This window comes from Mus musculus, chromosome 8, assembly GCF_000001635.26.
Source record: "Mus musculus strain C57BL/6J chromosome 8, GRCm38.p6 C57BL/6J".
In the NCBI taxonomy this organism is placed as follows: domain Eukaryota; kingdom Metazoa; phylum Chordata; class Mammalia; order Rodentia; family Muridae; genus Mus; species Mus musculus.
The window spans coordinates 107,148,903-107,293,081 of NC_000074.6; the positions used below are offsets into that span (position 1 = coordinate 107,148,903).

A 144,179-nucleotide genomic window follows, 5' to 3' on the forward strand; every position below is an offset into this window, starting at 1 on the left:
GGAAGCTGGAGGAGTGGTCACGTGTCTTCATCTGTCATTCCTCTTCAGGTTCCCTGAAAGAAAGTCTCTCCCTGAACTTGGGGCTTGCTGTTTTCAGCTCTACCAGATGGCCAGCAAGCTCTCAGGAGCTGCCTTCCTCCACCACCACCCCAGAACTAGAATTACAGGCATAGGAAGGCCTGCCGGGCTTTTACTGCCGAGGGAGGGAATGGTTAAGTCGTCACTTTTGCTCAGCAAGTGCTCTGAGTCTCTACTGTGGTGCCTTTCCCCTGTGCTGGCTGGTTTTGTGTGTCAATTTGATGCAGGCTGGAGTTATCACAGAGAAAGGAGCTTCAGTTGGGGAAATGCCTCCATGAGATCCGGCTGTAAGGCATTTTCTCAATTAGTGATCAAGTGGAGAGGGCCCATTGTGGGTGGTGCCATCCCTGGGCTGGTAGTTGTGGTTCTATAAAAGTGCAGGCTGAGCAAGCCAGGGGAAGCAAGCCTATAAAGAACATCCCTCCATGGCCTCTGCATCAGCTCCTGCTTCCTAACCTGCTTGAGTTCCAGTCCTGACTTCCTTGGTGATGAACAGCAATGTGGAAGTGTAAGCTGAATAAACCCTTTCCTCCCCAACTTGCTTCATGGTCATGATGTTTGTGCATAGAATAGAAACCCTGACTAAGACAATGGCTTATAACCTGCAAGCATAATAAACCTTCTACTTCTCCAGCTGGTTTTGGTCAGTATTTATGAGAGCCATCAGAGCAAACTACAGTACATAGTTTGTGTAATTAGGAACTTAGGTTATGGAAAGTAGACATGGTGGTGTCCTTTTAAGCCAGCACATGGGAGGCAGAGGCCTCTGAGTTCCAGGACAACCAGGCTTACATACTGATACATTTCTAAACAAACAAACAAACAATAAAATATTAGTGAAAGAGGTTGCAAATAGTTTACAGAGTCATGAGTGCTAGGTTGTGAAGTAACACCGTGAAACATTTTAGGATGATCAGCCTCTTAGTTTTCACCGCAATTAAAGAGAAAGGCTCGCAACCTTGCACATTAACTTAGAATTCCAAATTACCTAGACTTTTAGCAAGGGTCATTTGAAGTAAATCCTATTTTAGGCCATTTAGAAACTAAAACAGTGTAGATGAGCCCTGATCACTGAAGAATTCAGTTAGAGATTGTTTTGTCAGTAGTGGAAGAAACTTAGGACATCTACCCTTGCCCCAACTGCTGTCCTAAGGCCTTGTACCTAAGAGCCATGGAGTCCAACGCCACTTGTGATTTACACAGTGGATTGCTGGGCTCACGCCTCTCTTAGCACACTCTCTTTAACACACATCCCAAACCTCTGGGCAAGGAAGGTAGAGGTCACCACACCCATTTTAATTGTTGAGCCTTTTGGAGCCTAAAGGGAACCAGTCTGGGGGACAGCAAAGCTTGTAACCCCGGGGGCTGCAATTCTGGATGGGAAGATCAAGGGAAAATGCGGGTCCGTTCATTCGGGGACCCAGGGTGGCAGGAAGGGAAAAGAGACGCTGGAAACCGGCTCTTTTCTTTTAGGGCCGGGCCTGCCCATGGGCCGAGCAGAGAGAATGCTCTCCTGTGGTGACACTTGTCACCCGGCCACGTTTAGGCGCTGGTCCAAAATCACGATATCTGATTGGCAAGGTTGGAGGGGCTGGTCGACGCCGATTGGCCAGTCGGACGTCGGACCAGGTTTACCCGGTTACGGAAGCCGAGGAGGACCCAGCGCGGGCCGGCAAGTCAAGGAAGTTAGCGGTGGAAGCCCAGATAGCGGCGGAGAGGGCTTCGGATCCCATGGCGACCCCGGAGGCCAGCGGCAGTGGCGAGAAGGTCGAGGGCTCCGAGCCCTCCGTCACCTACTACCGGCTGGAGGAGGTGGCGAAGCGAAACTCGGCGGAAGAGACGTGGATGGTGATCCACGGGCGAGTCTACGATATCACCCGCTTCCTCAGCGAGGTGCGGGCCGGGGAGGCGGGAGGCCTCCGCGCGCTGCCGGGGTGGGGGTGGGGAGAGGCCACGCGTGGCTGTCCGGCGCCCGGAAGGAACCGTGACCCTCGGAGGGGCTGCAGTCTCAGCCTCGACTGACAACGTGCGTTTCTCAATGCATGGAGCACTTGCAGGATGCTAGATCACACGCCAGGCCATCAACCCGTTTCCCATAAAGAGAAACTGAGGCTCACGGAGGCCGGGAGCTCTCAAGGGCACACACTTAACGACCTAATCGAGCCCAGTTCAGAACTGCTCCTTTCCAGGAAGTATGCCTTAGAAAGCAGTGCTTTGGGGGGCTTTTATTTTCTAGAGGAGAAGGCAGTTTTTTTAAAAAGTAAAAACAATTAAATTTTGTATGTGGGGGGGGTGGGGGTGGGGGTGGGGGCATCTGCATCTGCGTTTGGTGCCAGAGGTCAGAACCCCAGGAGCTGGATAAGAGGAGGTTGTGAGCCTCCTGATGTGGGTGTTGGGTACTGGATCTTCCGAGAAAACAGAACATGTGCACATGTGCTCTTATCCAGTGAGCTGAGATTCCTCCCACCCCTGTTCCTGGTTAGGCAGTAGAGTGTGTGGGGTGTGTGTGTGTGTGTGTGTGTGTCCGTGGAACTTTTATGTAGAGCAGGCTGGCTTCGAACTCAGGGATCCTTCTGCCTCTGCCTTCTGAACGCTGGGGTTAAATGTGTGGGCCACCAACACCTGGCTTTCAACCCTTTTGTTAGTGCTTCAAATCAAATCTTATTACTCAAGATCTCTTTGAGACTGTTGGGCCACAGATAATTTTCCTCTTTGTGACAGGGCGTTTTTCAGCTTATTACATAGTCTCTGTAGACCTTGAACTTCTAATCTTCCTGTATATGCCTTTCTAGGGATCAGATCGCTCATGCTTATTAGGCAAACACTGTCAACTATATTACACCTCTAGCTGGGGTTTGACAAGTGTATTTGACCATGTAGTCACTACAGTAAGGAAAAAGAACATTTCACCCCACTAAGATGTTACTCTCTTGTTCCTTTGCTGACTGTCAATCTTTTTTTTTTTTTTTTTCCAAGACAGGGTTTCTCTGTGTAGCCCTGGCTGTCCTGGAACTCACTCTGTAGACCAGGCTGGCCTCAAACTCAGAAATTTGCCTGCCTCTGCCTCCCAAGTGCTGGGATTAAAGGCGCCACCACTGCCCAGCCTAAAGATTCTTTTTTTTTTTTTAAAGATTTATGCATTTATTTATTATGTGTAAGTACACTGTAGCTGTTTTCAGACGCACCAGAAGAGAGCATCTGATGTGAGCTACCATGTGGTTGCTGGGATTTGAACTCAGAACCTTTGGAAGAACAGTCAGTGTTCTTAACCACTGAGCCATTTCTCCAGTTCTTGTTTTCTCTCTCTCTCTCTCTCTCTCTCTCTCTCTCTCTCTCTCTCTCTCTCTTTTTTTTTTTTTTTTTTTTTGGTTTATCGAGACAGGGTTTCTCTGTGTAGCCCTGGCTGTCCTGGAACTCACTCTGTAGACCAGGCTGGCCTCGAACTCAGAAATCCGCCTGCCTCTGCCTCCCGAGTGCTGGGATTAAAGGCGTGTGCCACCACGCCCGGCTTTTTCCTCCTTTTAAAACAATGTTTTTTTGGCTTGAACCCAGGGCCTTAGATGAGTACAGGGCAAACACTGAACCAAACCCCTTATGCCCCCAGCCTAGCTGTTTGCTGTATCAATTGTTATTTTGAGATAGGATCTTATATAACCTAGAATTCCTGGTTCTTCTTCCTCTACCTCCCAAGCACTAGAATTATGGCTGTGTAATGTCAATCTTGGGCCAACATTTTGTTGTTGTTTGTTTGTTTGTTTGTTTGACACAGGGCCTTTCTACACAGCCCTGGCTGTCCTGGAACTCACGATGTAGACCAGACTGGCCTCGAACTCACAGAGATCTGCCTGCCTCTGCCGCTTGAGTGCTGAGATTAAAGGTGGCCCAGCTTCATTTTTAAATAACTGGTTGAGAGCAACATAGATAGACGTAACTATTATATTAATATGGATACCAGAAACAGTTTCTGTGACATTCTGATCATATATAATTGTCTGATGAGTGATGGAGCCTAGCTTAGAAGATTCCTTGATTTCTTTTGCCCATATCTTATTACTTCAAAATACTAGTCTTAACACTTGTTTTCTGGTATTTGTCTTTTAATACATTTACTGTTAAAGCATAGTATATAGACAGTCCATGTCCCAGAATTTCTTGATTGATTGAGCATAGATAGTGGGTTCGGAAGGACCCAGATAAGGGGACATTGCCAGCCTATTTCACCATGTTCTGATAAAGCTAGAGATATCTTCTAGGCAAGGCTTTCCTTAAACTTGAGATACAGATCTTTATCTGTGGTTAGCTATTTCTTTTATTATTGTCCTTATTGTTTAGACATGGTCTTACCTGTTGTCTAGGCCACCTCTTTGGTGCCCAGTCTGGCCCTGCATTTGTGGCAATCCTCCAGTGTCACCTTCCTCAGTGCTGAGAGGACACACTTGAACCACCACGCCGAGCTTGCAGCTGCCTGTTCCAAGTTAACTTGTTCCATTGTCTTTCACCCCGTCCAAGCTTACTCATCCATCTGCTTACTCGAATATCAAATCACTGCTTGGTACCAGCTACTGTTTTAGGTACTGAGGACACAGTAGTCAGTAAATACCTGTGCCATCTAGAGTAGGGAGCAGACAGCAAACAGAAAGTGAATGAATTGTATCCCACGGTTAGAGGGTAGATGGGTGCTAAGAGGATGGTGTAATCTGTGTATGTGGTGAGATCATGAAGAAGGAGGTTGACTTTTTTTTTTTTTTTTTTTTTTTTATGAAGGCCAGAGAGAATGTCATGGTGATGCCTTAAGGCCAGGAGTAAAATGAAGGAGTTATCCACGTGGGTGTCCATGTGAATTCTGGGGAATGGCAAGGGAAGTCTTGAGGTAGGAACATGGTATGTTTGAGACAGTCAGTGGTCGGATAGTGGCACATGATGAGATCAGAACGATCAGAGGGACGATCTCGTCTTAGGATGAACTTTTTTTTCCGATGAATTTTTGTTCTCAGATGGAAAAATTGCTGAGACAGTCCTGAGGTGCTATGATTTAATGATTAACTGAGTTGTTCTGGCAGCACCATTGAGAAAGCAACAATGGAGGACTAAAGTGGAATTGAAGAGCTCAGTTACGGAAGACGTAACTAAGGCAAGAAAGAGTGGCTCGGGCCAGAGTGGTTTCAGTGTGGGCAAGAAGAATTGCTGCCTGTGTGTGCACTGATGTTCTATGATGCAGTGGATTCCAGATGTGAAAGAAGACCCTGCTGAGGATGATCCAGGGTTCTGGGCTCTCGGGACTCAGCAGGCAGGAAGGCTGCTCTTAGATGAGATGAGAAAGACCTGCGTCTGTCTCCTTCCAGTCTGGAGTCACTTGGGGATTAGTGAGGGCCTCTTTTTTTTTTTTTTAAAGATTTATTTATTTATTATATGTAAGTACACTGTAGCTGTCTTCAGACACACCAGAAGAGGGCGTCAGATCTTGTTACGGATGGTTGTGAGCCACCATGTGGTTGCTGGGACTTGAACACTGGACCTTTGGAAGAGCAATCGGGTACTCTTACCCACTGAGCCATCTCACCAGCCCTAGTGAGGGCCTCTTGATCTGACTGTCTTGAATCTATAGGTTTGCCATTTTATTTTGTTACTGACTGGTTAGATTAGGATATGACTAGAGTGTGTGATAGTTTAGAATTGGTAATATCTATCTCCTACCAGATTACATTTGCCTGAAAAGAAAATCACTGCTATTGGTTTTATTTATTAAAATTTAGAAATGAAAATTAGTGCATATCATTGCTTGCTGGGTTTATGTGCGCATGTGTGTGTCTCCGTGTGTGTGTCTGTTTTGATTTGAAACAAGGTGTCATGTATACTAGACAGGCCTTAAATCCCTACGTTGATGAAGATGACCTCTGAACTTGTGAACCTCTGGCCTTCACCTCCTAAGTGTTGAGACTGTAGGTTGTCTACTTCCACACATGGTTTGTGGGATGCTATGCACTGACCAGGGCTTTATGTTAGCAAACACTCTGCTACCAACCTACATCCTTACCCCATATCAGTTGGTGCTTTTTTTCCCTTTTTCACTATTTAGTAGTTTAGAAAACTAATCATAGGAAAAAAGTAGTAAAAATATTATATAACATTGGCCTGAAGATATCAAAGTATATCTCTATTATCCAGTGTCTTGTTTTTCTGAAGCTACATTTGGCTAATTATATGTAATATTACATATAGTGTTTATATATATGGTGTTTATTAGATTGTAATGTGAAATTATTTTCTTCCTGTGTGTCATAGGTGAAAACACTTGGGCCAGTGAGATAGCTCAGTGGGTAAATGTATTTGCCATGCAAGCCTGACGGCCTGAGGTCCATCCCCAGGACCCATGGAAGGGGAGAGCAGAGGCTGTAGCATCATTTCTACACGCACACTGTGGCACATACATGACCCCTACATGAGCCCCGCCTAATAAGTAAAATAATTATTTAAAAAATGAAGTGAAAAAACTTAGCTAAGCTGGTGTGTGTGTGTGTGAGTGGCCTGTGTGAGTGTGTAAGTGGCCTGTGTGTGAGTGGTTTGTGTTGAGTGGCTTTCTCAGAAGAGTGGTTTAAGCTGGGCAGTGATTCACTGCAGTGTGCATCCTGCCCTCTTGAAGTTTCTATTCTAGGAAAGACAAAAAGAAACAAAACCAAATGAAAGGATTTTAATTTCTGTCTCTGTCTATGAAGGATACATAGAAGAAGTCAGACCAGGCAATATTGGTCGTTGGTGAGGCACTTAACAGTGTTCACAAGGCCTCAAAACCACCCTCCAGTAACTCTGGGACAAACCGCTCTGGAAAAACCTTCATGAGAAAATGACTCCTTTGGCTAGAGAACTATGCAGAGGCCATGATGTCTGGCTTGGTAGATAACTCATGCTAGGTGCTTGTGGAGGCTAGGTGTTAGAGCCTCTTAAACTAGAGTTTCAGGCAGTAATGAGTATCTGATGTAGGTGCTGGGAGCCAAACTCAAATCCTCTGTAAGCATTTTTAATCACTGAGCCCCTGCATTGCTTTTTTTGTTTTGTTTGTTTTTTGTTTTATTTTTTGTTTTTGGTTTTTTGGTTTTTTTTTGAAACAGGTTCTCACCATGAAGACTTGGCTGGTCTGGAACTCTCTATGTAGACAAGGCTGGCCTTGAACTCACAGAAATTCCCTTTTCTCTGCCTCCCTAATGCTGGGATTAAAGGTGTGTACCATCAGCCTGGCCTCTGCATTTCTTTTTATCTTTCTTTTTTAAAATTTCAAATGCATAGGTGTTCTGTCTGTATGTGTGTCTCTTGAGGGTGTCAGATCCCCTGGAATTGGAATTACCATGTGAGCTGCCATGTGGGTGCTGGGAATTAAACTAGAGTCCTCTAGAAAAGCAGGCAGTGCTCTCAACCACCGAGCCGTCTTTCCAGCCTGCCCTTCCTTTCTTCCTTTCTTCCTTTCTTCCTTCCTTCTTTCCTTCCTTCCTTCCTTCCTTCCTTCCTTCTTTCCTTCCTTTCTTTTCCTTCTTTCTTTCTTTCTTTCTTTCTTTCTTTCTTTCTTTCTTTCTTTCTTTCTTTCTTTCTTTCTTTCTCTCTCTCTCTCTCTCTCTCTCTCTTTCTCTCTTTCTCTCTCTCTCTCTCTCTTTCTCTCTTTCTTCTTCTTCTTCTTCTTCTTCTTCTTCTTCTTCTTCTTCTTCTTCTTCTTCTTCTTCTTTTTTAAAACCTGGTATCTGTTTTAGTTACTGTTCTATTGCTATGAAAATATACCATGATCAAGGCAACTATAAAAGGAAGCCTTTAACTGGGGATTTGCTTATAGTTTCCGAGGGTCAGTCTATAAATGTAATGATGGGAAGGAATAGGATCAGTAGCTAATCCACAAGTTGTCAGCAAAGAGAGGAAGAGGGAGACTGAGAACAAGACTAGGGCCTGGTGTGAGCTTTTAAGATCTCAAAACCCTCTCCCATCTCCAACAAGGCTACACCCACTCCAACAAGGCCACACCTCCCAATCCTTCCCAAACAGTTCCACTAACTGGGGACCAAGCATGCAGATATTTGGGAGGGGGTGTAGAGAGAACATTCTCATTTAAACCACCACAATACCTCAAGGACTATGTTGTTTCCAGCAACACTTATTTATTAGTGGTAGAGATCAAACCTAGGACTTCACCTATTCCAGTCTTTGGAATGCTGAGTGACTGGTGCTTTGAAACAGTTAAAGGTGAAATAGATGCCTAGGAATAGCATGGAGGGGCTGGCAGTAATTACTGTCATATTAGAAGACAGTAGCTTTGCCTGAAGGAAGGTAGCGAATGCAGGCTCTATGTAGTGTCATCAGTCCCCAGGGATCCCCTGAAATCTTGAATTTGACTCATCACTTATCATTCTTGTTTTTCCAAGGATGATAAAAACAACAACAAAGCAAAAACCAAACACTCCCTACACCCACAGTCCACTTGTTACCTAGGTGGTAGGTAGACATATATACAGAAGGCATTCTGTGTTCCCTCAGTGTTCATGTGGGTTGACCTAGAGAAGACTTGAAATAAGGTGAGAAAAAGGTCAGACCCTGGCCCTATGCAGGCAAGGTGGCAGGGTGACTCAATCAGTGTTTTTTTTTTTTTTTTTTCTTCATTTGTTTATTCATTTTGTGTGTGGTCATAGGCCTGTGTGCCTACTTGTGTGCATTTACGCACCTATGAGAACAGAGTGAGTGCTCCCAATCTCCCTATGCCTAAGGTATCATGCTCTGATCTCAGTCACACAGAAGACAACTGTGGTCCTGTTCCTAAGAGTTTATAGTCTAATGGGAAAGAAAGACATTCAATCAAAACCACAATTGTAGGTTCTAGATGGCTCAGCTGGTAGAGCATTTGTTCAAGTCTGACTCCCTGGGACCTGCATAAGGGGGAAGGTGAACCTCCTCCACAGTGTTGTTCTTGGCATGTGCTTTGGCATGTGTGAGGTCTGGTGACCTTGCCAGCTTACACCCTTTGGCATCAGGCTAGTTTCCTAGGCAACACCCCTGTCTTCCCAGGTTCACTCTTATCCCCAAGCCAAAGGCATCATTTCCTCCTGTGACCCACTAGTTCTGTTATCTTTCTCTGCCTTGCCATACTTTGATCTTTGTATTTGGCTTTAGTGATAGTCTGTGTTTGGCTAGAGATTGCTCTTTATCGTCCAGCCTAGTTCTGCAGCTTCCTCAAGCTAATGACTCTCATTCCATTTTCCAAGTCAGGTGGGCTTCAGGAGAGCTCCATTGTCACATTTTTACTGCATCGGTATGGAATTTCCATCCACAGAGAACTTGAATCATTTTTTCCCAGCTAGGATGTTAAACTGTAATTGTCCTCACATTCTCCTGTCAGCCCCCAGTCCTCTGTTCTTTCCTTAGACTTAGTAATCAGGAATGATTCCCATAAGTAGTTTGTCCTTTCGTTTCTTTACTAAAGCATAGATTTTTTGTGTCCTCTGTCAGTAGTATTTAGTACAGTAATTGAATTTAAGACCGTTTCTGTCCCTATTCTGAATTCTTGGGGGGGTTGATTGCCTGAGCTCCTTCACTAGGGGACAGTTTTCTAATAGCCGGAGTGTTTGACTTGGTTACTTTTGCTTGAGTGAGTCAGAAATAAATAGACCCACAGTTGTGTCTTCTCTCTTACTAGCTTGTGTGGTAGCTTACATGAGGTTTAAATGCATGCCGGCTGCGTGTCTCTTATCTGTAATCCCTGTACCTATTAAGCTGAGTTGGGGAGATCTTGAATTGGGAACTGCCTGAGCTACAATAAAACCCCAAAAACAAACACACAAGAAGTTTGTATGCAAAGCAGGCGCTAAGGCTCGTGGGCTCTGTGTTTTACTTAAGCTAGGTGAGGATTTTGTTTATTGTGGTGAAGAGGTTGGACCGGGACCTTTGACTTTCTAGGCAAACACTCTATGTATGAATGAACTGTATCTCTAGCTCCTGATTGTGTGATGGGTTTTGTTCAGATTTATTTTTATGTATGTCTGTGTATCTGGGCCTGAGTACAGAAGCCTGTGGAGGCTGGCCCAGTGTGGTTCTGGGAAGCAAACTGAGTGCTCCTCAAGATCAGTAAGTGCTCTCAACTGCAGAGGCAGCTCTCCAGCTTCCTGTAAGTTCTGGTGAGTTCTGGTGAGTGTTGCTGTGTTGGGTCTTGTTATGCTAAGAGTCAAACTCTGGGCTTCTGCATGTTTGAGGGACCACTGCCACTGTGCTGCACCCTAGGCCAAAGAAGAAACTTTTTTGTTGTCTAGTATTTTTAATTAGTATAGACAACTGATCTAGGTTACTGAGAATAGTCCCACACTCTTGTTTGATTGTGATTTAAAAGCAAATTTTGGCTTATGTTAACTATTGGTATGTATATTTAGCATCTCTTTTATAATAGTAAGTCTCTTTTATAATAGTAAGTAAATAATATATATATGTGTGTGTGTGTGTGTGTATTTATAGTGTGTGTAAAGCTATTTCGACCTTTTGCTTTTTCAGGGTTTAGGATTGACCCAGCTGTGCACCCTTAGCTCGTCTCCATTGTAACCATTTTGACCTGTGCAATTCAGTGGCACTCGCTTCACTTACAGTGTTGTGTAGGAAAACTTTCTGGAGTCCCTTCCTTTCTTCCCCCTTGTAGGTTCTGGTGATCAAACTCAGTTTGCCAGCAGGGACCATGACCTACTGAGCTATCTAATCAGCCCTTCGCTATACTCTTTAAATGAAAAACATTTTTAGTATCATGGTTTTTAAATGTAACTGTCACCATTTTCACCACTTTTAGGCATATAGTTTGGCATTAAGTGCATCCACATTTTTTGAGAACTGTCACCACTGTCCATCTTCAGAGCTTTCTCCTTCTAACTGAAATGCTCATCATTACGGATCAGATCCCAGTTCCTCAGCTCCCAGTCTCGGAGATCACTGTTCTGACTTCTGTCTCTCTGAATTTAATTACAGTAGGCACCCATGAAATGGAATCATATAAGTCAGTTGTGGCTCAGAATGCCTGTGATCCTAGTCCTCCGGATGCTGAGGCAGGAGGACTGATAAAAGTTTGAGGCCAGCCTGACTTCCTTGGCTATGGTTGAACTCAGGTAGTAATTCTTCCAGATGCTATTTTGAGAAGAATTGCTTTCCTTATTTTTCCTTGTCTTCCTCCTTTTTCTTCCTCCTCTTCTTTTTTCTTCTTCCTCCTCTCTTTTGGATCATTCATTGCTGGTTTATGCTAACATTTTTTTTTTTAGCTTGTTCCCTAAAACTTTGTTGACTTAGTTTGTGAGCTGCTAATATGTTTCTTACAAATCTTGGAAGATTTTCTTCTGCTTTTCCCTGTCTCCTTCCCTCCCCGTCTCCTTCCCTCCTTCCCTCCCTCCCTTCCTCCCTTCTTCCCCCATTCTGCCCCTCCCTTCCTCTTTCCTTTCTACCTTATTTCCTTCCTTCCTTCCTTCCTTCCTTCCTTCCTTCCTTCCTTCCTTCCTTCCATTTGTGTGTGTGTGTGAGTGTCTTGGCTAGGACTTTGAGTGCAGTACTGAACAGCAGTCCCTAGGACTGGTGTCTGGTTTTGTCACTGATCTAAGGAACAGTCTTTCACTTTTGAGCCTTCTAGTGTATGTTTTCTTTTTTTTTTCCTTTTTAAAAGATTTATTTACTTATTATATGTAAGTACACTGTAGCTGTCTTCAGACATCCCAGAAGAGGGCATCAGATCTCATCAGATGTTTGTGAGCCACCATGTGGTTGCTGGGATTTGAACTCAACCTTCATAAGAACAGTCTGTGCTCTTAACCTCTGAGCCATCTTTTCAATTCTTGTATGTTTTTCATAAGTGCTCTTTATTGCTGAAATTTCCCTGTCTCTAGTTTTTTGAGAGTATCAGGGTGCTGAACTTGGTCAAATGCTTTCCTCTGTCACTGAGATGACTGAGTTGTTTGTCCCTTCTTTTAATTAATGTGATCTGATACATTGATACATTTTATTTAAAAAAATTTTTTTTATGATTAAACATTCATTCAAAGTGTGAGTGTGTACACATGTGTATGTCATAACAGGTGTGGAAGTCGGTAGACAACTTTTAGGAATCTGATCTTGTTCTCTCCCTCTATCATGTGGCTCATGGGGAGTGAACTCAGGTCATTAGTCTGAGTACGTAAAGACTCAGGTCTTTCTACTGTGAGAAAAGCACTTTACTAACTGAGAATTTTCTCATCCTCACTGATCATTAAAAAAAAAACAAACAAATAAACAAACAAAAACAGAAAATAGGGCATGGTGACACACACCTTTAATCCCAGTATTTGGGAGATAAAGACAGGTATATCTCTGTGAGTCTAGGCCAGCCTGGTCTATGTAGTGAGTTCCAGGACAGCCAGGGCTATGTAGAGATACTTTGCCTCAAAAACAAAACAAATCTATCCACCCACCCACCTATCCATCCACCCACCCATCTCTCCATCATCCACCCACCCACCCATCCATTTATAGAGTCCTCTTGCTGGCATCACCCAGGAGGCAGAGGCAGGCGGATCTCTGAGTTTAAGGACAGCTGTTGCTACACAGAGAAGCCGTGTCTCAAAACAAAATAAAACAAAACAACAATGGGCTGGAGAGATGGCTCAGTGGTTAAGAGCACTGACTGCTCTTCCAGAGGTCCTGAGTTCAATTCCCAGCAACCACTTGTTGGCTTACAACCATCTGTAATGGGGTCTGATGCCTTCTTCTAACATGCAGGTATACATGCAGATAGAATAAATAAATATATATATATATTTAAAGATACAAACCTCTCTCTCTCTCAAAAAAAAAGGTTCCTTTTGTTCCTTTTTTTAAAAAAGATTTTTAATAGATATAAGTATGCTAGGTCATTTCTATCCCCCACTCTTTTCCCTCTAATTCTCCCATAGTCCCCTTTAATGTTAGATATATACATATGCATATACACGTGTTTAGGACTGACCACTTGGGATTGAGTAAGCTATCAGGAAGCTTCCCCCTGGAGAAGACCAACTCCTTTCAGCAGCCATTGATCACCTGTAGCTCTTCATCCAGGAGTGGGGGTCTTAGGAAATTTCCCCCATTCATGTTTCATTTCCAGTACTTGGGAGGCAGAAACAGGTGTGTTTCTGTGAGTTCAAGGACAGCCTGGACTACATAGTGAGTTCTAGGACAGCCAGGGCTACAAAATAGACGCCATCTTAAAATAAACAAAACAAACAAATTTCTTCCTGATTTGGGAGCATAGAAACTTGGCTTATTTTGTATTTTTAGTTAATGTAGTGGTTTGTTTTTTAAAAAAGTCCCATGCTTTGCCATGGTGGAACTGTTTTAGAAGCAAGCAGAGTAAAATGTTGTTATAGTTAGATTGTTAAAGTTTTCTTTTAAATTAAATTATTTTTGTAAATTTGATGCATTTTACACAGTTAGTGACATGCAGATTCTTTCGGTTTTTCCTTGGAGTGTGTGCATGGGGTGGCATGCGTGTGGTGTTGGGATTAAATGTAGGGTCGTGTCCTTACCACATAGGCCTCTGCCTCTGAACTCCTCTAACTGTAACCTCTCACTAGGAACAGTCGTCCCTAGTCCTCTTTTTCCCTCTTCCCAACTCGCCTGCCTTTCCTTCTCTTCCGAAGTACAAGAACAGTGAACGCTGGGTGAGTGTGCTTGCTGCAAAGCTTGCGTTCAGTTTCCAGAGTCCATGTGGTAGGAGAGAACTGACTCTTGCAAGTTGTCCTTGCAAAAATGTTCAAAAATGAAAGTTTCTATGAGAAAAGAAATACAGCAGTAGGCTGGAGAGATGGCTCAGCAGCATCTGCTATTCTTTAAGAAAACCCAAGTTTGGTTCCTAGATGGCAGCTTACAGCCATTGTAACTCTACTCCAGGGTCTGATACCTTCCTCTAGACCCCGCAGGCATGAAGCACACGCGTTATGATGCATAGACGTATGCAGGCACAGCACCCATATACATTAAAGAAAAGAAAGTACAGCAGGCAGGGCGCTGCATAGATGTGGCGGCCTCCTGAAGATTCCTACACTAACAGCGTCATTGGCTCCACTCCTGGTTTTGGCCTCTGTGGTTGTAGAAGCGTTAGAAGAGGCTGTGGAAACCAAGCCCCACCACATAATGCAAATGTCTTGCCTTATGCTGGGTCCCTCCTTCAGTATCAGCTCAGTGACTGCCTCCCATGCCTTTATATGGCAGCATTTTAAATTTATTTCCTTTCTGCCCTTAGTTGGGGAGTAGGAAAGAGGGAAAAAGAGGACTAGGGACGACTGCTCCTAGTGAGAGGTTACAGTTAGAGGAGTTCAGAGGCAGAGGCCTATGTGGTAAGGACACGACAAATGCCATCCCATGCACACACTCCAAGGAAAAACCGAAAGAATCTGCATGTCACTGTGTGTGTTGCTTCATCTGAACTTGTCTTGTAGTATCTTTAAGAACTTTTATCTTTTTACTATGTGTATATGTATGTGTCTGTGTGTAGATATGTGCATGTGAGTGCATGTATGTGTCTGTGTGTAGATATGTGCATGTGAGTGCATGTATGTGTCTGTGTGTAGATATGTGCTTGTTTACGGTGTCTGCAGATTCCAGATCCCCCTGGAGATGGAGTTACAGGAGGTTGTGAGCCGCACAATAAGGTGCTGGGAACTGAGCTCTGGCCCTTTCAAGAACAGCACATTGTCTTAATTGCTGAGCCATCTTTCCAGCCCTGAGCTCAGTCTTATTTCTGATGATTTTATCTCTGCCTCCGAGTGCTGGGTTTGCAGTCACGTGCCACTATGCCTAGCTTTCGATTTCTTTCTTTATTTTTTTTTTCCGAGACAGGGTTTCTCTGTATAGCCTTGGCTGTCCTGGAACTCACTCTGTAGACCAGGCTGGCCTCGAACTCGGAGATCTGCCTGCCTCTGCCTCCCAAGTGCTGGGATTAAAGGCGTGCACCATCACGCCCGGCTAGCTTTCAATTTCTTACTATTGTAGCCAAGACAGTGTTTATTATTTCTGTATTAGTGACTTTTTTCTTGCTGTGACAAATAGTTGGCATTATGGAGAGATTTATCTTGACTCACAGTTTGAGGGAACCTGCCACCATGGCAGGGAAAGTGTGACGAGTGATGTGAGAGGTGGCTGGTCACGTGCAGTCTCCTACATTCAAGGCCTTTCTTAGGAACATTCTAGAAACATCCTCACAGACACATCTAGAGCTGTGTTTTCTAGGTGAGTCTAAATCCTGGTAAATTGACACTGAACATTAACCAGCACAAAAACTGGCAGACAGGAGCTGTTTGGGCTACAATTGAACTTGGTCCCATCTCTCCTAACTTTGGGCTAGGTCTAGAATGTACTCTCTGCTACCATAGGACTTGCAGCCTTTGAGCGGGGTGGAGTGGCGCACCTTGTGAACTGTTCTCAAGTCTCCTTTCCTTATCTGACCTCTGAAGATAGCACAGCAGGGCATTTTTAAGTCCTGGCAGGCTACAAGCAGCTCTCAAAGTCCTGTGACGCTGACGCTAGGAACCGCCTTGTGCCTGCTACTGGTGGTGTTGATTTGTCATTTGTCCATTTATACGTGTGGATGGTTTTTAGATTGACTCTTGAAGGTTGCTGAACACTCTTCACTTGTACGTGAGTGTATATATTGGGCTTCCATCTAAAATGCTGCTTGAAGAAAGTGCTGTGCAGTGCAAAACATTCAAAACTTTCTGCCTGTGTCTAGTCAGTAAACATGCCCAGGTGTTTCCTCTTCTCTGATGTCAGCTGCATAGTTCTGAAGACATATTTTAAAAAACTGTAACACAAGAATGCACAAAGCCTGAAAGCATGCTTAGTGAGTTTTTCCTAAGTTTGTACATCTGTGAAATTGTGTTCCAAGTTCTGGAGTTTCTTCCTAATTAGTTCGCCTCCCGCTCCCCAAAGTGACTGCTGTGCTGATGTCTAGCTTTTGCATAATACACTATTATAAAGCACTCCTTTTATGCACTCTTATATACATCTTAGTTATTATGCATTGACTTAGAAATGCCCCCTTCAGACTTACTACCACTTGTCTGCCAAAGGCTGACAATATTTTGGGAGGCTGTGGATCTTTTAGGAGGTGGGGCCTAAGTTGACAAAAATAGGTCATTGGGAGCCGGTCTTTTGAAAACAGCACCAACTGCAGGTTCTAGTCCTACTCTCAATGTCTCCTGTTCCTGCCACCATGCCTTTCTACATGGAGCAGAAATCCTTTGAAATCCACACAATAGAAGTCTCCTCCGCCCTGATATTCTGTTACTTTTTTTGATCCAGTGATACAAAAGTAGCTAATGTGGTTACTGTCAAAAGCAAGAGTTAGAACCTTAACCATCAATCCAGTAAGCTTTTACAAGTGAGGATGGTGCCCCATGCTAATCTCGGCCCTGGAGAGGCAGTGGTGGATGCATCTCTTGTGAGTTTGAGGCCAGCCTAGTTAGTCTATTGTGAATTCCAGGACAGCCGGAGAGAGCTACATAGTGAGACCCGATCTCAAAACAACAACAACAAAAAAAAAAACAAATAAGCTGTCACCCATTTTTTTCCTCTTATCTTTCCCTTGCCTCAATTAATTCTATTTCATAATTTGCACTGCTTTTCTAGTTTGATCTGTAACACATCTGCATGTATTTTAAGATATTTATGCATACACATTTCTGGTTGGCTTACTCTTTTCACCCTGAGTTCTGGGGATTAAACTCAGTTTGTCAGGTTTGCACATCAAGTGCTGTCCTGGATAAACCATCTCACCGGCCCTACATCTACTTCTTGACAGAAATGTCACTCTGTCACTTCTCTGGGACATTTAATACAGGTAGAGTATCCCAGGGCAGCTCACTCATATCTGTGTCTGCAGCCATTGCCCTTCATCTACACCGTTGCGTAAACCAGCTTCGGCAGAGGAAGTCGGCCTTTAGTTCAGCCGAGTGATAGCTCACTTGTGGCAGCAGTGATCTCTCTGGGGATTTGGTATGTTCAGTGTCATGTTTTAAAATTTATGTGTGTGATGTAGGTGGATATGTTTGCGTGTGCTCTCTGTGTGAGTGTAGACATGTATGTGGAGGCTGAAGTTGACCTTGCCAGTCTTCTTTAGTTTGAGGCAGGATCTCTCAGCTGAATTCGGAGCTCACCGATATGGCTGGTCTAGCTAGCCACCTTGCTCCAATGATCCCTTATCTCTACCTTCTGAGCTCTGGAATTACAGGGAGCTGCCGTGGCCACCTGGCATTTATATGACTTCTGGTTTTCATGCATGTATTCACTGAGCCATCTCTCTGTCCTAAAATATTTCATTTTTAACTTTTTAAAGATTTTTTTTTTAACTGCAGCACTTGGGAGTCAGAGGCAGGTGGATCTCTGTGAATTCAAGGACTAAATAGTGAGTTCCTAGACAGTCAGGCTACATAGTGAGATTCTGTCTCAATTCCCACCCCCTAAAAAAAGATTTTTTTTACATGATATCATTTTTTTATTGTTATTTATTCATTTATTTTATATAGATGAAATGTCAGTGTTTTGCCTTCACGTATGTGTGCTTTGGTGCTTGCGGAAGGGATTGGGTTCCCTGGAATTGGAGTTACAGATGGTTGTGAATCACCATGTGGGGGCTGGGAACTGAACCTGGGTCCTCTGTAAGAGCCCACTAAACTGCTGAGCCCCCTAAAACATTTCTAGGTTGGCTTTTTCCTTGTGAATTACCAGCCACACATTTATTATTTCCTCTACTTTCTAGGTTTTAGGCTCAGGAAAGAATGGTCCTGTTGCATGTCCATGTATTTATTATACAGCTTCCCTTTTATTTAGAGAGACTCTTTTGAACAGTAGTTACCAGGTTGTTTTTTTCTTTTTTTTTTTTTCTTCGAGACAGGGTTTCTCTGTGTAGCCCTGACTGTCCTGGAACTCACTTTGTAGACCAGGCTGTCCTCGAACTCAGGAATCCATCTGCCTCTTCCTTCCAAGTGCTGGGATTAAAGACGTGTGCCACCACGCCCTGCTCAGTAGTTACCAGGTTAAGGGCAACTTTTTTTTTTTAATGCTCTCTCTCTCTCTTTTTTTTTAAGATTTATTTTTTTATTTATATGAGTATACTGTAGCTGTCTTCAGACATACACAGAAGAGTGCATCGGATCCCATTACAGATGGTTGTGAGCCACCATGTACTTGGTGGGAATCGAACTCAGGACCTCTGTGAGAGCGGTCAGCGCTCTTAACCGCTGAGCCATCTCTCCAGCCTGGCAACTTTTTAAAAAAAATCATATTTTATTTATTTTTAAAAAATACATGGTTGTTAATTTTTGAGATTGTATTTTAAGTACAATAGTTCTCTATCCAAATCCTCTCAAATACCCGTTCCTGCTCTCCTTCATATTTTTGGCCTTTTTTGTTTTAAATCAATCGTTATTATAGGCACATATGTACTTGTATATACATATATATTCTTTAAAATGACCTGTCAAATCTGTGTGGTGTTTCCTGTCTGCTTGTGTGTATGTGTGTGTGTATGTGTGTGTGTATGTGTGTATGTGTGTATGTATGTGTTTATGTATGTATGTATGTATGTATGTATGTTTTTAAGGCTGACCATTTGGCAGAAGATAGCCAACTAGTGTGTTCTTCCCTTGGGAGGACCACCTCTCTCCTCCCAGTTCTTCTCAGTGGTAAGGGCAGCTCTTAAGTCTTCACAGACGTCCACAGCCTCTGCCTCTGTCTCCTGAGTGCTGGGAACTAAAGGTGTGCGTCACTACGTCCAGCGCCACCACGTCCAGCTTGCTTTTCATTTTGATGCAGGAGCTGACAAAGTTGCCCCCACCGGCTTGAGTTTGGGATGCCCTGCCTCAGTCTCTTGTGACGCTGGGATTATGGGGCCTGTGCCACCAGGCTTGGCTTATCCTGACTAGGAAAGCCTGTTTGTTGGGAATAGGATAAAGGGGAAATATTTCCATAGTTTAGACATAGCGCAAATTGGGATGTGGTTCCCCATGCGGTGACTTCACTTTCTCTCAAGACGGAACAGCTGAGTGGTGACAGTCTCACTCCTGCACTAAAATAGCATGGTTAGACGCTGGGCTCTCCTGGGTGGAGACCTTTTAGGAGACTAAAATAGCAGCTGCTCTGATCCTCAGGGAGCTGATGAGTGAGTGACTGTGATGGGTAGGTGACTTGGAAAGGTTTGCATTTCTCTTGAATTAATCTTTAAAATAATAATGTTTTTAAAGTGGTTGTTATAAAAAGTAACTAAAAAGACATGAGTATTTCAGAAACATAGGCTTGGGTGTGCTAATGAAAATTCTAAATTTGCTAATAAGCAAATGTTTGCTGAGTATTGAAGTCAGGGACTGCTGTGTGTTAGTTTAGAAAATAAAGTTTTTAAATAGGGAATACTTGGTGAATACAGTTTCAGAAGATACAGTGTTCACTTGGTGCAGCCTCTGCAGTCCCCTTTGGCATTTTCATGTATCTACTTTTTGTCTGTCTGTCTGTCTGTTTGTAGACAGAGCCCTTCTTGCAGCCCTGGATGGCCTTAGAACTCTCTCTAATTGCCAGGCTGGCCTGGAACTCAGAGATCTGTTTGCTTCTGCCTTCCGTGTGCTGGGCTAAAAGGTATCTGTCATGCCTAGCAGGTGCCAACTTTTTAAAAATTAACTTTATTTATTTGTTTCTCTGTGTGCACATGTGTGTGAAACTGCTCCAGAGAGTGGAGGGAAGTCAGGACAACTTTTGGAAGTTGGTTCTATTCATAGGTTTCAGGGATCAAAATCAGGTTGTTGGGCTCTCTCATTTTTTTTTTTTTTAATTTAAAAACAATTTTAAGCTGGGTGAAGGTGGCAGATGCCTGTGATCCCAGCACTAGAGAAGGCAGAGCAGGTAGATCTCCGAGAATTTGAGTTCAGCCTGGTCTACAGAGCCACTTCCAGGACAGTCAAGGATACACAGAGAAAAAAACCTTGTCTCAAAACCAAAAAAAAAGAAAAGAAGAGAAGAGAAGGAAAAGAGTTTTAAATTTACAAAAAGTTTCGAGACTAACCATCCAGAAGCTGAGGCAGGAAGGATTAATGCACGTGCACACATGTACACACATGCACACATGTACACAAGCGAGTAGGTAAGTGTTTTCAAAAGAAAGAGAGAAAGGGCATGGGCAAAAGAATAGCTCAGCTGGGAGAGTCCCTGTCTGCCATGCATGAGGCCCTGGGTTCGGTCCCCAGCACCTCAGTAATGTGGACATGGTGGTCCACACCTGCAGTCCAAGGGGACAGGAAGATCTGGCGTTTAAGCTCTCTTGGGCTATACATTTCAGACCAGCTGTACCACATGAGACCCCATCTCCAAAAAGGAGTAAGTGGAGGGAAGGAGGAGGAAGAAAGAAAAAAATTCAAGAGTAGAATAAAGAGAGTTCCAGAGCTGAGCGTGGTGGCGCACGCCTTTAATCCCAGCACTTGGGAGGCAGAGGCAGGCAGATTTCTGAGTTTGAGGCCAGCCTGGTCTACAAAGTGAGCTCCAGGACAGCCAGGGCTATACAGAGAAACACTGTCTCAAAAAAAAAAAAAAAAAAAAAAGTTCCAGAAATTCTGGCGTTCTCACTTGTGAGTTTTGTTGCAGTTTTAATGTCAACAAAGGAAATCAATTAATATGCATATTATGCAGTCTGTGCCAGAATATTGTAGAAAATGATGCTGTATCCTTCCTGATACACCCTCAAAAGTGGCACACAATTTGTTCCACTAAAGGAAGAAAGGGGATGGAAAGAAAAAACTTTAGTTTGCTTTTTCAGAGAGCCCTCTATTCAGCAAATGCTATTTCTTCCTAGCATCCTGGCGGGGAAGAGGTTCTGCTGGAACAAGCGGGTGCTGATGCAACTGAAAGCTTTGAAGATGTCGGCCACTCCCCTGATGCCAGGGAGATGCTAAAGCAGTACTACATTGGAGATGTCCATCCGGTAAGAACTGTTGTAGCGCTCAGATGCTTATGCAGAGAAAACTACTTGACAGCCACCAGCAGGATGAAAGATTGAATTATTTAGAGTAAAAATTCATTCAGCCTGGCTCTCAGGCCAGGTTTGCCCCAGAATCATCGAGCCATCCTGTGTTGTACATACAGTATCTGAAAAGCCAAGGGAACTGGTTTTCGTCTTTTATTGATTGATTCTTGTAATTAATAACACCTGTTCCCCAAATAGTGGTTTGGTTATTCTTGCAAGTTTCTTGCTAACATTATTTATTATGTATCTATAAGTCCTTTGGGCTTAGCATTCTAATAGGGGATCCTGATGTGCTAACAGGTGGACCTGGCACCTTCTTCAGACTCTGACATCTCTGAAGGAGCTAACAGATTGCTCGCCCTCATTTAGATGCATCTTGAATATTGTTTTTCTCTCTCTTTTTAAACAGAGTGACCTTAAACCTAAAGGCGATGACAAGGTAAGAAGTCACTACTTTGTCTTGTGTGTTTCAAGTATTTCTATTAACTTGAGTAAAATTGCTTTTAAAAATAATTTTAATAGGAGAAGTTAAAATTGGCTGGAAAAACCAGGTGGTGGTGGCGCACGCCTTTAATTCCAGCACTCAGGGAGGCAGAGGCAGGCAGATCTCTGAGTTTGAGGCCAGCCTGGTCTACAGGGTAAGTTCCAGGATAGCTAGAGTTATACAGAGAAACCTTCTCACAAAACAAAACAAAACAAAACACAAAACCAAACCAAACCGAACCGGTTACACACACATACAACAAAAACAAACAAAACAAGAACAAACAAGCAAAAAACCAAAATGATAACAACAAAAAATTCCCTGGGGAGATTGCTCAGTGGCTAAGAATGCAGTTGCTCTCCAGGAGATGAGGGTTGATCCCTAGCACCCTTCTGGTAGCTCCGAATTGTTTATAATCCCAGTCCCAGGGGTCCAGCCTCCTCTTCTGGCGTCTGCTGACCCTGCATACACACTGTGCACAGTGGCATTCCTATAGGCAGAACAGTCATGCATATAAATGAAATAAAAAGAGCCAGAGAATGTGATCTATGCTTTCAGTCCCAGTGCTTGGGAGGGAAGACAGACGGATCTCTGCAAGTTCATCTTCACTTTTATCCAAACAACAATTCTGGGTTTTTGTTGTTGTTTTTGTTTTTCATGATAGAGTTTCTCTGTGGAACAGCCCTGACTGTGCCTTGTAGACCAGGCTAGCCTTAAATTCCCCGAGATTCCCCTGCCTCTGGCTCCTGAGTGCTGGGATTTAAGGTTTGTGTCACCCTGCTTGGCTCCCAGAATTCTATTTTTTTTTTTTTTTTAAAGATTTATTTATTTATTATATGTAAGTACACTGTAGCTGTCCAGAAGAGGGAGTCAGATCTTGTTACAGATGGTTGTGAGCCACCATGTGGTTGCTGGGATTTGAACTCCGGACCTTCGGGAGAACAGTAGGGTGCTCTTACCCACTGAGCCATCTCACCAGCCCCAGAATTCTATTTTTAAGGAATTTGGACTTTACACCTGTCAGGAAAAAAGGAAAAGCTAAATCTTAGACAGAAGGAATCATTTTAACATTTCTGTTGTGAGCCCAGCCTTGAATGGCTGAGACAGCTCTTCAGCCCAGTAGGAAACACCTTATTAATGCTCTGCGAGCTTTCTTTATTGAGACTCCAAAGTGTGTTTACTGTGGCTTTGAAAGAAATTAGTTTATGGGTTCAGTTTGGGAAGACCTCTTATTTTTACTTAAAACATGTGATGGATACTGTGATAAATTTTTTTTCTACAAGATATCTTCTTTATAATATAAAGGTCTTTCTTAGCCAGGCGGTGGTGGCGCACGCCTTTAATCCTAGCACTTGGGAGGCAGAGGCAGGCGAATTTCTGAGTTCGAGGCCAGCCTGGTCTACAGAGTGAGTTCCAGGACAGCCAGGGCTACACAGAGAAACCCTGTCTCGAAAAACCAAAAAAAGAAAAGAAAAGAAAAGAAAAAAAAGGTCTTTCTTTCTTTCTGTCCTCATTTCCTCAGAAATTTAAACTCCTCTGTGCTCAGATTGTCCACACCTTCCCAGTTCTCTCACCGGCTCAGCTAGAACAGCAAGTGTAGCACTTGGGTGTTGGAAACCCCCGGTGTGCTTTGCCTCACTTACGGACCAAGAGGAAAGCGTGGAAGTCTTTTCTACTTCCTATAAGCAGGCAGTGGCACCTCCCATGTTCTCGGCTGCTTCCCTTGACTTCTGTCATTTAGAGGTTGTTCCGTGCCCTTTAGTAAAGGGATAGCAGTCTGGGTGTCTCCTAGCTCATCCTGGACACAATAGTCTCCCCCTCTTCCTTCTAGATTCTCATTCTTCATTGAGCCAGGAAATAATGAGCGGGTTTGACACAGCAATTCAGATTGGCCTGGGCACAAGAATTCTTTCAATTCAAGAGGCTGCTTGCTTGGCAGCGTGTGCCTTCTGTTGCCCTGAAATCCAGGGTGTGTATATAATTAACTCTTCTATACTGCTCGCTCGCTCTGTTAAGTTACTAAGGAGATGGAATGACTCTTTAAACGTTTGTGACCACTGACGGTTGGTTTTCCCTCTCCCTCCTCTTACCTCACTCAGTCTTGAATCCTCTTGTGACATTAAGGTAAAATTTGAGCTAATATGATCTTAATTGAACATTTCTAGAGAACGCCACCCTGAGTCCAAGCTTTCACAGGCGACCTTGAACCTAGTGGCCCTCACCAGTTTCCCAAGGCGATCATGAACGCACTCATATGTTAAAGCAAGAGAAAGACACTGGTCAGTTACGGTCTCTAGAACTCTATCAGTTGTTTCTTGTTGGTTTTCTTATTGTTGATACAGGAGGCACAACGTTTGTGCGGAATCCACTGCAGTGTTTCAGAAATTCTGTTCCTTGCACCAGTGTTCTTTTCCTGGGCTTGCACTAATTCTGTTTAGAATCTCTGGAGTCGAGCTAGCTTTGCAGTTTGTTTGTTTTTTTTTTTAGATAATTTATTTAATTTTATTTTCTGTACATTGGTGTGAACGGGAGCTACAGACAGTTGAGGGCTGCCATGAAGGTGCAGAGAAAGGAACCCTGGTCCTCTGGAAGAGTAGCCAGTGCTCTTAACCAGTGAGCCACTTGTTCAGCCTCCTGGGTTTGCACTTTAAAGAGCACAGGTGATAGGAAGGAAGGCAGGCAGCACACCCTGTGCTGACCGACGTGCCTGTCTGCCTGCCACTGCAGATAAAACCCGGGGACACTGAATTTGCTCCTGTGCAAGCATTGCTGCCTTCTGTAAGCCAAGCAATTAGAGACTGATCAGCTGAAATAAAATGATTGGCCCTGGATTTTCCCCCCCTGCAAGAAGTATAGAAAAGCCTCCTCGGAGCACCAAGTAGCATGGTGACTTAGATGTGGAAATGTAGTATAGCCCCATCCAGGTTAGGGAGGGACGGAGAGCTGTGCTTTCAAGCCTGTTTTTCTCCAGTTACTTGTTCCCCAGGGACCCGTCTCCATTAGGATCCTTCTGGCTGTTGTTTGTTTCCAGCAGGTCGTCTCTTACCCTCCAGGCACATTAGGCAAAGGCAGCCTTTTGGAAAAATTTCAAGGCTACCTACCAGGTCTTCATAGAATTATATTCCAAACTGATTTCTTTTCCAGGAAGAAAGTCTTGATCCCTCAGCTTTATCTCCGTGCTTGATGTTAGCAAAAGGCTGAGAAGTGATCCGGCTTCTCACAGAGGATGAGGCAGACACTTCCTATCCTAGGATGCAGAGATGGCTTTCCTTCCCGAATGGGAGGGAAGCTCATTTATTAATTAGTTTCCTTTCTGTGGTTCAGGGTTTCTGAATCTGTAAAAATATGATTTCTGAAGCACAGCCTTCATTTTTGTGGGATAGAGTTCTCATCTTCTCCTTCCCTTCCCTTCTCTGCACCACTTCTCCCCCTCAGGCAGCCTCTGCCTTCTTCCCAGAGAAAGTCAGTGTTCCAGACCTGGGTCTGCTGTGTCTGCTGAGGATGACCTCGAACTTCAGCCCTCCTGCCTTCCCTTCTGGAGCTCTGGGTTATAGGCATAGGCCACCGTGCCCAGTCTTCATTTCCCTCTTCTTTTAGAAACAGCTTTTCATGTTCCAGCTAATAAGTGGTAATGGTCACCATTGTTTCACAGTAGACTGATAATATCCCAGTTGATGGCAGCACATAGTACAATATAAAATTTTTGAAGATTTTTAATTTGTCGATCTGACAAGTTTATTTTTCTCTGTAGCTTTGGCTGGCTTAGAACTAAGATCAGCCAGCCTCTGCCTCCCAAGTGCTGAGGTAGAAGGTGTGCCATGACACCTGCTTTAGTCGGTAATAACTAATTAGAATTAAAAATAATTCTACTCTTTGGGATATGCTGATGCCATATGGTCAGACTGTTGTCTTCAAAAATAAAAAAATAATAAAAAGAGACTTGGTAGGTGGGGTAAGAGAGTCAGTACTTGAAGACCACCTTAGCTATACCATGGTCTACATGAGAACCTGCTTCAGAAAAATAAAAAACAGTTCTTTGCTGTACCTGTCTTAACTACCTAACTTCCTGGAGTTTGCAATGGTCAATAGTAACTGCCGCTGATCAAGACTTCTCTCTGGTAATGTGATTTTCCAGACAGCTATGGTCTTTGGGAATTAAGCATAAAATGTCCTGGCCAGTCTCTCTTGAAAAACAAAATGCTGTTCTCTGAGCAGTGTCAGGCATTAATGTCTCACCAAGTTCTAGAAACAAAGTGAGCGTGAGAAGCCGGGCAGTGCTCTCCCACACTTCCCAGCTGGAATTGCTCGCTCACATGTTTCGGTCCAAATAGGGATGCTCACCTCGGGAGGGAGGGCTTTTCCTCGAGACACAATCTCATGCAGCCAGGCTGGCCTCAAGCTCACCACTTCATGAATGCTGACCTTTTGGTTCTCCTTTCACCACCTCCGAAGCTCTGGGGTCACTTGTGTGGGCAGCCATACCTGGTTAATGTGGTGATCAAACCCAGGCCTTCATATGTGCTAGGCAGCCATCCTACCAACTGAACTACACCCCCAGGCTTTTTCCCCAGTGATGTATTATATGTATTATCACAGGGGGTTCTTTTTGTTCTTATTTTGATACAGTTTCTCAATATGAATCTGATAGTTGTTCTTAAGAGAATTTAGAAAATCACATTAGGGAGTTTTTCTTGTTTTGTATTTTTTTCTCTCATCAGGAAAACATTTTTATATACAACTACACTAACTATAGGGTCATATACTTTATGAGGCAGTAATTATTGAACTGTATTTTCATCTGGAAAAATTATTTGGAACCAGAAAGATGGTTCAGCAGTTAAGAGTGTGTGCTGTTCTTTCAGAGGACTGAAGTTTGATTTCCAGCACCCATATGTGGCTCCCAGGGACCCACACCCTCTTTCAGCTTCCCAGGGCTCTGTACTCACACATACATACATATACATACATACTCATACATACATATACATACATACTCATACATACATACTCATAATACATATACATACATACTCATACATACATATACATACATACATACTCATACATACATATGCATACATATACATACACACTCATATAGACATAGCGTACTCAAAATCAACAGTAAAACATGAAGTTTTTATTGAAAAAAATTGCAGTAACTGATATATTTTAGTATGCTGGAATTTCATGAGAAGCCTGTTCCAAGGATTATATACTACATGATATTATGTAACTGGATTTATAAAATGTTTACATCTTAAGTCTTCTGTCTTCTAACTTTTTAAGTAATATGCACCTAATAAAATTCATACAGTGGTACCTTGTGATATAAGGGCCATGATATGATGGGGGAAAGAAAATCCTTTCCATAAGTATTTTATTTTATTTATTTATTTTTTGTTTTTCGAGACAGGGTTTCTCTGTATAGCCCTGGTTGTCCTGGAATTCACTCTGTAGACCAGGCTGGCCTCAAACTCAGAAATCTGCCTGCCTCTGCTTCCCAAATGCTGGGATTAAAGGCGTGTGCCACCATGCCTGGCTCCATAAGTATTTTAAATCAGAAGTTACCAACTTGTTTTTCTTAAGATAGTGGCCACAGAACACCATCGAGTAAAACGCTGAGGAAACCATACTGTTGGATTTGTTGAAGATGTCTTTTTTTTTTTAAAGATGTATTTATTTTTATTATATGTAAGTATACTGTAGCTGTTGTCAAACACTCCAGAAGAGGGAGTCAGATTTCATTACGGATGGTTGTGAGCCACCATGTGGTTGCTGGGATTTGAACTCAGGACCTTTGGGAGAGCAGTCGGGTGCTCTTACCAACTGAACCATCTCACCAGCCCTGTTGAATGTCTTAAGGCTTAAATTTTAAATATTTAGAATCCTCTTGGAATAGCAAATGCCCAGCTTAGGAATTGAATGCAAGCTCCTTCTATATTTTGTTTATCAGTTATTTATGCTTTTGAAAGCCTAATTATAATCTCTAATTAGCCAAAGACCCTGTGTCTACTGTCATACCTTATAATCATAAATCTGACTTTCTCTTTCCTACCTTTGTGCTCTGGTGATGAAGTGCACCTCCCTTAAGTGTGTGCTCTCTTTCACATTTTCTTATAAACAGAAGTTCATCGTGCAGTCCTCCCTCACTGACCCCAGCAGCCCTGCCTATGACTGCCAGACTAACGTTTCTTTCTTATTATTTTTAGATTAAGTCAGTATTCAGTGTACAGTGCTTCTAGAGGAAATGTCTGGGAAAATAGTCTCTTGTGGAGCTAGTGAAAGAGAAAGAGATGACATGGGGTAGTGAGCTCCTACAGTCTCCCCCACGAGTGAGAGATTCCTCTCCTGCCCTTTGGAATGCTCATCTTAAAGGTCTTGCTAAGATGCCTTGACTCAGAAAGCTGTGCTGGAATAGTGATGTTAGAATTCAGTTCATCTGAATCTTCATTCTACAGACAAGGAAGCTGACTTAGCCTTGAGCTGGAAGATACACATACTTTCACTTATGGGCAGCTTTAGAAAAAGTTGACGGGATTGGAGAAACGCCATAGTGGTTAAGAGCATTGGCTGTTCTTTCAGAGGACCTGGGTCGCCATGCTCAGCTAAGCAGTTGATTTTAATTATTGACAATATTGGACTAAAATCATAGCTAACTGAGAAATTGTGTTTGCAAGTGTACTCCTTGGGAAATACAGACGCATGCACACTGGTTGTGTGGTAGGGTCTCTGCAGGAAGAGTGTAGGATCTGATCTGACCTCTCACTACTAAAGCCTTAGTGAAGAGCAGTAACATCTGGTATGGCTCAGCCAGACGTGCCCATCCGTAGCTTGTCAGATTGTCACTTAGGTACCCAGTAGATTCGTCAGCGTTCTGACATGGAAATGAGGACGGTGGGAAGTGTGTAAACTGGCAGAAAATTATTACTTTTCTTTTTAGTTTTATAAAATTAAGAAAGAATTGAAAAACAAAATTAAACTTAACTTAGGTGGCTTCTTTCTAAACTGACTGAAGGACTTGACTGTCAGGGGCTGTGCCCTTATTATGTATCGCTTATTATGTCTGACTCAAAAGGGGTCTGCAGCTAAGCATGTTCGTACTGTCAGTGTCCCGAGGGCAGTGCACACCTCTCTTCTCCTTCCTCCAGTGTGCTATGAAAGTTCTTCTTGCCCCGGCCCCGAAATGAATTGCTTGTAAAACAGGGGTACTTTAAGGTACTTAGTTAAAAAACAACCAACCAACCATGATTTTCCATGATTTCTTATTTGTTAGAATTGATTACCACCCACATATTGCAGGCTTAGCTCTCTGCTTTCTCTTCTGATGATGCAGTACAAGGCTCACTGTAGTTAGCACACGTTTAGAACTTTCAGTTGTTAAAACAGTAGAAAAGATTTGAACTGTACCAGCTGTGTGTTTTCAGGCTTGAAGTATGTATTCATCTGCTTAGCAGTGTTTTCAATTGATGGCACTGTAAGATAATAAGCATAATCAATTTTAGGACAACTTGATCACTCCACGAAGAAGCCACAGGCCTCTTAGTAGCCATATTCTTGTTGCCCAGCTTTCTGTGCCACTCCTCTGTCCTCAGGGAGGGACTTATAGAACAGGTGGTCTTTTGTGTCTGTCCCTTCTCGATAGCCTAGGTAATGTTTTGAAGGTTCATCCATCTTGTCACAGAGATGAGTAATTCGTTGCTTCTTATTCCCAATGTTTTACTTGTGTTTATGTGTTTCAGTGTTTTGTTTGCTTTCTTATCTGTGCATCATGTCCACGATGGTGCTTGTGGAGACCAGAAGAGGGCGTCAGGTTCCTGTGGGACTGCACTTACAGAGTTGGAGCTACTATCTGGGTGCTAGGAATTGAACCCAGATCCTCTGGAAGAGCAGCCAGTGCTCTTACCTGCTAAGTCAGCTCCCCATCCCTCAAATCTGATTTTAAAGATCATTTTGGAGGCAGTTATGGTGATAATATACATGGACTCTCAGCACTGAGAAGGTTAAAGCAGTAGGATCTTGAGGTTAAGGCTACCCTGGACCGTTTGGTAATCTTTTTCCTTTACCTCCTCTTCCCCTCTCATTGTTAATAACCCCAGGTCGGAGAGGTGGCTCATTGCCTGCTCTGCAGAGGACCCAGGCTTGATTCCCAGCACCCATAGATAAAGAGGTTTACAAGTATTTACATCCATTTCCTGGGTGTCCAACACCGTCTCCTGCTGTACATGCAGACATTCAGGCAAGCACTTATACATACAACATTAAGTAAAACTTAAAAAGAAAAAAGAAGTGTTAAATAATCCCCAAAGTCCCTAGTTTCAGTGTCAAAGAGTAAGCTGGGTCATTTCTGTAAGCCAGGAAGCCACTATCTGCATGTCTAGGAGCATTTGACAGCTGATAGTTTTGCAAGAGAAGACTTTTGAGAGCCTTTTAAAATGTTTTCAGAAGGGCTGGGGAGATGGCTCCGAGGTCCTGAGTTCAATTCCCAGCAACCACATGGTGGCTCTCAACCATCTGTAATGGGATCTGATGCCCTCTTCTGGTATGTCTGAAGACAGCAACAGTGTACTCATACATAAAATAAATACATCTTTTAAAAAATGTTTTCAGAAAATGTGATCATAGCCATGCTGGTGGTAAACCTGGTTAATAGGCCTGTCATTGTGACTCAAAATATTAGTCCATTTCAATAGAGTTTTATTATTGATATTTTTACATGTACATCATTTCTATGTTCTCAGTAATGACTCTCCACTAAGAAATACCAAAGTGTTAAAAGAAGTAAAAGATTCCAAGCCTCTACCCATTGTCTAGAGGTAGTAGGGAGGCGTCAAAGCGCATGAAGGAAATTTTGTTACTAGCTACAGTTTCTCTAGAGAGCCAAGAAGGCGTGTGTTTACTGTACTAATGCTTTCTTTTTATCATTTTTGAACATGTGACTTCTTCAGGATCCTTCCAAGAACAATTCATGCCAAAGGTCAGTTATCTCTTAATGGTCTTCCTCATACTCTATATAATATTTAATGGTCTTCCTCATACTCTACATAATATTTGGCAAGAGGTTCTTTCTAAAAACACTTGTCTCGGGGCTGGAGAGATGGCTCAGCGACGAAGAAGAGCACAGGCTGTTTTTCTAGAGGACCTAGTAACTTCAGCATGGGGTACGTGGGTGGGTGGCGGAGGGAGTGTCTTATGCCCTCTTCTAGTCTCTGTGGGCACTAGGTATGCATGGTAGACCAACAGACATGCAGGCAAAATATACATATACATAAATGTTTTGTTTTGAGACAAAGTTTCTCTGTGTAGCCCTGGCTGCCCTGGAGTTCTGTAGACCAGGCTGACCTCAAACTCAGAGCTCCTCCTGCCTCTACCTCCAGAGTGCTGGGATTAAAGGTGTGTGCCATATAACTAAAGTTTTAAGAAGGAAAACCAAAGCAAAGAATTTTATGCAGTTACGGGCAGCACTAATTGGTTTTGGGGAGGGAGGGTATTAATTATTTTTAAACAGAGGATGTAAAGCTGAGAGGGAGACAGGGTTGAAGCCCTCGACGGAGACAGAGGAGGGCAGTGGTGGAAGGGTATCACCAAATAAATTATATGAGTGTATGAAATTTTCAAAGAATCAGTGTTGTTTTTCAAAGAACTAGTATCCAAAGTACATAAAGAATTAAAATATCTCAATAGGATATGCACAAAGATTTGCATTTAAATGCTTTACACAAATACAAGCATATGGAAAAGATTTAATGTCTTTATCATTAAAATCATGGGTCTATTTCACACCCGGGTGGACAAAACTACTATTTCTACACCTGAGACTTGCTTACTAAGAAGTGAGTTACCAAGACTCTAAATCCTACCTCAGGGCTGTTAATAGGCACATTTCCTTTGAGAACACTTTGGCAGTGTCTAGTAAAACTGACACTATGAATAACTTTTGACCTACCAATTCCACTTCTATGGGACTTGTAATAGAAACATATCACAAACTGGGCATAGTGTGCCCGCCTTGTGGTTCCAGTTGCTGTAAAGGATTGTTTGACCCAGGAGTTTTGAGACCACCCTTGGCAACATAGTAAGACTATTGCTCAAAAGAAAAGCACAAGGAAATAGATACATGAATGTTTATAGCTGGGGCTGGAGAGAAGGCTCAGTGGTAAGGGACGTGGGCTGTTCTTGTAGAGGACCCAGGCTTAGTTCTGGCATCTACTTGACAGCTCCCAACCAGCTGTAATTGCAGTTCTAGGGGATCCAACACCTTCTGACCTTTGAGGGCACCAGGAGCTCATGTGGTGCACACACATGCATTCAGGCAAAACACCCATACACATAAACTAAATAAATTATAAAGTTTTAAGTTTTCCTCAAGTGCAGTGACACACACCTTTAATCTCAGAACGTGGGAGACAGGCAGGTGGATGTGTATCAGTTCAGCTGATACACGCTGAAGTTACCAGGTCCTCTCAAATCAACGACAAAAAGAATGCTTATAGCAACATTTTTCAAGACATTCAAACATTAGGGAAATTCATATATTCAATAATGAGTTCTAGTAAAGTCATATGATAAAATATTACTAAGCAAAAAAAATTTAACAAATCACAGTTATCTGCAATAACCTGGATATGTCTCCGAGAAGAGAATGTTGTCTGACACAGAGTTAGTCACTGGTGCTCCGTCTCCTTGAGTGCACTGGAAGTGCAGTTCCTGTTGGTCTTCACAGTGACAAACACTGCAAAAGGAAAGTTGGTGGCAACCATTCTCTCTTGGTTGGAAGAATTTTTCTTCAGTGTTTCCTTGAGGGTCCTATCTTTGGACCCAACTCTTTCATGGTTCCTCTTCAGGAAGCCTCAATTACGTAGAAGTTTCCGTGTGCCATAGTTTCTGCTGTGCATGCGTATTTGCGTTTTAAGCAGAGCTGCCTGCTTGCCATCTCACTTGTTGAGAGTAGCTTGCCACCGTCCTTCCTTGTACATTATGGTAAATATGGTTAGGCAAAGAGAGGATTTTTGTTAACAATCTCAGCTTGTTTTATTGGCTTGGAACTTTTTCATACTAAAACTGAATATGTCTTAAGTTGAGGGGCAACCAGGACATTTGAGTCATAAAAAGCCTCATAGTCCAAGCCAGGCAGAGCTAGTAAACTCTGTAAAGAAGTGGTTTAAGGGGCTGGAGAGGTGGCTCAGTGGTTAAGAGCACTGACTGCTCTTCCAGAGGTCCTGAGTTCAATTCCCAGCACCCACACGGTAGCTCACAGCCAGCCATCCATAACTTCAGTTCCAGGGGTATGTGATGCCTTCTTTTGATCTCTGAGGGTACCACAAACCCACATGGTACACATACATACAGGCAAAACTCTCATAGACTTTAAATAAATAATAAACCCTAAACAAAACAAAACTGCACATTGAGAGTCTGGCCACCTGACTCCATCACCAGCTTCTTACTCGGATGCAAGGGCTATGTGGTTTCCTTGGTAGGAAAGAGAAATATTGGTTATGGATGGATAGTATTGCTTCTAAACTTGTAATAGGATAGATAATACAAAAATCTATATGGAATTATTATTTTCCTCAAGGGATCCTGCTGCTAGCACCATACACATAAAAATTGATATTGTAGTATAATAATTTATTTTAGAAAATCAGAAAGGCAAAATTTAATAGCTATAACCCCATAACCCAGAAATAACAATGTCTATATAAAAACACCTAGAATGGTATGTATGTATGTATGTCTTATTTATCTTTTGAAACACCAGAGTGACTATAAACTTTTTTTTAAGTGCATGTGTCTTTGCCTGCATTCTCAGGAACACTGTCTCCTTTGAGACATGGCCTTTCGCTGTCCTGTGGTATACTAGCTCAGCCAGGCTGGCAAATGCATGGGATCTTCCCATCTTTATTCCCCGGCACTGACGTTTCAAGCATAGCCACTGCACCCTGAATTTTTACTTGAGTCCTGGGATCACAATTAATTTCCTGAACAAGTACTTTAAATAACTATTTCCTAGTCCTTAAACTCTGGATCCTCCTGCCTCCGTATCCAAATTCCGTGATTGTGGGCTGTGTGTACGTATGTATCTGTTTCCTTTTTTGCTGTTCTTGTTTGCTTGCTTGACAGCATCTTGATGCATACATAGCTGGGGCTGGGCTGGCACTTACAGAGTAGCCCAGGATAGTCTTTAGGTGGCTGCAATTCTGCCTCAGCCTCCAGAGGCTGTACCGTGTAGGCATGTACCACCGTGTCCAGCTTGTATATATGTTTTGACAGCTTATTGTGCATTCTGTTTTTGGCCAGTGGATTTTTTTTTCTTTTTTAAGTTTTATTTATTTATTATTTATATGAGTATATTGTAGCTGTCTTCAGACATACCAGAAGAGGGCATCAGATCCCATTTCAGATGGTTGGGAGCCACCATGTGGTGGCTGGGAATTGAACTCAGGACCTCTAGAAGAGCAGTCCCTGCTCTTAACCGCTGAGCCACCTCTCCAGTCCCACATTCTGTTTTTGATGTGTTGTGGTGCTAGGGTTCAAAGTCAGAGCTTTATGCATGATAAGATAAGATAGATAGATAGAAAGTCCTCTACCACTAAGCTACATCCTTTTTTTTTTTTGAATTTTTTTTTTTTTTTGAGAAGTGTCAACTGTGTGGCCTTGAACTCTCAATAGATTTACGTGCTTTTGCCCCCCAGAGTACTGGGATTAAAAGCACACAACCATGTCTTGCATATCAGATTCTTTTTATTTTTAGCATCTTTTTTTAAAGGGGCTCTTTAGGGCCCTGCAGGTTAGCTTAACAAGAAGACCCCTGCCAAGTCTGCTGGTTTAAGTTCTCATGTGCTAGAAAGAGAGAACCAACTCCTACACGTTGTCCTCTGACCTCCACAAATACATCATGCCTGGGCACTTGTTTGCACATACACAAATAAATGTAGACTTGGCTTTGTTTTTCCTTTCAAATACTCTATGGTAAAAGCAATTAAATTAAGAGAAAAATCAAGATAAATCAAGACCCCTGTCTCATGTATATTAAACATAAGCGCTGAAAAACATTCAATTATTTGCTTAGAATATTCTTAACATACTGCTTTTTCTTCCTTCTTTTCCAGTTCCTGGGCGTATTGGTTTGTCCCCATCGTGGGCGCTATTCTTATAGGTTTCTTGTATCGTCACTTCTGGGCTGACAGCAAATCCTCCTGAGGAGACCTCGTTGAAGTGCGGAGCACGTGCTCCTGCGATGAGAGGAGGAGACTTGTGTGGAGGCTGCAGGGTGTTCCCTCCTTGGAACCTGCCAGTTGTTTTCTTTCCCCTTGGAGCCAAGATGGTTGACCAGATATCTATCCTCCTTCAGTGTACGACCAGAGTCTTTCATCCGCCAGAGCCTGACGCCCAAAGCACCTGCTCACTCTGTGTCCTTGCCAGGGTTTCTCTCATTGGTTCCCACTCCTTCCTTTCATTTCAAAAGTTGATGCCAATGACTTAGAGTTCCTATGTTGTAGTGACATGGCCTTTGGGGACAGTACATGATTTCTCATAATTTGAATTCATAGTAGATATAGTTAAGGGAACAGCAGTCAGGTTATGAATCTTTTCCCATTTTTCTTTTTAAGTAAATTTATTTTTTTAATTCTGATTTAATTTTGTCATTCATCATAAGGGATTTAATTCATGAAGTTGTGTGTATCTTATTTCAAACACAGCTGCCAGATGATCTTATTTATGATTGTTAGAAGTAAGGGGCCAGCAAGATGGCTCAGTGGATAAAAGCAATTGCCGCGAAGCCTGATGACCTGTGTCTGAGTCACTGCACTCACAGGATAGAAAGAACCGATTCCCAAAAGTTGTCCTCTGACTTCCACATGTGTGCTATGGTCTTTGCACACACACGCACACACACACACCCCAGATGTTATTTTTAAAAATGAAGTACAGCAACAGTGGCTATCTACCCCTGCCCCCTCCAGACAGTGTAGCTGATGGCTCCTCCTGTCTCTAAGTCCCGCCTCTTTTCCCAAAATACTTCACAAAGTGTGCATCCCTTTGATTTCTTAGGAATCTAAGAGCTGAAGAAGGACTGACTTCAGAGTAATCTCTTTTACAAAGAGAACCAAACACTACTTACAGGAGAGCAGTTTAAAAAGGGACCAACATGCGCTCTCTGGTCTGACACTGGTTTCTAACCATCTTCCACCCTGGCTGTCTTTACCAGTGAAAGATGTGTGTGTGTGCTTACCTTCTATACACTTCTCTCCGGTCCGTGGGGCTTCACAAAGGCCTTTCTGCTGTTTTTCTTTACCGATTAGCAAATTTCTGATTCCTTGTCTTAAAGTACAAGACTCAAGTTTGAACTTATGTTTATCTCAGTAAAATAACTTAGATGTAAATGTCATTGTCCGGCATGCCCCTTCAGATTGGGAGACCATGCCAAGAGACTTCGGTTTTCATCTGGGTTTTACCTCCATGGCGCCAACTTTTGGTTTTGTCCTACTTTCTATTGAGGGTAATGATAAATCTGGAAGCTTTCTTTCCTCTTGGATATGAATTTCACTGGAAAGTAGGCAGTCATTTAAAATTCCTTCTCTCGTTGGTCCAGGCATTTTCCTGGCACCTCTGACTGTATTCTCTCTCCCTGTGGCAGTGCCTGACAGTACCCAGCTGTTTCTTAGTTTCTATGATCTTTCTTCACATCTTTGTTCATTACCAGTCAGCTTCTGGGCTGGTGTCACATCCAGCAGGAAACCATGGGATTCCAGCAGGACCAGAGATGTTGGGAAGTGTCCTCCTGCCTCCCTTCCAGCTTGCCAGGGGCTTGACAGGACAGGAAACTGCACAGTAAACCAGTCTGCCCGTGTAAACTATTTTTTAAAAAGTTCAGTCCAGGACTCGTATCCTGTGATTTAGCAGTTGAATGAATTCAGAATTCATCAAAATAACATTAACCTTTTCCTTACACACTTGAATATGATATTTTAGAGTGATTTCTAGGTGACTTTTATGTCAGAGATGAAGACTTAATCAACCATTCGTCTTTAGAAACGTCTGTAATATTGTGTCATAGATTGACAGCGTAATTAGTCTGTAACAAAAGCGGCATGCGGCGCGCATCTCCAGGTAAAGGCAGGGAAGGTTGTGTGCAGGGAGCCCGGGACCTGCATGCTGGGATAGCGAAGTCACATGGAGTATGCTGGGTAGAAGGGAAGAACAAAGGAACATTGAGTGCAGGACAGGAGCGTCCCAGCTAACTCCAAACTTGATGGGACACCTAGTGAAAAACATCTGGCTTGTAGGAAATGTTAAAGAACTGCATTTTCGGCTGGGCATGGTGGTGCACACCATTAATCCCGATGTAGGAGAGACAGAGGCTGCAGAATCTCTGAGTTGAGGCCAGTCTGGTCCACATAGTAAGTTCCAGGACAGTCAGGCTACATAGAGAGACCATGTCACAACCACTCCACCAAATAAAAGAACTGTATTCTTAAGTAGAATCGGTGTTTTGATATTTCTACAGTAAACATCAATACCAAAAGCCGTTTTTTCTATTTCACATTTGTGTCTTTCCCAGCTTCTTATAGCTGAGCTTTTTCTCCCGAGAGCCAGAAGGAAAAGATTTTCATACTTTTGTCTTTGCGATCCATGAAATCCGTCAATACCCAGGGCTTCTTTTGAACTACTGATAATGTAATGTCATTTTATATTATATAAAAAGGATGCTTTTTTTTTTTTAAATCTTTAATCCCAGCACTTGGGAGGCAGAAGCAGACAGTTCTCTTGGGTTGTAGGTCAGCCTGGTCTACAGAGCAAGCTCCAAGCCAGCCAAAGCTACATAATGAGATTCTGTTCAGGTCTACTTGTTGTAATCCTGTTGCCTACATAAACAGCTAGGGGAAAGGTAGGTTTTAGGTGATCGTTTGTCAAGGCTTTCCGTAAACGGCAAAGCAACACAACATGTGCACAGGTGTACTTTTAAAAGTCTAAACTTGTCAAAGAAGCCTGGACATTTGAGGGTCATGAAAAAACATTAAGACCAAGAGGAGGCAGTTCCTATCCACTGACAGCACCTCCTGACCTGTGGGCGTGGGCAGGTTTGATTGTTTATTCTTGAGGTGACCAGCTGCTGCCACATATACAGGTAATGGCAGGTGAACATGAGAGATTTGTGCTACCCAGATAAAATGTGTTAACACCCATTCTCTAAAAGTTTCTACCCAGCCCTGGGAGCTGGTTTTCATCACTGAGTGATGTACAGAAAGCAATAGCACACAGTGTATGGACTTACTTAAGCAGAGACAAGTCTGTCCAGAGCTGTCACTTGAGCTGGCTGGCTCTTCCAGCAGTTGCCATCGGGGCTCACGGTGTAGGGTTTGTGCTCATTAAGTGCTGATGGCAAGCAGTGGAAAGTGATTTACAAGCAAGGTGTGTCATCACATGCAGCACTCATGCTTCTGTCTCCAGTGATGCCCGTCCGGCTGAAGTCGACCTGAGATGACTGAAGCAAGGATCGTAAATGTTCATTGCCTCCTACCCCAAGGGAAGTGGACTCAGACATGTCTTGTCTCAACGAGAAACCGAAGGGTTGAAGCTGTGAGATTCAGTTGCCAAATATCCCAAAAGTAACGGGGAGCTCCGTCACATTTGGCCAGCTTTGGGATTTGTGGGAGTGGTCTAGGAGGGAGGCTGAAGAAGCAGGGGTGTGCCAGTCACCTGCCTTACACCCAGTGTCCTACTCATGAATGGCAGGGGCCACTCCTTGCCCACGCCTGCCTCGTCTAATCAGCTGCTTGGGCAGACGCTCCTTTCGGTTATTTGGCTTGTCTTTTCCTGCACCCTCAACTGAGTGGCTAATACTACATTCCTTTTGTGAATTCAACGATGGGGTTTGTTTACCTATTTGGTTTCAGCTTATTTTGAACAAAGATCTTTGTCTCTTTCTACTGGAATGTGCACACAGTGAATGTTTGTTAGAACTACACAATAAAGATACTGTTTTCCTTTTCTTGTCCTGACTACGGTTGCTTTTTTTTTTTTTTTTTTTTTATAAGACTTTTGTTTTTAAGGAAAGGGTACTGTGCTGCTTAGGTGTTGTGGATGAAGACAGTTGGGGTGCACAATGTTCTTCGGTGCCTCTGCTAACATTTCGTATAACCTAAGATAGGGTGCGCGGTGGCTCCCTAGGGTTCTTTGTTGGAAGTGGATTTCTCATTTGATAGTTGAGAGATATAGCCATCCTGGTTTGGCCCTGTTAGGGGATATGAAGTGGGAAGCAGAAAACAGCTTGGAGTTCTCTTTCTACCAGTAAAGAAAAGCCAACATGAGGTAATGTTTTATTGTCCGCAGTGCTGGGCTTCAGTTGATTGTTTTCCTTGGAACTAGCTAAACTGTTGGGGAAATTTATACACAGAGGTTGAGGTTCTAGTGACTGTGTGAAGCAAGGGAAATAGGCCATTTTATAATTACCTCTCACACACTGATAGCCTTTTCGCATGACCAACATCAGGTCAGAGTAGATCACTCATTAGGCCCCGGCGATTCCACTACAACAGGAATCGAGGATTAGTCACAGGAAGGGATAGCCCCATTCTTAATGCCAGCATTTGAATCCAATGTTTAATCCTGATGCTAATAGGAATTCATTATCAAGGCACTCTTCCTGCTGTTTGATAGTTGCGTGACAAATCTTGCTTGATTCACAATAATCTGAGAAGGCTGTGACTCCATTTACAAAAGTTTAAGGTAAGAAGACCCCACATAATTTATTACAATCTGGTGATGGGTAGCATACATTTGACAGCATTTCTAGCTAGATGTCTGATCTGTGTAGTTCAAAGCTTGCTCAGCTGAGTCGCTTTATATGCGTTTTGAAAAATTAATTCTTGTGGCTAGAGAGATGACTTAGAAGCTGAGAGCACTGCTCTTCTAAAGGACCTGGGTTCAAGTCTTAGTACCCATGTGACAGCTAGCAATCTGATGTCCTCTTCTGGCCTCTATAGTCACTGTTCATATGTGATGTGTACATACATGCAAACAGAACACGCATACACATAATTGAAAAACAGACAAACAACGACTCAATTCTTTTATGAAGCATTGAGAGGGCAATTGCTTTTCTGAGGGACTCTTGAGAACTCAGGTGTAAAATTGTTTATCATTTGTGTGACACCTGCTGTGTGTTACAAAGTAACAGCTCCGGGTGTTCCTGATCTTTATTATGGGAGCCTCACAAGTGAAATGGGGTCCCGGGTTTTACTACAGAACGTCACCAAAGGGAGGGGCAGAACGTGAACCTGCCTGGATATTTTTGTTTGTTTTGCTTCTTGCAACAAGGCCTAACCATGTAGCCCAGGATAGCCTCTGAGCTATCATCATCCATCTGCTTCAGCCACCTGGGTGCTGGGTTATAAATTGATGCCACCACATATCTTTGTAGTGATGATAGGCTTGAAATGACTCAATTTTCCTGCAAAACACATTTTTTTTTCCATGGTGCTGGGGATCCAATCCAGGGCTTTCATATGTGCTAAGCTAATACTGCACACTCAGTTTCATTTGTAGCACCACAAAACATTCATTATTTAAGAGAGTCTCACTGTGCACCTAAGCTGACTTAGGATTCCATCTCTCCTCCCCAGCCTTCCAAATGTCACATACTTACAAGCTTATGGTTAAAAGGTACTCAGATACACAGGTGTCAGGGAAATGTTTTCTGGCTATCCAGTGGAAGATAGAATCTCAATGGGAGATTGAGTCAAGTAGATCTTGAATTTGAGGCCAGCCCAGAAATTAAAAAGAAAAAAGAAAGAAAGAAAAAAGAATATATGTTCTAGAACTGTACTTAGAATAGTCCTAATGTAAATGCTGAAGGAAAACCTATAAGGAGCCCGTGTGGGGTTGCTGTGTGTGAACGTGCAAGCTGATTATTCTTATTAAATTCTCATTATTTAGAACGAGAACGTCAGGAAGTGGTGATGAGAACAACAAAACCACGTTCTTTTCAAGATGGAGTTAAATCTTAGAAGAAACTCAGTTGAATCGCTTCCCTGTACCTCAGCAGCTGTGAGGTGGAGAGCTGAGCATGGTGGCCCAATGCCCTCCATCCCTGCACTGGGAGGCAGAAGCAGGCAGATCTCTCTGAGTTTGAGACTAGCCTGGTCTACATAGCAAGTTCTAGGCCAACCAGGGCTACATAGTAAGACCCTGCCTTAAAAAGAGAGAGAGAGAAAAGAGAAAAAAAAGTGAGTAGTGTATTAGTTAAGGCTCTCTATAGGAACAAAACTGATAGATGAGTCTACATATATGATGGGGATTTATTAGAATGGCTTACAGGCTGTGGTCCAGCTCATCCAACAAGGGCTTTCTACCAACAGAAAGCCTAAGAACCCAGTAGTTCAGTCTGTGAGGCTGGATGTCTCAGCTGCTTTTCAGTACACCAGAATCCTGAAGAAGTATGCTCTAATGCCAGTGAAGGAATGACCTTGCCAGAGAGTTTCCTTCTTCCTTGTCCTTTATACAGGCTGCCAGCAGACAGTGTGGCCCAGGTTAAAGGTGGGTCGTCTTCCCACTTCAAATGATTTAACTCAGAAAAGTCCCTCCCAGGTGAACACAGTTGCTTGAGCCTTAGTTAATCCCAGATGCAATCAGATTGACACCAACAATAGCCACCACACGTCAGACCCTTGTCACCTTGACACAAAATCACATCTTCTGAGGTAGCGTGGGTGTGATGAGGTGGAGCCTGGAGGATAACAAGTTGGAGATCAGCCTGGTCCATAAGATGCATCATTTCAAAATAGGAAAAATTAGGGCTGGAGAGGAGAGATGGCTGAGTGTTTGAGAACACTCATTGACTGTTCTAAGGGACCCAGCTTAAATTTCCAGCACATATGGCAGCTCAAATCTGTAACTCCAGTCCCAGGGTTCCAACACCCTCTGAGGGCACATGGTGTACAGACCTGCATGTATGCAAAACACCCATACACATATAATAGTGATACTTAAAAAAAAATGGCTTAGTGTGCTGAAGTTCATGCTACACAAGTTTGATAGGATTTGTTCAATTACCCAAACCCATGTAAAGGTGGGAAGAGAGAAGGGACTCTAGATATTTGTTCCAATCCCCATGCCTGTGCAGGACCATACTCATATAAATATGATCAGGCCGGCCTCTAATTTAGAGAAATCCACCTGCCTCTGCCTCCCAAGTGCTGGGATTAAAGTCATGCACCACCACTGCCTGGCAATAAAATAATTTTTTAAAAGAAGCAAACAAACAAACAACTGGAGAGGCAGCAGCCTTGTGCCTCATCTTATAATCTTAGCTACTTGCAAGAGGGCCTGTGGCAGGTTCGTGTGTAGCTGTCCACGTGAAAGCTTGAAGGGCCAGTCTGCTCTAGCAGGAGACTGCAACACTATTTAGCCCTTAGAAATATGTACATGTGTTTCATTGGCTCAAAATAAGGTTTTCAAGCTGGGTTTGCTGGCTAGTATCATGTCAGTTTGACACAAGCTGGAGTCAACAGAGATATGAGTCTCTCTCTCTCTCTCTCTCTCTCTCTCTCTCTCTCTCTCTCTCTCACACACACACACACACACACACACACACACACAAAGTGAAAAAAATCTGTCAAACTCAGTGTGCCACCTTTCTGTCTTAGTACACAGCACACTGGAGACTGGAGTCAGGCCTGCGCCTGAACTGACAATCAGCTGTGATAATTCTCTGTTAAAAACCGAGTTCACACTTACACAGTGTTTATGAGGCACCCCTACACATTACCTCATTTGGTTCTCTTTAACACTCCTACTAAAGAACTTTTATCCTCCCCTGTTTACAGAAAGAGAAACTGAGGTATAAAAGGTTACATGACTTATGTTTACAAGGTGGATTATGGGTCAGAGTCTGCACCCAGGCTGTCTTGCTCTGGCTTCGAAACCTGCACCACATATGATACCATTACGTTAAGTGCTTCATATGCATCTGAGTCTCATTATTAACAGACCTTAGGAGGCGGATGCTGCCACCCCGCCCGAGCTTAGAGGGTCTGCACTGAGAACACGTGTTTGTGATTCCACTGTGCAAAAAGCATTTGGTAGCATCACTGTTTTCAAATGCATTTCAGTCTATCAGGAAACACTTTGTGCAAGCAGGGTGCAGTAGCAATTCTATAGTGCCAGTACTGGAAGGCAGAGGCAGGAAGATCACAGCAAGTTCAAGGGGCACTCTTTTCTGTATAACAAGTTCAGGCCTGTCATAGACTCTATTTCAAAACCTAATTGATTAATATAATAACTAAAACTTTAAAAATCCTTTATTTACAAGAATTAGGAATTACCGGTTAGGGCAGCCAGGAAGGAATGGTTTCATGTAGCAAAAGTCATATGGAGACTGGGAATCACAAGTTCAAGGCCAGTCTGGGCTACATAATGAGATCCTGCTAAAAAGAAAAAAATGAAAACACACACACACATACATGTTTTGTTTCTTGTTTCTTTTTGGAGACAGTTTCATATGGCCCAGGCTGGCTTCATACTCCCCATGTAGCCAGAGCTTGAATGAAGTTCCTCCCACCTCTTCCATCTGAATGGGGGGATTCTGGGTGTGTACTGCCACACTCAATTTATGTGGTGCTAAGGACTGAAGCCATGGCTTCATGCATGCTAGCCAAGCAGTCTACCAACAGATCTATGTCCCCAGCAACTAATGAAAGTTTTTAATGGCTCGGTACGAAAAGGCGCCTGTCACCCTGAGATTGACCCCTGGAACTCACATGGTAGAAGGAGGGAATCTACTCCCCCAAGTTATCCTCTAATCTCCACATGCATGGTGGGGCACACATGTGCCTCTGCTACACACAGCATATAATTGTAATAAAAAGTAAATATTCTTGGGGCTGGAGAGATGGCTCAGCGGGTAAGAGCACTGACTGCTCTTCCAGAGGTTCTGAGTTCAAATCCCAGCAACCACATGGTGGCTCACAACCATCAGTAATGGGATCCGATGCCCTCTTCTGGTGTGTCTGAAGACAGCTACAGTGTAGTCATATACATAAAATAAATAAACGATTCTTCAAGAAAAGTAAATATATAGTTGCATTTTCAAGGCATGTCCCTTCCAGTCTATTTTATCTAATTTTATTATGTATTTATTAATTATTTGGCGATACTAGGGATTGAGCACAGGGCCCTATACATGCTGGGCAAGAAAATATTTTCTTTAAGATTTATTTTTATTGTTTAAAATTATGTATGCACATAATTATGTATGTGTGTGTGTGGGGAATTGTGCAAGTGAGTGCGTGTGCCAGAGTGGATTCTCAAGAATGCCAGCTTTCGTTATGCAAACCTTGCTCCTTAATTGGTAGAATAAAAATGCCAATAGCCTGTAGCTTGGCAGAAGAGAGGTAGGCGGGGCTTCGGTTCCCTGGCTTGGCGTCAGAGGCAGAGACCAGGAGGGATGGAGCAGGAGAAGAAGCTCCCATGGGGTCGGTGGATCATAAGCGAATTGACACGAGGGCCTGCCTGACTGAGTAGGAAAGGTCTAGGCAGACCCTGGCAAGTGACATCTCTGGATTGTTGACAGGGAAGTAGATAAAATAGCATACAGGGCTGACTTCTGCCCAACTCCATTGCTTTATGGCTTCTTTATAAATATAGAGGGTTTTGTGGGATTTTTTTAGATTTATTTATTTATGTAAGTACACTGTAGCTGTCTTCAGACACACCAGAAGAGGGTGTCAGATCCCATTACAGATAGTTGTGAGCCACCATGTGGCTGCTGGGATTTGAACTCAGGACCTTCTGAAGAGCAATTAATGCTCTTAACCGCTGAGCCATCTCTCCAGCCCAGGTTTTGTGATTTTATATTTAGGAATTAAATGATCAAGGTGGGGTAGAAACCCCCAATTAATATTTACTGTAACAGCATCAGATCCCCTGGAGCTGGGATCACAGGGGATTGTGAGCCACTCAACATGAGTACTGAGAACCAAGAGTCCTCTGGAAGAGTGAGCTGTGTGGTCTTAACTGCCGAGCCTCAAGAAAAGCATTGCTTATTGAGTGCATTCTTTATCTGTGAACACCATCTGCATTCTCTGTGACCTTACCCAGCGTGCTTCACTCCAGACGAATGCTAACAGAAGAGCTGTAGAGCCTTCCTAAAAGCTTTGCAATCCCTTTATAAAAACATCATTTAAAGCCAGGCGGTGACGGTGCACACCCTTTAATCCCAGCACCTGAGACGCAGAGAGGCATGCTGAGCTCTGAGTCTGAGGCTAGCCTGGTCTACAGAGCAAATTCCAGGACAGCCAGGGAAAGAAACCCTACAAAGAGAAAGAAATCCTTTCAATAATAATAATAATAATGATAATAATAATAATAATAATAAGTTCAACTAATTTTTTCTAAAATGTTATTTTTAATTTGTAAAGATTTGTTTACCTGTATGAGTGCTTTGTCGGCATTATGGTGGTGCACTACAGGCGTGCCTGGTGCCCACCGAGGTCAGAGGAGATAGAACCCAGGTCCTCTGCCAAGAGCAACAAGTGCTGTAAACCCCAACCATCTCTTTAACCTTGGTTTTTCTTTGACAGACAACACACGCATGTAATTCAAAAGGTGCTGCAAGTCTTCGGCTAGGGCAGACTGGTCCTTTCCCACTCGGTAAGCTGTCCCGTGAAAGCCTGGCAGGAATGGGTTCTCAGGTTTGAGTCTGACCTGAGTTCTGGGCAATGGAAGTAACTTTGCTCCACCCCAGCTGCCAGGAGACCAGTCTTCCCGTCCTGTCTGTCATTAGGGGTAAATTTCGCTGTTTGTTAGCAGAATGTAGGAAAATTACTCTCATGTCATACCAGCTACTTCGTGTGTGTGTGTGTGTGTGTGTGTGTCCTTGCGAGGTCTCTCTGGCAAGTCAATCCACAGAGAACCCATCGACACTCTATCCCCTTGCCTCCTGATGGGTTTTGTTGTTAGGTCTGGCTCCAGTCGATAGGTTACGTGGAGCACTGTATTGGGTCTGATGGCCCAGTGGATCCACGTGGGCATTGACTAGCAATGTCTGCCAGAGGCAGGAAGAGAGAGGTGGGAGATACGCAGTCCGTTTCCCGTTTGACGACGATGGGCTTCACAGTCTCTCAATCTTCAAGAAACCTCAGCTAGCCCGGCAGTGGTGGTGCACACCTTTAATCCCAGCACTCGGGAGGCAGAGGCAGGCAGATTACTGAGTTCGAGGCCAGCCTGGTCTACAGAGTGAGTTAAACCTCAGATGACTCCAGTCCAGGTTGACTGAATTGTTTGTTTTTTCATCCCTGCGCTTTTCGTTGTTTGCCTGTGTGTTGTTTTCCCCGTCTACACTGGGGTTTCTCTTGAGGGCAGACGTTGGCTGGGGTACCTCTTTTGAGTTCCAGTGCTTGGCCTAGTGGCAATACAGAATTGTGTTGCGTTGCTTGCTTGGGATAGTTACTGCAAAACAAACAAACAAACAAACAACCGGAAACAGAGGATGCACCCTCTCCTGGCGAGGCAGGGAAGGGCACTCCTGTTAAAGTCTTCAACCTGACCTGACCTCGTGGAGCGTCGAGAGACATTTGCCTAACTGTACAGAGAATCCCAAATAAAAGCAACCTTGACTACACTGGGGTACTTTATTTTGTACGAATAAGTGTTTTTGTGTGTACATATATCTGGGCACCACTGGGCACCACATGTGTGCCCGGTGCCTGTGGAGGTCAGAAGAGAGTACTAGATGACAGATGGATGTGAGCCACCATGTGGCTGCGGGAACTTGTGCAAGAGCAGCCAAGATTCTTAACCACTGAACCATCACTCCAGCTCCTGGAAGGGGGCGGAGCATCTGGATATGAAATCGGTTCACTTTCTTCACAAACGCTTACCTCAGATTGCAAAGTGGAGGTGGACTGGAGGTCTGAATAAAAGACACATCCCAGCTGACACAGGATTGAAAACCACATGACTCAGGTCACTCTGAGGGGGAAAGTTGAATCATAACAAGAATGCAAATTCAATTTAATCCCAGCACTTGGGAGGCAGAGGCAGGTGACTCTCTGAGTTTGAGGCCAGCCTGGTCTACAGAGTGAGTTCCAGGACAGCCAGGGCTACACAGAGAAACCCTGTCTCGGGAAAAAAAAAAAAAAAAAAAAAGCAAACCAAAACAAAAGAATGCAAATTCAAACATCCCGGGGTTCCAATGGCAGCTATCATAACAGTACAAGGAAGGCCATCACACAGCCTTATATGTATATACTTTTTGTCTTTAAAATTATTTTTTATTTTTCTGCGCAGATGTTTTGCCCACATGTGTGTCTGTGCACCATAGTACCTGCCTGGTGCCCAACGAGGTCAGAAGAGGGTGTTGGAGTTATGTGGTGCTGGGAACTGGATTCACATCCTTTGGAAGGTCAGGCTCTAAACCACGGAGGCGTCTCTCCAGATCCATAGTGTTTTCTTTTTTATTTTAGTAGAAACAATAGACACTTTTAAATAAAGCATGCTATTGAGGTATTTGTTTTTATAACGGTAATATTATAAATATTATATAGAGTGGCTACATGTGCTGATGGTACCTTATAAAGGTGGTATAATTATAATATTAAAAACAAACAACAATATTAAAAACATTTGCGACTGGGCCTGGGGAGAGAATTCAATTTGTAAAGAGTTTGCTGTCTCCCAACCCCTTAGAGCTTTTTAAACCAAAATGTAACATTATTGGTACATATGTATTGTGGTGGCTATTCTGGGTGTCAGCCTGATGACATGTGCAGTCAACTCAAAGCCAGTCAGTTGGATACATCTGTGAGGAGTTTTTCTGTATTAAATCATTTGAAGTGGGAAGACCCACCTTTAATCTGGGCCACACCGTCTGCTGGCTGCCTGTGTAAGGGACAGGGAAGAAGGAAGCAATTGCTCCTGGCCTGTTTATCCTCACTCTCTTGGGCAAGTCCATTCCTTTTCTGGCATCGAGCCTGCTTCTTCAGGATTCTGGGATGTACAGAAGACATCCAGCCTCATGGACTGAACAACTGCTGGATTCAGACTGTCCGTGTGTGTGTGTGTATGTATATGTGCATATATGTGTGCATATGTGTGTATGTGTATATATGTGTGTTTATGAATATATATATATATATACATATATATATATTCATTATGTCAGTTCTGCTCCTCTAGAGAACCCTAACACATGCACACATCTGTATAAACTGTTACATATGTATATAACACAGTACCTCACCATTAAAAGTTATGTGCTGGGGCTGGTGAGATGGCTCAGTGGGTAAGAGCACTCGACTGCTCTTCCGAAGGTCAGAAGTTCAAATCCCAGCAACCACATGGTGGCTCACAACCACCCATAATGAGATCTGATGCCCTCTTCTGGTGCGTCTGAAGACAGCTACAGTGTACTTACATATAATAAATTAAAAAAAAAAAAGTTATGTGCTGTTTATACTATCATTCACAGATATGTAAACTTTGCCATTTAATACAAAATTATCTCTATTGTATTTGCCATTAGTTTGATTACTAGTTACCGATGAGGGTGTGTCAGTCATTCACATCTTCAGTGACAAGAGTCTTCCAGTTAGGTTTGTTCAGTATTTTAAAATTTTTATTTATATATTTATGTATGTTTCTAATTTTTTGGAGTTTTTTTTTCTTTTCTTTTCAAGACAGGGTTTCTCTGTGTAGCCCTAGTTAGCCTGGAACTCACTCTGTAGTAGACCAGGCTGGCCTTGAACTCACAGAGACCCCTCTTGCCTCTGCTTTGAGTGCTAGGATTAAAGGCATGCACCACCACACCTGGTTTCATTGATTGCTTTAATAAGATTATGACTCCCAAATTGAAAAACATAATACATTCCCAGTTACCCCTGTAAAAGAAGTATTGGCGGTGCTGGAAAGATGGCTCAGCAGGTAAGAACACTTGTTGCTCTTGCAGCTGACCTGAGTTCAGTCCCTAATACCAACATGGCAGCTCGCAAGCATCAGTAACTCCAGTGTCCAGGGATCTGATGCTCTGTTCTGACCTGGGAGGGCACTGCATACACATACATACATGTAGGCAGACACCCATACACATAACAGAAATAAATACATCTTTTAAAAAATAAATATAAATACAGTCATATATATGACTCCTACTAATAACTTTTTGAAGGAATATGTTGGGCTTTTTTTTTTTCTTAAGCATGACAGAATAGTCTAGAACATATTTATAACTCTTTGGGGAGCTCATGACTGTGGTTGGTGTACCTTGTAGCATTGTTTTGTTTTGTTTTGTTTGGTTTTTCGAGACAGGGTTTCTCTGTATAGCCCTGGCTGTCCTGGAACTCACTTTGTAGACCAGGCTGGCCTCCAACTCAGAAATCTGCCTGCCTCTGCCCCCCAAGTGCTGGGATTAAAGGCGTGCGCCATCACCACCCGGCACCTTGTAGCATTTTAAATGGCACACCTCTTGTGTGCTGCAGGCCAGCACGTGACTTGAAAGAGGTAGAATTTGTCCTAAGCGTAGACCGAGACATTCTGTCCCATGTTTAGCATAACTGGTAACAGACACCATTCCAATAAGTTTCAAAAAATATCTTTATGACTCAGTGCCCAAACAGGCAGCTCAGAGAGGCAGGATCATTAGCATTCCGAGGAGAGAGAGGGCAAAGGCTTCCGTGTTTACTTTGTCATGGTCAATTTGTTCTTTCCTCACAGTCGCTTACCCTAACCTTGAATCTCCAACAGTCTGTCCAGCCGCAAATCCACTGTTTATAGCCCTCGGTACCGTTTAGCAATAGGAAGCCTGTTGATAAATACAAAGAAGACGTCTTCAGTTTCATGACGTGGTTCTTCATACAGCGCGATGGGGGAGACATCTCAACGTCCACGCCGAGTGCTAAGCCCAAGACAGCTGGAATAAATAAGTCTGTCCACCGGTCTGGTGGGCTGCACATGTGACCCAGTTCTTTCTCTCGGGATGTGAGGGGACATCTGGGAGCTGTCTCTTGTCCAAAAGAGAGGGCCACAAGAAAGAACTAACGTGAACAGCTTGTGAAATCCACAAGAGCTGAGCCTGGCTGAGTAGGCTCATGCAACTCACCCCCAAGCTTGCTGTACAGCAAGTCTTCCATTTCTGGAGAGGGCATAAATTTTCCTATTGTTGAGGCTGTTTGTTTGAGGGCTCTATTGCTTACAGCTGGAAGCATCCTCGCTGATAAACTATGCCGAAGAGAAACGACTCACGGGAAAATAACGCTCCCAGCTTCTGATTAACTCTGGCCTCTAGAGATAATTATCTGGGCCATCAGATATATAAAAATATGGAGGTCAGAGGATTAAAATTATAGTGGCTGCCTTTGGGGAGAGGGTGGGGAGTGACTGGGAGGGGGCCTGAGAGGGGCTTCTGGAATGTTAGGCATTTCTTGACTGGGGTGGTGTTTTGTAAGGGTGTTTACTTTGGGCAAATTCGTTGAGCTGTGCACTCAAGGGCTGTGTATTTTTCTGCTTCAATTTTCAGATCCTGACTGGAAGGCTATATGGATGGTGGATCATCATCATTTTATCAGATAACCAAATGAACCTATAGGAATATGTTTTTGTTTTCTTTTTTTTTTTAATTTAAAAAATATTTATTACATTTACAGGTGAGTCCAATGCCTCTGGCTTCCAAGGGAACCAATGCTCATATGCACATACCCACACAATTAAATTGAAAAATAACTAAACTTTTAAAATTAAATATAATCAAAATTAAAAAAATAACTAACATGGATGAAAACCAACTGAAAATAAAATAAAATTTAAAATTTTATTGCTTTTAGCAGGGCAGTGGTGGCACATGCCTTTAATCCCAGCACTTGGGAGGCAGAGGCAGGCGGATTTCTGAGTTCAAGGCCAGCCTGTTCTACAGAGTGAGTTCCAGGATAGCCAGGGCTATACAGAGAAACCCTGTCTCGAAAAACAAAACAAAACAAAACAAATTTTATGTCTTTTATTAATCTATGATTATGGGGTAGGAAAGTGTGTGTGCATGTGTGTGTGTGTGTGTGTGTGTGTGTGTGTGTGTGTGTGTGTGTCTGTGATAGCACACATGTGGAGGTCAGAGGACAATGCTCAGGAGTTGGTTCTGTCCTTCCACCATGGACCCAGGGATGGAACTCAGGTTGTCACGATTAGCAGCAAACACCTTTAGCTGTCAGCCATCTTGCCAGCTCAGGATACGTTTTCTTCTATAAACACCCAGATGCTCTTGGTACAGTTTCCCTGTCAGTCATGGAGGGCCAACTCACTTCTCTCAGCCAAGATGCTTCCCTGTCTGGCTTGGAAGGGAAAGCCTCAGGAAGAACTCCATGGTCTCTAGAATTGAGCCACAACTAATTAAAAACCTGAATAAAACCCTACAGATGAAGACTTCATGGAGAGGTTTTTTTTTTTTTTTTTTTTTTCCCCAGCAAGTGTCCCAGGGAGGGTGTTTTAGTTATGACGAGTTCACGCCAAGGAGACATGTCTTTAGAGGAAAGCAGCCTTTTTTTCATGAAGGAAGAGGTGTAATTTGTTTTGCCAGTGGCTTTTGGGGACTGTTGTTTGGATCAGAACAGCCCCCATAGGACATAGAAGAAAAGGACTTAGGAAGCAACCATATTTGAATCCCTGCTCCTCAGTTAGTGGACTGATTTGGGAAGGATTAGGAGTTATGGCCTTGAGGAGGTATGTCACTGGGGGTGGGGTTTTGAGGTTTCCAGACTTGCGCATTCCTGTTGTGTGGTGTCCAGCTTGTAGATGTGACTTCTCAGTGGCTGCTCCAGTCACCTGTCACCATGCCCTTGCCCTGCCATCATGGATTCTAATTCTGTAGAGCCGTATGTTCAGTGACGTTCTTTTCTTTTACAATTTGCCTTGGTAATGATGTCTCATCACAGTAATGGTAAAGAACTAACACAGGGCCTGGTTATCTGGAGCTAGTTCTAGCAAGGGCAGCTGTGGTAAGGCATAACATAGAGAGTTGGAATTAGATAGAGGAAGCTAATAACCTGAAATAGCAGTCCTCATGAACGGGGCTGGCAGGACAGCTCACTGCAAAGGAGCCTACAGCCAACACTGACAATCCAAGCTCAATTCCTGGGACCTACTTGATAGACCGAAATGACTCCCCTGAAAGTTACCTTTTGATTTGTATATACTCAACACAGTACACATACATCCACATACATGAACACCCATAAACACAGACATACACAGATAAGTTAATAAATTGTAACTTAAAAAAAAAAAGTCTCAATCCCCGTGAAGAAAAGGACCTAGGAAGCAGCCACATTGGGAAGCCACCAAACGTGGAATGTGGTTGGTCGGCGACGGAGAGTCCTGTCCTGTTGAGCAGCTCTACGTGAAACACACAAGAAGAATTTGCAGACTTGGTGATCTGTGTCTCACCTAGCTCTTCAAGGTGTGTTCGCACTGATAGCATCTCAACTCTATGAGGCAAGTTAGACATTACCATGAGGGAGACCATGACTAAGAATAGGCTTTAGGGTCAGACCAGCCAGGATGTGGATCCTGGTTCTGTGTTAGGAGTGGAAGGATTGTACAATTCAAGGGCCTGTTTCAATGGTTCCCAGCACATTTGACATAACCTAGAGTGGATTGAACACAGGGCTTTACACACAATAAGGACAAAGCACATCCAGCCCCTATTTCTTTAAAAGATTTTATGTATTTTGACTTTACGTGTGTGTGTGTGTGTGTGTGTGTGTCTGCTTCTCTGTATGCGCACCATATGAGCAGGTGCCTTCAAGGATCATAAGAGGGCGTCAGAGTCCCTGGAACTGGAGTTAAAGGTTGCTATGGGCTGTCTGATGTGGGTGCTAGGAACTGAATCCTGGTCTTCTGCAAGAGCAAAAATGCTCTTCACTGCTGATGCATCTCTACAGCCCTCACTAGTGACATTTTTCCTGTCACATCTGTAAGAGTGCCAATGGCATCATCTAGCTAAGAGAGGCCAGGGCTGCTTGCTAACCAACCATGTCATGGTGCAAATGAGAGCCTTACAGATAACTGCTGATCCCAAAACATTCACAGTGCTGCTCTTAAAGAACCGTGGGCAGCCAAGTGGTGGTGGCGCACGCCTTTAATCCCAGCACGTAGGAGGCAGAGGCAGACAGAACTCTGAGTTTGAGGCCAGCCTGGTCTACAGAGTGAGTTCCAGGATAGCCAGGACTATACAAAGAAACCCTGCCTCAAAAAACAAACAAACAATCAAACAAACAAAAACAAAACAAAACAAAACAAAAAAACCCCAGCAACTATCAAAAGAACCCTGGGTTTTCAGTCTGTCTGTCTGTAAAATGGGTAGATTCACATTGCCTCAGTGGGTATTATAGAGGTTTGGTTAAGGAGGAGTTGATGCCCATTGGTCTGTTCTGTGCTCCCTTCCCTACCCGTTCTAGGGCCATGCGGGTTCCTTTACAAAATTAGATTTCTGTGTGCTCAGAGTCAACCACTGTGTTCCCACTCAGTTTCACAGTCCGTGCCCCATTTTCTGCTCCTTCACCACAGCTGAGTGGCTCAGGGGTGGACACTTGATCCCCATTAGATCAGTACCATTCCTATCCTTGTGACTCTTGTAGTCTGTATTTAGGCATGCTAGGTTCTGTTTTCTGGTGTCTTAAGTGGAGAAGATACAAATCTGAGAGTTGTGGTTAGTTTTCTCACCTTGACTGGGATGTGGAGACAGCCATTCCCATTGGGGGGCTGGGAGGGGGATGCTGCCTTTGGAACTGGCAACATCCCATTGAGAGGTGGAGACCCCAGGCTCCATTCCTAGTTGTATGTATCCTTAGGCAGGCTCTAGCTTCTAACATTTTTTTAATCCTGAAGGTGGCTTCAATCAGCCTTGGAGTTGCAGAATGGCTACTGATAACACAAGTAGACTCCCTTAGTGTAGCAGCTAGAGATAGGAAGCAACGCAGGGTAAGTGGCTAATGTCATGATCGTCCTTGTTTTAGAGATATGGAATCTGAGACAGAGATTAAGTCATTTGACTTGTATCACACAGCTAGATGGCGAATCCAGGCCTCTGACACCTGGACCTAGGCTCTGTTCTGCCTAGTCTTTGAAGTATCAAATCAAACTTCGGAACAGAAAAGAAATAGGCAAGTGTTATCCAGCTGTGATTATTCAAAGAGCACTGGCTGTGATCTACGGATGTTTCCTGTGCCCTTCCCTGACACGAGTTTCCCTCTTGCTGCCAGAGACAACCAATATCCTGGGTTTTTTTTTTTTTCCCCTTAGAATCATTTTAATAGTTTTTCCACCTACACATATAACCTTAAGCCACATGATTCTGTTTCCTTTGTTTTGGAAGTTAACGTGAATGAAATCACCCCTTACGTATTCTTTTGGGATTTGGTTCTTTCAACACTACGTGAGGTCCCCCTGGGCTCTTCCGAATAGCGACAGTTCGTTTAGTTTTCTTTGCTGGACAGTCCACAAGGTATTTATGCAATCTATGTTCAATGAACAGTGGATTGTTTCCAATTTTTAAACCAGCAATGGTACTGTGAACATTTTCTTTTTTTCTTTTCTTTCTTTTTTTAAAGGCTTATTTATTTTATGTTTATGAATACACTATTTGTATTCATAAATACACTATAGCTGTCTTCAGACACACCAGAAAAGGGCATCAGATCCCATTACAGATGGTTGTGAGCTACCATGTGGTTGCTGGGAATTGAACTCAGGACCTCTGGAAGAGCAGTCAGTGCTTCGTAACCACTGAGCCATCTCCCCAGCCCTACTATGAGTGTTTTCCTTTGTGTAGTCTGATCAGCTGATGTGTATCTAAAGGCAGATCTGCAGTTGTCAAGATGTCCTTTGTTCCATGCCCTGATCTGTATGGGTACTGCACCATGCAGATGTCAATACCTGTGGCCACATGGGAAAGAACACACTATGTATGATGTGGGAAACACAGAAACCTAAAATACAGGGTTCTTCCTGAAAACAATGACCAAAGAGAGATCATGTGACCCAGCAATTTCCCCTCCTCCGTATGTGCCGTGAGTACTGAGAACATGTTCAGCAAGGCCTAGTGTCATATATTTGTAACTCCACTGCTCAGGAGGCTGAGGCAGGAGGATCATGAATTAGAGGCTAGCCTAGAGTATATGGCAAGATTCTGACTCAAAATAACAGTGTGGGGTGGGTGCGAGGAGGCTGGAGAGATGGTTCAGCACTTTAAAGCTCTTATAGAGAACCCAGGTTCAATTTCCAGCGTCTACATGCGGGCTTACAACTATATGGAGCTCAAGCATGATCATGGTACACATACACACATGCAGGCAAAAACCTCATACACATAGAATAAAAAAAAATAAAGAAGAAAATAGATGTTCATATAAAGTATATAAAATACCCACCGTAGCCTTTTCAAGTATCCAGAGATGAAATGCAGTGTGTGTACACGTGTGCATGTACGTGCACACATGGACATGTGCATGATGGAAAACTATTCAGCAGTAAGAATTAAGGAGTTACTGATACATGGATGAGTTTTGAAAGCATGACATTAAATGAAAGAAAAACCAGACACCAAAAAAATCACATACAATATGATCCGACTTATGTGACATGTCCAGAATAGTCAAGTTCAGACACAGATTGGGACAAATTGGACTTGACAGGGATGGAAGGGTCATGTTGCTAGGGACTGCTTGTGAATATAGGGGGATGAAGGCTTCAGTTAGTGGTCATGGCTGTTTAAGTATAGCAAAGGCCCTACACTGTAGGGCCTTTTTTTTTTTTTTTGGCTTTTCGAGACAGGGTTTCTCTGTATATCCCTGGCTGTCCTGGAACTCACTCTGTAGACCAGGCTGGCCTCGAACTCAGAAATCCACCTGCCTCTGCCTCCCAAGTGCTGGGATTAAAGGTGTGTGCCACCATGCCCAGCTCCTACAGTGTATTCTTAAAAGGGTGAATTTTATGATATATGAATAGAAGCACAACACTTTATTTTTAGACAGTGTCTGTCTATGTGGCCCTGCCTGTCTTAGAACTCATTTTCTAGACCAGGCTGGCCTTGAACTCACAGAGAGCTGCTTGCCTCTGTCTCCTGAGTGCTGGGGTTAAAGTTGTCTACCACCATGCCGGGATAGCATTCTCCTTTTCAAAGCTATTTTAATTTTGTGTATGTTGTCTGTGTGCTGGTATGCCCACATGTGTGGGTGCCTGAGGAGGCTAGAAGAGAGTGTTGGGTCTCCTGGTGCTGGAGTTACAAAAAGCCGTCTCAATAGGTGAGCCATCACATCTCTCCGGGCTCAACCATCCTTCTCTGTCGTTCATGCTTCGAGACTGGGATATAGCTCAGTGACAACAGGAGCTTACCTGGGATGCTCAGGACCCTGGATTCAACTCCCCTGCAAGTACTGCACTAAAGTAAAAAAAAAAAAAAAAATCACCTATTCAAAGCAGGGTGTGGAGTACCTAAGACAGGCCAGCCCGGAATTGGTCCTGGAAAGCAACAACTGGATCGCCCCAAGGGCAGTTTAATGATGGTACCAAGTGCAGAGTGTAGGGAGGGTCTAGGGAAAATTTGTCTCAAGTCATAATGAAGCAGTTCAGGGTCGGTGGAGGGGCAGCCAATACTATCCTGATCTGAAAAGGGGTGTAGGGGCAAGGTGTGAGCGATCTCCAGGAAGAACTGTGGAGGAGGGCTTCCAAAGGGGGCTTCCACATTGAGCAAGCTCCCTACTGCATCCTGTCCTCCGCTCAGCCTCTCCTCTGTGTGGACACCCATCAGGGCACCCACCTGTCAGCCAGTGGGACAGGGGCTTAGGCAATGGGGGCCTTCAGTGCACAGTGCGCATGCGTGAGTCTGACATCTACAGAGGCAGTTGGCATTGGCCCCATTCAAGCACTCCCCGAGGTCTACAGTGGAGAAGAGAAGGCTGCCAAGCCCCTGTGAAGAAGAAAGAGACTGTGTATCGTCCCAGCCCCTCGTGACTTCACACTGGGTGTGAAGACAGAATAGGATCCTGAAAGAGGCCGACTTTAACGAAAGGAATGAGTGTGTGCACTTTTGGACATGGCGTCTAGATGTCCTTCCAATTAAGCGGTGCACAGTAAGTTGGGGTGAGTCCTGGTGATGAAGGTGCCCTTCATGACCATGGGGAAGCTTGGAAATGGATACTAAGCACCCCTGGGGGTGTATTAATGCAAGTACAGAAGGACAACTCCACGCTGAGGGACACCCCTCTGGGGCTCAAAGCCTAGGGTTGAGCCGGAGAGTCTGATAATGGGCAGACACCCAAGGCCTGCTCTTGGAAGCCAGGATGTGTGTGGACTGCGCCCTCCCCGGAGGTTACCCCGAGTGCTGGCGCAGCTCTCTGGCTCAACCGCCCGAGCACTCACGGGGCTCCTTCCAGCCTTTATTGGGACATCTGCCACCTCCCAGGTCCTCCTCTTCCAAAGCCAAGAAGGGTCAGAGGAAGGGAGTGTCCCTGTATACCAACGTAGCAGAGCAGCTTCTGAAAGCTGAGGGGGGCCCCCAGGGAGAAAACATGGCCGTGCCAATTTTGAAAGGTCCCCAAACGACTTCTAAAAGCACCAAGGCCCATGAGTAAGACTGCGGTGCTGGATGGAACGCGGGGGCAGGAATGCTGCCCAGATCCCTGGCAGGAGCTGCGGGAAGAAAGCAGGCCAGGGCGCTGCCTCTGCAGCAGACGCATTGTCCCCCCTGTTCTGTGGGCTCTTGGGTATCTCTGTCCAGGCAAAGCCCGAGCCCACCCGTGGGCAGCTTCTAGCCTGCAAGGCTCAGCACCCTGCAGGATTCTCTTCCACACAGGTCCCTCACCTCTGGCTCCACGCCCAGCCAGTTGCCCACAGACTGGAAAACAAAGGAACACTGCCTTCCCTGGAGACCTGTGCTTAAGGGATGGAAGGGATGGGCCTTGGGCAGGCTGGGCGGATACTCTGTTGATTTTTTTTTTTTTTTTCCGAGTGCAGAGACTATGACAGCCAATTCCTGTTGGAAGTAGCTTTGTTTTCTTTGGATGGTGGAACACTTTTCCTTTCTCGTGACTGTGGCAGTTTTGGGTCATGTTTAGGATGGTGACTAGTTAGCCTAATTATGTGCCTTCCACAACCACGTTCTTAACCTTTTGGGGCACAGATGTTATTACAACCTTGATTGAGAAGAGGGGTCACCTCTTCTCTCTCCCCTCTGCGCCTCAATCGGAGCATTTAACTCCTAGTGGGTTAGGACTCTTTGTAGAGGCCAGGAGTGCGTAGCTCAACAGGTTCAAGGCCCTGAATTCTGTCCCAGTTTGGGGACAAAAATGAGAAACTGTTGGGTTAAGGAAAATAAGGAAAGGCCCTTCCTGTCCCCCTATATTCTACCCTAGATTTCCTTCAGTCTGGTTTTTAAGATTCCTAGCACTGGTTGGGTCAGTGCGCCCTGCTTGGCTCCTGTCTGAATCAGTCCATGTGTCTAGGCACGTTTCTAGCTAAGGCTGCCTCTGGGTGAAGGCTCCAGGACCGCACCACGCCTCTCTTTCAGGCATCAGGCTATTCCAGAGGGATTTGTAAGCTCTTTGTCTTATCTCTGTCTCTCTATTACACAGAAGCCGGGCAACCAGAGTCTCTGTAGCTTCAAGGAGAGGTGGCCCTATTTCCAAGGAGCAGGTTCTAGGGAGACAGGCGTTGTCTGGTTTTGTTAAATTCCAGCAGAAAGTCACTTTGCCAAAAATGCCAAAAATAAAAAGGACTGTCTAGACACTCACATATTAGACACTCTAATATGAACAGAGACTTTGACCTTGACGTCATCAGGTTTTGCTTCCATGGCAAGATGAAGGGGTAGGTCAATTAACAGACAGGGCTGTGTACCTGCTGTGCACCAGGCTGTGTTCTTGGCACCTGGAGGCATGTGGTGATGAGACAGACACCCAAACACTGGTAATTGTAGAAAGTAGAAAATACAAAGATGAAAGTAATGTAGTGTGGAATGACCAGGGTTGCCGTGGTAGGGACGTGATGAGAAAGGTCTCTGAGAATTCACAACTGGGACAGAGACCTGCTTTCCGGCTCACTTACCTGCCCGCTCTCCACCTCACTTTCTGTAGCCAGTTAAAGGTCGGCTGTGAAAGAAATGCAACATAACATTCTAGGAATAGACAACTTACAATGTTTGCATTGGGTATTATTCTGAGGAACATGAAAAAAATGTCACACAATGCCAGCTCATGGCCCATGCTCCCACACAGTGTGCCCATGCTGTGTGGCTGTGCCACCTACCTGCTGATCCCTTGGCAGCCATTCTGAGGGAGCCCACCGTTCTGCAGCTTTGATCACAGTATACTGTGACATTTGTTCGATCTTATTAATGGTTATTATCAGTCTCTTTGTAAATTATTCCTATGGAGAGATAGGAAAAACACACATAGGATTTGGTGCTGTCTGATGCTTTAGACTCCCTCTGCGGATCTTGCAACCTATCCCCCATTGGTGAGCCGAGGCTACAGTATTCAAAAGATAGTAGCCACTTGGAGGACTTCAGGCTGAGGGGACAGCTATTGCGAAGGCTCTGAGACTTGAATGGTTGACCTGCTTAAGGAACAGAGAAACAGTAGACTTGGACAGAGTGAGGAATGGGAAGACGGGAGATGGCACACATCCTATAGGATCACATCCTATATAAGCCTTTCAAGGAAGTGGAAGTTGGGTTTTTATTACACTGTGACAGAGGAGCATAGAGAGGAGGATGCTGCTGGCATTCTTAGAGCTGGTATCCATAGAGAGGAGGGTGTTAGAGCAGGGGTGGGTGAGAGGTCCAGGTGAGAGGGGTGATTGTAGCTTGGTCCTTTTTGGTAGCAAGACAAACAAAAGCCTGTGGACTCTTTTTCACGTGGGCATACACAGTGCAAGTGGTTTTCTCTTCCCTCCTGTACCTAATGTATTATAAACTCATGGTGGCTAAAGCCCCTAAAGGTCCAGGCATGGTGGCACATGCCTTTAATCCCAGTACTTGCAAGGCAGAGACAGGAGGATCTCTGTATGTTTGAGACCCAGCCTGGTTTACATACCAAGCTCCAGTACCACTAGGACTGACTATATAGAAAGACCCTATCTCAAAAAAAAAAATCATAGAGACTGTCTCTTAATTCACTTCTCTCTCTCTCCCCCTCTCCCTCTCTCTCCCTTTCTTTCTTAACTTTAAAACAGGTCTCGTTCTACAATCCTGGCATCCCCGAACTCTTTACATAGAACAGGCTGGCCTTGAACTCACAGAGATGTACCTGTCCTGCCATCCAATTGCTGAGTTAAAGGAATACACCACAACTCTTGACCCATTTATTTCTTTTGAGACAGGGTCTCATGTAGCCTAGGATGGCCCCAGACTCTCTATGTAGCCAAAGATAACCTTAAGCTTCTGATCCTCCCATCTCTACCTCCTGAGTTCTGGGACCACTAATGCACATCCCCAAACTCGTCATGGCACACTGAGGATTGATTGCAGGGCTTTGCGCACAGCAAGCAAGCAGTCTACCAACTGACCTACATCCCTAGACTGCATAATGGGCCTTCAGTGGCCACCCTACAGCTCTCTTGTCCAAGCTGTCTGCTCCTGCTCTTTGCAGGAAATTGAAATAATGATAGGAATCCTCGTATGAGCAAATGCATGGCTGATCTTGTCTCTGCAGAGTGTCAATATCCACAGCAGGCAGCAGTGGTGTGTGTGTGTGTGTGTGTGTGTGTGTGTGTGTGTGTGTGTGTGTGTGTGCGTGTGCATATTAAGTGTCGGCTGCACACCTTTGATCCCTCTTTGCTCTATAATAACCACACCAGACTCCGGCCACTAGCCTTGGATCCGTTCCTTGCGGTTTGTATCTCTTGTTTGGTTTTTGGTTTTTAGATAAGAGTTTTGACAGCCAGAAAGGGCGGATGCATTGCCCAAGGTCACATAGCTAACAAATGACAGAGCTGGGACCCATGTCTGTCTGATTCTTGCCACATCAAGAGGCTGGTGAGACCAGTTCTGCACATCGAGGAGGCCCTAAGAACACCAAGGCTCCTGTGGTCTTCTTTGGGGGATGGGGTGGGGGATGTCTTCTGATTTGCTGAAACTGTGAAGTTATGCTGAGCACAGTCAGGGTCAAGGGTGTCTTTGTAAGGCTTCCCTGAAAAGGACAACATTTAACAATGCCCATGAATCTAAAGGAGAAAGAGGGAGTGTAGGTCCTGAGATAAATAGACTCATTGTGTAGCAATAAACAAACTAGGGTGAGACCAATTGGTATGGACTGGAGGGCAGAGCTGATGCCATCCGTCTGGGCTCTTTTGACATGAGAAACTGACGGTGGCTATGGGTGTTTCGTGGAGGAGCACCCAGGAACCAAGATCCTGGTGACAAAGAAATTATTTTTGTTAAAATTTAATCCCATGGCCAGATGGTAGAGGTACATGCCTTTAATCCCAGCACTTGGGAGGCAGACGCAGGCAGATCTCTGAGTTGGAGGCCAGCCTGATCTACAGAACAAGTTCCAGGACTGCCAGGGTTACACAGACAAACTCTGTCTGGAAAAACAAAAACAAAGCAACAAAAAAGATTTATACGAGTGCAGTGTCCACAGAGGCCAGAGGTGTTGGGTGCTCTAGGGGTGGAGTTGCAGCAGGTTGTGAGCACAGTGTGCCCCCCCCCCCCCAGTCTGCAGAGCCATTTCTTCAGCTCCAGAAGTTCTAAGAAATAGTCTTCCTCTTCCTCTTCCTCTTCCTCTCCTTCTCCTTCTCCTCCTCCTCCTTCTTCAATTTAATTTATTTATTTAGTGTGTGTGTGAGTTTCTTTCTTTCTTTCTTTCTTTCTTTCTTTCTTTCTTTCTTTCTTTCTTTCTTTCAAGTATAAGTATACTATAACTGTCTTCAGACATACCAGAAGAGGACATCAGATCCCATTACAGACAGTTGTGAGGCACCATGTGGTTGCTGGGAATTGAACTCAGGACCTCTGGAAGAGCAGTCAGTGCTCTTAACCACCGAGCCATCTCTCCAGCCCCTGGCCCTGCTTCTTGGTGACTATTACTCCCTACAGAGGCTTGGGGCTGGGGTACCCATGATTCCTGCAAGATCTGCTGGCCCACCAGAACTGCAGGTACCACTCAGGGATCCCTCAAGCCTCAAAAACCTTGAGAGCAGCCCATAAACAAGTAGCATTTGCAAGGTTGGCCTGACCTGGCTGGCCAGGACTGTGTCAGGAAAGGGCTAGAACAGCATTTCCAAAGAGAAATAGGGAGAGCCGGGCCCTCTAGCCCAAGCAATGGCAGTTCAACTTTGGGTTACAAAGAACACTACCTAGCTGTGCGCTCCCCCTGGGTGCCTGGAGCTGTCTGGAGAGTGAGTTTGCCTACTGCTGTCCAGCAGGCTCTTAACTTCCACCCTCCTTTCCTTCTTAGAGCGTGATCTTTACTTCGTGAGTGAATGAACTTAGGTTGACTGACAATCCTGAGCCTACCAGAATGCATTTCAGTAGGAGTTACAAAGTCTGTTGCGAAGAAGTGGATGCATTCAGATCTGGCCTTCAAGGAGGAGGTTCTGGCATCGACTTCCGTAGGAGTCAGGACATAGGGTATAAACTTAGGCCCTCTGTAAGAGCAGTGCACACTCTTAACTGCTGAGCTATCTGGCCAGATCCCAAACCTCTATTCTAAAGTGGACAGCTCAGAAGTTTGTGGTCTATCTACAGAATAGCCATCTAATTCCAGACACCCATTGCTCCAAAAAGGAACTGTACACATTAAAAAAAAAGTCACCCCCACATTCCTACCCCTGTGTTAGATCTGAATGTAAAATATCCCACCCCGTGTATTTGAACACTGGACCTCCAATAGGTGGTGGCTGTTTTGGGAGGCTGTTTTGGATATGGAGCCTAACTGGATGGCCAGGATTATAAAGGTCGATCCAATTCAGGCCCAGCATCTTACTTCCCAACTGGTGTGGAAGCCACCCACCCTCAAGCGTCCATTGCTGGGAGCCACTCCTGCTCCCACAGAGCCTTTGCCACCATGATGTCCTGTATCCTCTGAACTGTGAGCCAGCATATATCTTCATCCCTTCTTTCTCTTAGGCACTGTGTCACAGTGAGGACAAAACACTGATTCAAGGGGAGAGACTCTGAGGACAGACCCACCTCTGGACCTCAAAGTGAATGGGCACACCCACCGTCTATCCTCAACTAAGGCCTGAACTGGAGTTTCTGGCTTTGGTCCAAGTCCTAGGCTGTGAATTCCAGGAGTATCCGAGACCACCATGCCAGACTTTTATAGAGGGGTGTGTGTGTGTGTGTGTGTGTGTGTGTGTGTGTGTGTGTGTGCCTGTGTGATGTTCAAGCATGCTCATGTGCAGAAGATGCAAGAAGAGAGATACCCTGTGTTCTCCTTTATAATCCTCTCCCTTTTTTTTAATCCGTGGCAGGGTCTCTCCCTAAGACCCTGAGCTGGCAGCCAGGAAGCCCAGTGGTGTATTCTCTACTTGCATCAGTACCAGGGTTACTGGCCTGTGCAGGACCACATCTGGCTCTTTGTACCAGTGCTAGGTCTGAACTCTGGTTTCCATGCTTGCACAGCAAGCACTCTTAGCTGCTAAGTCTTCTCTCCAGCCCGATTTAGAGATGTTTTGAATACACATTCATTGAACTCTATCTTTGGAAAGGAAACCGGATTCAGATGCAAGGTTCGCAGCAAAGGCGCTAAAGAATCGCACAGTCAACCTCGTCTACAGATGGCTGGAGGCATGAGACACAAGCTTTCAAAGCAGTTTTTAAGCCACCAACCATAAAGGCTCAGGAAAGAATCCAGAAACTACCCCAAAATTTCCCATGATGATTGACATCAAGAGAACACCATTCTGGACCAGTTTCTGAGGTAACGGGAGTATTTTCTCTGCCACCAGTTCCTGTAAACAGTAGCAATGTGTGTTCACTGCGCTTGAGATGTACCCACTGCAACTGAGGCTCTGGATCATTTATTTAAGTTAACTTAACTTTACATAGTCATGCTCAGCTAGTGTCTGCTGGAAAAAAAGAACATGGCCTGGCCTTTCCCCTATGCTCACGGATTGTGAAGGGACATAAGGAAAGGTAGGAACATGTGTCATTGTGACCTCGCTTCCTCCAACCTGGTATGTGTGCTTACTAATTAACCTACTTATAGAAGGGTTAGAGAGATGGCTCAGTGGTTAATAGCACCAGCTGCCCTTATATAAGACCTGAGTTCAATTCTCAGCGGCCACATGGCGAGTCACAACTGTCTATAACTCTTGTTCCAGACAGTCGGGGCTCTCTTAGACACACATGGAGCTAAAGACCCACGCATGCAAAATAAATAAACAAAATTTAAAACAAAAAGGAAGAAAAGAAATTATCCTAGTGGGGACAGAGACAAAAGGATGGAGTTGGAAGCCTGATGTGGGCCATCTTAAGAAAAAGAGGAAAAGGACCCTGGGATTTGCTCAGAGTCTAGCTCTGAGAACATTCATTATCATATACAACTGGAATGTTGTAGACAATTATTTCCCAACATGGGATATGTTCACAAGTGTATCAAGAGCTAGGTCAGTTACAAAGCAGGATAATATCACTAAAGTGCCAGGGGTGGGGCTGGAGAGAGGACTCAGTGTTTAAAGTCTTCCAGAGGACCAGAGTTCAATTCCCAGCAGCAATGTCAGATGGCTCAAAATGGTCCATGACTCCAACTCCAGGAGATCTGGTTATCCTCTTCTGGTTTCCATGGGTACATGGAAAACACACACACACACACACACACACACACACACACACACACACACACACACACACACATATACACGTAAAAACCTAAATCTTAGAAAATGAGAGAAAGAACCAGGGGTGGTAGAACAGGCCTTGAACCCCAGGGACATAAAATTTGCCAGCAGGCTTACAGGCTTGCAGGCTTGCAGGCTTGCATCTAGGACTTTGGGGGAAATCCCCCATAGTGACACAAGGCCCCAGAAAGGACTCTGACCTTTCCTATACCTTCTCTATCATGGGTAATACCTTGTCACATCAAAAGAAGTCCCAAATTAGAAGGCCGTGGCCTTGCTCAAGACACACGGCATGAAACTTATCTAAAGGGAAGCCATCTCTTTTGGAGAGAGGTCCCCTAAACGTCCCCTGGATGGTAATGGGTGATCTTCATGATACCAACACACAGTACTGGGTTGCCTATCTCACCCACCACCAGGAAACCCAGAAGGTGAACCTCCCTCTCCCACCATTCTCCAGCAATCCTGCTGCCATCCATCAATGCATAGGCCTCTCAGGGTCCACCAAGGGTGCTCTGCCCTACATCAGACAAGTCGGATGATGATGCCCCTGGGAACTGACCCTCAGCAGCCCTTGCAGCCCTTAAAAAGGTGACTGAGGATATCCACAAGACTATTACCCCCTCAGCCTCTGCAACAAGCTTCAACCCTGTTCAAACCACTGTGTATCCCCTGTCCCCTTACCGTCCCTTGCCCCCTAGTAAGATGCCACATAAACTCATGGCTCCCTCCACCCCTTCTTCTACCACCCAACAGCTTTGCAACAACCAGGACTCTGCTACAAATCCAGAGTTCCAGGCATTCCAGGTCAATGTCCACCCCCCAGGAGCTAGGCCTTAAACTGGTTCCTCATCAGGCTGGAGACCTAAAGGAGCTAAGGCAGGCAGGCAGGCAAGGAGATGGACTAAGTCTCTACTCCTAAGTTGAATCGCCATCTTAAACACTCCCAAGGATTGGCAGGATATTTGCTACTCCTCTTTGACTGGCCCACTCTTCCTACAATGGGCAGCTCTATATAGAGATGAATGCCTCCAACAGGTCAGGCAAAATCAAGACCAACAAGACATCAGGAGGGCTTTGATGAATGTTTTGGCCAGGGAGCCTTCTCTACTGGGGCTCAACAGGCTGCATTGCCCACAGTATACTTTGACCAGATATGCCTGTGTTCTTCAAGCCTGGGATAGGATCACATGCCCACCTCTGGCTTCCAGGACAATACCTCCTCCCTGATCTTCACCAAAGACCAGAAGAGACCCTTTCCAATTTCACTCTTAGGACTAAAACAGGCTTAGAAAGAAAAATTCCCAATCCAGCAGCCCAGGGACCTCCTTCTTAAAAATGTCATTTGGGGGCTGGGGAGATGGCTCAGTGGTTAAGAGCACTGACTGCTCTTCGGAAGGACCCGAGTTCAAATCCCAGCAACCACATGGTGGCTCACAGCCATCGTAGTGAGATGTGATGCCCTCTTCTGGTGTGTCTGAAGACAGCTACAGTATACTTACATATAATAAATAAACCTTAAAATTAATATTATTTGGGAGGGTATGACTTCTGCATGCAGGCTTGTCTGCCAAGGTCTCAAAGATGAACATTATGGTAGGTGGATTGTACCCACTCAAGATATTGGGGTTGCATCTCATAAGGCTGCATCCCTGGCACAAGCCTTTGTGGCAGCAATAAAAACAGATGGGACTTGTTTTAAGTGTGCCCAAAAAAGGCACTGGAAAAATGAATGCCCTAAGGTCACCCCTCATTGTGGATACCGCTACCCCAGGACACTCTGCCCCTGATTCTGTAAGGGCTTCCACTGGAGAAAAGATTGTCACTCCTGCTATGACAAAGATGGAAAACTGTTGTAGCCTTTAAACATAAAACCAAGCAGCCCTCAGACCTGACAGTAAGAAGAAGGAACACCCCAATAAGAGCTCTAAGAGTTTCTAACATTTCAGAAGGATCTCACCCCCAAATCATCAACATAGGTGGCAAACCAGGCAAATGGCTTATTGATATGGGGGTGGGGCAGACAAGAGTATTTTGAGGCATCAAGAGGTCTCACAGGACTGGGAGTTAATCCCTAGATCTCAAACTATGAGGGGTAGGATTTTGCTTCCATACTTTTACCACCAGACAAGCCTACAAATGGGAAGAACTTGAAGGGTCTAGTGTCCTGATATGTCCTCTCATTGCCAAAATTGCCACCAACCTTCTGGGTAGAGATGTTTTGAAAGCCCTGGAAGTTGTTCTTGCTAGACAGTCAGAAGGAGACTGTATTAAAATAGATGAAAGGACCTGTAAACATCACAGAACTCATAGAAAATGAGATAACCCTCCTCCAGGTGATCTCCAGTTCTAAGGGCCATTGTTAAATTTGATACCCCCTGCCTTGACTGGCCTTTTAATGATCCTATCTGGGTTGAACAATGACCTTTGTCAAGGGAGAAACTTGAAGCCTTCACATAACTACTAAAAGAACTATTTCAACTCTGCCAATATTCGCCCCTCTCACAGCCCATAGAATACTCCCGAGTTTGCCTCAAAGAGCTCTGGGGATGGAAGCTACTACAAGATTTAGAGCAATTAATAAAAACTACACAGGTTCATTTCAGCCATCCCCGCCAATGTTCCTCTCCTGGCAATAGACATTAAAAATTGTTTTTCTATTCCTCTCCATCCTTGGGACTGCCAATGCTTTGAATTTTCGGTACCCCTACTAACAACTCTGGGATGGCCTCACATTATGGATGGACAGTCCCTCTTCAGGAGATGGAAAACATCATCCCATCTGTCAGGAGGACCTTACACAGCATTGAGGCCCTACTTAGACAAAGGCCCCCACATTTACCATTTCATGGATGACACCTTGGTATGAGGAGACTCCTTCCTGTACCCTTCCTAACTTAAAGGTCAATTGATACCTTCTCTGTCCTCCCTAGTGTTTGAGAGAGCCACCCCACCCCAAAACCACAGCTTATTTCACCTGTCACATTACTAGGAACAAAAAATCTCCCTTATGTCAATATGCCCCTTTAAACTCACCCTTTCTTCCCTCAAACCTTGACCCTTGCCTCCCATTGACATGCACTCTCATTTCATACGGGCCACACCCCAAACAGGAGACAACACAGAGAACTTAACTTGCCACATGTGGTGAATCTGCCATCATGGGCATTCCTCAACAAATAAAGGCTGACAAGTGTCCCCACTTACACTAGCTCCCAATCCAAGGCCTTCTGCTCACAAAGGGAGATTGCCCGCCACCTGGGGCTTCCTTACAATCCTCAGGGCCAAAGGATTGTAGAAAGAACACATCAAACACTAACGGCTCAACTTTAAAACAACCCAGCATCTATTCCCGAAATATACAATTGATAATAGCCCTGGCCACCCTAAATATATTTAATATCTACAAGAACTCCAAATAGCATCCCATTTTCCTACATGGGCACACACCAGGAGCAATCCCTTCTGTCTTAGTATGATGGCAAAACCCCCTGAGTGGAATATGGAAGGGGCCTGACGCACTCTTCATAAGGGGAAGGGGTTTTGTTTGTGGTTTTCTTTAGGACTAACTGAGGCCTATTTGGGTCCCAGCCAGAAATGTCCGACATCACCTTGCTGATAGGAAAGACGGCTGCTTCTCCATGAGCAGCCAGGAATAGAGAAGATGGAGGTTAAGTCACCCTTGACGGAGTAACAGGATTTCCTAGAAGATGCCATACTCAAGCAGCCCCGACCCCGACCCCACCCTGCCACCACCCAAGTCTATCTATCCTCTGTTCCCATGGCTGTTTTTGTTATCCTCCATTCTAATTCTGCCACTGCTCAGTTGCTGCCCACACTGCTCAAACTCCCCACTCATCGCTGCCATTTTTCTAGGAATGGGGATTGCACTCTAAATGGATGCCAAGAAACCATAAGCCAGGCGTGGTGGTGCATGCCTTTAATCCCAGCACTCGGGAGGCAGAGGCAGGTGGATTTCTGAGTTGGAGGCCAGCCTGGTCTACAAAGTGAGTTCCAGGACAGCCAGAGATACACAGAGAAACCCTGTCTCGAAAAACCAAAAAAAAAAAAAAAAAAAAAAAAAAAAGTTCCAGATACAACCCAACTGCTATAGCTGGGATAGCACACCCTTGACCTGTTTTCCATATAGACACATGGAAGACAGGGACCTCTGTCTTCAACAGGTCGAGACTATGGAGATTGCCATTATTGAATGTAGTCTCCCCTCCCCCAGCCTGAAACCAGCTTGCTCAGGGGTGGAGCTTCCTGCTCATTCGTTCTGCCACGCCCACTGCTGGAACCTGCGGAGCCATACACGTGCACCTTTCTACTGGACCAGAGATTATTCGGCGGGAATCGGGTCCCCTCCCCCTTCCTTCATAACTGAGTGTCGCAACAGTAAAATTTGAGCTTTGATCAGAATAACTGTCTTGGCTACATTTCTTTCTCTCGCCACATAGCCCCTCTTCTCTTCCAGGTTTCCAAAATGCCTTTCCAGGCTAGAACCCAGGTTGTGGTCTGCTGGCCGGACACAACAATTGAACCTACAAGTTAGAGCAGGACCATAAAACAGACATAATTCAGGAGAGTTACACTGCATATATCCCAGACCCCGGGGACAAGCACTGGAGCACGGGAGTGGCTGGCAAGTTCTATGAGGATCTTGCCTGATCCTTGTGCGGATCTCCATATTTCCCGACAACTTGTTCAGGCTCCACAGCCAGTCCTGGTCCATCGATACATTTTGTACAAAGAAACTCAAGTAGCCCAAGAGGTCCAGGCTATTCTGACTTGGCAACAATGTATCCAATATACTTCGGACCTTCTTCTCTTTATGACCCACCTAGTAACTACTCTCTCTTCTTGCGCTTCACTCTCTCAGCGTTGTTTGCAGCTCTTCTTCCTGTTAGTGTCTCCTTACAAGATAATTCTTCGATATCTCCTTTTTGAAAGCTCCATGACCCGCCCATCCCCCCACGCCCTGCCTTTGACTCCTCTCTCCTCCTTTGTCTTATGAGGCCCTCTTCAAAATTCCATCCTATGTGCTATTCCAAAACCATTATTAACAAAACAACCCGTGCTAGCTCCCCTGCCTTTCTCTAATGTCAAAGTTCTCTGATGTCAAAGAACTGCTGGCCCTTGCATTTAACTCATCTTTTGCGAGCTTCTGCAACCCTATAATGATTATCCTGTAGGTCTACCTATGTGAATTTGAGGAACTTGCCTGGCTACTGAGAGAAGATGGGGGGGGAAAAAGCGGGAGTTTCATCCCCTACTCATCAGGCTCAACCTCACAGTTTGTTAGGTGCCTGCGTGTGGGGGTTCGGGCACCCACATCCAGATGCACCACTTAGCTGGTGACTTCTAAGGTAAGCTTGCTCAAGGCATGGCCTGACCACGAACAGCCTTGAGTCTCTTCATGGACAGATAAACTCCCTAGTGGGAGTTGTACTACAAAACAAAAGGGACCTAGATGTAATAACTGCTGAACAAGGTGGGACTTGTGTTGTGTTGGGGGAAGAATGTTGCTTTTATATCAATGAATCTGGACTGATGGAACAAAATATACTAATACTCAAAACCCTCCCATCGGCCCCCGAACTCCCACACCATGGTATTCAAGTCTGCTCACTTAACTCCTTCCCTGCCTTGGCCCCATCCTAGCTATTGGGACCTTCCTTACCCTAGACCTCTGCCTTACTCAATTTCTACAGCTACAGATAAACAACTGTACCAGGATTGCCACTAATCAGGCCCTGGCTCAATACTAGACCCTCATACAAATGGTGACCAGTGATTATGATATCTCATCATATCACTTATTTAAAAAAAAGAAAAGAAAACAGAAGGGGTGCTCCCACAGTGCAGACTAGGAACTGAGAAGGGTATGAACCGTGCTCCCAAACCCCAGATATTCTCAGCCTGAGAGTGGCAAGAGATTGGCTGCTCCCCCACATTGCCCTGGTGCTAGCAGACTCCAGCAGATGGGCTTCCCCAGGTACTGATGTCCCTCATGCACATAGCAACTGATATGTTCACACTTCTCCAGAGTTACAACGGTTGGTTAGCATTTATCTGACCTGTGGGCCTGAAGCATCTGGACTTCCCTTCTGCATGACCTTATAAGGTTCCTTCCCCTGGCCCCTGCTGCTCCCAAATATGCAAATGAAGCATCTTCAATTGGCCCCAGACAATAGCATACTACATGGACCCAACCTGCCATTTTCCCTAGGGAATATTTATCCTCTGGCCCCTCCTAATAAACAAGCTGTCCTCTAACACAGTCTCCCAGGTGTTCCCATCATGCTCTCTGCTGCTCAGGAAGGTTCGTGCATGTGCACATTTGTGATATATATGCATATATATACATGTATATATATGCATATATATACATATATATACACACACACATATATATATCATTGTATTTTAAGTTTTTGAGACATGTATATATACGTACATATGCATGTGTATAATGTGTATGTATATATGTGTCTGTGTGTGTGTGTGTGTGTGTGTGTATCTGTCATGGAACTCATTCTGTAGACCAGGCTGGCCTCAAACTCAGAGATCTGCCCATCTCTTCCTCCCGAGTGCTGAAATTAAAAATGTTCACCACTGCCTGGCAATTTTTTTCTTTAATCTTTGAACAAGACAGAAAATTCCGACACAGTCTAGAGGAACCTAGAGGGCATTATGATAAGTAAAGTAAGGCAACTAACAGTTTCTTAATTTAAAAACTAAAATAATTGTCAAAGTAATAAAAATAAGGAAATTCTGACCAATTTTCACAGCCCAGAGGAATCTAAAGAGAATAAAGCAATTCACTGTAGTGTGAAACCTGGACGATGGATCCCAGGACACAAAGGGAGGCTGGGAAGCTGGGAAATCTGGATGAGTGGTGAACTTGAATAATACTACATCAACTTTGGTGCACAACTCATAGCAAATGTATCAATATAAGAGGAACGACATCATGGGGCTTGGGACATATGGGACCTGGTATATATGTAATTCTTCTGTAAATCTAAACTGTTCTGCATAAGAAACCTATTAAAAATGGTAACTTATGGATCCAGAGAGATGGTTCAACGGTTAAGAGTTCTTGTTGCTCTTGTGAGTTCAGATCCAATAACACGTCAGATGGTCCATAACTGCCTGGAATTCCAACTTCAGGGGATAGGATGTCCTCTTCTGGCCTGATTGACACCTGCATCCACATGCATATACCCACACACAGAAACACACACATGCACATAAAATTAAATAAATGAATCTTAAATATCCTAATAATTTAAGGCTGACAAGAAGCCTTTGTGGTAAAAGCTCTTGCCACATATGCTTGACATCCTGAATTTGAGCCCCAGAATCCACAGTGGAAGGAGAGAAATACCCGAGAGTTGTCCTGTAACCTGTGTGTCTGTTCATGTGAGTTCATGCATGTGTGAGGATCATGCACGCGCGCACACACACACACACACACACACACACACACACACACACACAGTCAGAGGGGCATATCATCCTCCTCTATTGCAGCTAAGCTGAGGCTCAGTCTAAGCTTGTCCGAGGCTAAATACACAGACGCTTGCAGGAACCACATGAGAATTCTTGCAGACCAACCACCAAGCACTTACATTTCTTGACTTCAAATTGATCAGATTAGCAACATCCTCAACCAGCCAGAGGGAACACTTAGCAGTTTGTTTTGAATCTCCCACCTAGTACATTTCAGAGTGCACACACAGGGGAGGCCCCAGGATCACCTCCACGTACGGAGGAAAAACCTGACTCACCAAGAACCAACAGTCAACACTGAGGAACCACAGTCAGGTGGTGGGGATGCCAGAACCTGAGCCCAGGATACAAACTCTAAATTCAGGTTTTCATATCCCCAGCCCCGACATTCCTTGAGGAGAAGACTTTAATAATAATAATAATTATAGGTATAATTATAATTATTATTTTGAGACAGAGTCTCTCTGTAAAGCTCAAACTGGCCTTGAACTCATAATCTTTCTGCTTTAGCCTTTAAGTGCTGGGGACTACTGACGACACCAGTCTAAGCTAATTTTTTTTATTTAATTATTTTCAGTACTATAAATGGAACATAGAGCCTCACACAAAATGCTGTGCCTCTGAGTTGTCTTCTGAGCCTTTCCTTTTCTCTTTTCTTTTCTTCCTTCCTTCCTTCCTTCCTTCCTTCCTTCCTTCCTTCCTTCCTTTCTTCCTTCCTTCCTCTTCTTCTTCCTCCTCCTCTTCCTCCTCCTCCTCCTCCTACTCTTCTTCTTCTTCTTCTTCTTCTTCTTCTTCTTCTTCTTCTTCTTGTAACCTCTTGTTTTTAGAATAAGGTTTCACTAAGTTATCCTGGCAGGCCTGATGAATTATGATCTGCTAGTAGCTGGGAATATGGGCCTACATCTCCAGACCTGACTTAAGTTATTAATTTAAAATTTTAAATCTTTATTATTATGATGATGATGTGTGTGTGTCTCTGTCTTTTTGTCTCTGTCTGTGCATATTTGTGTGTGTGTGTGTTTGGGAAAGGAATGTGTTAGGCTCCCAGTCAGTGGAGTCGAATGGAGAAAGAAGAATGCATGTCAGTCTAGAGCAGTTACTAATACAAACTTCCAGGGTTTCCAGAAGTAGAGGGGGTCTGCTGTGGCTTGGGGCTGAGCTGCCCATAGGCCTATATAACCTTCTCCCCCAACCCCACAAGGTCTTCCCAGGTCCCCAGTGATGGGAGAGAGCCTGAGCCTGCCTCCTCCCACTGATCTGTCTGTGCTCTGATTAGGCCCTTATCTTTCTGGCTTTGCCTTGGTTGGCTGCCTGTCAAGTTCAATTGCACTGCAGGGCCTTCATCCTGCCGTGCGCTGAGTGTCCCTGAGTGGAAGGTTCTCAGACTCCGGGCCTGCTCCTGATAGTCCTGGGTTCTATAATCCAGAGCAGTGTTTCTGCAACACAGCAGGCTCCCAGTGTGTGTCTGAATCAAATTAAGGAGAAGCTACCTCCCCGTGCCCTGATGTTGGATTTCAAGGCATTGAGAGATGCCCACACATCTCCCCCTTCCAAAATAACTTCCCTTTCTCCAGACTCTCTTTTGCCCCACATTCTATGATTAGGCTCCGTTTTTTTTTTTTTTTTTTGGCTTATGCCAAATAGAAACTTTGTACATGATTAAAAAAAAAACAAAACAAAACAAAAAACAAACCAACAACATTCTTAGTTCTAGCAGGAAATAGAAGGTACATTGAAAAAGGTTTATCTGAGGTGTGGCGGGGTGGGGGTGGGGGGATTAATACAAGAAGCCCAGAGTCGAAGCACCCTAGGTCTTGCAGTAACAGGAAGTTGTTAGCTCTCTAGGGCTGAAGGGCCAAAGGGAGCCCAGAGTGCTTTGCTTAGGGGCACAGAGGCTGTGGCTGCCCCATTATGCAAGTCTGAAGCAGATGTCTTCGTGTTGCTCTCTTGAAGCAGCAACTGTGCCCCCCAACTTCCCCCCAACCCTCTCCCCCACTCACACAGAGGCCACATTCACCCAGAAACCAGAGGGTGAGTGAGAGCTCTTCTGAGCTTTTAAGGCTCAGCTTCCCAGGGCCAAAGAACAGCAGAAAATGCATCCTATCTAGTTTTAATAGAATAAAGAATAATGAACCTAATGGATTATGCTTAGAGTAAAGATATTACACTCTTTAAGAAGGGCTGGGCCTGGGCCTGAGGATACAGGACTATACTCCCAGCTGCTTGGAAGGTTGAAGCAGGAGGATGGGCTCAAGGCCTACTCGGGCTACATAGTAGGTTCAAGGCAACTTTACGATACCCTATCTCAAAAATAAAAGGCCAAGGCGATGATAGCTCAACTGGTAGAGTGCTCGCTAGCCTACACCAGGCTTCAATTCCCAGCACCACTTAACCTGGCCATGGTGGGAGCACAGCTATAATTTCAACACACAGGAGGTGGAGAAGGGGAAGGAGAAGTTCAAGGTCACCTTTGGTTACATTAAAAACCCTGTCTCAAATAAACAAGTAAAAACAATAGATAAAATGAAAAGGGCCTGCGGATATACCTCAGTGGTAGAGGGCTTGCCCAGCATGCGCAAAGCCCGAGGTTCAATCCCTGTTACTGGGGCGGGAGTGGGAGGGAGGCAATGAGAGAGGAAAGGAGAGTTAAGGTGACTTCGAGCCTGGTCCTGAGTAAGAGGTTGTGGATGGCAGCCCAGTAGCCTGGGAAAGCCTGGGGGAGCGCAACAGTGGAGCAAATGCTTTGTCATCCATCACCTGGGTTTGACTAGCCAGTCTGGGGCTGGGAGGCCTCAATCAGAGCTCTGCTCCCCAGTTCTGGGCTGTGCCTTGGCAATGGGTGTTTCTTTCCTGTGCCTCTGATGCAGAACCCTTGTTTCTGCTTCAGGCAACTGTAGGGATTGCATAAATTATCTTTGATCCTGGGTCTGGGAGAGAGAAGGGAAAATGGTTGTCGGAGCTGCCTAAGGTTGGGAAGCACTGTCAGGAGGAGCAGGGGACGGAGGACTGGAGTCCTAGATGGTAGATGGGGCTCCCTCAGGGCTGGCAAGGGTCATGGAACATCTAGGGTCTCATGCTTAAAGTGAGGTCCAGGGGCCGGTAGTATTAGATTACCAGAAAGTTCATTAGAAGCAAGGAGTCTGGGTCCCCACCATTTACTGACTCACTCAGGGTTTATATTTTTTCCAATTTTAAATTATTGTTTTTTCTCTTTAAGAAAATGTTTGCACATGTGCACATGCATTTGTGTATGTGCTTGGGTGCGTGTAGAGGCCAGAGATTGACTGGTGTTGGTTCTCTCTCTCTCTCTCCCTCCCTCCCCTCCCCACCTTCCAACTCCCGTTTTTTTGAGATGGGATTTCTCTGTAAAAACAGCATGGCTGTCCTGGAACTTGCTTTATTGGCGATGCTGGCTTCGAACTCACAGAGAACTTCCTGCCTCTGCCTCCCACTTGCTGGGATTAAAGGCATGTGCCACCATGCTGGGACTCTGTAGTGTTTTTTAAAAAACGTGAATGGGTGTTTTGTCTGCGTATGTCTGTGTACCTCGTGTGTGTTTAATACTATCACAGGGGCCAGAAGGGTATGCCATACCCCTTGGAACTGGAGTTATAGATGTTGTAAGCCATTGTGTGGGTGCTAGGAATCAAACCCAGACCCTCTGGAAGAACAGCCATTGCTCTTACCCGTTGTCATCTTTCCAACCCCACCTCTACCACATTTTTTGAGACAACCTCTCTCTGAACCTGGAGCTCACCTATCTGACTGAGTTAGTCGGCCAGCCAGCATCGTAGATATTCCTGTTTCCCCTTCCCCAGCACTCGGGCTACATGCATCCCCATCATACTTGGCTTTTAACCTACTTGCTAGGGATTCAAACGTGGGTCCTCACGCATGCACTACAAACGCTTTGCCAACTGAGCCACGTCTCCAACCCATGCTAGGATTTTTTTTAATTGATTTTTTTTTTGAGCACACGATGCTAATTCTTTTTTAATTATATGTAAGTACACTGTAGCTGTCTTCAGACACACAAGAAGAGGGCATAGGATTCCTTTACAGATGGTTGTGAGCCACTATGTGGTTGCTGGGATTTGAACTCAGGACCTCCGGAAGAGCAGCCAGTGCTCTTAACCGCTGAGCCATCTCTCCAGCCCCCCATGCTAGGAATTTTAGAGACTGTGAAGGGCTCTCTCTAGTTCTCATTTCCCTTTCGTAAGCTGTGTGTTGGTCTCCAGGGCCAGCTTCCCGTTTGCTTGCATGTTTGAGACAGATTCTCATGTATCCCAAGGTGGTTTCAAACTCCATGTGTATCCCAGGGTGCCCTTGTGTATCTCATCCCCCTGCCTCCACATCTAAGTACCGGGTCTACAGGCGCCATGATACCTGGCTCCACACTAACTTTTTTTTCTTTCAGAAAGTCATTCAACAAAAATGGAGTCCTTTCTTAGCACTGATGATGAGGAAACTTTAAAAAAAAAAATGTAGCTTAGAGATAATGGGCTTGCTTAGCGTGCATGAGACCACAGGTTCGATTCCGGCACTACAAGAGAAACAAGGGATACTTAATAACAAAGAATCAACTAGGAAACTTCAAACCAATGGAAGAAATGCTGAACCTGAAGCTGCTGTACCTGAGTGTGGAATGTGATTTTTTTTTTTTTTTTTAACAAGGGGCTAGAGCTATGTCAGGGGCTAAGAACACTGGCTGCTTTAGCAGAGGACCCGGGTTCAGTTCCTAGCACCCACACAGAGGTTCAAAACTCTTTTTAAGTCCGGTTCCAGGGGATCTGATGTCCTCTTCTGGTCTCTACAGGCTCCTGCCATGTGGTGCACACAAATTTATGCAGGTGGACACATACATTCACACACACACACACACACACACACACACACACACACAAATGACAGATAAGTCTTCAAGGAAGAAAAGTTTGGATCTGGAACACTCTCCAAAGGCCTACCAGTAGAAGACATGGTCCTTTAAGAGGTAGGCATCTTAGGTCACTGGGCACTTGTTCTTGAAAGGAGTTTTAGGAAGCTGGGTTCTTCCTGTGTGTCTCATGGCTACCAAGATGTGAGCCAGTTGGTTTAACACAGTTTCCTGCTATGACCACTGCTTTGAAACAGAGCATCAGGGTCATTGACTAGAACCCTCCAATGCTGTGAGCCAAAATTAACTTACTTAAGATGATGATGATGATAAAAAAAAAGACATTTTGTTGCTGTAATGGAAAGCTAATGCTATCTGTGTCTCAGTTTCTCTGCTGGCGAGGATTATAGTTGTACTGTGAACATGGGATTACTATAGGGACTATAACACACCTAGGCCAGCACTTGATAAGCAAGATGAAGGGATTTGCCGAAAACTCACTTTGGGCCTGGGATTCACGGACCTAATCTCAGGTAAGCAGGGCAAGCCAGGAATGTCATCTGTGAACGGTGACCAGCTGCAGGCTGATCTCAACCCCATGTGCATAAGATCTGGAGGAGGAACTCTCCGGCCCCAGGAGGGGGCCATCTGGGCTGTGGGCCATCACAGTCAGTAAGCACTTTCGTGAGAACTAGAAAGATCTTTGTGGCAGACGCTCTCCCCAGGCGCTCTGTGATTGATGCTCTTGCTGGGATCTCCCTGACCTCCCGCTCTTTGAAGCCCTGGGCTGAGTGCCCTCTCTACTTCCTCTCACTGCTAATTGGAAGTCAGTGGGTTGGCTCTGGCCGGCAGATGGTGATACCCAGGCTGGACCGGCATTGGAACTTTTCTGTAGAGTTCAGAGTTAGTGAGTTATGAAAACCAGAGGCTCCATGTGCTTAACGTGGGCATTTCTTGGGCCTTGGTCTGCTTCTGCTTCTGGGTCTGCTTCTGTAGGGCTGCTGTCTGAGCTGAGCAACATTGTGTGCATATGTTCATGTGTGTGTGAGCGTGTGTGAGCATGTGTGTGTGTGTGTGAGCATGTGTGTGAGCATGTGTGAGCATGTGTGTGAGTGTGTGTGAGAGCACGTATGTGTGAGTGTGTGAGTATGTGTGTGCGAGTGAGCGTGTGTGTGAGTGTATGCGTTCTGTGTGTGTGAGCATGTGTGTGTGAGTGTATGTGAGTATGTGTGTGTGTTCTGTGTGTCTGTGAGCATGTGTGTTGTATGTGTGTGAGCATGTGTGTTCTGTGTGTGTGTGTGTGTGTGTGTGTGTGAGCATGTATGTGTGTGTGTGTGTGTGTGTGGTTTCTCACTCTGGGCCAGCGCAGATTCGGTTACATTGAGCCTCTGACTCAGAGGATGTTCTTGGGAATGTGGGGAATTTTGTCTTTGATCTGGGGGGTCAGGAAAGATCTCTGTCTTGTAGCCCAAGGCCCAATCAGCAGACGGAACTCAATTTCTAAGATAGCGATGTCACGGCTCGGCCACTGAGATGGCCCGTAAATCCAAGGCAAGGACAGCAAGATGACACAGAGCTTTTAGGGTTTGACTCTGGGTGGTAACAGGGATGGACAAAGCTTGCACACAAGGACAAGGACGATTCAACACTTGTGTGGCGCTGGGGTCCCTAACCATCTGCTGGCAGATGCTATCACTCAGCCACTTGTCACCTCAGCACTGAGACTCAGGCCACTCCTTCACACAGGAGACTGGCAGCCAGCTGATCTCAGCAGCTGCTTTCACCTGCTGTGAAAGAGGGGACACTGCTGGCCCTCCCCCTCTGCAGAGGACTTAGGAGGCTCTTGTTTTGGCACAATTTCGAGTTTTCGCAAAAACTACAAATATGAAGAATTCTCATCCACCCTCCACCAATGTCATTGACATTTTGTTGTTTTTGAATTCTTTCTTCCTCTCTCTCTCTCTCTCTCTCTCTCTCTCTCCCCACACAACTGGTTTACACATAAGTAACTCACAGGTACATACATATACAGCTGTCCCTCAGTGTCCATGGTGGGTTGATCCCGCAATCCCTCTAAGATGCCAAAATCCGCCACTTAGAATCTGTACATACTGACACGTATCCTCGCATAGACTTTATTCAAATCAGTCGGTGACTCAGTGCACATGCATGAAGCTGTACATTGGTTTCTTTTTACTTTGTTATTAGCGGTAGATGTGTGGAGACACGAGTATGTCACACCTGTGTGAATGCAGGCATGCAGTGGTGTGCCGTGGCATGGATGTGGAGGACCGCAGACAACCTTCTGCCGTGGGCTCTGTGGATTAAAGCCAGGCCATTGTGTTTGTGTGGTAAGTGCTTTCACCTGCTGAGCCATCTCGCCTGCCTCTGTTCTTCATTTCCTGAGACAGGGTCTTCCTAGGTACCTATGCCTATGTTTTTTGTTTGTTTGTTTGTTTGTTTTTGCTTTTCGAGACAGGGTTTCTCTGTGTAGCCCTGGCTGTCCTGGAACTCACTCTGTAGACCAGGCTGGCCTCGAACTCAGAAACCACCTGCCTCTGCCTCCCAAGTGCTGGGATTAAAGGTGTGCTCCACCACTGCCGGCTATGCTGACCTCAAATTCATGATCTTTCTGCCTCAGCCTCCAATTGCTAGGATCACAGGCTTGTATCACCATGCCCAGTTTTATGTGTGTGTGTGTGTGTGTGTGTGTGTGTTTGTGTGTGTGTGTGGGTACATGTGTGTTAGTATGTGTATCCATGTGGGGACCAGAAATGTCATTCCTCTCAGGAGCCATCCACCTTGTTTTTTTGGAGGCAGTGGTTTGGTTTTTTTTTTTTTCCTCTTACTGGTCTGACTCCTGTTGATTAAGTTAAACTGAATTAAGTTAGGCCTGTCTCTGCCCTCCCAGTGCTGTGATTACAAGCAGGTGCTACTTTGCCAGGTGGTGGTGGCAGTGGCTCCCAGCACTTGGGAGGCAGAGGCAGGCGGATTTCTGAGTTCAAGGCCAGCCTGGTCTACAGAGTGAGTTCCAGGACAGCCAGGGCTACACAGAGAAACCCTGTCTTGAAAAGACAAAAACAAACAAACAAATAAATGTGTACCACCACGCCCAGATTTTTACATGTATTCTGGGGCCCAAACTCAGGTCTTCATGCATATATGGAAAACACATTATAAACTAAGCCGTCTCCTATAGTCCTACATTGGTTTTCATGTATGTGTATTAGTTATGTACAAGTGATGCAAGTGTGTAGGCACATGTGTGCACACATGCACATGTGTGGATGTGGGACCTGAGGCTCCTATATAGCTCTTTTACCTTATGCTTTGAAGCAGGTTCACTCAATCAAACTCAGAGCTCAGTGGTATTGCTAACCTTGATAGCCAGTTTGCTCTGGGGATCCCTGCCTCTCCTTTCTAAGGCTGGAATTACAGGTGGGCCATCATGCCCACCTGGTGTTTACCTGGTGTGCTGACTGGTTTTTAAGTCAACTCAACCCAAGCTATAGTCATCTGAGAGGAGGGAACCTCAATTGAGAAAATGCCTCCATAGGATCAGGCTGTGGGCAAGCCTGCAGAGCATTTTCTTAATTAGTGATTGATAGGGGTAGGCCCTGCCTATTGGTGATGGTACCTACCCTGGTCTGGCGGTTCTACTAGGAAGCAGGCTGAGCAAGCCATGTGGAGCAAGCCAGTAAGCAGCCTCCATGGCCTCGACTTCCCTGTATGATGGATGGACTGTGACGCAGAAGTGCAAACAAAAGAAATTGCTTTTGGTCATAGTGTTTATCACTGCAATAGTAACCTTAACTAAGATTCCTGGGTTTGGCCAGGCGTGGTGACGCGCACCTTTAATCCCAGCACTTGGGAGGCAGAGGCAGCCAGATCTCTATGAAGATTTGAGGCCAGCCTGGTCTACAGACAGCAGCCAGGGCTACATAGAGAAACCCTGTCTGTGCTCTGGTGTTTTTGCTTGCACAGTGAACACTTTAATTGGGCCATCTCTCTAGTTCTTGCTATACTGGACTTTTAAAGGGAAATGATAAGCGTTAGGTTTGTGCATGTTCCTCAAAAATGTGGGGTTTTTTTTTCTAATATTTTGACCCACGTGTAGTGACTCTGCAGATGTGGAGCCTGCAGGCCCAGAAGGCTGATTTGATTTGTATTTTCTTTCAAGTTTAAGTTGTAGACACACTTACGCCTAATGCTTTCATGTGCATTTCCTGAAAACAGGTGTGCTTTGTTTATACCCAGCGCAGAAGTGAACATTGCTCCACTCCCATTATCTAATCCACAGTTAATATCCTAGCCGTACCATTTTCCCACAATACACTTTACAGTTATTTTCCCAATCCAGACTCTAATTGGGACATGCTTGGCCATTTGCTGCCAAGTACCCTCCATGTATAGTACCCGTTATTCAACCTTGGTCTTTCGCATCTGTGGGAGTGTGCAAAAATGAAAATACTTCTAAAAGAGTTCTTGTGACTGACTTTCTCTGAATGCCAACTCAAAGGACGAGAAAGCCATCCTGCCCAGTTGCTAGCCTTTGAAGTGTCTGGACAGGTGGGCCCGGCAACAGTCTATTTTGGTCCCGCCCGAGCATCTTGGCTTACCCATCACTCTAGTCCTGGGATTTGTGCTTAAGTACACAGTTGAGGCCTAATAAGTACTTGCTGATTTGCCAGGAGAGAAGGAGGATTCGGCTGCTGTATTAAGTTACCCAAATGACATTCCAGGAAGGGTTTTGCTGAGGTAGATATGAAGTAAAAAGGTTGATCTCCCAGAGACCAATGCAGGGGTTTTCTTCTCCAAGGGCAGAAGTGGTGGGGGCTGGAATTTGGACTGCACACACTCCTGAGACCGAGAGCCACAGCTTCAGCCTTAGACAGTGGTCCATACTAAGCAGTCTTGGCACTCACCACCTTATTTTGGCTATAAGGTATGCTCGGGCTGTTTCTCCCCAAGCTTTCCATCAGCTAGGTCCAGATACTGACTCTGTAGGTAAAATATTGTTCAGTTCTAAAAAAAAATAATAAAATTCTAGGTCCTCCCACACATATGTAGCAGATGTGCAGCTTGGTCTTCTTGTGGGTCCCGAACAATTGGAGCAGGGGCTGTCCTGAAAGCTGCTGTCTGTCTATGGGATCTGTTCTTTCTAGCTGGGCTGCCTTGTCTGGCCTCAGTGGGAGAGGATGTGCCTAACCCCACAGAGACTTGATGTGCCCAAGTGGAGGGATGCCCAGGGGGCCTCTACCCTCTCAGAGGAGAAGGGGAGGGGAAAGTGGGAAAGGATTGTGGGAAGGGGTGACTGGGAGGAGGGGCAGTGAGTGGGATGTAAAATAAACAAACAAACAAATAAATAAATAAATAAATAAATAAAATTCTTGAAAGATGTGGTAACGCAAGTCTCAGGCTAACATTAGCCACCTGTTCCAAATAACAAAAAACAAAATACATTGTTTGCTTGTTTGTTTGTCTTTTAGTATCAACTCCTTTTTATTAGTGTGTATGTGTGTGTGTGTGTGAGTGCATCCATGCATGTGTGTATATGTGTGTGTGCACTCATATGTGTGTGTGTGTGTGTGTATATATATATATATATATATATATATATATATGTATATATGAGTGCATGTCAAGGTTGGAGGACAACTTTGCGAGCGGGCTCCCTCCTTTGGCTTTGCCAAGGCAGGGTGCCCCTTGTTTCTGCTGCTCTGCATAATCCAGGCTGGCTGGCCTGTGAGCTTTGGGAGCTATGCTGTCTCTGCCTCCCATCTCACTGTACGAGTTCTGGAGTGACAGCTGGGAGCCACTGCTTCAGCCTTTTGTGGATTTTGAGGTTCAAGCTCAGGTCATCTGACTTTTGTGGCAAGCCCTTTACCTGGTGAGCCATCTCCACAGCCCTAGTCACACATTCCAGTATGTGTTTCTACTTGAAGGAACCCTGAAAACACTAGTACAAATGACAGAAACCAGTCATAAAAACCCATTTGCATAAATGTCCAGAACAAGTTATATCTGTAGAGGCAGACTGTGTGGGCTGATGGGATGGTGAAAGGAGGGGTGACTGCTGAGGAGTTTCTTTTGTACCAGGTAGTGGTGGGGCAGGTCTTTAATCCCAGCAGTCTCTGCATTTTAGGATAGCCTGGTCTACAGGGTTAGTTCCAGGACAGCCAGGGCTACACAGAGAAACCCTGTCTCAAGAAAACAAAAAAAAAAAAACAAACAAACAAAAAACCAACCCCCCAAACCAAACCAAAAGACCCTGAAAATTCTAGAATAGAAAAGGAAATGGAGGGAGGGGAGGAGGAGAGGAGGGGGAAGCCATGGTGTCCTGGATGTACGGATGGTAAGAGCATGGCCTTTTGAGTGGATTATGGGACAGAAGTCTGTTATGTTTCTAGGTGATGCAAGAGCAAAATTTAAGGGATCTGCAAACTCTGTTTAAAAACAAGACGAAGCCAGCAAGGAACCCCTTGTGGGTGGTGCCATCCCTGGGCTGGTAGTCTTGGGTTCCATAAGAAAGCAAGCTGAGCAAGCCAAGGGAAGCAAGCCAGTAAGGAACATCCCTCCATGGTCTCTGCATCAGCTCCTGCTTCCTGCCCTGCTCGAGTTCCAGATCTGACTTCTTTTGGTGATGAACAGCAGTATGGAAGTGTAAGCTGAATAAACCCTTTCCTCCCCAACTTGATTCTTGGTCATGATGTTTGTGCAGGAATAGAAACCCTGACTAAGACAAATTGGTAGAGTGTGCCTACTACTCTCAAGAGTAACCTCCAGCAACAAACACACACACACACCACAAACACAAAAAAAATGAACTTTACACAATTTTAGAAAAACATTACATTGCCAAAAACTTTGCCTGGATTCTTGAGGTTTTTTGGGGGGCATCTCTTTAAACTGTACACTTTATAGAGAATTACCTCATTGGGATCATCCTTCATCCTGGCCCTGGAAGCCAGTTTAGATTCTTCATAGGTGAAGCCTGAGGTATCAGCCACCATGCCACCTGTCCCAACTCTGGGAAAGCATTCTGTCCCAGGTGTCACAGATGGTGAGTGTTGCACGATATCTGATCACACTGTGAACCCTAAGATTATGTTATTTACTGAAAACACCAAGTTGTAGCGTGGCTCAGCCCCTCGAACAAACCTTTAATCCCAAACAATGAAGGTAAAGTTGGTTTGTAGAAGGAATTCCCCATGTTTGAAAGTGATGTCTGAGTGGCAGACAAAGTGATGAATCAGAGAAAGATTTGACAAAATAGAGAGGAGAAAAGGAAGCTACTTAAGAGAGAGCAGTGCAGAGAAAAGGGGAGGAGCCAGTTTTACGGGGACAATGGTACAGAGAGAAACATGTTGCAGAGAGAAAACAATCTAGACACAGTTGAAGACAGAATGAACGGCAGAATAAGAAGGTGCCAGCTTAGAACAGAATTCTAGAGTTAGGGGCCAAGCAGAGCAATTCAGGACAAGCCCAGAGAAGCCAGTTTGAATCAGTCAGCTTGGAGAGGTGTTGGAGCCAGAACAGCTGAGTTGAACCAGCCAGCCAGAGATGAGAAAGAAAAAGAAAGGGTGAGTTTATTTGGTAGCAAGTCTCAGAGGCCAAAAACATTCTAGGCCTAGATTAGATTGTACGGGAGCTAGAAGCTCCCAGGACTAGGACGAAGTTAGCAGCCTGAAGCAGTAAGCCTTGGAGACTAAAGGCAAATAAAAGATACTTTTATAGGTGAGATAAGCTTTTTTTTTTTCCCCAGCAGTTCCTTGTTTTGATGTGTTTCCTAGCACATAGGCACATTTTGCAGTCTGGCGAGTGAGATGCTTCCTGCTTTCCTGGGTATAGAGTTGGCAGGACCCCACCTAACCAGTCCTATCTTTTTGCAAATCCTTCACATACTGTTATGCTCAAGTTGCAGACCACCAAAGAACCAATTCTGATGCAAACACACCAGGGTCTTTTATTGCAAGCTCTCAAGCAAGGTCTCTCATGGTCCCTCTGTAATGGGGTCAGAGTGAGAGCTCCAAGTCTAGGGGTGCAGGGTATTTATTGTAGTTACAACAAGCTTGGGGAATTTTCATATGGGTCAGCAAGTTAAAATTTTAAAAACTGCATTTCTGGGGTACTCTGCAGGAACCAAACACGGGGACAAAACCACCTGATGAACAGGATGGCTAAGTTATCTATTCTCTGCAGGATGTCTTAGGTTATCTCTATGTACCTTGGCCCTGCTATTATAGCCTGACTGGCTGTCACTAAGGGGGTGGGGGTAGGGATGCATTGCTATGGGATGCTTGCTCAGGAAGACTCTGTGCTTTTCTTCCTGGAATTGGAGTTTAGCCCCTGGTCTCACACAAAATAGAGTTTCTTCAAAAACAGAGTTAGTTGGGCTTTCCAGTACCATGGCTGAGTAGTAAGACATCTCGGGTCTCTATGAGGGCCCAAAGAGCCAAAAGTACACAAATACTTCATAATAGTAATGAGACTTAACAAGGCTTCTCTTGTGTTTAAACTGAATATGCTCACCTGCTCCACAGTTCTCAGGTGCTTTCCCTCCCACGTTCAATCTACAGGCCTGAGCATAAATCTTAGGAAGTTTCTTGAGAGAAGAATGGGATAATCTGTATGCTCTCTGACTCCTGCTCTCAGTTGCCCCTCAAGATGACCCTGCATCCCTGTGGAAACTCTTGCCCCGCAGTGTGGCCTTCTTTGGTCAATGCTTTGCCCCATGTACACATGTTCTTCCTGGTGTCCCCAAGGTACCAGTAGCAAGGCTTTTAATCCCAGAATTCTCTGCATTTGAGGATAGCCTGGTCTACAGAGTTAGTTCCAGGGCAGGCAGGGATACACAGGGAAACCCTGTCCATAAAAAACCCAAAAAACAAAAACAAAAACAAAAAAACAAAAAAACGCGAACTCCCCAAACCAAAAGACCCTGAAATTTTTAAAATAGAAATGAAACAGAGGAGGGGAGGAGACGGAAAAGGGGAGAAGCCTTGGTGTTCTGGAAGCACGGGTGGTAAGGGCCTGGCCTTTTGAGTGGGATGTGGTATAGAAGCTTTTACAGAAGTCTGTTCTTATGTCCTTGGTGATGCAAGAGCCAACTTTCCCCAGCGGTTTCTAGGAAGCAGGAGAGCATGGTCCAGATCAGGGAGCACAGGAAATTAAGTTAGAGAGAGAGAGAGAGAGAGAGAGAGAGAGAGAGAGAGAGAGAGAGAGAGAAAGAAACTAAGACTTGTGACTAGCAGACATGAACCATAAGCAAAGTTGTTTAGAGTGAAAGGAAGTTGTGTTAGATAAAAACTTAGATTGTCAGGAAAAATGAGCACCTGAAACAGAAGAGACAACAAAAACAGCCCTTGGGAGAGAATGGCCGGAGCCTCATCCTTGGCTACAAAACCAAGGGCCAGGCCAGCTTAGGCCACAGGAGACCCTGTCTCACAAAAAAAAACCAAACAATATCAGTGGAGAAAAGAATCTGATAATTTGATTTATATAAAACCATGTTGATAATTACATAAAAAGGTCTAGAAATGTCAATGAAAAAGTAGAATTGTTAAAACAGGTTAATACTTTGTCTATGAGAGACACAAAGAAGGTTGATAGGAAATAATGATTAAAAATGCTCAAGTGGTTAAGTTAATGCCAAATAAAGTAGACTTTAATCTATTAATAGAGGATCAGAGAGAAATTTCATACAAACAAATATAATCAGGAACATATAATAATTATATAGGTATATGTCTAATAAGAGGGCTTAAAATTTTTTAAATCACGTTTAGTGTGTATGTGTGTGTGTGTGTGTGTGTGTTTGTGTGTGTGTGTATGGGTATGTGTGTGTTTGTGTGTGTGTATGTGTGTGTGTATGTGTGTGTGTTTGTGTTTGTGTGTGTGTGTTTGTGTGTGTGGGGGTATGTGTGTGTGTGTATGGGTATGTGTGTGTGTGTGTGTGTGTGTATATGTGTGTGTGTGTGTGTGTGTGTATGGGTATGTGTGTGTGTGTGTGTATGTGTATGGGTATGTGTGTGTGTGTGTGTGTGTGTGTATGGGTATGTGTGAAGGGGTGAGTCAGTTCTCTCAACTCTGACCATATGGGCTCTGGGGATTGAACTCAGGCCACCAGGCTTGGCAGCAAGTACCTTTATTCGCTGAGCCATCTTGCTGGCCCTAATATCAGAGTCTTTAAAGCTACAGAATGAGGAGCTGGAAAGATGGCTCAGTGGTGGAGAGTGCTTACTGTGCTTGCAGGGTACCCAAGTACAGTTCCCAGCACCCATATTGGGTAACTCAACTGCCTATAACTCCAGTCTCAGGGCATCCAATGTCCTCTTCTGGTCTCTATAAGCACCTGCAATCATATACATCTATTCTCATATAGCCCCAAAACAAATACACATAATTAAAATAAAATAATCTTTAAAAATGCAAAACTGAACAGAATTCTAGAATTAAAGGAAGAAATACAGAAATCCACCATCAGTTGGATTTTTTTTTTTTGAGCTGTGTCTCTATTCAGCCTTGGTTTGCTTAGCACTCACCAAGCTGGCATTGAACTCACAGAGCTGACCTGCCTTTGCCTCCCAAGGGTGGGGATTATAGGCATGAGCAACCACACAAACATTTAATTGGACAATTTTAACAGTCTTCCTTCAGTGACAAATACAAATGTATTTTTAAAAGATGTATTTCTTTTGCTGCTGCTTCTTCCCCCCTCTTCCTCTTTCTCCTCCTCTTCCTCCTCCTTATATAGTCATTTGATATTTGGGGAAGAGGTGGAGATGGGGGTCACACTACATAGACCAGGCTACCTATGAATGTGGGGCAAGTCTCAGTCTCCCAGTGCTGAGATTATAGACATGAGTCAACATACAAGATTCATATAATTTCTGACAAAGATACAGAAAGGGAATCCGAGACGCCTTTTCAAAAAATAGTAGTGAATAGTAGTGAGGACTTGCACTTGGCTCAGAGGGTCAAGGTGTCAAACCTGACAACCTGGGCTCCATTCACACATTATAAGGGAGAGAACTGACTTGTGTGTGTGTGTGTGAGAGAGAGAGAGAGAGAGAGAGAGAGAGAGAGAGAGAGAGAGAAAGAGAGAGAGAGAGAGATGTTTGCATGTTCTCCCTCTCCCTGGCAAGTCTTTATCACAAAAGGGATGATATTTGGGAAGTTGAAAGAATCCTATACTCAGTTGCAAAAAAGACAATCGGGGGGGGGGGAAGACAAATAGACATTTCACAAAAGGAGTCACAAATAACCCACAGACTCAAAAATACCAACCCCCTCAGCTACTAGCAAATACAAATCAAATCTCAGTGAGGTTCTACTGTGCACCTCTCCCCTAAGACACTTAGTGGAAAGGCTGACAACACTAACTGTTGCCAGGAACATTGAACAGTATTCCGTCTTGGCCAGGCAAGGTAGCACTCATCTGAAACAACCATAATCCTGTTACCGAGGTAAGAGGATTGAGACCTATCTAGGCTACACATCGAGACTCTGTCCTAGACAAGCAACAATACATAAACTAAGGTAGGCATTTGTCCTATATCATGGGTGGAAGTCTAAAATCATACAACCACTGTGATGAAATTAAAGTCAAGTTTCTATGGTACTAAGTGTGTGTGTGTGTGTGTGTGTGTGTGTGTGTGTGTGTGTGTGTGTGTGATGCTGAAATCTCAGCCCTGTATATTTATTCAAGATAAATGAAAGCCTATGCCTACAAAAAACTTCTATAAGCTGGGTGTGGTGGCACACATCTATAATACCAGCACTCTGAGGCTGAAACAGGAAGATTTCCATGAGTTTGAGACCAGCCTGGGATATATAGCTCTAGGCCAGCTTGGGCTACAGGTTAAGACCCTTTTAGAAGAAGAAGAGGAGGAGAAGGAGAAAGAAAAGGAGGGGGAGGAAGTAGAAGAAAAGTAGTAGTAGTAGAGTAGTCGACGAAGAGGAAGAGGAGGAGGAGGAGCATGAGGGGGAGGAGGAAGAGGAGGAGGAGGAGGAGGAGGAGGAAGAAGAAGAAGAAGAAGAAGAAGAAGAAGAAGAAGAAGAAGAAGAAGAAGAAGAAGAAGGAAGAAGAAATTGGTTCATAGGCAGATATTTGTGTACAATCATTTCTTCTCTACAAGTATGAATATTTTGAAAGTAAACTGTTGGTGATGGGGCAGGTGCGTGTGTGTGTCTGTCTGTCTGTCTGTGTATACACTGAATATCCAATAAGCAATCCAAATGTGCTTATAGCAACACTATTAGTAATGGTCCTCAGAGGGAAACAACTCCAATGTCCATCAACAGCTGAAGGAATCAATTGATAGTGGCAGAGTCATAACAGAAGACGTCACAACAGTATGGATGAAAGATTTATGCTTGTGTGTAAGAGCAGGGATTCATTTATGTAAGATCCCAAACAGGCAAAGCTAGTTCATGTCAGGCTAGTGATAGCCTTGGGTACAGCCGTCCTGAAGAGAGGGGTCCTAGGGGGTTTTGGGGAGGGGTGTTGTAAGGCACTCACCTCTGTGCACCGTGCACCCTCGATTGATGCACACAATGGTTCTATGGGTGTGTCCTGTGTGCAGAACTGTACACGGTGCAACCCTCATTATCCATTGTACGCATCAATCAAAAGTTTTCAAAAATTAATGTTAGCCCTCACTGCTCTTCAAACAGGTTCCTCAGCCCCACCTCCAGGGAATCTTTCGCCAACCATCTTTTCCCACCTCTCCTCTCCCAGTTCCCAGGCTCTGACATGCCTGTCTCCCTCACCTGCCAGGGGAAATCTCAGAGCATAGGAATTTGATCTCTACACGAGGCTTCAGACAGATCCAAATAGAAAAGACTCTTTATGACCTAAGCCCAAGGAGTCAGCCAGCTCCGAGACACGTTCCTTTGCTTCCTTAGAACAACAACAGAATGCTTCAGGCATTTGTAAAGAGTAAACTCTTCCTATAGAGGCCTCTGCGTCTTCTCTTTCTTACCAATCTCAGGCTCTGCTCCTCTGGCCTCCCTTGTAAATAAATCTGTACAGCAGCTTAAGTCTCTTCACCAAATCTAGTGCTGACACTGTTCTGGAGTTTTCAACCCAGGGCCAAGCGTCCCTTGGCTGATGAGTCAACCTTCAGGTCCCAGTAAGGGGGTGGTGAGAGGCAGAATTCTGGGTATAGAGTGGAATGCGGAACTCTGGTACCCTCAAATCTAGCCCTCCGCAAATCATGGGCTAAGAAATCAAGTGAATATACTTCTAGACTAAATAAGAAAACTAGTTCTCGTTCTCTCTCTCTCTCTCTCTCTCTCTCTCTCCTTTTCTTTTTTAGATTTTTCTTTTTAAGTTTGCCAAGACATCATGTAGCATGGCCTAACTTCAGACTTACCATGTAGCCGAGGATATCCTTAAACTCCTGGTCTTCCTGCTTCTTCCTCCTAAGTGCCGCGGGTTATTTGATGACATATTTTCTTTGTTGTTGTTCTGGGGACTACCTTACTATGTAGCCTAGGCTTGTCCCCTACTTTCAGTGATTCTTGTGCCTTGGTTTTCTGAATGCTGGGATTACGGTCATCTACCACCATGCTTGAGCCGGTAACTATTTGTTTTATGTGGCAGCTTACATTTCAGCCCTTTCGTTACTTGACCAAGCATAAGCATTTGACACAGTCGGTCTGCTTCTGGGGTTCCCCTGACCTCCCTTCCCCTGTGGGTCTTTCTGCCGACTCCTCCCTGGCTCAGATGTGTGGTATAGACTGCTCCAGGGCATGGTCCTCAGACCTCTTTCTTTAAGCTCACTTGTGTTATCAATACTTCCAACCAGGCCTCCTTCAGTCTGTTGGCAACACTGTAGTCAGAAGGTCACTGTTAAGAAACAGCTGTCTGTCTATATGTAGACAAGTGAAAATAGACCCATATTTATCACCTTGTGCAAAGCTCAAGTCCAAGTGGATCAAGGACCTCAACATAAAAATACACTGACTCTAATAGAAGAGAAAGTGGGAAAGAGCCTCAAACTTACTGGCACAGGGGGGCATTTCCTGAACAGAGCACTAATGGCTCAGGCTCTAAGATCAACAACAGATAAATGGGACCTCATGAAACTGGAAAGCTTCTGTAAGGCAAAGGACACTGTCATTGAGCAAATCAGCAACCTACAGATTAGGGAAAAAAAATTTCACTAGCTCTACATCTAATTGAGGGTTAATATCCAAAATATATAAAGAACTCAAAAAGTTAACTCCCCCAAAACCAAATAACCCAATTTGAAAATGGGGTCCAGAGTTAAACAGAATTCACAACAGAAGAACCTCAAATGGCGGAGAAACACTTTAGGAAATGTTCAAAGTCCTTAGCCATCAGGGAAATGCAAATCAGAACAACTCTGAGATTCCATCTCACACTAATCAGAATGGCCAAGATCAAAAAGTCAAGTGACAGCACATGCTGGTGAGGATGTGGAGAAAGAGGAACACTCCTTCATTGCTGGTGGGATTGCAAACTGGTACAACCACTCTGAAAAGTCAATCTGGCGGTTCATCAGAAAATTGGAAATAGTTCTACCTGAAGACCCAGCTATTCCACTTCTGGGCATATACCTAAAAGATGCCCCACCATACCACTGGGGCACATGTTCCACTATGTTCATGGCAGGTTTTTGTTTGTTTGTTTGTTTTTTGTTTGGTTGGGTTTTTTTATAGCCAAAACCCAGATGTCCCTCAACTAAAGAAAGAATACAGAAAATGTATTTCATCTACATAATGGAATACTATTCAGCTATTAAAAACAAGGACATCATGAATTTTGCAGGCAAATGAATGGAACTAGAAAACATCATCCTGAGTGAGGCAAACCACACCCAAAAGGCCAAGTATGGCACGTACTCACTGATAAGTGGATATTAGCCAAAAAGTACAGAACACTTAGTATACAACCCACAGACCATAAGAAGTTTAACAAGTAGGAAGGCCCAAGTGAGGATGCTTCAATTCCACTGAGAAGGGGGAACAAAATAATCATGGGAGTCAGAGGGAGAAGGGACCTGGGTGGGAGAGGTGAGTGGGAGGGGAAAGGGGGAACAGGATCAGGTGGGGGGCACGGGGAACAGGAGAGAAGCCCAGAGGGCCAGGAGAATGAATGGAAATAAGCAGCCTGGGGGGTGGGGTGGATGGAAGATGCGGGGACCCTCTAGAGAGTACCAGGGACCTGGGAGGTGAGAGACTCTCAGGACTCAATAGGGGTGATCTTAGCCAAAATGCCTAACAGTGGGGAGAGGGAACTCAAAGAGTTTACCTCCAGTAGATAAACAGGGCCTCAAGTGAAAGGATGGGGTTATCAACCACAGTCAAAATTTCTGACCCAGAATCGTTCCTGTCTTCACCAACCAAAGAGTGCACATGGAGGGATCCATGGCACTGGCTGTGCATGTGGCAGAGGATGGCCTTGTTGGACATCAGTGGGAGGAGAGGCCCTTGGGTCTGAATGTATTCAATGTCCCACTGTAGGGGAATGCCAGGGTGGGAAGGCAGGAGTGGGTGGGTGGGGGAGCACCCTCATAGAGGCAGGGGAGGGGGAGGGGGATGGGGGGTTTCCAGAGGGGAGATCTGGAAAGGGGAAAAAAGATGGATTTGAGAAGAGACGACTGAGGAATCAACCCTAAGCATTTCTTTACTGTGTAAATCTCGAGTAAATAAAGAAATCTAATAGCAGAATGTAAAGAATGGCACTTAAGGTGAACCTCTTTAAAGATGTCACATAATAAAAAGAAAATATCAGGAAAAAAACAAAATAAAACAAACAAACAAACAAACAAAAGAATTGTTCCTGTCTAAAAGAACCGCAGGGGAGATTGAAGAAAGGGCAGTCCAGCAACCGGCCCGACTTGGAATCCATCTTGGGGGGTGGGGGATGACCACGGCCTGATACTATCATTGATGCTATGGTGTGCTTACAGACAGGAGCCTGGCATGGCTGTCCTCCGAGAGGCCCAACAAGCAGCTGACTGAGGCAGAGGCAAATATTTACACCCAACCATTGGACTGAAGTTGGGGACCTGTATGGTTGAATTAGGGCAAGACTGAAGTGGGGGAGGATTCCATAGGGAGACCAGCAGTCTCAACTAACCCAGACCCCAGGGAGCTCCCAGACACTGAGCCACCAACTGTACACAGGCCAGCCCGAGGTTCCTGGCATTATATATATATATATAGCAGAGGACCGCCTGCTCTGGCCTCAGTGGGAGAAGATGGACCTAATTCTCTAGAGACTTGAAGTTCCAAGGAAGGGGGATACCTGGCGGGGGTGGGGGGGAGCACTCTCAGAAGCAAGGGGGAGGAGGAATGGGATGAGAAACTGCGGGGGAGGGAATCTTGGGGAGGGGCAATGGTTGGAATGTAAAATAAATAAAATAATTTTTAAAAATATTATCACGCCGGGCAGTGGTGGCACATACCTTTAATCCCAGCACTTGGGCGGCAGAGGCATGTGGATTTCTGAGTTCGAGGCCAGCCTGGTCTACAGAGTGAGTTCCAGGACAGTCAGGGCTACACAGAGAAATCCTGACTCGAAAAACAAACAAACAAACAAACAAATTATCACATATTAAATGAAAGAAGGAAGGAAGGAAGGAAGGAAGGAAGGAAGGAAGGAAGGAAGGAAGGAAGGAAGGAAGGGAGTAAATCTTGCTGGACAGCGTTGGCGCACGCCTCTAATCCCAGCACTCGGGAGGCAGAGGCTCAGCTATCCAGTACGCTCTACGTGAGTGTCTTCCTACACCTACTATAAAATCGATAGCGGCAAGGATCTGTACCCGTTTTGTTCACTGCAGAGTCTATGACCATGACCATCTGGTCTAAGGGCTCAACATCTGTAGCAAGTATGGATGCTTCTTTTGGAACGGTTTGGGTAGCACCAATAGACAGGAAGTGAGGTGAGGACGCATAGACAGGAAGTAAGGTAAGGACGCCCCAGATAGAGCAGTAGATAGCTGGTGTTGAGAGCTTTGGGTGCCGCTTCTAGGAATTTGGCATTTGTCACTAGGCTCAGAGAAGAATATTAGAAACAGGGACCATGGGGCTTTGTTTATTACTTAGCTGCATTCGTATCTTGTGTGATCCCCTCGCTCACTACTTTCCTTAATTATTGCCTTGTATAATCCTTTTGCTTACGCCTCTGCTTGATTGCTTTTTTGTGTGTGATCTCCTTGTTTGCTACTTTGCTTGATCACTTTGTCTTTGATCTAAGAACTGACCATGTGTTTTGGATGCACCTAGAATGATATAAAAGCAGGCTGGGGGGGGGGGGGGACATAGAGCTGTGTCAGCCTCAGTACGGGCTGGAGTAGTGTTATAATTTTGTCTAACTTTCTCTTTTTCCCTCCCCACTCACTCCCTTGCTTGAGACCCTGTTGACCGAGTGAGTTTGGCTTGGTCCGCTGGGAGGAAGAAGAACTGTTTTTCAGTCTTGAGAGCATGAGGAATCCTTGGAGAGTGGAGCAGAGAGAACTATTTAAACGGTGACTGAGAACATGAGAATGGGAGTCGGCGCCTCCTGCTTTCCAGCTATGGAGATGCCAGCTCTATTCTAGTCCTCCGTTTCTGTACCTGAAAAATAGAGACGATCAAGACACCCACCTCTGAGGTTTCTCCACTTAGGAGCTAGTGAAAAACCACAGGGCTCGGGGGAGGGTAGTATAGCTCTGCTGGAAGGTAGAGCATGCTAGAAGCCCTGGGTTCACATCTCAGTGCCAAGTAAAAGCTACATGGTGGCACTTGCCTGGAATTCCAGGAGGAATTTTGGGGGAGGGGGATAGAGGTAGAGCAGAAGTTCAGGGTTACCCATGGCTAAGGCTGAATAGCAAGTGCGAGGCCAGCTGGATGTACAAGACCCTGAGTCAAGAAAGAAGAAGGAAGGAAGGAAGGAAGGAAGGAAGGAAGGAAGGAAGGAAGGAAGGAAGGGAGGGAGGAAGGAAGGGAAAAAGAAAGAGAGAAAAAGAGAGGAAGAAAAAGAAAGGAAGGAAGAAAGAAAGAAAGAAAGAAAGAAAGAAAGGAAAGAAAGAGAGAAAGAAAGAAAGAAAGAAAGAAAGGAAAAAAGAAAGAGAGAAAAAGAAAGGAAGAAGAAGAAAGGAAGGAAGGAAAGAAGGAAGGAAGAAAAAGAAAAAGAGAGAGGGGAAGAGAAAGGAAGGAAGAAAGAAAGAAGAGAAAAGAAGGGGGCTGGAGAAATGAAGAAATTACACAATGGTGTCTGCTGGCCCCAGTTCAGTTCCCAGCACTCCTGTCAGGCAGCCTGTAACTCCATTTCCAGGGGTTCTGACACCCTCTTCTGGATTCCACAGCTGCTCACATTCACGTGCACCCCCCCCCCAACAAACACACATAAACACATAATTTCAGAATCAAAAAAAATTATAAAATACCTTTAAAAAGAAAGACAAGAAAAATCTATACAAAGAGAATCTAGGTCAGGTCAGGCTCCGTAGGAAGGCCCTGCTCAGAGGGTTCTAGTACTTTTAAAACTGTGTAGGGTATAGGATGCTTATAAGCCAATAACTCACATTCAGGATATGGGGGAAATCTCTAAAGGTAGGAACGACTAGTTTAGTCCAAAGAGGCTCAGAACCTAATGAGAACAACTTCTGCCTCAGAACGATCTCTGTCTGGACTCAGGCAGCTCCATGAAACCCCTACTTTCAGAAGCAAAACTCGGGATTTGGTACGTGGCATGAGGCCTCTGCTGGGGAGCAAGCGGCTCACAGCTGCCTGGGGCTGACGCAATCGGAGCAGAGAAAAATGATTCATTGAGACTCTGCCATCCACCCCAGGACTTTGGCCAAATGCAGGTTTGGGGTTCATTGCAAGCTGATTCTCGCCCCCTTTCTTGAATTGAAAGAGTAACTTTGTGTTTCTAAAAAGGTGCTGTCATTGTGTGGGGAAACCCTGCAGTGTGTTGTAGTGGGTGGGTCTGGGATGGACCACTTCTCATAAGTTTGAGTCCGGGGAGAGAATGAAATTGAGGGTTTTTGCTTCCCTCCCATCCCTTCCCTACCACTCTGCAAAGACACGGAGCTGAAAGGTGTCATTGAGAAGTAATGGGGAGAAGGGGGTGATGTGGAGGTACCAGGACGCTGTCCAGGAGGCTGCCAGAGAAGTGGCTTCTTGTTTGTCAGCAAGAGTTTGTGGTGAGGAGGTTTGCGAAGCTCTCTCCCACAGCACCCAGGACTAAACAGAACAAATACAACCTCTATTTATCTGTCCCTACCCTGGATTTAGACGGCATTTTTATAGCCAGGGTTATTGGGATCAGCTGAAACCCAGGCGGACACTTCATTTCTAGGATGGCTAAGCCAGACAAATGCTTCTCTGTCCTTCTGTTTTCCAGACCAGGAGAGTAGGAGACACATTCAGTCAAGAAAGGAGCAATGAAGAGTGTAAAAATAAATTGGTGTGTGTGTGTGTGCACGGGCGCGCACGCACTTGCGCTTACTGCATCTCCAATGCAGAAATACATAAATAAGTTTTTCATAAGTATAAACTCAGGCTCAAATCACAGAAAATATCTACTTTGTCAGGAGGAAACCTAAAAGGCAAAAACGCAAGAGAAACTTTACAGGCAGCTAGCCATTGGGGTACTGAGCCAATCTTACATGAAAGAGGGAGGAAGGACCATGGACTAGGGTCTGGCACCCCCTGCCTGGGGCGGCTTCATAGAGAAGGCTTGGAAGGCGTTAAGCAACATGGTGTCTGTCTTGGTCCCCGCTGGCACCTAATTACAGCCTATTACTTAGTATAATGCCTGTTGTAGAGTGGCCATTCGGGAGGTATTTGAGGACTGGGTGAAGGAGGAGGTGGCTTATATTAGACAGATAAATAGGTGAAGAAGGGGAGGAGGGCATTCCAGCCGAAGAAAGGCCCAGAGGACTGAGCTGGGTGTCTCGGTGAGACTGGTTTAACCACAGTGGAGGGTGTGTGGTGAGAAGCCGTGGGAAACGAGGTTAGATATGGAGCGAGATCGGGAAGATTGGGAAGCCAGGCTGAGAAACTTAGTGGAGATAAACATCCTTTCACAAAGCCCTTTTCTCTCCCCTTCTTTTTTTAGTGTCAGGTATGGAACCCAAGGTGTTTCAGGACTCCTACACACTGCTGCTACTGTCCATTCCGGGTGGGGTCCCTAGCCCCTTCATGAGGCCTTTGTGAGACACAGACTGAATGCTAACCACATGGGACAGTCGCTGAAACAGAAATTAGTTTAAAAAGACCTCAAAGACCTCAGGATCTACTGGAGAGCAGTGGAATAATATACCCTTGGCTGTACTTGCTGTGATAGTAATGAGATGGATAAAATAGCTGAATATTTTTAAAAGTTGGGTTGCAAAAGCAGAGGCCAGGTCAGACTTGCTCAAATAAATTGAGAGGTTTCTTTTTGAGCGGTATCTAAGATTTCCATTGTTGGAAGGAGGACACAGAGCATGCAAGGGACTTCAGTCTGGTAAATGCCAACATTACCATTCTTCCACTCTTCCAGCAATGCCTCATGGGTAATCTCCACCTCTGCTTTTTTTTTTTTTTTTTTTTTTTTCAGGTTTCCTTCATGATTAGGATTTCACCTGATGGAAGCTTGACACCCTGATGGCCATAACCCCTCCCACCCCAGGTCAGCCATTCTTATTGACTCTCTGAAGCCAAGAATTTTAAAAATAAAGAACCCGCTGGGTGGTGGTGGCACACGCCTCTAATCCCAGCACTTGGGAGGCAGAGGCAGATGGATTTCTGAGTTCCAGGCCAGCCTGGTCTACAACATGAGTTCCAGGACAGCCAAGGCTATACAGAGAAACCCTGTCTCGAAAAAACCAAACCAAACCAAACCAAACCAAACCAAAACAAAACAAAACAAGAACCCATCTGGTGTGGTGGTACATGTCTATACTGTGAACAGTCAGGAGGATGAGGCAGGAGGATTTCTATGAGGCTGAGGGCAGCCTAGGCTAGATAGCCAGTACCAGAGCTACATGTTAGAACCCTATATTAAGAGTCTGGAGAGAGGGCTCACGTGGTGAGCGCAGCACTGGCTGCTCTTCCAGAGGGACCCAGTTGTAGTTCCCAGCACCCATGTGGCACCTACAACCATCTATAACTCTAGTTCCAGAGGGTCAGCATTTTCTTCTGACCTCCTCAGGCACTACACACACATGGTACAACATACATACATGTAGGTAAAACTACATAGACATAAAATAAAATTATTAAAAATAATTTTTTAGCCTCAGTGTCTGCCACTGAGTCCACATTTTTTGTGACCTCAACACAGATATCGACCTTGACTCTGAAGGTGAAATCCAAGTATTAATGACCTTTAAGGTCATGGGCTTCAGGACATCACAGGCACTGTAGGCAAAAGGGAGAAGGCCTACAGCAAACCAGTTACTTCTCTAAAAAATATTTTTTTTAAGCTGGGCAAGGTGGTACATGTCTTTAATCCTAGCATTTGAGAGGCAGATAGATATCTATAAGTTTGGGTCTACATAGTGAGTTCCAGGCTAGCCAAGGCTATTAAATAATAATTCTTAAAGATCCTATTTCAAAAAGCAAAAGGGGGCTGGGGAGATGGTCTAGTCAGTAAAGTGCTTGCCATTCAAATATGAGAGTCAGAACTTGGATCCCTAGTCCTGTGTAAAAAGCCAGGTATGATGGTGTATGCCTAGTCCTGGTGAAGCAGACAGGTTCTCCAAAGCACACTGGCTAGCCCATCTGCCTGAATGGGTGAGTTCCAGATTCAGGGAAAGACCTTGTCTCAAAAATAAAGTAGAACACAACAGAGGAAAACACTGTACATAGTCCTCTGGCATCTACACATGTGTGTACACACACAAAACTCTAAGAGGAGGAGGAGGAAGAGAAAGAGGAGGAGAAGGAGGAGAAAGAGAAAGAGGAGGAGGAAGAGGAGGAGGAGGAGGAAGAGGAGGAGGAGAGAGAGGAGGAGGAAGAGAAAAAAGAGGAGGAGGAGGAAGAGGAAGGAGGAGAGAGAGGAGGAGGAAGAGAAAAAAGAGGAGGAGGAGGAAGAGGGAGGAGGAGGGGGGGAGGAGGGGGAGGAGGAGGAGGAAACAAACAAATCTTATGGACTCCATCCAGCTTATAGCTGGCCAGATAGCCCTCAATCCTAACTGGTCAGCTCTGCTTAGGAGGCAAGCCATGAGATAAAACCTTGCCGTCTAAGCCTACTAAGAGCTGTGGATCAGAGGAGGGATGGGGCTCAGTTGGGCAAGTGCTTGTCTAGTCTCTAAGAAGTCATGGGTTCATTCCCAGCACCACAAACAAACAAGGACAACTTGAATTCCTCCTAGTGAACAATGCAGGGAGCAGGTCAGCTGTCTTGGGCATGGTACAGACACAAGGCTTCTTTGGGCCAGACTTAGGAGAGAGGAGGATGGGCCATTTCAGACGCCATCCAAGGAGCACTGTAGAGATATTAAGTTCCACCGGAGGAACTGGAGACGCTTTAGAAACCAAAGTGACCCCAGACCACGAAGAAAGCTTTTGCCTAACACAAAGTAGAATAATTTAGAGGTAAAGATATATTTCATTTTGATAGTATTTTTAAAAAAAAGTCAGAATCTGCTTCTCATTTATTGCCATATCCTAGGCCACATAGGCAGGCTCCGAATAAAAACTCATAACATGTTTTTTCAATTGAATCCAATTCCCTTAAGCTCAGACAGTCAACAAACAAACTGCTCTTTATATTATGCTAGGGACAGAGTCTGGACCAGGAACACAAACCAAACATCAAAACATGCCTTTTCTGATTCCGGATATAGGGCTTGGGTCACTGGACACAGCTTTGGTGGGGACAGGTAAAAACGGAGCCGCAGAGTCAGAGCCAAGGTGCCCGGCAGAGGGCTAGATAAACAGATAGTGCCGGGCCCAGTAACTCCCAGAGCAGATCAAAGGTAGCTTTCCCCAATGCAAGCAGCAAGCATGGCAGGAATCTGAGGACCTCTCACCCAGTCCCCCACCCACACTCACAGATGGAGAGCTATGCCATTAGTGGCCACACCTTTGAGTACTACTAGCATGCAGGCGTTTGTGACAATTCCTTTCTAGTCTTTCTTACATAGCTCCTTTAGATAGTCAGCCATGATATGGCTGTGTTTGTGACTTCTGGCTGGACTGCTTGGGTTCATGGCCCAAGTCTGTGACTTGGGCAAGCGTTTGCATGGTTTAACTCCTTGGTTTCTGCACTAATAAAACAGTACCAAATGAATAAGTCCCCTTAAAGGAAGAGGGAAGATTGAGAGGGTTATTTGTGCTTATGCCTACGTGTATAATATATCCTGTGTGCACTGGGTGAACAACCATGTTCACTGTAGCTGGTATCCCAAAAGCAAGATGGCAGATGAGAACTCATGCTGATTTGGCTGAGACCTGGCCCTTCTGCTTAGTCCTGACATGACACTCGCGAACTGATATACCCGTGAGGTGTTTGCGAGTGGATAGAGCTGCCACTGCTGACCTGTGAACGGAGCTGTTGGTTTCCTGACACTGCACATGGGACTTGCTCCAAAGAACCATTTCTCCACAGGTCCAATACCCCGAAAATCCCTTCTTTCCCACTACCTTAGGTGGGTAGTGATCTAGAGTTCAGGTTGAAGAGGTTAAAGAGCTGAGTGACGTTAATAAGGTTAAGAACCAACATTAAAAGTAGATTTTGAAAAATTAAAGTTACAATTTTGGTTAGGATAATTTTAAGGGGAGCAGTAGGGAAGGATTAAGCTCACAGAAAGCTTTTAGGTTAGCTATAGCTTGGGCTTGCATCTGTTTATTTCCTCCTCCTCTTCCCCCTCCTCTTCCCCCTCCTCTTCCTCCTCTTCCTCCTTCTCTTCTTCTTCCTCCTCCTCCTCTTCCTCCTCTTCCTCCTCCTCCTCTTCCTCCTCTTCCCTTTTTGGAACAGACTCCTGATTGATCCAGAATCAGGAATAGATACTAAGCTGAGCTAGTCAGAATTCTCCCCTAGTATTCTTTTCCTTCTGTTAGGAGGGACTACTTGCTCTCTTCACTGCCTTTGGGTTTGAAGTCCTAAGGGTGTGAGTTGAGAATGCCTTTGCTCATCCCCTCCACAGGGAAAGCTGCCTGAGAGGATGATGCAGACCTACAAACATGGCTTGCAACTTAACGACAGAAGACATTAAAATTATCTTTCTCTCCTTGAACCTTAGATTCTGTTACTTGCATCTAGACTTTATGTTCAAGCATCGACTCAGAGGGACAACATCTGAGCTTGGTTTCGGTTTATATTAAGTTACTTCCAGTTTTATGGTAGATGAGGTCGATGCCGTTCATACTGTTTTGCTTTTTTTTTTTAAAATTATTTTATTTTATTTTATTTTACGTGTATGGGTGTTTTGGCTTCATATCTGTGTGCCACATGGATGTCTGGTGCCAGAGGCAGGTAGAAGAAGGTGTCGGATCACCAGAGCTGGAGTTTTAGACAGTGTGAGATCTCTTATCCAGTGGCCATCTCTCCAGCCCCTTGCTTTGTAGAAGAGAAGGAAGAGGAAGAAGAGAGAGAGCTTGTGTTTTAAGAAATTCTGGACATTTGGAGCGAGCCATGGTGGGTCATGTCTATAATCCCTATACTTGAGAAGGTGAGGCAGAAGGATTGCTATACATTCAAGGCCAATCTGGACTATACACAGAGTGAGACCCTGTCTCTTCTTCACTCATTCCCCCCCAAAAAGAGCTGGCACTCTGAGCATTTGGAATGTTTAATGCAAAATATTCCAAGTTTTGAATATGAGTTGTAATTTTGATCGTCAAAAATGATTACAGGGTTCAGGCATGGTTAATATGCCCACAATCACAGCACTGGGGAGGCCCAATCTAAGAGAATTGTGAGTAGTTACAGCTAGCATGGTGTCAAAAGCAAGATCCTGTCTACAAACAAATAAACAACAACAATAAAATAACACATATACACACAAAACAAGACAGCTAGGCCTGGCAGTACATGCCTCTAATCCCAGCTTCTCAGAGCATCAAAGCGGGAGGCTTGCTAGTTTGCAGTTGCTTAGACTACATAGTAAGATCCTATATCAGACGAAATAAAGCAAAACTCAAAACTAAAACGACTGCATGTCAGGTCCCTGACTGTCCCAGTGTCAGAACTAAGGGTTGTCTGAGCTATAGAACTTCCTGTACAAAACAAGAGGAACTGCTTCTTATATGTAGGCCACATGGATTTCATAGGAGACTTCCACTTTAACACATGATCTCATTTTGTCTCCTTGAGGTATCTAAACATGGAATCCTGCTCTCTGGGTCCCCAACTCCACATTCTTAGGAGGCAGGTGCCATTGCAATCCCTACTTTGGAAATCTGTTAAGTCTCTACAACACACACGAGACAGAGAACCCACTCATGCCCGGGCCCGGTACATTATCCCTAACCTCTCATTCCCCCTGGTGTGCCTGGTCCTGGATCATCAACAAGAGAGAGTCAGGCTTCTCCCAGCTACTCCGTGGCTGTAATATCAAATCTCTGTTTGGAGATGGAAGGGCTCTACGCATAGCCAAGAGGTTAAGGGTTTATTTCCCTGACTGCCTCCTCTTTCAGCTGAGGGAAACCCTGCCTTTCATTGTTACATTCCATACCATGCCTTTGGACCTGGTCCAGTTGTCTGAGTACAAGAACTGAAGGTGGAGAGTCAGGAGGTGAGCTTCTTGGGCATAGCACGTTGGTAGTATTCCAACCTCCAGCATCATGCTGGATAGCATAGCACCTTTACCTTTCACTACGGAAAGGGAAAAGGGCCAACGTTTTCTGCCTGGTTCCTGAGCTCCATGTGGGACACCCATCTAATTCTCCAGATATGGCCCCTACCCCAGACTTGGAAGGGAATGATTGAAGTTCCAGTTTTCTGCCCTTTCCAGGCCACCACTCTGACAATCCAGGCATGCCAGGAGGGTGTTTGAAACTGCCAGGCGGTCCCTGCACAAGTGGCGGGGACAGGGGCGGAGGGGGGAGTGGACAGTGCAGCTGAGAATTGAGTGTGTTAATAAAGGTCACAGATAGCTTCCTCAGCACACAGCTGGCCAGGTGTTGGGAGCTCTGTGGGTGGCTTGCGGGGAGACTGGCCCACCCTGGGTCAAGTCATTTTCTGATGAGATGATGCTTGCTAAGTGGCTATAAAGTTTTAAGAGCACATGTCATTCCCACTGTAAACATGAGGAATCAGTCTCCTTGGGAAAGCTGGTAACAGGTCATAGAAGGACCTCCCCAAGGGAGCCCCCTCTAGGCTTGCTGGAAGGGTGCCCAAGTCAGAAAGGAAGGTTTTATTTTACTCCTTCCTTTAGCTCTCACCATATGACCAAGGTGTCTTTGGCCTCCTTGAACTTGAACATCCTGGCAAGAAGTCAAGTCTCATGCTGCAAATCCCCGGGGTTAGGGGGGGGGGGAGAGGTTTTGTTTTCAGACCGGAGTTTGAATCCTGTGTCTGCTACTTATCTGCCCAGTGAAGTAGAAAAGCCAGCCACTGAAACTATTTCTTGAAACTCTTTCCTCTCCAGGAAGAGGGCCAACAGCCAGGGCCGCAGATGACAGTGAAGGCAAAAGAACTGGGTGTAATGGAGTTGGTCCTCCACTACCACAAAGCCATCCTATGCTCATGTGTTCAAACAACCCCCAGATGTGACTCCATTGCTCAGAAGTCATCCCACCGGCAGAAGAGTCCTTGCTGGCAATCAATCCATGTATGCTCTGAGTATAGGGTCTTCCTTTCTCAGCTCCCCAAGGACGTAGGGTTTGCACTAAGTAAATGTGCCGTTCGTCCACATTTAAAGGACATCATCTGCCTAGTTTGGTAGCACCCACAATCCTATCACTTGGGAGGCCGGAGCAGGAGGATTACAATGAGTTAGGGGTCAGCATGGGATATAGAGAAAGAGTCTTAGCTCAAAACAAAAAGCCAAGTTTTGGGCTGGGATGTAGCTCAGTTGGCAGGGTGCTTTCCTAGCATGTATATGAAGACCTGGGTGCTAAGCCCAGCACAGCATCAAACCAGGTGTGGTACATACCCAGAGCCTCGCTCTTCCAAAGTAGAGCCAGACAGTCATCCTTGGCTGTATATCAAGGTTGAGATCAGCCTGGGATACATAAGACGCCATTAAAAAGAAAGGGAGGCTGAAGAGATGGCTCAGCAGTTAAGAGCACTTGTTCTTTCAGAGGACCCGAGTGTGGTTCTCGTCACACACAGCATGACTCAAAACCATGCTTAACTCCAGTTCTTGGGGGATCTGATATTTCTATGGACACCAGGTACACATGTAATGCATATACAAACCAATTGTGTTTGTGTGTGTGTGTATATGTATATGTATGAAAAAAATAAATAAACCTAAAATTAAATAAATAAATTTTTAAAAGAATCAAATATATATATATATATAATTTTTTTGAGACCAGGTCTTTCTATGTAGTTCAGGCTAACCTCGAATTAATGATCTTCCTCAACCTTTCAAGTGCTGGGATTACAGATATGCATAGCCATCCTAGTTTGATTTCTATTACTGTGATAAAACATTGACTGAAAGCAGCTTGGGCGGGAAGGGTTTATTTCATCTTACAGCTAACGGCACAACAGGGCAGAAAGCCAAGGCAGGACTTCCTGCTACAGGTAGGAACTGACGCAGAGGCCACGGGAGAGCACTGTTTCCTGGCTTATTCCCTACAGCTTGGTTTTTGTTTTCTTTAGACAGGGTTTCTCTAGCTGGCCTAGAAATCACTACATAGGCTGGGCTGACCTCGAACTTGCAGAGTTCATCTGGCTCTGCCTCCCTAAATGTGGGGACTAAAGATTCACACACTGAGTTCCAGGCTAGTCAGGGCTAGAAGTGAGACTCAAACACACACACACACACACACACACACACACACACACACACACACATCCCAAAGGAAAAGGAAAACACAGAAACTAAAGATGTTTTTATTTAAAAATATATATATACTAAGCCAGGCGTGGTGGCGCACACCTTTAATCCCAGCACTTGAGAGGCAGAGGCAGAGGCAGGCAGATTTCTGAGTTCGAGGACAGCCTGGTCTACAGAGTGAGTTCCAGGACAGCCAGGGCTATACAGAGAAACCCTGTCTCGAAAAAACAAAAAACAAAACAAAACAAAAAACCCCAAACAAACAAAATACTTATAGATGCCTTTGTACTGGAGTTTTTAACAACAGGAGTTTATAGCAGCATTTTAGCCTTTACAAAGTACCCCAGAGCTTTGATTTTTAAAAGAGATGCGGTAGAGGCTGGATATGTGGCATTGCAGTTAAGAGAGCTTTGCTCCTCTTATAGAGGACTGGAGTTTGCTTCTCAGAATCTACACTGGGCAGCACACGACCACCTGTAGCTGCCGCACCACATGGTCTGACAGGCTGTTCTGGCCTCCACAGCTACCCACGTTCATATGCACCTGCTCTTACACAGACACGTTTAAAACATAAAGTAAAATAAAAAAGTAAATTCAAAAGAAAAGAATTGTGGTGGGTACGTGTGTGTGTGTAATCACACACACACACACACACACACACACACATACACACACAAACTTAAAACATACCTACGAGTGGAGACTAGAGGTAGGGTAGGAATTGGATATGAAAAAAACTTGGAAGGAGCTATTTTTCAGTTAGTGCATGTGTGTGTAACGTATGTCACTTTTGATTCATATGACTGTATGATGTATAAAACATTGTATTACCAAAAGAACAAGCATGCTTAAAATGAAAGGGGGGTGTTTAATCCCTAGGCGAGACTCTGGGGTGGTGGCATCTGTGAGGGGGTGGCATTCTTAGGGCAGCCACACCAAGTAAGCATCTGCTTACTCCGTCCTGGCTCCACCCACCTTAGCTGATAAACTGAAAGCAAGTCTGGGCTCCCAGGGAAAAGGCCAAGAGTGGCTTGCAGCCTGGTTCTAGAGGGGGCAGAAGTAAGACACTCTTTCTCCCCTGTTTGTTTCTCAATGGCAGAAATTCCTTTTAATCTCTCACGCTACAACAGGGAAGAACTTTACCTGCAGGTCCTTCCTCAGGGAGATAAGATAGACCTAAATTCACAGGTTAGTGTAAATGTCTGTCAGAGTCTAATACATGCCAGGCAAATGCTCTGCCGATTGAACTACACCCCTAGCCCCAGATATAAGGCTCTTAGAGGCTCTATCTCAAAAACACATTTTGTGAGAGATCAAGAAGCCTAGAAGAAGACCCTGGACAGATGAATATAAGGTGACGAAGCATGGCAGACAGTCTGTTTCTTAGTATTCTAGTCTGGGCCAGACCTAGATGAGAGAGCTCCAGGAAACAGAAACCAGGAGAGTCCAGCTGCGTCTGAGGCTAGGCCTGAGTTTAAGTGTCAGCTGCTTCTTTGCTGTGAGCTCTGGTCTGAGTGTTTAGCCTCTGGGAGTCTGTTTTTCCCCCTTTGTGAAATGGGATTGCTGATAAACCCTATGACTCATGGGAGCAGAGAGGAGAGCATCCGGATAGTCGAAGGTGGCGCCGCGGAGAGTGAACTTTACACGGCCAGCCCCCAGGAGTCTTCCTCTACAAGGTGTGCAGGGGCCACCACAAGGCCACGCATGTGGTTCAGAGGAGAAAGGTGACGGAGAGGAGCAGCCATATGGAACAATACCAAGAATGAAAACAGGGTGGTGGGTCTGACTCACACGGTGACTCACTTCCTTGCCCAGGGATGCTCTGAGCCAGGGCTGCTTCTCCCAGGTTCGCTCTCTGGGGAGAAGATATCCCTGCCCTACAGGGAGAGGGAATCAGGGCATCACCCTGTACCCTCCATGTTCAGTTTCAAAGGAGAGCTCAATCAGTTGAAACCTTCAAATTTGAATTCAGAAAATAAATAGACTAAGATCCAGTCTTTAGAAGAAAGGACAGCTTTTGATGGGGGGGGGGCAGTTACAGGGACCTTGGAACTCTTTTGTCCTCTTCTGGATTATCACATGGATATCTGTACCCCACAGGACAGTGGGAAGGCACAGAAGAGTGTCAAGAAACTGAAAAACTCACCCATAATTCTGTTATCCAGACTCAATCATAGGATTTGCCTTAGTATTTTTCCACTTAATTTTTTTTCACTCACATTTCATCTCAGCCAAGTTTATATTGTCTGTATAAATACTATGCAACAGATGTGAACTTGGAAAGTAGAGACAGGATTGGGGAGTGGATTGGAACTTCAAGGTCATCCTTAGATATATAGTGAGTTCAGGGCTAGGCTGGGCTATAGGACACCTTGTATTTTTTTTTTTAAAGGATGAACAAAGCAACAGTTGTGAGCCACACATGTAATTAAAAGTGCTTCACAGTAAGCTCGTGGTTAAAGAAAACGCCAACTAGACAGTCAGGGCACACAAGCCAGTCTCAGTTCTTCAGAGGCAGAGTCAGGCAGATCTGTGAGTTCAAGGTCAACCTGGTCTACACATTGAGTTTCAGGCTAGCCAGAGTTACATGGTGAGACCTTGTCTCAAAAGAAAACAAAAAGAAGAAAGCAAAGAAAAAGAAACACATGCACTTAGTATTTTGTGTAGAGCAATATATCCCAATTTTTTCACCGTATTACAATCAATCAATATAAAATGTTCAGTGATATACTTCCTTGTTTGTATATCTTAGGTAGAAGAAATGTCAGATGCTCAATAGCAACACGGGCTGGTGGTACCCTGGCAGATGGTACAAGTCATTTCATGTTTTCTATCTCCCTTTAGTTCTTGCTTGAGTTAAAGCCTAGGTATGTGTCATAAAATGCCCTTTGGGAAAGATAGCTTTCAGGAGCTACAGTGGCATCCAATGTGATTGTGAGCGCCTCTGATTCCATCCCTGGGGAAGTGGGGACAGGAGAGACTGGATGCAGGAGGTCAAGGTTATCCTTAGCTCCAGAGTGAGATCTAGGCCAGTGTGGGCTACATGAGACCTTGCTACCCCTGCCACCCCACCCCCACAAAGCTCTACAGAAACGTGCATAATCTGTCTGACTTCAAAGGCAATGTAGTTGGCTTCTGTTGGGTGTTTTCTGTGTGTTTCCCTGCTCAAGGATATGTGCTGGCTACTTCGTGTAATATTGAACAAAAATTGGATATACATAATGCACACTTCTTCATAACCCCTCTTTTCATTTCATGGTGCATTGTGAATGAAAAAAAAAAAACACCAGTAAAAATGTATAAGTCAAACTTGAGCCTTTAGAGCAGTGGCTCTCAAACTTCCTGATGCCTCCATCCTAATACTGCTCCTCACGGTGTGGTGACCCCGTGCCCGCCCCCCCATAAAATTATCCTCATTACTACTTCATATCAATAATTTTGCTGCTGTTCTAAATCATAAAGCAAATATCTGTGTTTTCTGGTGGTTTTAGGCAACCCCAAAGGGGTTGTGACCCACAGGTTGAGGGTCACCACTGCTCTACAGGGAGCCAATTGTATTCAAACACCTCTCTCAGGGACAGAGTGTAATCTTGCCATTCCCTGTTCCTCAGATGTAGAAGCCGAAGCTCTAGGTTAAGGAGAAAGACTTTGAATTCTTGGGCTAGGGATGTAGTTCAGCTGGTAGGCTAGTGTGCACGAAGCCCTGGCTTCCATTGCTAGCACTGCATAAAGCCAGGCGTGGAGAGGTGTGCCTATAACCCCAGCCCCCGAGGTAGAAACAGAAGATCAAGGTTGCTCTGGCTACACATCGAGTACAAGGCCAGCCTGGGATACACGAGACCCTGTCTGAAATGGGGGAGAAAAATTAATTCTTGCAAAGTTGGGACTCAATCCAGATCTGATTTTAGCCTCTAAGGTTTTCATTTTTACCATATGGTCTCCTTCTGTAGGGAGGCAGGGAGAGGAGCCAAGAAATGCCAAGAAAACACTCTACAAATTAACTTCTGCAGTAGGAGACTCAGGAAATTGGGACTTGCTCCATAATTTTGCCTAACAACCTCCACAATCACACAGGTGAAGCTTTTCGCTCTGTAGCCACGTGGCTCCTGGGCCACAGTTCTTCTCTTCTGATAAATATTTTCCTTGATAGGTTGCTTCTCTCAGACTTCCAAGAAAGAGTCCCTAAGAAATCATCAGGACCAGCACACCTAGTATTGAAGCCAGATAGCCTTCCTCCCTCACTCCCCCCTCCCTCCCCCCTCCCTATTCTCTTCTTCCTCCTTCTCCCTCTCCCTCTCCCTCTCCCTCTCCCTCCCCCTCCCCCTCCCCCTCCCCCTCCCCCTCCCCCTCTCCCTCTCCCTCTCTCTCCCCACCCCCCACCAGACAGAGTTTCTCTGCCCTGGCTCTCCTGGAACTCACTAACTCACTCTCTCTTTAGACCAGGCAGGTCTTGAACTCAGAGATTTGCCTGCCTCTGCCTCCCAGCGCTGGAATTAAAGGTGTACTTCCCCCTGTCTGGCTCATCAGATCATTCCTTGTTCTATGCATTGGAGGATGTTTCAGCATCCTTGACCTCTGTCTACCAGGTGCCAGAGCAATCTCCTTGCCCTCACCACCAGGCCAGTTTGGGTTTGGCATTCAATTTTGCCAAACCTTACCTGTGAGGGGCACCCCCTCTAGTTGGGAACTACTGGTTTTAGATAGAAGATACGGGAGATACTTTGTTTTAATTTGCTTGAGATGGGTCTTGCTGGGTGTCCATGGCTAGCCATGTTCTCTATGTAGCTCGGGTGGCCTTGTACTTGTAGCAATCCCCCTACAGTCCACTGCTAAGTACTAGGACCTAGTCTTTTCTAAACTAGTTATTTGAAACTATGCAGGAAAGAGACAGGACAGTACCTCCCCATACTATTGTATTGCCTATGATTGGAATCCATTCCTTCCACCATTGTGCATGGGTGTTTTGCTTGTGGGTATATCTGTGCATGGATCTTCCAGGACTGGAGTTCAGCTGCCATGTGCAAGCTAGAAATGGAACCTGAGTCCCCTGATCAAGAAGCCAGTCCTTTGAATCACTGAGCCACCTCTCCAGCCCACTTGGTTATATATATATATATATATATATATATATATATATATATATATATATACATATATATATATATATATCCAACTATCTAGGTACAGGCTCTTTCTTCAAGACCCTGGCTAACCTGGAACTCCCCAAAATCCTCCTGCCTCAGCTCCTTGATTCCTGGAATTATAGGCAGAAGCCAATATACCTAGCTTCCACTTTAAAAATAGCACTGCAACAAACCTTCCTTCCTCTCTCTCTCTCTCTCTCTCTCTCTCTCTCTCTCTCTCTCTCTCTCACACACACACACACACACACACACACACACACACACAGAGTCCTTCTTAGGCTTTTTCTTTCTCCCAGATGAAGATCTATCTTTGGAATCCGAAAGAACAAATACTTTCTTGCTCAACACGCATGCTTTTTAAACTGAATTTTACACCTGGAAACTCCTTCCTCTGATTCAGAAATAAATCTCCAACATAAACAGAACTGGTCAAATTCCACTGAATTCAGTTCGGGTTGGCTTTGTAGATACTTGTCTCTCATCCCAAGCCTTTAATCTTCGATTTCCTCGCCTTTAGACAGGAGTGATGATACTACCAACTTCAAAGAGGAGTCTTTTAGGGATTAAATGAGATTATCCATGAAGATTCCTGGCACATATTAGAAGACAATAAAAAGGCTTAAGCAGGACTGGAGAGATGGCTCAGCATATAAAGGTCCCTGCTATGCAAACCCAGCCATCTAGGTTCAATCCCCAAAACCTACATAAAGGTGGAAGAGAACTGACTGCATCAAGTTGTCTTCTGACCTTCAAATATATGTTGTGGCACCTCCACCCCTACCACCACATCACACATTAAATAATAATAAACAAATATTTAAGCAATGTAATTTTTTTCTGGAGTGTGTGCGTGTGTGCATGTGTGCATGCGTGTGTGTGTGTGTGTGTGTGTGTGTGTGTGTGTTTTGAAGGACAACATTTTGGAGTGTGCTGTCTACATCTGGTTTGGAGAGAGCATGGTCAGATTTTTAGGCCTCCACAGTGTTTCTACTCACTCACCCATCTCCTTGGCCCCAATGTAATTTAAGAACCTAGAGGGTGAGTATATTTGAGTTTGCCCCACAGAATTCTTTCACCTTGACTGTGTTTAAAAATTTTCAAAATCCAACTCTTGAGACCGGAAACCTTAAATTTTACATTGATCGATACCACGATTTTTATACAAGAATTAATGGGGCAAATATTCAAGAACATTAGGTATGCCTGGAACACATTGTATCAAGCTTAAAACGTGAACTCTGAGCCAGGTCTGGTGTCTCATGATTGTGATCCCATCTTGTTGTGAGAGGTGGAGGCAAGAAGATCAGGAGTTCAAGGACATCCTTGGCTATAGAGAGAGTTTGGGGCTAGCTTGGACAACAACAAACAAACAAACAAACAAACAAACAAAAACTCAAAACAAAACAACAACAACGAAACCCCTAACAAATGAAATACTTGGGATGTGTCATTTAGGTTACTTCTCTTTGAGCCGAGAAACCTTTGTCCAGAACATATGTGTGTGTGCTGGGAACAACCTTGAAGTTTTGTTTTACCATCTGGGCTCAGAATATGAACCACGATGTGTGAGGATCGAGGCTGTGAAATGATTTGGTGGAGGTTTTTTTTTTTTTTCTTTGAGATTAAAATATATGGTTTGTTTGCAAAGCTGCTTTGAAACACTTGGCGCAGATGTCTTAAAGCCAAATGCAGACACCTGACTTGCAATCCTTGCTCAACGGGTTTTTGAATTGTGATGTTTGGATGCAACAGCTCTCTTTTGGGAGCTCATTTTCCTGGACTAGAAGATGGGGTTGAGTATATCCCTCAGCAAATGTGGAGGTCCTAGAAGAACACATAGACGCACATTGTAGCTGACTTCAGACACACCAGAAGAAGCCATGGGATCCCATTACAGATGGTTGTGAGCCACCATGTGGTTGCTGGGAATTGAATTCAGGACCTCTGGAAGAGCAGTCAGTGCTCTTAACCGCTGAGCCATCTCTCCAGCCTGATGGCCTTGTTGGACATCAGTGGAAAGAGCGGCCCTTGGGCCTGAGGGGGTTTGATGCCCCAGTGTAGGGGAATGCCAGGGCAGGAAGGTAGGAGAGGGTGGGTGAGTGGGTGGGGGAGCACCCTCAAAGAAGCAGGGGGAGGGGGTTTCCAGAGGGGAGACCTGGAAAGGGGATAACATTTGAAATGTAAATAAAGAAAATATTCAATAAAATAATAATAATAATAATAATAATAGCTACAAAAATTTAAAAAAATAAGATTTGAGTATATATATATATATATATATATATGCATATATATATAAAGAACACATAGAAGTTCCTGATTGGGGTGAGAGTGGACTCAGGCAGCAAGAACCCTTTGTGTTGCTGGGGCAGTATCTAGTTTACAGCTCTGCTGGTGGGTGTGGACGTGAGGGTTTTTTGTTTTGGGGGTTTTTTGTTTTGTTTTTGGTAGAGGAGGGTGTTTGTTTGTTTGTCTGGAGGTGTGGTTCAGTTGAGGTCACAACAGGGCCCAACATCCTGAACTGCCAACCAGCTTGTGCGGAAACCTTGGCACTTTGTTCCTGTTTCCTCCCATTCAGAGGCCCTACCAGCAATGGCTGGCTTTATGATTCACCCAGAAGCCTCCCCCCCAAAACTCACTTCGACCATTTAAGGTGTGAAAATTCCATTCCTGGCAAGTGGTTCACATTGGCTTGGAGGAGAGGCCTGAGTGCTCTTCTGTGTTGTGAATTTTGTATTGGTTGAATTCTGAGGACTCCGTGTGCAGAACCCGTCACATGGGTTCACTATAATATTTTACAAAATACCAGGGACAGTAAGATGGCTCACTTGCCACCAAGCCTGGTTGACGGCCTGAACCCAATTCTTTGAACTTCAATTTAAGAAAGAAAGAAAGAAAGAAAGAAAGAAAGAAAGAAAGAAAGAGGAGGGGAGGGGAGGGGAGGGGAGAGGGGAGAGGGGACAGGGGAGAGGAAAGGAGAGGAGAGGAGAGGAGAGGAGAGGAGAGGAGAGGAGAGGAGAGGAGAGGAGAGGAGAGGAGAGGAAAGGAAAGGAAAAAGAAAAGGAAGAGAAAAGGAAGGATATGACTGTTCATAGTTTGGTGGAGGGAAAGGATTATTGTAGATAAAAGAAAGAACATAGTCACAGGCAGGGACATCTGAGAGAGTCCAGAGTGAATATGACAGGGTCATGAGAGGAGATGGGGGATCAGAGATGGGGGATCGGAGATGGTGAGAGCCAGACCGAAAAGCCAGAAGGTGAAGGGTAAAAAGGACCAGCAAGGACCAGCGTAGCCAAAATGGCTGGACTATATACAGAAGAGCAGCTGGGGGAAGGGCAGTCCAACCTCTGGGCTGGAGAATTTTAAGGTAGAGAATATGCCAGCCACACCCGTAACAGATAGGGACTGAAGCATGCTGGGAGAACCCGGTCGGCTTTGATATGTTAAATAAGCCATTTGTCCCGGGTTTGAGACCTAACAGAACCCACAAAATAAGAGGGAACTGCTTCCTGCACGTTGTCCTCTGACCTCTGCGTGTGCACTGGGGCACACCCTTGTGTTTCCTGATCTCTACATAGTATATCCCTCCCATCCGATGCCAATGGCAACCTAAAACACTTCTAGAATCACATTCATGATTTTCTAGGCAATCATGACTATTGCCTGCACAGCTTTCCTGTTGGCATAGACTAGAGGAAGAGAGGGATGCTGATCTTAGCTTGTGAGAGCCTTGTGCCAAGCTAAGGAGTCCCCTACCCCCACTCCCCATCCCAGACTGAGCCCTTCCCAGTATCTAATATGCAGAGCACATTCTGGCCTCTAACCTCCTGCCTCCTAAGCCTGGGGCATCCTGGGAACAGCATGGACTTGCTGTTTTCTTGCTGTGACTTTGGACTGGTTGCTGAATCTCTCTCTGAGTCTTAGTTACGGCATTTGCTTGGAATACCATTTTCAAACCATTGTTGGAAGGGTTTAATGAGGTACAATGTTCTTTAGATTCTTTTTTTTTTTTTCATAGGTATATAAACTATTTATTAACAGCAAAGGCCCAGAGACTCATTTCTTCTTGGATACACCCACAGTTCAGCCCCTGCGGCCAGTGGTCTTGGTGTGCTGACCGCGGACACGAAGGCCCCAAAAGTGGCGCAGCCCTCTATGGGCTCGAATTTTCTTCAGCCGCTCCAGGTCCTCACGCAGCTTGTTGTCTAGACCGTTGGCCAGAACCTGGCTGTACTTCCCATCCTTCACATCCTTCTGTCTGTTCAGGAACCAGTCTGGGATCTTGTACTGTCGTGGGTTCTGCATGATGGTGATCACTCGCTCCACCTCATCCTGCGTGAGTTCTCCAGCCCTCTTGGTGAGGTCGATGTCTGCTTTCCTCAACACCACATGAGCATATCTCCGCCCCACGCCCTTAATGGCAGTGATGGCGAAGGCTATTTTCCGCCGCCCATCGATGTTGGTGTTGAGTACTCGCAAAATGTGCTGGAACTTCTCAGGGATCACTAGAGACATGGCGGCGGCACAGACGGCGGCGTGTAGGCCTCCTGTGGAAGAGCTCTTTGGATTCTTATTACATTTATTTATGTACTTTTGTGTGTGTGTATGTATGTGGGCATGCCTGTGTCATGGTATGTAAGGATATGAAGGCCAGAGAACATCTTTCAGGAGTCGGTTCTCTGCTTCCATCCTTAGGTCCCTGGGATCAGACACAGGTCATAAGATGTGGCAGCAAGCACCTTTCTTTACCTTTACCCACTTTACTTGCTGGCCCAAGACATAATATTTTAAAACTTAGTATGTCTGAATAATACTCTAGAAAGAGACACACATGAGATAAATATGTATTTGAATAAATATACTCTAGAAAGAGACAAATGCAGTTTGAGTTTAGGGGCAGAATTGCAAAGCAGAAAAGAGAAGTTTTTTTTTATCTTGTTTTGGTAAGGTTTATTTATTTATGTTTCTTATGTATATGGGTGTTTTATCTGTATCCCTAAAGAGGGCATCCGAGCCTATGGGACTTCAGTTCTACATAGACAATTGTGAGCCTCTGTATGGGTGCTGGGAATTGAAGCCGCAGTCTCAGGAAGAGCAGCCAGTCTCTTCAGTCATCTCTGCAGCCACCAGAAAGGAGAGATTTTTAACTCTTTTAATTTTTTTTTATTAAACTTTAAGCCCAATGTGGTGGCCTGCTCTGTTAATAAGGTCTTTGTGATTTGGAGCCCAGCCTGGTCTACATAGACAGTTCCAGGCAGGCCAGTGCTACATAGAGAAGGCTGTCTCAATACATCCTCCCATTTAAAAAAATTTTTTTTTAAATTTGTGTTGGTGTGTATGTATGCATGTACACAGTTACCTTAGAGACCAGAAAAGGAAGTGAGATTTTTGTAGAGCTGCAGTCACAGGATGGCTGGAAGCTTCCTAACATGGGCACTGGGCGCCAGTTCTCATCCGCTAGAACAGCGAGCAGTAAATGGTCCTAACCACTGAGCCATCTCTTGAGCCCTTATAAGCACTTCTTAGTTGTTTGCATTTTTCTTTCAAAAGATTTATTATTTTTTTATTTTATGCACATGAACGTTTTGCTTCTGTATGAGAATGTGCACTGAATGCCCGGTACCCGAGGAGGCCAGAAGAGGGTGCCAGAACCCCCAGAACTGGAGTTAAGGATTGTTGTACGCTACCAGGTGGGTGATGAGAACTGAGCCTAGCTCTTTACAAGATCAACAAGTGCTCTTAACCACTGAGCCATCCATCTCTCCAGCCTTTTCAAATTATTTTAATGCGACCTTTTTAAAAAATCAAACAAACAAACAAAAAACCAATGACTTTAGAGTAATTTTGTATCTATAATAGCAATACAAAAATCACACACACACACACATCTCTTATCCAGATCCTCTATGTTAATATCCTACATAACATTTGTCAAAACAAAGAAGCCAGCTAAACAAAGCTCATCTATCCTCTCAGCACGTGGGAGGCTAAGGGAGAAGGATTTCAAGTTCAAGACCAGCTTGGGCTACACAGTGAGACCCAACCACCCACCCAACCAACTAAACAGCAACAGTAACAAAAACAACAAAAGTCAACAAAACTCTACTAAAAAAACACCCAACAGAGTGCGTTATTAACATAATTGAAAATGTCATTGGTTCTTTCCAGTAATACCACTTATCTATTCCTGTATACCATACTGCATTGGGATATACTTGTAATATGTGTGTGTGTGTGTGATATATTAAATAATATATCATATTGCTTTTTGCTCCCAAAAGGTAAAAAAAAGAAAAAAGAAACCAGGAAGTTTGAGGATGATTCTGATTTTTTTATAGCTATGCAATAGTTTCACCACGATACTCAGACCTCCATAATCCTGTTAGTAAAAGAAGTTGGGAAGTCGGGTGTGTGGGTCATGCCTGCAATCCCAACATTTGAGATTTGGAAACAGAAGAATTAAGGATTGAAAATTATAATCTGCTAAATGAGATCCCTGTCTCAAAAACAAAATAGTAACAAGAACTAGTGACCAGGGAAAGAGATCTCTCACAGCCCAGTTTCAGTGTTTTTCAGAGAGGAAAGAGTATGAAATGTATGCCAGTGTGCAAAAGTGATTTTTTTGGTTTTTTGAGACAGGTTTTCTCTATGTAGCCCTGGATGTCCTGGAACCCAATCCATAGACAAGGCTGGCACAGAGATCTGCCTGACTCTTTCTCCCGAGTGCTAGGATTAAAGGTATATGCCACCGCTGCCTGGCTCAGAGGTGATTTTCAAAGAGACTTCTCAAAATATTAAAATAGATACCACAGCACCAACAAGTCCCTGCTGGCCTCATTAAGCTAAAAATCTAAGCACGTCTTCCAACTGGGGACTCCTGACTACCATAGCCACTGGGGATGGAGGTATTTGGGGATCTGGAAGGTCTTTTCCATTTCTCTCCGCTAGCATTCATCCTTGTTAGATACCTAGAGGGAGACTCAAGAGCAGCAGGGAATAGGAGGTTGGGGCCTGGGGGGAGTGGGGCAGATAGATATCCAAATACTTTAAGATGCAGCCGATGAGAAATGCTGATCCCTATTCTCTGTAACTCGTGACCTGCAGCCCTCTGTTGTGGAAGATAGGATCTGAGGCTGGGCTCTGATTTTAACTAGCTGTTTTAGTCTGAAGTTTGTGGCACCTTGCCCAAGCTGTGCCACTTGAGTGAGCTTCAGATAGCAGGGTCTGAAATGGATAATTACCCTACCAAAGCCAGTCTGCCGTGCTTGGGACTGCAGCAGAGCGAGGTCATGACCTTAGCATATGTGAGGTCTTGGATTCAGCCTCCAGCACCAAACCTACACACACACACACACACACACACGCACACTCACACGCACACGCACACGCGCACGCGCACACACACACATCCCTCCACCCACCTTTGTTTCCCAAAAGGAACCTGACATCTGACTTCCTTTCCCTGGGACTACTGACCTGGACCTGTTTATTCAGAATTCTGTTCGTGGCTGGACGCTTCTGCCTGTGTTTGACTGGGAGAGATTATGTTGTCATATCCTCAGGGTGGCTTTCCCCGGCTCCCCCCTGAAACGGTCATGTGAGGTTCCCGGTAAATGTTTTCAAATATCTCTTGTGTTTCATTTGCAGGGGGAGAGACTGTTGTCTCCTCTGAACTACTTAATATCATTTCGTGAATTTCTGCCTTTCCTTATGGGTCTCAGTGAAGCCAATTTTATGCTCCTGGGTATCTTTGGCCATGTCTGAACACATTTTTGGTTGTCACAACCAAAATCCGGTTCAGTTCAGGTTCTCCCAAATTGGGTGGCTCACAACTATCTGTAACTTCAGCTCCTGGGAATCCTATGTCCTCTTCTGGGGGCACCTGTGCTAATGTTCACACACACACACACACACACACACACACACACACACACACACACACACAATTAAAAATACTATATAGCTGGGCAGTGGTGGTACATACCTTTAATCCCTCACTAGGGAGGCAAAGGCAAGAAGATCTCTGTGAATTCCAGGCTAGCCTGGTATACAGAGCAAGTCCCAAGATAACCAAAGCCACACAAAACAAAACAAAACAAAACAAAACAAAACAAAACAAAAAAAGTGTTTTTTTTTAAATCTATAGTTTTAAGAGCTGGTGAAATGGATCAGTAGGTAAAAGGTACTAGCAGCTAGTAGCCAAAACCATCAATTTGAATTTGATCCTTAGGACCCACATGGTGGAAAGAGAGCTGATTCCCACAAGTTATCCCCTGTCCTCAACTCAAATGCTATGGCACACACATACACACATGCATACCAACAACCAACCAACCAACCAACTAATCAATCAATCAATCAATCAATCAGTCAAGTAAACTTGCATACACACACACACACACACACACACACACACATGCACACACACACACACAATGTCTATAGTTTTGAGAAATTCTGTATTCTGTTGAGGATCTCAAAGCTTTGAAGGACAGTTCTAGCTCTGTTTTGTTCAACATTAACTACAGGTTTCTTATAGCATCTGCCATAGAAAAGGCATTTGGTATGGGACTGAGAAATGACACTTGCCTATAATAAAAACCTGTTCATCAGGGACTTTGATGGCATCAAATTGAATGTCCCTCCCCAAATCTACTTTTTTTTTTTTAAGAAAGTGTAGCCCAGGCTGGCCTCAAGCTCACAACTCTATGCTTTAGCCTACAAAGTGCTATACCAATCAAAGCTCGTTGTTTCTCAAGCGCTGAACCTACAGTAAGTAGATCCAGGATGCATGAAGAACTTGTGAATGTCTGAATGGACACACTCAGTCACCCACTCTTCCATCCATCCTTGACCCAAATGGGCTCTCATGTAAACAAACAAACACCTCAGCAGTGGTCTTCGGAAACACAGTTTCAGTTTTCCCACTGCCTAGATAAGTGATCTTATGAATTTGACAAGTCTTTTTCTGGACCTGAATGCAGTTATGGAAACAGGTATCCAGTCCCCAGTACTGCTACGAGGACAGCAACAAAGACAAACAAAGAGAGAAAAATGGCTAATGCCACTCTAGCCAGTGGCTAGTAGCGAGTTCTGGAAAGAGCAATGTTACACCTTTTAGAAGAGCTTTCCATTCACTGTCCTATCACGTATACTGTACCCATATAAAAAAATCCCATGGGAGTTTTCCTTTACATATACATGCCTAGATTCTGCAGCCTGGTTTTTAATCTACTACATTAGAGGTATTCTATATGACTGCTTTCGTGCTTTAATTGACCATTTCATCTGAATTGGATAGGAACGTTTTGAACCGTCCCTAACGTAAACAATGCCTCTGCTCTTTAGGCGACTCTCCAACTCCTCTCCAGTGGACTGCTGGGTCATAGCACACACGTAACCTTAACTTCACCATTTCCTGATGAAATCATGCTCTAATTTATCCTGCTGTTAAAGGAGTGAGATCCAATGGTTTCTAAGGTTTCTTCGCACGGTGTTAAAAGGCAATCCCTCTAGAACAACAGAGGCTAACACTTTAAACTCTTGGCTTAAACCTAGTCTACACTACTCTCAGAGCAGAAACAGGTCCTATCCAGGTTCACCTGTTCCCAGTTCTTCCCTCTCCCAGGTCCCTGGGAAGAGAAAACTTCATAAAAGCATCAGATCAGATGTTCATTTAATCCTCTAAGTAATGAAGTGAATCAAAGATTTTTGGCCAGTGGAAAACTCCAGTTTCATTAAAATAAATCTGTCACCAGACTCGGAAATCCAAACTTCTCCCTCTCTTTCTCTCAGATAGCTACAAAAGTAAAAATGTTTCCGTGTTATGCACACTTCTTCCGACATCCCCCATGTGACTGATGTGGGGTCATTTTACCCATTCACACCTGCTCCCGGGCCAGCTTTACCGACGCAGTGAGTGAGATCACACACTGTAAGTGGAACCCTATGTAATTCCAGTCATTACCTCGTTGTGAGTTTTAAATATGCCAGTCCTCTTTGAGCAGGAACCACGACTCAGTGCTTCAGAATGTGATCACGTGGGGGGGGGATGTGTATTCTATTTCTTGGGACTGAAAGGTAGAATAGACTTGACATCCTGGCCATGACTCGTGACCACTTGATCTGAATCTCATGAGAAGATTCTAGCTCATTTGTCAGGATGGAAGAATAGTATTAGGATGATAATCTATTTAGGGCGGGGAATGTTGGCACATGCCATTAACCCTAGCTCTTGGGAGACTGAGGCAGGTGGATTTCTGTGAGTTAAGACTAACCTGGTCTCTATAGTGAGTTACAGGTCAGCCAGAGCTACACAGCGAGAGTGACCTTGTCTCAAAACAAAACAAAACAGCAAACTATCTAATCTATCTATCTATCTATCTATCTATCTATCTATCTATCTATCTATCCATCTATCTATCCATCCATCTACCCATATTTTAGTCACCCACTTTATGGGTGGTATCACTCTGTTAGGGGTGTGTCCTAGACTGCTTACAAAGCAGAAGATAAGCTGTTGGGCACAGCACCCACCACTCTCATCTCCTTGTGTGCCAATGCAATGTGACCATCTGTTCTAAGTTCTAAGCTCCAGCATTCATGACATTCCTGTCATGGGGTACTGTGCTCCCAAGTGTGGGCCCAAATAAATCTCTTCTCCTTTTTGTCAGAGTATTTCATCACAGCCAGAGGGGATGTCATACAGTGGCTTTATAGGTTTCTTGTGGTTTTTTTTTTTAGATTTATTTTTTATGTGTATGAGTACAGTTCTCAGACACACACTAGAAGAGTGTATCAGATCCCATTACAGATGGTTGTGAGCCACCATGTGGTTGCTGGGAATTGAACTCAGGACCTCTGGAAGGGCAGTCAGTGCTCTTACCCACTGAGCCATCTCTCCAGCCCCTTTGTTTGCTTTTTAAACCTTTCTTTGTAGTTGTTTGGGTTGATAGTGATGAGTAGTGGTGTTTAGATGTGTGGTGTATTGATACTACCTCATTTATATCGGGAGATCAGCCAGGAGTGGTGGCTCACAGGAAATGACAATAGGAAGCATGGACCTCATACACTGAGTGAGATCATTAAATGAGACGTCAGGATGGCAGGGACACTAGGAAGTCTTTCTGTACCTCCCTCCTTCCCTCCCTCCCTGCCACTGAGACCAGTGAGACTGTAGTTCTACTTATCATGTGACCTTGAATCATATGCCTGGCCCCATTGAACCCTACTTTCTTGTATTTATAGTGTAGATCTCTCTCTCTCTCTCTCTCTCTCTCTCTTCTATCAAATCTGGATAGTGGAGAAATGACATCTTTTTTTTTTCAGTATACTCGAATTATTTCTCTCCTAAAAAAAAAAAAGAAGAAGAAAACTTCACTTAGGGTGAATAAGAAGACCTGAGCCTTTGTAAAGATTGACACACTAAATACCTCTAGCTTAAGTATTCTGTGTCATTTCTCTCATTGGCTAGTTTTGTGCTTTGATCCACCAACTTACCTAAATGCTCAGTCCATGTAGAGCAGTGTGGTTTAATTGGCCTCTAGCGCCTAGAGTGAAAACAGGTAGACTTTTGTACTGTGCCTTTTTCCTTTAAAACAAAACAGAAACAAAAACAAAAACAAAAACTGGGAGTGCAGAGAATATAGCTTGGTGGTTGAACCCTAAGGCTGAATTGTAAAAAAAAAAAAAAAAAAAAAAAAAAAAATTGTATGTGGATTTAGATTAATGTGATGGTAATCTCTAATCCAACAGACAGGACAAGCAAAGTTTTGCAAATGACAGCAAAATCATTTCAAACAGGCTTAAGACGTGATTTTTATCTGGAGAGTTCTGGGCCGCTGGGAAGTGTGTCACATTTCAGGCACTGTACGAGGGACTTTTCCCGTTGCTGTGACTAAGACCTGTTAAGAAGCAACTTAAAAGGAGGGCTCCTTTGGCTTTGAGGGTGCAGCCTGCCACGATGGGTTAGGCACAGCTCTGGCTGGGTTCGGTTTGCAGCGGGGCAGCAGGACTATGGAAGCTACTGTTTGCCAGTCTCAGGGGGGCCTGAGAAGCTGAGAAAAGAGAAACCATGGAATTTAGCCACCGTCTCTTTTCCCCTTTCGAGTCTGTCTGGGGCCCCAAATCGTCAGATGGTGCCTTCCTCGATCAGGCTAGTCTTTCCCCCTTAGTCAATCCTCTCTGGAAAGCTTTTCCAGACACTCCCTAAGGTTGCCTCATCTACACCACAGGGGCTGTCTGATCCAATCCGTTTGACAAGTGCAACAAGCTCTCCCAAAAGCCAATGGATTTAGGGTCATAAGCCATGCCATCTCCCGTTCCGTTTTCCAGTTTCTATATTACACATGACGCTGCGATAAGCACGTCATCCTGTACGTGTGAATGAGAGTTCCTCAGCCCAGAAATAAACCTTCCCGGTCAAGGAGACAGGCGTTTCCAATTTTACCCCCGCTACTTACAAATCTCTAGGAAAAGATGGCTCCTTCAGTTCTTAAAGGCATCACTGCTGTAGTCGTAGTTGCATGCAAGATTCCCTAGTCACAATTCTTCGAGCATCAAGAATGTATGAAACGGGGCTGGAGAAATGGCTCAGCTTTTTCCAAGGACCTGAGTTCGAGTCCCAGAATCCAGATGGCTACTCACAATTACAAGTAACTCCTGCTCCAGAGTATCTGATCCCAACTTTTGGCCTTTTTGGATACCAGGCATGCATGCCATGGATAGACCATACACACAGGCAAATAACCATACACATAAAATAATAAATAAATCTTTTTTAAAAAGTATAGGAAAATTTTACATTTCTTTTCCTTTCCCCTTATTTTTATTATTGCTTTTTTTTTTTGAGACAGGGTCTTGCCACATTCCTACATTTTTCTAGGCTCTTCTTGAACTTGGTGGTCCTCCTGCTTCAGACTTGCAGGTAGATAAGACGACACGCACGTCACTACGTTAAGATCTTATATTTGTCCTTTACAAAAAAAGATTTCTTTTTTATTTATGTGTAGATGTATGTGTGTCTCTACGTGTATGCCACATATCTGTGGGTGTCCTTTCAAGTCTGAAGAGGAAGTTAGACCCCCTGGAGCTGGAGTTCAACTGGTTGTGAGTACCTGACATGGGCGCTGGGAATTATTCCTGGGTCCTCTGGAAAAGCAGGAAATCCTCTTAACTACAAAACTATCTCTCCAGTCTGAGTTTTCTCATTTTGACAGACAATTTCCATCAACAGAATGTCTCAGCTGGGGCAAGCCTGAAGACCAGAGTTCAATCCCAGAGGCCCCCCATGGTAAGAAGGACAATGTCTTCTGACCTTCTCACCTGTGCCCTGACCCATACCTGGGCACACATATGCATACACACATTAAATAAAGGCTGTAAGAAAAAAATAAAAATGATTTATACCTAGAGTATTAATCTTTTGTTGGGTAATTGAGTTGCAAACATCAAAAGCATAGGTTAAGAGCTGACAGTTTCTGGGATATCTTTCGTTCCGTACGTTTTTGTGTTTGTATTGTCTTTGTTTGGGGGTGTTCCTCTGTGTGTGTGTGCGTGTGTGTGTGTGTGTGTGTGTGTGTGTGTGTGTGTGTGTGTGCTTGTACCAGAGGCCAGAAGTCAACATGGATGCTACTCCCCAGGAGTCATCTACCTTGTTTCCTGAAATTAGGGCCTCTCCTTGGAGCCTAAGGTTCACCAGTCAGCTTAGGCTGCCTAGCAAATGAACCTCTGGGATGCTCCTGTGTCCCCCTCTACAGAGCTGGAATTTCGAGGCCATACCTTTGTGGCTTCATGCCTTCATGCTTGGCTTTTGTTGTTGTTGTTGTTGTTGTTGTTTTATTAGGTATTTATTTCATTTACATTTCCAATGCTATCCCAAAAGTTCCCCACACCCACTCCCCCACCCACCCACTCCCACCTCTTGGCCCTGGCGTTCCCCTGTACTCAGGCATATAAGGTCTGCACGACCAATGGGTCTCTCTTTCCAACTAGGCCATCTTCTGATACATATGCAGCTAGAGTCACCAGTTGGGGGGGGGGGAACTGGTTAGTTCATATTGTTGTTCCACCTATAGGTTGCAGATCCCCCCAGCTCCCTGGGTACTTCCTCCAGCTCCTCCACTGGGGGTCCTGTGATCCATCCAATAGCTGACTGTGAGCATCCATTTCTGTGTTTGCTAGGCCTGGGCATAGTCTCACAAGAGACAGCTATATCAGGATCCTTTCAGCAAAATCTTGCTAGTGTATGCAATGGTGTCAGCGTTTGGAGGCTGATTATGGGATGGATCCCCTGGTATGGCAGTCTCTGGATGTCCATCCTTTCGTCTCAGCTCCAAACTCTGTCTCTGTAGCTCCTTCCATGGGTGCCTTGCTCCCAATTCCAAGAAGGGGCAAAGTATCCACACCTTGGTCTTCGTTCTTCCCGAGCTTCATGTGTTTCGCAAATTGTATCTTATATCTTGGGTATTCTAAGTTTCTGGGCTAATATCCACTTATCAGTGAGTACATATCATGTGAGTTCTTTTATGATTGAGTTACCTCACTCAGGATGATGCCCTCTAAGTCCATCCATTCGCCTAGGAATTTCATAAATTCATTCTTTTTAATAGCTGAGTGGTATTGCATTGTGTAAATGTACCACATTTTCTGTATCCATTCCTCTGTTGAGGGGCATCTGGGTTCTTTCCAGCTTCTGGTTATTATAAATAAGGCTGCTATAAACATAGTGGAGCGTGTGTCCTTCTTACCGGTTGGAACATCTTCTGGATATATGCCCAGAAGAGGTATTGCGGGATCCTCTGGTAGTACTATGTCCAATTTTATGAGGGACTGCCAGACTGATTTCCAGAGTGGTTGTACAAGCTTGTAATCCTACCAACAATGGAGGAGTGTTCCTCTTTCTCCACATCCTCGCCAGCATCTGCTGTCACCTGAATTTTTCATCTTAGCCATTCTGACTGGTGTGAGGTGGAATCTCAGGGTTGTTTTGATTTGCATTTCCCTGATGATTAAGAATGCTGAACATTTTTTCAGGTGCTTTTCAGCCATTCGGTATTCCTTAGGTGAGAATTCTTTGTTTAGCTCTGAGCCCCATTTTTAATGGGGTTATTTGATTTTCTGGAGTCCAGCTTCTTGAGTTCTTTATATATATTGGATATTAGTCCCCTATCTGATTTAGGATAGGTAAAGATCCTTTCCCAATCTGTTGGTGGCCTTTTTGTCTTATTGACAGTGTCTTTTGCCTTACAGAAGCTTTGCAATTTTATGAGGTCCCATTTGTCGATTCTCGATCTTACAGCACAAGCCATTGCTGTTCTATTCAGGAATTTTTCCCCTGTGCCCATATCTTCGAGACTTTCCCCCACTTTCTCCTCTATAAGTTTCAGTGTCTCTGGTTTTATGTGGAGTTCCTTAATCCACTTAGATTTGACCTTAGTACAAGGAGATAGGAATGGATTGATTCACATTCTTCTACATGATAACCGCCAGTTGTGCCAGCACCATTTGTTGAAAATGCTGTCTTTTTTCCACTGGATGGTTTTAGCTCCCTTGTCAAAGATCAAGTGACCATAGGTGTGTGAGTTCATCTCTGGGTCTTCAATTCTATTCCATTGGTCTACTTGTCTGTGGCTATACCAATACCATGCAATTTTTTTTTATCACAATTGCTCTGTAGTACAGCTTTAGGTCAGGCATGGTGATTCCACCAGAGGTTCTTTTATCCTTGAGAAGAGTTTTTGCTATCCTAGGTTTTTTGTTATTCCAGATGTTTTGCTTTTTAAACAAAACAATAACATTCTGCAAAACCACATGAGATCTAGGGATCAAACTCAGGTTCCAAGGTCATAATGCTTACACAGCAAGCACTGTCCTGACTGCGACATCTGGACACCGATATTCCTAATTTAATGTAGATTTCCTTATGACCTGTACTCCTTTTCTTTGAGACGAAGTCATAGATAGCTCAGGCTGACCTCAAACTTGCTGTGTAGCCGAGGATGACCCTTCCAGCATCACACGGAGTGGTGTGGAGGATGCATCAGAGGGAGAGATCTCTCTCTGTGCAAGCATGCGTGCGTGCGAGACAAGCACTTTGCCAACTACGGTATGTACGGAGTCACTGCTGCTCAAAGTATTTTCCTAATTGGATTTCTTTTTATCTACAAGTAGGAAACTAATTCATTTAATTTAATTTATTTATGTTGTTTAAAAAGCTAATAGTTCCAGAACCTCTGCGTTTTTCATCTTTCCCCATTGATTTATAGTACTGTTTCTGTTTTATGACAAGTTCCCATGTGTATTTAAGCTTTTTCTGGCCTATCTGCTCCTTGGGCTATTTGTATGTACCTCAACAAATAGCTCATTAAAAGAAATAAGATGGGTTGTGTATATGGGGGGGGGGGCTGGAAGGAGAGGAGGGAGAAGTTCCATCAGGATGTAAATACATAACTTAATAAAAAATAAGACTATATGATAACTATATTTAGCTGATGGATGAAATTCCATTTTTCCCTCACCCCCTCCAAATTTTTGTAGCTATTTTTGGTCAGTTCATATAAAATTAAGATTAGCTATCAAGAACTGTAAAAGTGCCCTGGGAGCCCAGAAAGAGATGGTTCTGCAGTTAAGAGCACCTCTGTTCTTTCAGATGACTCGAGGTTCAATCCCTAACACCCAGATGGTGGCTCACAACCATCTACAACTTGACTTCCAGGGAATCTGACACCGGCTTTTGGCCTTCATTGGCACCAGGCACTCATTTGGTGCACATACATACATTCAGCAAAATACCCATACTAATAAAAAATTTTTTTAAAAAAGTAAGTCCCTTTGGAAGTTGGGTGTGGTGTGGACTGCCGGTTAGCTCAGCATTTGGAAGGCGAAGGCAAGAAAGTCAAGGCCATTTTTGGCTCCTTGGTGAGTTCAGTGCTGTTGAAGTTTTGTTCCTCTGTCTATTTACACTTGTGATGACATTGCAATATAGTTGTTTTGCATTTTGCAAAAAAAAAAATACTTATTTGGGGGCCAGCAGTGGTAGCACACATTTTTCAATCCTAGCACCTGAGAGGCAGAGGCAGTAGAACTCTGTGAGGTCTAGGCTAGCCAAGGCTACATAGTGAAAACTTGTCTTAAAAAGAAAAGAAAAGAAAAGAAAAGAAAAGAAAAGAAAAGAAAAGAAAAGAAAGGAGAAGAGAAGAGAAGAGAAGAGAAGAGAAGAGAAGAGAAGAGAAGAGAAGAGAAGAGAAGAGAAGAGAAGAGAAGGGAAGAGAAGAGAAGAAAAGAAAAGCCAAGAGCTGGGTGGTGGTGGTGCACACCTGTAGTCCCAGCACTCCGGAGGCAGAGGCAGGAGGATCTTCAAGTTCAAGGCTAGCCTGGTCTACAGAGCAAGTTCCAGGATAGCCAGGGCTACACTGAGAAACCCTGTTTCTAAAAACCAAACCAACCAACCAAAAACAAACAAACAAACAAACAAACAAACAAAACCTCACACAAAACATCATCATCAACAACAAATCCAACACTTGTGTTTAAAGCTCAGGTCACTTTAAGTCTCCACATATGAAAAGTTACATGCAACAATTGATATGCAGAGAGTTGGTTCCCTTTCACCTTGGACCTAGGACAATCTTTTAGGAGGATCCAAGCGTTTCTTTCTACCGGATTATCATTTGATGACTGGGTTTTGGTGAGTGCTCCTAGATCACTAAGTTCTGCTTTGTTTGGCTTGGCTGGCACAGGGTCTCCCTATAACTCAGTGATTCTCAGCCTTTCTAATGCTGCAGCCATTTAATACAGTTCCTAGCGTTGTGGTGACCTTCCCCCGCCCCCAGCATAAAATTATTATTGTTGCTACTTCCTAACTGTAAATTTACTAGTGTTAAGAATCATAATATGAATATCTGTGTTTTCCCAGTGGTCTTAGTCCACCCCTGTAAAAGGGATATTAGACTCCCAAAGTGGGGTCTCCACCCACAGGTTGAGAACCAGGGCTATAAAGCTCACTGGCCTGGAACTTGCTATATAGATAAGGCCAGCCCTGAACTTACAGAGGTCTCTCTGCCTCTTCCCTTTGAGTGCTGGAGAAACAGCGGTGCACCACCATACCTGACCATTAAATTCTAGTTATTTTTATGGTAAAAGTATGTATGTCTAGACTGCACAGTGAGCCTGTGTCCCAAAAAATAAAAAAGGTATGTAAGGCTATGAATATATGTATGTATGAATGTATGTATGTATGTATGCTTTGAGGCAGGGTCCCATGCATTCAAGGCTGGCCTCAAACCCACCATACAGTGCAGGATGGCTTTGCCTACACCTCCCAGGTACTAGCATTATTATTTAAAACATTCCTGGATATATGCAGACTGGGGATTAAACCCAGGGCCTTCTGAATGCCAGGCAAGCCCTGTCCCATCTGAGGGACACTCCCAGCCCACCTCATTAAATCCCTATATCTAGGACTGCAGACACACTTTACCAATCTTTGTGCTAATCTGGGTGTAGGGAAAGGCTGGAGTTGTTAATATTTCATCAACAGTAGCAACAACTGGAGACGCCCGTGTCACAGAATTACACTTTACCAGGTGTCTTCTCACAATTTAGCTCCTTTTTATTTTCCTCCTTAAGACAGAAAGTCCTGTTATTAAAGCCACTTCCCAGAGGAAAGGTTTGGATTTCAGAGAGATGGAGAGATTTGGGGGTTGGGAGGGGTACCTCAGGGGAAGTAGCTGAGTGGTAACAGATTGCCAATGTTCAGAGTACAAAGGCAGAGCTTGGTCCTCAGTCCTGACAGAGAGAGGAAGAGAGGGAGGGCTCAAAACTCAAAGGTTTCCCCTTTTCACCACACTGTTTGGATTTATGAGACAGGATCTTATTCTGGACCGTGGGTGTTGGCTTCTTCCAGTAGCAGCTTCAAACAGTGATACTTAACGGATCAAACTTTCTTGCTGATGAATTGTGCTCTGCTGACTTCCTCTTGGGCATCTCGTGCTGGTCTGAGTCAGCTACCGAGAGGTAGGATAGCATCTAAGCATGAAGTTCTGTGTCGTGTGAATTTTTTTTTTTTTAAGTTTTAGCATCAGCATTTTCACAATGTTCTGTGGAGAACTCCAATTTCCAGGTGTCATGCTATGGAAATGACATTTTTAACACTGGGTTCTGCTGAGTAAGCCTCGGAACCTGCAAGCCTAATGCATTTTAGGTCCAAACAGCAGCAAAGCTCTATTGTGAGCTTGCTCCATCCCCTATTGCTGCATGTGCTGTTCTCCTGAGCTTGGGTCTCCCTATGCATCCCTGAATGGCCTAGAACTTGCCTTGTCGATCAGACTGGCTTCAAACTTGTACAGACCTTCTTTTCTCTGCCTTATAATTGCTGGGATAATAGGCAGGAACCACTAAGCTTAAGCCATTAAGCCTACCTTTCCCATTTCCTTTGTGTGTGTGTGTGTGTGTGTGTGTGTGTGTGTGTGTGTGTGTGTGTGTGTGTGTGATACTAGGATTGAACCCAGAGCCCTATACATGCTAAGAAAGTGTTCTACCTCTGGATAATAATAATTTTGATATTATTATCAAAATAATAATAAACATTTACTTTGATGTAGGTTTCTCATGAATCTCAAGCTGGCCTCAAACTCACACCTCTCTACTGATCATCAAAGTAAACCTTACTGAGGAATGAATATAAAGGGAGTGTATGTAGATTACAGGCAGTAATGTTTGTTTGTTTGTTTGTTTGTTTGTTTGTTTTGAGATAGGGTTTCATTGTATAGCTCTGGCTGTCCTGGAACTCACTATGTAAACCAGGCTGGCCTTGAAGTCATACAGTTCAGCCAAAGAAGTGACTTTTAAAAGACTATAAATACAGACTTAGCTGCAAAGATGTTTGTTCCAGTGGTATTTACAAAGCAGGGTGGTTTCTCATCATTGTTTGTTTTTGAGACAGGGCCTCTGTGGTGGTTTGACTATGCTTGGTCCTGGGAGAGGCACTATTAGGAGGTGTGGCCTTGTTGGAGTAGGTGTGGCCTTGTTGGGACCCTCCTCCTAGCTGCCTGGAAACCAGTCTTGTTTGCCTCCAGAACAAGATGTAGAATTCTCAGGTCCTCTTGCATCATGCCTGCCTGGAAGCTGCCATGCTCCTGCCTTGACGATAATGGGCTGAACCTCTGAACCTGTAAGCCAGTTCCCAATTGAAGGTTGTCCTTTGTAAGAGTTGCCTTGGTCATGGTGTTCTTTACAGCAATGAAAGCCTTCCTATGTACTGGTCTAGAACTCATTATGTAGACAAGGATAGCTTTGAACTCACTGAGATCTGCCTGCCTCTGGTCCTGAGTGTTGGGTTTAAAGATGTACAACACCATGCCTAGCTACTCTTCCCTCTTAATTTTTAAAATGTATCACTTGACAATTTCATACACATATATAATATATGATCACCCTAATTTCCATCTCTGATCCCCATCTCCACTCCTCTGAACATCTTCCCACATGTCTCCCTGCTACTTTTATATTCCACCCAGACTTTTATAAAGCACTGGTGAACCTGTCACCTGCTGCATGCTGTCAACTTAGGGAGCCCAGAAGAGAAGAAAACGGTTGTGTCCGGAATTTAATGTAGACATAGAAGAATTTCCTGGAGGTAAGACTTTTAATCCATTAAAATAGGAAAGGAAATGGCCAGGGCAGACTCAGCTGGGCAGTATGCAGAGTGTAATAGTGGAGAGGATTTAGAGGTGGGAAATGAAAGGTTTTCTACAGCTGGCTACCTAGGATACAAATTGCCTTGGCATTGACTGAGAGGCAGTCAGTTAACACACACGCGAAGACAGGTTCTAAGGGGAGGGAAGAAATAGAAACTCGGATTTCAATAGTTCATTCATTCATTATTCACATGCTATTGATTGAGTCATTACAAACCCAGCCTTGTGCATAGTGCCTGACTTTGCCTTCCACAAGTTTACAGTTCTATCAGGAGACATGAACCCAGGATATGAAGTCACTTTGGAAGCCAAGTACCTTCACCCATAGGCGGCTATCTGGGGCTGAGGGAATTGAAATTCCTGAAGATTGGGACTTTAAAACTTAAGAAATGGGAGGGTGGGCCAGAAGATGATTCACTGGGGTTATAGTGCTCCTGTCAAACCGACAACCTGAGTCTGAGACCCACGTGGTGAATGGCAAAAACTGGCAACCACAAAAATGCCCTCTGACACGACACAACTGCACAAACATAGTCACACACGAAACAAATAGAAATGTAGTAATCTTTAAAAAAGAAAGAGAGGGGTTGGAGAGATGGCTCAGTGGTTATTGCTCTTCCAGAGGTCCTGAGTTCAATTCCCTGCACCCACAGGGCAGCTCACAACTGCCTGTAACTCCAGTAGCCCTGACACCCTCACATAGACATATATGCAAACACCAATATACATAAAATACAAATAATGAATTATTTCAAAAAGAAAAAAATGAAAGGAGATATACATACAGGCAAAACACCTGATAAAAAGTTCAGGGGTGGGCTGGAGAGATGGATCAGTGGTTAAGAGCACTGACTGCTCTTCCAGAGGTCCTGAGTTCAATTCCCAGCAACCACATGGTGGCTCACAGCCATCTGTAATGAGATCCGATGCCCTCTTTTGGTGTGTCTGAAAATTGCTACAGTGTACTCACATACATTAAATAAATAAATAAATCGTAAATAAAATTTAAAAAAAGTAAAAAAAAAAAAAATTAGGGGCTTGAGAGATTGATCAGTTGTTAAGAGTATTTGTTGTTCTTCCAGAGGTTCTAGGTTTAGTTCTCAGCACCTATGTGGTAGCTCACAACCATCTATGACTCCATTCCAAGGGATCTGACCCCCTCTTTTGACCTCCAAGGGCATCATGCACATGGTACAGATATATGCATGTAGGTAAAAACACTTATACACATAAAATTAATCTTTTATTTTAAAGATAGAAAGAAAGTAAGGAGCCAGGCATGTTAGCACACATTTAATCCCAGTACTCAGAAGGCAGAGGCAAAATGATCTCTGTGAGTTCAAGGCCAGTCTGGGCTACATAGAGAGCTCTAGGACAGCCAGGACCACATAGAGAGACCCTGTCTCAATAGGAAAGCAAAAGAAAGGGGGTGGCTGGAGAAATATCTGAGTTATTAGAGCACAGGCTGCTCTTCCAGAGGACCCAAGTTTGATTCCCAGCACCCACATGTTTCCTCACGGCCTTTTACATAACTCCAGTTCCAGGAGCACCGATGTTTTCTTCTGGCTTCTAAAGGCACCAGGCACACATGTGACGTTCAGAAATATACATGCAGGCAACATATCCATATACCTCCTTTTTTAGTTTTTAGAAAGAGGACTAGGGTGATGGCTCAGCTGTTAAAATGCCTGCTGTCCAAGCATGAGGACCAGAGTCCAAGTCCCCAGAACCCACCTAAATGCTAGGTGCACATGATGGCTTGGCTGTAATAGCATTCCCGGAAGGTGGAATTTCCAGGGATCTTCTCTTACCCTTCCCTTCTTCCCCAGCAAGCTGGCTAGTGAGAGTAGCCATGTTTGTAAGTTCTGAATTGTACTGAAAGAGGAAGGAGAATTCCCAGGATCAGTTGGGCCGCCATATGTCTGTGCACCTGCATCTGCAAGCACACACACACACACACACACACACACACACACACACACACACACACACATACACGTAAGCTCCCATACATGCAAGCATGCTTATATAGATGCATGCACATCACACACACTCATACACATGAAAAGAAAAAAGAAAAAAAGGATTTTTAGCCAAGTAAGGTGATATACACGATTGATCCCAGTACTTGGGAGACAGAGCAGGCAGATCTCTGTAAGTTTAAGGTCAGCTTGTTGGGGAATTGGGAGGTGTGGTTTAATAGTAGAGGACTTGCCTAATGTCTGCATGACCTTTATTCAATTCCGAGTGAGTAAGTGAGAAAGTAAGTGAGTGAGCAAGGGGAGGGGGAGAGGGGGGGGGGGAGAGAGAGAGAGAGAGAGAGAGAGAGAGAGAGAGAGAGAGAGAGAAGAGAAGAGAAGAGAAGAGAAGAGAAGAGAAGAGAAGAGAAGAGAAGAGAAGAGAAGAGAAGAGAAGAGGAAAGAAGAGGAAAGAAGAGGAAAGAAGAGTGAGAGAAAGAGGACAAAATGAAAATAAGACTATAATCACCAAAATTCAGAAAGGAAATTACCTCTTATTATTATGCAACTTTGGCTGATATTATAACCATCTACTCAACATCTGTTTTCCCACTTCCTTGCCAAATAACTCCCCATTTTATTTAGAACTTGAAATACACCCCCTGCCACCCCCAACCCCCCGCCACCCACCCCCACCCCAACACCCAGCCATCCTTTTTTTTGATGGAATGATTAAATCCTTGCCAATGAGACCAAAGTTGAAGCCACCGTGTAGAGCTGTCCCCTTTGTCCCTTGTCCTTTCTGCCTCCTCTTGTCTAGACTGCAGCCAGGTGCCCGGAGGCAACAACTGTCTTCTTGTGGAAAGAAGGCTGTTTCTAAAGGTGGGACTGGAGAACGCCTATGTGTCTGATGGTGTGCTGGAGCTGTGAGACCAGCCTAGGACAGCCAAATTCTAGATTTGCATGAGGAAAACAAACAAACCTACGAGCCACTGGTGTCTGTTACTTACAGCCAAAAATAATCTTTGATAATCTAACCTGCTTACATACTTCATAGAGAAGAGACCGACCCAACCAAGTTCCATAAACCTCTGGGCAGACTGTATCAAGTGAAGGGTTTTTGGTTTTGTCAGTTCGTTTGTTTCCCAATCATGGTGCACGTACCTGCAGTTTCAGCTCTTAGAAAGTGCAGAGGGAGAAAGAACAGGAGTTCAAGTCATACTTAGCTCCATCAGGAGACCAGCCAGGGCTACAGGAGAGCCTGTCTCAACCTCTTCCTGAAAAGACAAACCCTATGAAAGCAAAGGTACTTGCTCTATGGGTGCGTACAGGCTCCTGAGGATCAAGTTGTATGGCAACCACTGGGTACCTCAGTTTTGTGACATACTGTAATGGAGAGGGAATGACCATGAATTGAGGTATAGAAAAAGAGAATTCCCAAAGTGGTTGGGATTTTCCTGGAATAAAGTTAAACCCTCCTTTCTCTTTTTATATGGGATGCACCTCGCGTGTCCTGATGTCAAGTGCCTGCTGGGACAGACAATTCTGCAAGGCTAATGATATGGGGACGTTATCATTGTGGAGCAAGGTTAGCATGGGCCACCTCGGCCAGCCAAGTTGGTCCCAGCCAGTGTGGGATGGTCTTGTGTTTTCTTAGATCCTATAAATGATTATGTGTTCTAGAAGGTTCAACATTATCAAAGCAGTAAACTACTGAAGCATATGAGAATGTGACAGAAATAATACTAAATCTATCTAGAAGGAGTTGAAGCTCTGGGTAAAGGTGGTCCCATTCCTGTGGGCCAAGACTGCTTTGGGGTTTGGGGTTGATCTGCTCTTGAGGAACAATGCAGATTACAACGCTCTCTTTCTTCCAGAGGGAACTTACTGGAATCACTGTCTTACTGAGTGAGTCTGTCTTACTCTTTCTTCATTTCTTTTTCCTTTGGTCTGACGATTGAGTCTAGGACTCACTTAGGCTAAGCCTAATGTTTCCCTCAGAATTCTCCTCTTTTTTCATATCACTCTGGTATAAAGAAAGCTTAAGGGCTGGGGACGGAGTTTACTTAGTAGAATGCTGGCCTAGCATGCACAAGGCTGTGGGCTCAACGAACCCACATAAACTGTCATTCCAGGACTTGGTAGGTAAAGGCAGGGGGATCATCAGTTCAAGGTCATCCTTGGCTACATAGTGAATTTGGCTAGCCTGGGCTACTTGAGACTCTGTCCTCAAAACAAAACAAAGTTTTAATTGGGACATAGTTCATCGAGGTGGTCGGTTCATTCCTTACAACCTTACTTTAGCAAGTTGGGGCTAAGTTCACAGTTTCTCAGCCTGTTTTGTACCTTTCTATATACATTGATTCTTGGTCCGGGCTTACAGAGTCAATCTCAAGGGTTTGCACATTTGGAGATCCTTTTGATAGCCACCACAGCCCCCTGTCTTCTTCTTGCTAGTTTTCCAACCCTACCCTCACTTTCCACAAGAATTATTGGTCTTTAGAATTCCTGTGCTTTTCCCCCAATTCCATTATTAAGAAAAATGGCTGTGGAATGGCTTAAACATTAATGCTAGAGCAGGCCTGGCCTGAACACTGGGCATGCACGTCTGAATATTCTTCTTCCTTATCAACCTATTATTTCCCTGACTTGCAGCCAGTGATGTTTACTTGAGTTTCCTACTGGTCAGGAGTACCAAGATCACTTCTTTTCCGTTAGTCTTTATCATACCAGATAACAGTGGAAAGTCTCTTGGAGGATTCACCTTCATTGTTTGATTTTCTGCTCTTTTTCGGGGTGGGGGTGGGAGGTAGGTTAAGCTACTGGATTCCATTAAAGAGAACCCTTAGTTTCTCAGACTTTCTTCCCTCTCTCTCTCAGCATGTGGGCAGTGACTGAATTATTTCTCTCTCTTTTTTTAAAGATTTATTTATTATTATAAATAGGTACACTATAGCTGTCTTCAGACACACCAGAAGAGGGCGTCAGATCCCATTACAAATGGTTGTGAGCCACTGTGTGGTTGCTGGGATTAGAACTCAGGACCTTTGGAAGAGCAGTCAGTGCTCTTACCCATCTTGCCAGCCTGAATTATTTCAATATTACTTCTATAATGTCTTGCATATAAAATGTCTTTTTTCCATTTTTCCCTCTTTATTCCAGGCCCCCACTGCTCATTTTAAGCCTGAAATTATTAGTCTTTGTTCCACAGAGTTCCCGCTATTACTTTTTAAAAATGTAACTGTGGCCAGCCATTGGCTTCTTGAAAAAATTCAAGGGTTTATTTCCCTAGGGCTTTTAGGATAAGGAGCAAAATCCTTGACATGGTGTTCAAGCCTTCTCCTCAGGATCTCTTTCACCTCCTTGCCTTCTTCCAGGCAATTTCTTACTCAATAGTAATTCACTCATTCTCTCTCTCTCTCTCTCTCTCTCTCTCTCTGGCCCCTTCCCCCCCTGCCCCATGAGCCCATAGGGTCTCATATATCACAGGCTAGTCTCAAACTCAACAAATTCATCTAGGTTGACCCTGAAATTTCAGTGGGATTCCAGGCTTGACCGCCTTCCTCAGTTTGGGGAGAGGGGTGTTAGGGATAGAGCCTAGGGTTTTGTGAATGCTAAGCCAGTACTCTACCAACTGAGCTACATCCCCTGGCCTCTGTATTAAATTCTGACCAAAATGTCAACCGGTGGCTACTTGAGGACTTATTTTATTCTGTTTGGGTTCTGAAGTCATGTGCTCACCATCAATTATAAGCTATATAAGGAAAGGGTTGCCTGTTACCGTCTTCATCATCGTCGTCATCATCATCATTTTGATGCTGAGTCTGTCCCTGGACTTCGAGTATGCTAGGCATACGCTCTTCCACTGAGCTGCTAACCTCCCGACCCGTGTTTCCTCTACTTTCCCCATCTGAAGGGTGTATGCACATATCCTGCTATGCCAGCAATTTGAGCGCAATCTTACAGAAATCCATGGGACAGAACAATTAACTTTCTTGAAAGCCAGACCTGGTAGCTCATGCCTGTAACCCTAGCATTTTCAAGGCTGAGGAGAGAAAGAAAGAGGATTTTGTCAAGTTTAAGGCCAGCCTGGGTGAGTAATAAGACTTTGTCAAAAGAAAGAGAGAAAGAAAGAAAGAAAGAAAGGAAGGAAGGAAGGAAGGAAGGAAGGAAGGAAGGAAGGAAGGAAGGAAGGCCAGGTGGTGGTGGAGCATGCCTTTAATCCCAGCACTTGGGAGGCAGAGGCAGGCGGATTTATGAGTTCGAGGACAGCCTGGTCTACAAAGTGAGTTCCAGGACAGCCAGGGCTATACAGAGAAACTCTATCTAGAAAAACCAAAAAAAAAGGGGGGGGGGGTGCGGGATTGGGGGCTGGAGCGCTGGCTCAGCGGTTAAGAGCCCTGACTGTTTTTCCAGATGTCCTGAGTTCAATTCCCAGCAACCACATGGTAGCTCCCAACCATCTGTAATGGGATCTGATGCCCTCTTCTGGTGTGTCTGAAGATAGCGACAGTATACCCACATACATGAAATAAATATATAAATCTTGAAAGAAAGAAAGAAAGAAAGAGTGTGTGTGTGTGTGTGTGTGTGTGTGTGTGTGTGTGTGTGTTGGATCAGGAGGTAAATAAAGGTGTTTGCCACACATACCTGACAATTTGAGCTCAAACTTGAGAACCCGTAAGAAGGTGAAGGAGAGAATTGACTCCACAAAGTTGTCCTCCTATGCTATAGCGCGTGGGCACATACAAGCATATGGGGGCAAACACACACACACACACACACACACACACACGCACACACACACACACAAATAAAATGCTGGAGTGTGGTGGCACATGTCTTTAATGCCAGCACTTGGGAAGCAGACGCAGATGGAGCTCTGTGCCATTAAGGCACATAGCGAGTTCCAGGTCAGTCAGAGACACCACCCTGTCTCAAAAACCAAAACAAATACATAAGATGTTTTAAATCGTCGAAAGGCTCAGGTTGAATTTACGTAGGACATTTTACTTTAGCTGGACTTGGAGTGCAAAAGGGATTTTTTTTTATAGGTGGAGAAAGTGAATCAATAAATAAACAAGGACTCCAAGTTTCCCGTTTTATAATGAAATTCTGACACTATTTACAGATCTTTCCTGAATCTCTTCCCATGTTAGGGGTAGTCTCGGCTTTTTAAATTTTTTACTCAGCCAGAAACAAATGCCTTTCAGGCAGAATATGTTATTTCTAAAGAAAGTCCGGTTTATCCAATAACTCCAACTCAGCCCTTAAATTGGGGCTTAGTTGTGGATGACCAATTCAACTATTTTATCATTGCATCCTTCACCCGAGCCTTTAGCCCATAATCCTTCGTAAACCGAAACAAAGACACCTGTTGTTTTTTCTGACCATCCGCTGACAAAGTCCAATGAAGCTCAGGTATTTCTCGGAATATTTGCAACAACACATCATAGCCATGGTGCGTTACATTGCCGACAAGTGTGCAGGGACTTTGCCCTGCACATACCTCACTTTTCCCCACCTCCTTAGGAAGCTGCTGTTGGAATGAAGATGTAGCCCTGCTATGGGAGAGAGTGGGAGAAGAAAGGGTGTGTGGTGTGCAGAAACCGCATTCTTTTCTTTATCCCTTTATCAAACGGATGGAAAAGCAAACAGATAATTTATGTGTAGAAGTCAGTAAGGATTCTTTGTCTGGGACTTATCACAGAGCAGGGGTTTGTTTACAGGGCAAATGTCCAGGTTAAGTTTGCTCCTTAGATCTTTGTCATCTCCCACCCTACTATGGTCTTGATAATCCATTTGTGGAACAAAGAGAATGGATTTGCTTCGCGTGGAGGGATTTTTTTTTTAATATATGTATTTTCTGTATTATATATCTTTCTTTCTCTTTTTTTCTTTTCTTTCTTTTTTTTTTTTTGTTTTTTTGTTTTTTGCTTTTGTTTTTTTTTTGTTTGTTTGTTTGGTTGGTTTGGTTTTTTTTGAGACAGGGTTTCTCTGTATAGCCCTGGCTGTCCTGGAACTCACTTTGCAGACCAGGCTGGCCTCGAACTCAGAAATCTGCCTGCCTCTGTATAAGTATAAAGTATAAAGAACAAGAGGAGTCATAGGACACTGTAAAACCTCTACCAGTTTGTAAGCTCGGTCAAACTAATGTCACTGCTAGCTAGAGGGGGTTACTACTAGATTCAATGAATAATTAGAGGTGGAAAAGCCTGCTGGAATACGGATTTGCTTGCAGTTTGCATATGTTTGACTACCTGGAGTTGGGAGGATTTAAAGACATTCTTTCCTTTCCTGGTTTAATGGGTCCCAGAGTTTCTACTTTCTCACTGCAGCGGCTTCCTCAGCAATCCATCCTTTGTATTGCTTGAGCACTTACTTTGTCCTTCCATTGTTCACTTGTCTTTTAGATTCAAGTGATTAAATTGGATCTCCAGACTCTGTCTCTACTAGGCAAGGCCACCGGGCAATGTGAACAAAGATAGCCCCGAATATGACCCAACATAAAGTCATAAAATGACTCAAAACATTATAATTATTTTTGGCCTTTTTTTTTTTTTTTTGGAACTAAACTACACAGGTCTCAAGTATAGACTTTTTAGAATCATCACTATTTTTTATTTATTTTGAGACAGGGTCTCACTGTGCAGCCTTGGCAGAGCTAAGACTCCCTATGCAGACCAGGCTAGCCTTTGAACTCATGGAGAAGTGTCCTGCCTCTGCCTCCTAAATGCTGGGAATAAAGGCTTGTGGCACCACATCTAGCAAATTTTATTTTGTTATTACTTTTATGTGTGTCTGGTACCTCTGTTTGTTTTCATTTGCTTTTGGATACACTTGCACACCAATGTGTGTGTGCTGGCCAGAGATTAGCATTTTGGATTCTTCTGTTGCCCCTCCCCCTTATTTATTTATTATTTTTGAGATAGGGTCTCTCAGTGATGTTAGTGCTCACCCTCTTTGCTACACCGGTTGGCCAGTGCATTCTGCAGATCTTTCTGTGTCTGCCACTCAGCACTTGGGTTACTCATGCATGGTGTTCAGTCTTCAACCTGGGGTGTTAAGGATCTAAGCTCAAGCCCTCATGCTTGCTACTGGAAACATTTCCCTCATGGAGGCCTCTATTCCCTACCCCTAAACCTCAATGTTGTAGGTGACAACCTTATGATTCAGTGTCAAAAGGCTGGACAACCCTGCAGAATCTCGAGAGACTTGACTGGTAAGGCATCAGATCTCAACTGACTTGGAAGAATTCATAACAACCAACAGAAGTATTTTATAGAATTAAATGTCTGGTTATAATAAGACAAAGACACTTTGGAACATAGGGGAATATTCTAGACCTGATGCAAATAGTATGGTCTAATTTCACCTTCAGGAATATTTGCTAGAACATGTCTTCAGTGTGATACTGACACATAAACATAACCAAATATAAATTTAATTGGAATTTCAGCACAATGAGGTCATTGCTATTTCCCACCACTATCGACTCTCTTTTATTATTATAAAGGAGAGTTCTCAGGGCGGGGCAAAATGAACCTGTGGTCCAAACTTTCTTTGGCCGATTACTTAAATTGCTCTGGAAAATTTCCTTTCAGGTTTTGTGTTTGTTTAGCCAGGTTCCTTACAATATATGTGTGACTAAAATCATCTTAACAGCCTGAATTGTATTACAAGGGCAATGGTTCTGTAGGTCTTGTGACAACATATTCTTCTCTTCTGTATGAGTTTATTTATTTAATTTCTTTTCAGTGGTTGATATTTGAACCTCTTTCATTTACAGTACATCCGGCTACACTGTTCATACAAGTGCCTAAGCGGGTTCAGGAGGGGTTAAAGAACGCACTGCTGATATAAAAACTGCCGCTCTGTTATGTAATCTGAACAACTTGGAGTTGAATCTTGCCTCTGGTGAGATTATCAAATAACTAGGGAATATGGTATTTGATTGGGACGTAATATAAAAGAACTATACACACTGCCACATCTGTACATTTTGTTCCATGAACCTATTGTGATTTTGTTTTTTACAAGAAGTAATTTCCACATTTTAAATGTTTAAATGATTTCATTTTTGTCGTTCTTGCTTGTCTTGGCTGTTTTATGAAGAAGTACTGACAGTGAGTTGTGTCTAAAATATATCATTATATGAATTACAGGTAAAGGGGAATGGAATTTGAGACATCAGTGAACACCCAGGGAAATACTATGAGGATCAGAAGTCATGTTTAATTTACAAAGTATATAATGATCAAAAAAAAATTTTTTTTTGAGACAAGGTCTCAATATGTAGTCTTGGCTGGCCCAGAACTCACAGAGATCTGCTTGCTTTGCTTTGCCTCTCAAGTGTCGGGGTCAAAGATACACACCTTCGCTCGCAGCTGCTTTTGCTTTTGCTGTGTGGAAGCACAGTTTCATGTAGCTCAGTGTGGTCTTGAACTTCTGCTTGTCTCCCAAGCACTGGGGTGACAGCAGGTACCTCCATATCTACCTGGGTTTTTGTCGCCGCTGCCACCCCCCTCCTCCTCCTTCTTCTCTTTCTCCTCTTCCTCCTTCTTCCTCTTGTTCCTCCTTCTCCTCCTCTTGTTCCTCCTCCTCCTCCTCTTCTTCTTGATTCAGAATCCCATGTAACTCTGATTCTCCTGCTTTTACCTCCTGAGTGTTGGGGTTACAGGCCCACACCCTGCATTCGGGTCACTATTTACTTACTTACTTGAGACAGGGGCTCCTGTATCCTAGGTTAGGATCCCCCTGGGCCTATATATAAACAAGGGTGATCTTGAACCTCTGTTCTTGCCTCTACTGAGGTTGTAAGCACATGTGTTTGCAGAGTTGCCAATTGAAACCAGGGCTTTGCCCATGCCAGGCAAACACTTTTCTGAGCTACAGTAGTCTTTTGTTGTTTTGTTTTTGAGACAGAATCTCTCTACATAGTTCAAGCTGGCCTTGAACTCACTTGAAAACTTGTCAATATTCTCGCTCAGCGTTCCTCTGTGGCAAGATTGCAGGCATGTATCACCGATCTTGACTTATTTGAGTTAAGTCACTGATACTGAAAAGAATAAAATGAAAACCTTTTCCCCCCCTTTGTTTGCTTGCTTTTGTTGCTGTTTGAGACAAGGTCTCAAACTGTAACCTGCAGTTCACATCGATTCTCCTGCTTTCAGAGTTTGTGTTATGGGCCAACGTGTTTGGTGTAAATCTAGGTTTCTACATTGCTGCAAAGCATGGAAACAAAAATTCTCCTTCTAAATCAGGGCTGGGGAGATGCTCAACGATCCTTGAAACCCAATGTAAAGGTGGAAGGAGAGAACTCATCTCACAAAGTTTTCCTCTGACTCAAAAAGTGCACCAGGGCGCATCTGCCCACAAGTAGGCACATATGCATACAATAAGGCATACATCTTAAAGATTCAATTGAAACAGTTTTTTGAAGAATGTATCCATTGAAGGAGGGGCTTTGAATTTTCATCCATTTAGTTATAGCAAATGTTTGCTCTGCATGTGGCTCATGGATATAATTTCAGCACCTGGAGGCTGAGACAGGAGGACCACTGGGTGTTTGAGGACAACCTGATGTACATACTGAAAAGGTAGGCCAACCTAGGCTACAGAGAGAGTCTGTCTCAAAAATATTACACACACACACAGTATTCAGTGCAGCGCCTGTTGGGGTGGTAGGTCCTGAGCCTGCAGAGTGCCAGTCTAGAGAATTAACTGTCAAAGACAAGTCACACTTAGTCACACTTTGGAGGATCCCTCTTCACTTCGCTATTCTCTAAGCAGAGAAAATCTGATCAACAGAAAGCATAATGGAAAAACTTTGAGTAAAGGGCAGAGAAGAGCTGAAAGGGGAAGAGGCCTTGGCCCTTCTTGACTTGTTAACTAGGGTCAGAAAGGGGATTTCCTATACCCTAAGTGTGTTTCAATCTCATAGGTTTGGAGAAAGGACTATGCTTAGTGATTCACCTCGCTTTCTCAGTACTGAGGCTCAGCCTGGTCCATTGTAATTTCCTCTTCATGTATTATGTAGTGACTAATGGAAGGGCTAGGTCACCAACCAATGTTTTACTCCAACTCAAAGCTATAGGATTTCAATTGGCCTTAGCGTGTTAGGCAATAGGAGGTTTGAATCTTCTCTTATCAAATGAGCGGGTCTCTTAGCAGCTATGAAGGGACTTCCCTTGGGACGTGTTACAACAGAGTACAGTGGCCATAGAATTTTGAGGGTAGTTTCCTGTTTTGCTCTGCTATGTGTTGGGGTGGCTCAAAAAACCTTCCTTGTGACTGATGAAAATGCTCACAGGGTTCATTAATTATCACTAAGAATTCAGTGAAGATAATCAGGCAGCCTGTATCAGATGTTCAGATGAAAGGATAGGTGGTTTCTGATAACACAAATGTAAATTCTAGGTCTGTAGGTTAAGCTTGCTAAAGGGCCCACCCCAGAGCTGCCTGCACTGGGGCCTCCCTTGCTCAGAGACTCTTCCCCAACTCCAGCATTCCAAGTCACAATAAAGTGCCCAAAATCACAGAGGCAAAACTTTGTTAGGGATTTATATGGGTACATCCGCAGGGTTTTAGGATTTGTGACCAGCTTTGTAGACACAGTAACATACATCAAGGCATCTTTAACACCTGAAAAACACTGCCCACGTGGCTGTTGGCATCAAAATCCCACACAGAATTAAAAATTATTTTCCAAGATGCGCACCCTGTGCTCAAATTGATATTTTAATAACTCGATTAAAAATTTCCCAAAAGTCTATTAAGAGTCAGGAAACAGTCTGTGGTGGAGGTGAGGATGTGTTTTTGCAACGGAAACTTTTAGCCCCCGAGAACAGAGCAGCCAAAAAAATCTCATTTACATGTTTTCCCTCCATTCTCCCTTAGCACAGTGAAAAAAATGAAAACCCGTGTGGAAGAGTATGTTTGCTTACTTCTCTCCCCCTACCCCACGCACGCGTGTGCATTACACACAAGCCATGTGGACTCACATGATCCCATTTTTAAATTGTCTTTTATTTTCCACTCCGGAGTAAATTCGACCATTCACTATCAGAGACATCATTATACATAAACTTAAACAACAACAACAACAAAAATCAAAGCCAGGCATGGTGGTACTCTTCTGTAATCCCAGCATTCGAAAAGCTGAGTCAGGAGAACTGCCCTAAAATTGAGGCCAGTCTAAATCTACACAGCGAATTGCAGGCCAGCTAGACCTACATAACAAAATCACCTGTCTAAATAAATAAATAAATGCAGTCGCCGTAAATTTGGTGTGGTGGGTAACGTGGGGGGAAAATATTTTCATTAAAAAGAATCAATAGCCGAGCATGGTGACTTCTGACCGGCAGGGGCAAGCACAGCTCTGTGAGTTTGAGGCCAGCCTGATCTACATAGTGAGCTCCAGGCCAGAGTGGGCCAACAGAAATCATCAACAACAAAAAAATCCACGAACAGGAACAACAACAACAAAATCCACAAACAAAACTTGGTAACTCGTGATGGTGGTGGTGGTGGTGAGTATGGCTTGCCCTTTCTTAATTAAAAAGTGAGTCTGATAGCCCCTTGACCAGCTCACTGCAGACACTGCTATGAAAAACCCCGAAGGGCCCGGTTGCTGTCCAAGCTGTGGAACTCCATTCCCCAGTGCTGAGCTCCAGCGAGCGGGCCTCGATCGCT

General features: G+C 44.4%; 1 protein-coding gene, 1 long non-coding RNA gene and 1 pseudogene across 3 annotated transcripts; 2 read left to right on the forward strand and 1 right to left on the reverse strand.

Moving 5' to 3' along the window:
- Window positions 1-1,758: 1,758 nt before the first annotated feature.
- Window positions 1,759-38,568, forward strand: Cyb5b (cytochrome b5 type B). The gene is made up of 5 exons (NM_025558.5): window positions 1,759-1,971; window positions 20,909-21,037; window positions 21,489-21,518; window positions 30,512-30,540; window positions 34,676-38,568. The coding sequence occupies exons 1-5, from the start codon at window positions 1,810-1,812 to the stop codon at window positions 34,764-34,766; spliced, it is 441 nt and encodes a 146-aa protein (NP_079834.2). The 5' UTR covers window positions 1,759-1,809; the 3' UTR covers window positions 34,767-38,568.
- Window positions 38,569-56,427: 17,859 nt separating this feature from the next.
- Window positions 56,428-68,807, forward strand: 4930517G24Rik (RIKEN cDNA 4930517G24 gene). Of its 2 annotated transcripts, none has more exons than NR_166498.1 (3): window positions 56,428-56,687; window positions 63,258-63,469; window positions 68,573-68,807. It is a non-coding gene; the product is annotated as an RIKEN cDNA 4930517G24 gene (long non-coding RNA). The 2 variants fall into 2 exon arrangements; NR_166499.1 differs by having other exon boundaries at window positions 68,623-68,807.
- Rps18-ps3 (ribosomal protein S18, pseudogene 3) lies at window positions 113,844-114,367 on the reverse strand (annotated as a pseudogene).

Excerpts from the sequence above, each read along its gene's own strand:
- Cyb5b (NM_025558.5), top strand. The coding sequence starts at position 1,810 with ATGGCGACCCCGGAGGCCAGCGGCAGTGGCGAGAAGGTCGAGGGCTCC. Across the intron at positions 1,972-20,908 it reads TCACCCGCTTCCTCAGCGAG|CATCCTGGCGGGGAAGAGGT; the intron begins GTGCGGGCCGGG and ends ATTTCTTCCTAG. Across the intron at positions 30,541-34,675 it reads AAGAACAATTCATGCCAAAG|TTCCTGGGCGTATTGGTTTG; the intron begins GTCAGTTATCTC and ends CTTCTTTTCCAG.